The 118866-nt window shown below is 40.4% G+C and overlaps 5 protein-coding genes, 3 long non-coding RNA genes and 1 pseudogene across 8 annotated transcripts; 4 read left to right on the top strand and 5 right to left on the bottom strand.

The window, feature by feature from the left end:
- Nucleotides 1-367: 367 nt before the first annotated feature.
- LOC134638783 (guanine nucleotide-binding protein subunit alpha-14-like) lies at nt 368-9675 on the bottom strand. The gene is made up of 7 exons (XM_063489673.1): nt 9552-9675; nt 3950-4134; nt 3691-3845; nt 3396-3536; nt 2576-2705; nt 2335-2488; nt 368-558 (listed from the first exon to the last, which is right to left on the bottom strand). The coding sequence occupies exons 1-7, from the start codon at nt 9670-9672 to the stop codon at nt 368-370; spliced, it is 1077 nt and encodes a 358-aa protein (XP_063345743.1). The 5' UTR covers nt 9673-9675.
- Nucleotides 9676-23014: 13339 nt separating this feature from the next.
- LOC135933713 (uncharacterized) lies at nt 23015-24690 on the top strand. Its single transcript, XR_010573899.1, has 4 exons — nt 23015-23206; nt 24028-24222; nt 24311-24387; nt 24638-24690. It is a non-coding gene; the product is annotated as an uncharacterized LOC135933713 (long non-coding RNA).
- A 1680-nt stretch (nt 24691-26370) lies between these two features.
- On the bottom strand, nt 26371-27969 carry LOC134638294 (uncharacterized). Its single transcript, XR_010573902.1, has 3 exons — nt 27781-27969; nt 27343-27478; nt 26371-26984 (listed from the first exon to the last, which is right to left on the bottom strand). It is a non-coding gene; the product is annotated as an uncharacterized LOC134638294 (long non-coding RNA).
- Nucleotides 27970-46582: 18613 nt separating this feature from the next.
- LOC134638811 (intermembrane lipid transfer protein VPS13A-like) lies at nt 46583-54246 on the top strand (annotated as a pseudogene).
- Nucleotides 54247-54875: 629 nt separating this feature from the next.
- LOC134638812 (uncharacterized) lies at nt 54876-55957 on the top strand. Its single transcript, XR_010095289.1, has 3 exons — nt 54876-55381; nt 55494-55568; nt 55669-55957. It is a non-coding gene; the product is annotated as an uncharacterized LOC134638812 (long non-coding RNA).
- A 704-nt stretch (nt 55958-56661) lies between these two features.
- On the bottom strand, nt 56662-69393 carry LOC134638729 (guanine nucleotide-binding protein subunit alpha-14-like). The gene is made up of 8 exons (XM_063489575.1): nt 69299-69393; nt 68826-69003; nt 60329-60513; nt 60074-60228; nt 59486-59614; nt 58641-58770; nt 58400-58553; nt 56662-57410 (listed from the first exon to the last, which is right to left on the bottom strand). The coding sequence occupies exons 2-8, from the start codon at nt 68944-68946 to the stop codon at nt 57220-57222; spliced, it is 1065 nt and encodes a 354-aa protein (XP_063345645.1). The 5' UTR covers nt 68947-69003; nt 69299-69393; the 3' UTR covers nt 56662-57219.
- Nucleotides 69394-70570: 1177 nt separating this feature from the next.
- On the bottom strand, nt 70571-94611 carry LOC134639513 (guanine nucleotide-binding protein G(q) subunit alpha). The gene is made up of 7 exons (XM_063490744.1): nt 93585-94611; nt 82794-82978; nt 79045-79199; nt 78789-78917; nt 77998-78127; nt 77063-77216; nt 70571-75036 (listed from the first exon to the last, which is right to left on the bottom strand). The coding sequence occupies exons 1-7, from the start codon at nt 93718-93720 to the stop codon at nt 74846-74848; spliced, it is 1080 nt and encodes a 359-aa protein (XP_063346814.1). The 5' UTR covers nt 93721-94611; the 3' UTR covers nt 70571-74845.
- A 4120-nt stretch (nt 94612-98731) lies between these two features.
- On the top strand, nt 98732-105848 carry wdr31 (WD repeat domain 31). Its single transcript, XM_063489832.1, has 10 exons — nt 98732-99046; nt 99629-99689; nt 99834-99966; nt 100230-100304; nt 100419-100563; nt 102204-102304; nt 102486-102553; nt 103662-103803; nt 104241-104403; nt 104527-105848. Exons 2-10 carry the CDS (start codon nt 99643-99645, stop codon nt 104721-104723), a joined length of 1071 nt encoding a protein of 356 aa, XP_063345902.1. The 5' UTR covers nt 98732-99046; nt 99629-99642; the 3' UTR covers nt 104724-105848.
- A 4231-nt stretch (nt 105849-110079) lies between these two features.
- bri3bp (bri3 binding protein) lies at nt 110080-116456 on the bottom strand. Its single transcript, XM_063490241.1, has 3 exons — nt 116158-116456; nt 114822-114924; nt 110080-114189 (listed from the first exon to the last, which is right to left on the bottom strand). The coding sequence occupies exons 1-3, from the start codon at nt 116332-116334 to the stop codon at nt 113768-113770; spliced, it is 702 nt and encodes a 233-aa protein (XP_063346311.1). The 5' UTR covers nt 116335-116456; the 3' UTR covers nt 110080-113767.
- Nucleotides 116457-118866: the final 2410 nt, after the last annotated feature.

Raw genomic sequence — 118866 nt, forward strand, 5'->3', positions numbered from 1 at the left:
ACATACATTAAAGCACTCAGATCATATGTCTATTTAAATAAGTAGTTCACACAACGGGTCAGTTACTTGCTACTAATTTTCACTTTCTCATTTCCACTGTAAAGTATCATTTACAGCAAATATTAAAAAACTACAAGGGAAACTAAAGCATCTACACACAATTTCATGTTAGACGGTGACTGGTCTGAGTATGTCTGGTACATGATATTTGTAATCTCTCTTTTTTGGATCTCCCTTGTTAGAAATGAAACAATTTCAAATTTCCTTTTTTTGGTTTAAGCTTGATTGATAATTAGATTCTTTTCTATTTCGGCTTTACTCAGGTCTTCTCATGTATGCATTTGCTCCTGTGCTGTATGCAACCTTTCTACACCAGGTTGAAGTCCCCGAGGATGTGCCTGAGGATGGTTGTTTTCACGTCCTTGAAGATTAAGCGGATGTTTTCTGTGTCTGTGGCGCAGGTGAAGTGAGAATACAACGTCTTGTCCTTGTCCGGGTTTTGTTCTTGGTACATTTTCAGGATGAATTCCTGAGCTGCTACTTGATCCTGCTGAGGTCCTGCAATTCAGGGTTGATATTATTTAAATATGTCAGTAAATTCAACATGCGCTCACCAGACACTTTATTGGGTAGACTTGTTCAACTGCTTGTTAATGCAAATATCTAATCTGCCAATTACATGACAGGAACTCAATGCATTTTACGACCTGCTGAAGTTCAAACTGAGCATCAGAATGGGGAAGAAAAGTGATTTAAGTGACTTTAAATGTGGTATGGTTGTTGGTACCAAACAGGCTGGTCTGAGTATTTCAAATTTACTGAGATTTCCCCCACACAACCATCTGTAGTGTTTACAGTGAATAGTCTGAAAGTGAAAAGATGACCCGTGAGTAGCAGTCCTCATTGATGTCAGAGGTCAGAGGAGAATGGCCAGACGCGATGATATAGTAACTAATGGTAATTAACTACTCATTTCAACCAAGGTATGCAGAAGAGCATCTTCTGAAGCAGATGGTCTACAGCCAGTGGCGGTCCTAGCCTGTTTGGCGCTCCGTGCGAACACGCCCTCTGGCGCCAGCATCTAGCGACTGTGGAAGTCGCTACACTCCTCCCCTTCTTTTCTCTTTTTTTTAAACTTTAAAAACGGGTTGTGTGTGACACTTTAAATGAACAAAATATAAAATATACATTTTAAATTGTTATTGATCCCTTTACCCCTGGTCCTAAAGTGTATATTTATTTTCTTAATCTTCTTATATTTATTGTTTGTTTACTTGCACTGCTGTAACTGGAGCCTCGTCGTCTCGTCTCTCTATATACTGGACTGTATGTAGTGGAGATGACAATAAAGTTTACTTTGACTTCAGCAGCGAGCAGGCGCACCGAGAGCTCTCGCGCTCACTTTTCGCGTATAGAATTTCGAAAAAACATCGGTGCAAATTATAAGTCTGTATCATAATGTCTGCTGTTTTCGTGTTGTTGGTTTGTTTTTATTTTGTTTTATTTTGCGAGTTGGTTATTAGATGCTGCTCCAGCCAGCCAGAGAATCCCCCGCCGCCCCGCCCTCTCCTCCCTGTGCCGCAAGCAGCAGGCGCACCTCGCAAACGGAGGGCGCCCTTACTCCCAGCAAATGGGCGATAGAAAACCGATCGGTGCCTATGCCATTCCCAATATGCGCTGGCATGATGTCGGGGCAGCATGAGTACGAGCAATTTTTTTTTGCCGATGCCCGTGATGCCGCCCCCCACCACGATGCCGCCCCGGGCAACCGCCCGGGTCGCCCGTATCTAAAACCGCTACTGTCTACAGCAGCAGAAGACCACACATGGTTTCACCTCTTGTCAGCCAAAAACACCAAAGCAAAACTGAAATTCTAAGTCTTGATACTTAAAGATTAAAAATGTGTTTTAAAAAAACAATCAGTTATTTTCTTTTGAATAAATTATATGTTTTTTAAAGCAGAACAAATTTAGTGATTTTCTTGTGGGCTTGTGTCAAGGAGGGAGGGGCGGAGCTTAGACTAATGATTGCCAATGTGGACCAAAATTTCTGCTGAATGTTTTCAGCTCCTTGTTAAATCTCAGCCATGAAGAATTAAACCAATTCTGATGGTAAAGGAGGTTCAACCTGGTACCAGCAAAGTGTACCTAATATAGTGTCAGTTGAGTATTTTTAGTCTATTTCAACACTTCCATAAAAATGAGTACCGTGTAGTGATTGTATGATGAAGGACTTAATATAAGTTTCATTCATTCCATTTAGATCAGCTAAGTAATTACAAATCTTGTGGTGAAATAAGGGCTGAAATCAAGATGAGCATTCACTCAGTCTAACCTGTGAATTCAGGGAAGTAGGTGGATAAGTGAGAGTACATGATCTTCTCCTTGAGGATGTCGGTCTTGTTGAGGAAAAGTATGACAGATGAGCGCTGGAACCAGGGGTAGGTGATGATGGTCTTGAACAGGGCTTTGCTCTCCTCCATGCGGTTCTGAGATGTTTAAAGGGATCAAACACATTTAAAACTCCAGGACGATGTAAACTGAAATCATCATTTGCTGTGTTGTTAAATTCTCACCTCATTGTCGCACTCAGCCAGGACCTGATCATATTCGCTGAGTGCCACCAAAAAAATGATGGAGGTGACGTTCTCAAAGCAGTGGATCCACTTTCTCCGCTCTGATCTTTGACCACCCACATCAACCATCCTGTCATAAAAGCAGCCAAGAAAAGTCACGCCACCTTCGAGGTCAGTGCCGTGTCTGTGGCCAGTTCCAGTGCAACAATGCTGCCATTATTTTGGTTCATAGAGTATTTCAAAGTAGAATGGGAGGCAGAGCCTTCAGCTTTCAGGCCCCCTCTTCTGTGGAACCAGCTCCCAGTTTGGATTTGGGATACAGACAGCATCTCTACTTTTAAGATTAGATTTAAAACTTTCCTTTTTGATAAAGCATATAGTTAGGGCTGGATCAGGTGATCCGTTAGTTATGCTACAATAGGTCTAGGCTGCTAGGGGCTTCCCATGATGCACTGAGTGTTTCTTCTTCACTCACCTTTTACACATCACTCTTTAATCATTAGCTATTATTAATCTCTGGCTCTCTTACACGATGTGTTATTTGTCCTGTCACCCTCACCTTATCCCCGAACAGTTGCAGCAGATGACCGCCCGTTAGAGTTTTCTTCCTGTTAAAAGGGAGGTTTTCCTTGCTACTGTCACCAAGTGCTTTTTCAAAGGGAGTTGTTTAATTGTTGGCACTTTCTCTGCATTACTGTAAGGTCTTTACCTTAAGATATAAAGCGCCTTGAGGCCTTGTCATTTGATGCTATATAAATTCAACTGAACTGAATTGAACTGAAACTCTGTGCAGTGCAGAAGATGTCAGTATGCACCTCACCTGAAAATGACATTCTGATCCTTAGACAACATGTCAAAGGGGTATTCAATGATACCAGTGGTTGGGACTCGGACTCTGAGGATGTCGTCAAGGTTGGGTATGTATGAGGGCTGTGAAATCCGATCCAGAGCTGTGAGATAGCTAAAAAGAAAAATATCCAGGGAGAAAAAAAAAACACTAAGAAAGGAGAAATACAGAAAACACGTAGAAAACTTAAAATTTTAACCAAATTTGATCTAGAAAAAGTGCAGAGATCTGCACACACTGTTAAACATCATAAATGCCTAATTCTCACTATTTGGTGGAGTCAGACAGCTGGTACTCCCTGCGCCGATCATAGCACTCCTGTATTCCAGGATCGTTCCACAGACTCTTGACAGCCATGGCGAGGTTGCTATCTAAGTCCTCCACCTTATCCACCTCCACCTCCAGGACTGCGCTGGCATGGCTCTATGGACACACAGAGAAGACAAAAAGACAATGAGGTAACAATCTGGTAACCATCCATCGAATGTTAATTGTAAAGGACTGGAGCAGAGTCAGTCTGCCTGTACCTGGTTCTGGGGATCAGTGAAAGATATACCAAGAGTCTCCATAGCTCGGACCATTGTCTGCATGGACGTGTAGATGTTCTGGTACACCAGCTTGGCATAGCTCCTCTTGTCCTCGTCTGTATATCCTCCTCCATGGATAATCCTCATTTGTTTGATAAAGGTGCTCTTTCCACTCTCTCCAGTGCCTGTGAGACACATTGAGGATTAAACTCAATAATAGCTTTATTTGGTCTACAATTTTTTGCAGCATTGCAAATTAACATTCTGCAAATCAAACCAAAGTAAACATCTGCTGGCTGCGTGAGGAGACGGGAATGCAGTTTTATGTCTAAGGTCTGTTTTTAAAAATCTGCATTCACGTGACAGCCGGTTTCTCAGCAGTGCTCATCGGTGTAGGATTTGACCATTTTAACTGTCATGTTTCTGAATTTTAAAGAAATCATGCTGACGGTTAGATGAGTCAGTCACGGCTGCTTTCATTGTCTTGATTGTGACATCAGACAACAGGTTCTCATAGTACCTAGAAGTATTTAAGTAAAAGCATGAAAACCACCAGTAATAACATTAGTCTAACTACAGCTATAAAGAGGAAGAAAATAAATGTTAAGTATAAGAAAATTAGAGTACTTATTGTAAAAGCAGATTATATCATTATAGTATAAATACTGAAATGTGTAAGCATTACGTATTTGCAGGTTATATTGCGCTCATATGTGTGCTGCTGAGAGCTACATAGATAATATTTTATTAAATGTATTGATATGCGCACACTTACTAGAGAAATTCGATTACCCTAGAGTATAATACTTTGAGTGGTGGAGGGGTGTTTTATTTTGCCATGCATCTATAATTATTTGTCTGTGTTCCTTTGCCTGAGCAAATCAACCCCAGAAGCCCTGCAAATGGTCCAGAATGTGGCTGCGAGGCTGCTCAACAGGTCCTCTAAAAGGTCCCACGTGACACCCATTCTGTCTTCTTTAGGCTGACTTCCAAGATTTTAGTGATTACTTTCAGTCTGAACCATTTAAGGGAGAGGCTGTGCCTCAAGAGCTAGAGCAGGTCATTTATTTATTGTAAGGCTGGTGGTTTGATCCCCGGCTGCTCCGCTCTGCATGCCAAACTATCCTGGAGAAAGATACTGAACCTTGAGTTGTTGTGTGTGGTCAGTGTTAGCTTGATGTTTGACCTTTAATTGTGCTAATTCAATTGGAAATGGACTGGTTTATTTCCAGTTTACCATGGTCAGTTGCCTCCCTGTATTAGTAAATTACTACATTCATATGCAAATACGAGATCTTTGAGGTCAGCTGATCAGTGCTTGCTGGTGGTATCTGGGTCCAGGTTAAAGAGAAAAGACGAGCCTAATTTTCTACTCTTCATTTATCCCAAGAGAAGATATTATGGCCACTGCAAGCAAGCAAATTTAGCTCTCTGCTGAAAAGACACAAAAGAAAAAAGTCAAGGGAGTCTCTACCCCCCCTTACAGTGACAATTTTAAACTTGAAGTTGTCTACGATACAGTAAAATGTACCCCTGCCCCTTCTGCAAGAGCATGGAGTTTATATATACTTTAAAATATTACTGAGCTGCATCCTGGTGAGTTATTACTGCAACTCAATATTTATAATATTTACATTAAAAATGATCCAAATTTGAATTATTACGTGTGATGTTGCACAGGTGTTGCATACTGTATGCCAGCTGGCAGCTGCCTGGCAGCTACATTAAAGACCCATCAGTCTTTTTATGAACGGCTTTTTATTAAGAGATAAGTTGAAAGAAATAAAAACAAGTTCTGTGACAACTCTCAATACCCAGCTTGTCCACGCAGGGACGCAAACTGAACAATTTGAATGTATATTTGACTGCCGAAGGGACACTCGTCAATATCCGAGAACAGGAAGTTTAAATATCACAAATTGCCCGAAATAAAATTCAACATATCATTCATAACTTTAGTTTCACCTGGTTGAATAAAATGTTTTAGAGTCAACCTTTGGAGCATCATTTGCTTCTGAAAAATGACCTTTCTTTGGTCAGAAAAAGAAATAAAACAAAAACCCTCCTAACTTCCAATAATAAATTCAACAAGAACGGTGCACTTTTTCACCCTGAAACCTTTCCTGAGTGACAGGATCAGATGCATGCTTAATAACTCAGAGACTCAGTGTGTATTTGGACTCAAGCTCTCTATCTAAAAGGTCTTTTGACTAACTTATATTTCACTAAAACATACTTTACTAGATGAATACATACTTGTTCTTATAAAAAGGTATGGAAAAACACACACACACACACACAGTCCCTTTTTGTCATGTTACTCTTCAGCTCTTACAGCAAAAGCTCGTAATTTTCTCATTGTGATCACATGATGCGCAGCTGATTTGGTAAACAAATGTGTTTGTTAACAGACCTGAATATTGGAGGTTGCTGTGTTTGTGTATGTGTGGGTTTATGCAGGGATGGGTGGGGAGTTTCACCTTGTGGGCAGTCGGTGTGTGTGTGTGTGTCCAGCTTGCATGTATGACACAGCTTCTTACCTGCACACTTCCTCAATCAGGGAACGCTGTAACACGAGGGGGTGGTGCCCGTGTGAATGAATGTGGTGTTAGTGTCATGAGATAACGGCTACTACCACCTGCCAAAGTCTGCCCTCTCCGTTTTTTTTTTTTCACAACTGAAATGTACCTGCCAGGCAGCGACTGTGCAGAGGCACAAAACAAAAAAGAAGAGAAGTCACTAATCTGCAAATAGTGACTTTTAAAAACAATAAAAAAAGAAAAGCAGATCCAGCAGATCTACTGCTACATTCAAACATCTTCCAGTTAAAAATAACAGAAAAAACAACACTTCTTCCAAAAAGAAGAAACAGTATTTCAATGTCTATATATGTGAATGTATGTATAGATATTAGAGGGTATATATCGAAGGTACGTGTATATCCATATTTGTAAATGTGCGCATGTGCATGCATACATTTAAACATCTTTATATGCATATAGAGCATAAATATTATAATATAAATAATATTATTTATTAAAACTGTGATAACGATCCTGTAGCATGGGTAGGTGTGTAGGTGAATGTAAGGATACATGTATGTATAGATGTATAATTGCATATGTTTGTTGTATGCACATCATGTGTAGGTATGAATGCACTTGTATGTGTGTGTGTGGGTAATTGGAAGGTCATTTGAAAGTAAGATGAATATTCCTATCATTCCATAAATAGGAAGAAGGGGTAGGATCATATAAGTTTATACTTCTTCCTAATCCTTCTCCGGCATAAAATTTGAGTTATTTATATACAGACGACTAACATGCTGAATATTTGTCTATACCTATCTACTGAGCTGCGATGACTGGGCATGCAAGTCGGCAGCTGTTCAAGTCAAATTTACAGCCTCTGAAAAAAAAGGGCAGAAAGTGAAGGTGTTGATCTCTTGCACTCTCAGTAGACCTGACTCTGACCATCCTAATGAAATCCACTGAGAGCTGAGTCACTCTGACCAGGTAACAAAAGGTTACTTTCTAGATCATGGCTGTCATACTCCTTTTACACTGTGGCCCACACAGAGCCCTGTTTGATCTTAGTGGGCTGGAGCAGTAGATTTATTACCTAGAAAAGAAAACCCTCCAAATCATTCCTCCTTCTGTCTGTTAGAGAGTTATCTCTGGGATGCTGGGATGATAGCTCCTTCAAGACTTAAACTCCGGTCAGAGAGTGGGGCACAGAGATTGATGTCCGGATATACTTTAATGGAAGTTAACAGCAGCTCAACAGTACAGCAGTAGGCATACTGAACAAGTGTGGGAGGGGTGGACGTGCGTGTGGTTCATTGCACTTATAGTGATGCGACTGAAATATAAGGAGACTTTCGGACACTGTCAGTGTAAAGACATTTAAGTATATATTAAATACTTCAGACGGCATGAGAAAAACAAACGCATTTGCAACAGAAACACTCCAACGTGACTCTTTGTTCTCCCAGTTTAAGAAAGGAGAATGATGAAATGCTTAAAAATAACAGAAAAAAGCAGTTTACTTCCCAGACTTTATCCTGCAGACTGACTTTGGTGCAGCATGACAGGGCAGTTGGTGTCTTTGTTGCTAAGAAGGCTTTAAAACTGACAAAAAATACACTTTGAATTATAACATTTATGTCCTTCTTCTTTGCATTTACCACATTATCCAAAGTTATCGCCTCTGTCAGTGCGCCCCAGGGCAGCTGTGGCTACAATGTAGCTTGCCATCACCAGTGTGTGAATGTGTGTGTGAATGGGTGGATGACTGAATGTAGTGTAAAGCGCTTTGGGGGTCCTTAGGGACTAAGTAAAGCGCTATACAAATACAGGCCATTTACCATTTACCATTTATTTAGGGGGCCGGATTGGGCTTTTTGATGGCCAGGTTCTGAGCCCCGGGCCTTATGTTTGACACTCTTTCAGTCTGAACAGAGACTCCAGAGTCATCCTTTTTTCTGGAAAGTTGTTTCACCCCACTTTTTGACTTCTCTCAACTAACTTTGTGATGCGTTAAACAAAACTGCTGCAGTCCAGCTGTCTGTAACAGCCTACAGCAAGCTGAGAAAATGTTTTTCTTTTAAAGCAAATGAAGGTTGGGTTGCGCGCAGAAACATAACACTGTGTTTTGAGTGAAATGCCCTGCTAAGCGAACAGCCGGTAAAAACCAATAGCTCGTGCTCCGTGATGCATTTGCATGACTTTTGCATGAAACGCTAGTTATGGCTTTCAAACACACCACTGACCGAGGCGTGGATGGCGACTGCGTTCCTGAAGTGCTCCCACACTGCTGCAGTAAAATGCGCCTGATACATGTTCAGCAAGTTCCCTCTGGATCGGGTAGCCGCTTCCATAAACTTCTATAACCCTACAACAGTGCAAAAGACACACACACACACACACACACACACACACACACACACACACTCTTCCTGAATATCGAGTGTGTGTGTGTGTGTCCCCATTTTCGGTATTTCTGTGACCAGTTGAGACTTACCGACTCCAGCAGACAAAAAGTACTCAAGGATTCAAACCTCCGACCACGCGTAAAATCAATGGCAGTGCCATGGCGCGCGGCTGTGCATACCCTGGATGTTCTCGGAAAGCCAGTGCGCCTCAACTGTGAAACGCTGCTCATGACTTGAATCCTCTCATCTAGCCACACGTGTCAATGACAAAATGTAGCGTGCTGGATATAATACCCACTCCTTTCCCTTCTAAAGTGTGCATTCTTCTTACATATGACTAAATGAATACTAGTCGACAGGCGTCAGAGCTCTGTCCCACCTGCCACAATACCCGTTACAGGTGTGGCCAGGAAGCGGTGAAGTAATGGCAAATTCCGAGCTGTCTCCCACAACGGAAAATGAAAACGCGTGGATCATTCCGCTAGAGGAACAACTTTAAGAGCAAATGTTTTTGAAGCTTTTTTTGCCCGGAAAAGAACATTTATGGCTACAATCAAGATCAAACCTTTGAATGATTTACAGCATGGTATTTGAGAACACGAGGAGAATGCGGAGGACTCCGTGAAGTCAGTTACCCTCCGAGCTGGTGTTCAGGTTAGTGATGCTCACCTAAAAGCAGCAACTTGTACTCCCTGCGAGAGTCCTCCTTGTCCCTCCGCAGCTGCTTCTCAATCTCCTCGTTGATCCTCTGGTTCTCTCTCTCCTCCGCTGAAACACAGCATCCAGCCATCGCTGAAAGTCACCAGGTTGCTCTCCAACGACCCCTCGGCTGTAAAAATGTCGCAGGCTTTGATTAAAGAAAAAGAAAAAAAGAAAAAAGAAACTCAGACCTGTAAAAAAGACTCCTTCTTTGCCCCTCTTCACTTCACAACTTTAGACGTAAAAAGGCACAGAGCATCTTCAAAACTGCGCCTTCGACTTCCACCGAAACAGAAAAGTTTGCTGCTAAAATATAAAGTGCTAGATTTCAGGGGTAAGTCCAAAGCTCTCTCTTTCTCTCTGTTTTTTAAGCATCGAGGTGTACAACAAGGTGCACCACGAGCTGTTCCTATTGGACAAAGTGCTGCAGTTATACTCTACCTGGACGACACTTTATCCTGACGAGTTGGGAGGGGGTGGCACCGGCTACAAATAGAAAAGGATAAAATGGGAAGTTCGCTGCCACAACCTGTGGAAACGGTGAGCGAGGAGGAGTTCACCTGTAGATGAGTTTTAATCGGACATGGAGTGCCGTGGCTCATTCTTAGAAGTGCTCCATGCTGTGCTCGCTTTCCTTGGAAGCTTCTATAATATCACACTCGTAATTCATGAGTCTTGATGACATTAAATCATGGTTCGCGTTAATTATTTTGCATATAAATGATCAATAAAGATCATACTATTCAGCCCCTGTTCTTCCCTAAGTGTTGACCTTGGCCCACCGGAAAAGTTCAGAACCTCGTTTGCAAAAGATTTAGGAGTGTTTCTCGATAGCTCTTTCTCATTTGAGAAACTAAGAAATTATTTTATTAAAACCAGCTCTTTCTAGCTGGGGGCCATTGCAAAAATCAAGACCATGTTGTCATCTGCCGATTTTGAGAGAATGATACATGCATTTATCTCTTCTAGGCTTGACTATTGCAATAGTCTTTATTTTGGTATTAACCAGGCCTTACTCTCTGCAGTTAGTTCAGAATACGGCGGCCCGACTCCTGACAGCCTGGCGCTCGCAATTTTGATCACATCTCTCCCATCCTGGTACGTTTACACTGGTTACCAGTACGTCGTACAATCGACTTCAAGATTTTGTTGTTTGTCTTTAAATCTCTGAATGGATTAGCTCCATCTTATCTCTCGGACCTTTTAACAAAAAATAATCCAAGTAAAGCTCTTAGGTATGGAATGCCAGGACTGACATAATGAATTAATTAAATATTTTATTAAATGTGGCAATAATTAAATAAAATTGGAAATAATTGATTAACCCTAATTAACCCTAACCCCAATATTTACGACACATTTAATTAATTAATTATTTACACATTTAATTAATTTATTTTTATTTTTTTGCCTGTCCCATTTGGTTCTTTAGCTGTCAGAATTGTTGTCTGAAGACCAACAAGAATACCCAATGGATTTATTTTGCCAAATGGATCATCATGGCATTGCCGTATTGGTCCATTTGATCAACCTTTGTTGTTATTATTTATTTTATTTTCAGTTGTTACAGATGGGACAGACATGACTGGGGCAGTAGCAGTTTTAGATACGGGCGACCCGGGCGGTTGCCCGGGGCGGCATCGTGGTGGGGGGCGGCATCACGGGCATCGGCAAAAAAAAAATTGCTCGTACTCATGCTGCCCCGACATCATGCCAGCGCATATTGGGAATGGCATAGGCACCGATCGGTTTTCTATCGCCCATTTGCTGGGAGTAAGGGCGCCCTTGCGAGGTGCGCCTGCTGCTTGCGGCACAGGGAGGAGAGGGCGGGGCGGCGGGGGATTCTCTGGGTGGCTGGAGCAGCATCTAATAACCAACTCGCAAAATAAAACAAAATAAAAACAAACCAACAACACGAAAACACCAGACATTATGATATAGACTTATAATTTGCACCGATGTTTTTTCGAATTTCTATACGCGAAAAGTGAGCGCGAGAGCCCTCGGTGCGCCTGCTCGCTGCTGAAGTCAAAGTAAACTTTATTGTCATCTCCGCTACATACAGTCCAGTATATAGAGAGACGAGACGACGAGGCTCCAGTTACAGCAGTGCAAGTACCCAGCCCTCCTCTCTGTCAAAATCAAACCAGTGAAAGACAGACTGACAACGCCCTCTTAATGTCACCGCTAGCACCCACGTGACTCCCGTTACACATCACCATAGCAACCAAACAAATGAAAACCCAGTGATCATTAAAATTCAATACATTTAATTATGGCTCCTACAAGGAGAAACGAGCAAAAGATACAGGTAAGCAGATGTGTCATTGGATAATGGCAGGTCATGTATCCTAAAACATTAAGAATCAGAATACTTTATTAATCCCTAAGGAAATTATGTGGGTTACAGTTGCTCCAAGAAGAAATGGTAAAAATAGTAACAGTAAGAGACTAAACTCCAAACAATATATACAATAATATAATATTAATTAGTCAGTGTCAATTGTTGATTTGTCCTGTTCCCATTGTATGACGAATTATGATGTCTGTTTGGTAGCCGTTTGCATACTATGCATACTCTCTCTCTTCATATGTGTGTGTGTGTGTGTGTGTGTGCGTGCGTGGGGGGGGGGGGGGGGGGGGGGGGGCGCCAGAGGGCGTGTTCGCCCGGGGCGCCAAACAGGCTAGGACCGCCACTGGACTGTTGTTACAGACGGGACAGACATGACTGGGGGATAGGAAAGGGAGAAAGAAAGAGAGGAAGGAAAAGAAAAACAGAAGGGAAGAGGGACAGTGAGAGAGGGCACTTACAAAGACAAAGAAAAAAAATCTCCTGGATCACCTGTTGAGAAAAAAAGAATAGAAAACAGGCAAAAAAAAACAAAGCAACATACCAAACACAACACCATCACGTTAATCTAGCTAAGTGTAAACAGCAGTAAATACTAAATATTGAATGTTGTTGTGCAGCACGCAGGACAGACAGCGCACAATGTGCTTTGAAGTAGCAGCCAAGAAAGGTGTAGTTTATGTCTATGAACAGTGAACACCCGTGTGCACACCTGTGTGGATCAGCGCGCTTGTATTCAAAAGGTTTCCCCATGTAACGGTCTGCTAGAGGGTGTGGAGGGCCATAGCCCCGTCCCCCAGGGCATGAAGCAGACATGGAGGAGATCCAGGCTCCAGACATCCAGAGGCCCCAGAGTGCGAGAGCCCAAAAAGTACCACCGGAGGGGCATCCGTGCCACCCTCCTGGGAAGGGCTGAGGAGATCCCCAGACGAGGGGTCACCCAGTAGCCATAGAGCAGAAGCCAGAGGGGGCTGCACTGGTGTGCCCGCTGGCTCTGCCGGAGGCAGCTGTGCCAGAGAGAACCGAGCTGCAGGCCCAGAGGCCGGAGGCCCGAGGGCCCCCTTTGCCCCGGAAGAGGCCTGACCGAGCTACAGGCGCCAGGCCCCGCCAAGTAGCCACCGGGAGTGAGCTGGTGCATACCTGAGCGCCCAGCCCCGGACACCAAGAACCACCAATGCACTGACCCCTGAGGGCATCAGTTACCGGCAGGGAGTGTGGTGAGGGGAGATAGGCCTCCACACTTTGGAGGGCCTGGGAGTTCCCAGAGAGGTGGAGTCTAAGACCCGACCTGACATATAGACACAGACAAACAGGCACACACAGACACAAACATGCATTCCCACCCTCATGCACACATATACAAACACTCAGCACTCACCCAACGTAAGGATAGACATAAATGGACATGTACACACAATCACACTCCCCAAACATACTCTATACCCCGGGTCCAGGTACCCTCGCCCCCAGGGGGGGAAACGGCACCCAGACCCAAGAGATGTTACCCTTCCCCACGGGGTGGAGGCAAGCAGACCGCCCCAGGCTCCGCAGCAGCAGGGAGGCCAATCGGACAGCCGACACCTCCTCCCAGCCCCCCGCCCCGATGGCTAGTAGAGAACGGGGGTGTGTGAAGACCCCATACCTCCCTCCTCCCACTGATGTGTAGTGTTGCTGCGTGTTGTTCTAAAGTGCATTTAAAACAAGGGAGGGCATGGTGCTGCTGCCAGAAAGCAGCAGGTGTTAGCACGGCCCCTCCCGAGAACCCTCAATGTCTACATGGATTTAAAATTGAGAGGTGGGCACCGGCGCCAGAGGTAGGGTTGAATACACAGACCGTTAACGTGGTCACCCTCAAGGCCCTATATATATATATATATATATATATATATATATATATATATGTATGTGTGTGTTATGGGAGTGTGAGTAATGTGGATGTCTAATTTGTGGAATAAAATTGAGGCACAGTTGGCCAGAAGGGGGGGGGGGAATGCCTCCCCTGCACCCTGGTGACACACCCGCACCCCAAGGCCCTACCTGTGTGGGTGGGTGTGGTGGAGCGGGAAGAGGGAGGCAGCCGGGGATGGGTAGGAAAAGAGCTCCCTAGCTGGCCCTAGGGAGGGGCATCTTGCCCCTCCCTAGGGCCAGCTCCCCCGCTGACCCCAGTAGGCACCCCCGTCCTCTGGTACCCACCAAGGCAAGGGAGCCCAGGCCCATCCAGACCGGGGCCTATGGCAGCAGCACCGCCAAGCCCCACAGGACCCGGGGAAGCCCACCCTACCCCACCGCAGAGGAAATTGTACCCACCCCAACATTCAATCATCTCCCAGACTACACAAGACAACAGACATCCAGGTTAAGTTTATTCTCCACCTCTCCTATGTCTCTCCCCCACCTGCAGAGTGGACTCCTGCAAGGATGGAACAACCTCCCTGCCAGTTGAAGAGCCCCCCAGTTAGGCCGATGCACCAGAGGCCCCCTGCGCCAGGGCTGAGCCCCCGTGCACCCACCCGCCCACAACATCGGCGACACACCGACGAGGACCGAAGCCCCCCAAGGCCCAGCCAGAGCCCCAGCACGGAGGCAAAGCACCCCCGAACCCCAAGCCCCCACGCCTGCCCCGGATCCACTCAGGGGCAGCCAGGCCACCAGGCCAATAACCTACGTCCGCCAGCACAGACCATCCCCCAGCCCTGCTGCACACAGCCACGAGGAGAACACCCTCTAAGAGCGACCAGAGCTACTAACCAGGTTATGACCACAACCCCCCGGGTTAAGCCCTCCAGGGATAACGTCTCTAGGGGTTCTCCAGGCGCCCTAAGCCCGTCCCAACCTCCACATCAACCACAATAGCTAAGGCGGGACCAAACTACGACCCCCCATCCCCGCTAGGTGATGGAGCCGATCAAAGGAGCCCAGAGGGATTGATCTAATGTGGTGGCAGAGGCTGTATCAAGACTAATGTGATCTATTAGATGGTTTCTATATTGGCTAGAATTAAGATTATTTTTATTTTTCCAGTTCATGAGGACCGTTTTCTTGGCAATGCATAGGGCAGTAAAAACCATGTGGACTGTATTAGTTTCTGTAGTGACATCATCCAATTTTCCCAACAAGCATACTAAAGGGGAGGTTGGAATTTTACATTTCAGACACTTTGATAAGTCTTTACATATCTCGCGCCAAAACTTCTGCACTGGTGGACAGAACCAAAGAGCGTGGATGTAATTGTCTGGTGTATTGCCTTGACAGTGTGAGCGGTTGTTGGAAGATGTAAAGCCCATCTTGAACATCCGATGACCTGTATAGTGCACTCTATGTAGTATTTTGTAGTGTATTAATTGCAGACTGGGATTTTTAATCAATTTAAAGGTTTTTAAGCATACCTGAGACCAGAAGTTTTGGTCTAAGCTTACTGATAAATCTGCTTCCCACTTTGCAATAGGAAGGGATATTGATTCATCTATTTTAGAAAGTGTTCTGTATATTTTAGATAATAATTTGGGGGATTTAAGAGTAAGAAAATGTACCGCACTTGGTGGTGTTTGTAATTCAACTTGACTGAGGTTAAATTTCTTTTTTACTATGGATTTAATTTGTTGATATTCTAAAAATCTTTTCTTGTTGATCCCATATTGTGTAACTAGTCTGTCAAATGGAATAAATTCTGTTCCCTCTAATATATGTTCTAAGTATTTAATTCCTTTACAACTCCATTCTGGAAAATTAATCATATTATTGTTTTGTAATATGTCAGGGTTATTCCAGATAGGTGTACATTTGCATGGGATTAATGAAGACTCCCTTATTTTTAGAAACTCCTACCATGCTGTCAGAGAAGAGCTGATGTTGATGCTTTTGAAGCATTTATGTCTTTTGATGTTTGAGCTGATAAATGGTAGGTCTGAAATCTCTAGATCATTGCATAGTGCCTGTTCAACATCTAGCCAGGGCTCATCTAAGAAGGTATGTTTTAACCATTCTGAAATGAACTGAAGCCTGTTGGCTAAGAAGTATTGTTGAAAATTAGGCAGATCTAATCCTCCTTTATCCTTAGTTCTTTGTAGCGTTTTTAAGCTAATTCGCGGGGGTTTATCTTTCCAAAGGAATTTAGAGATATATGAATCCAGAGATCTGAACCAATCTTGTGATGGTTTGTTAGGGATCATTAAAAATAAGTAATTTATTTTTGGCAAGATCATCATTTTTATAGTGGCGACCCTTTCCATGAGTGATATGGGTAGAGATTTTCATCTAGTCAGATCGCCTTCTACTTTCTTTAGAAGTGGGATGTGGTTTAATTTAGTTAAGTCTGAAAGCTTAGGAGAAACATTAATACCTAAATATTTAATATTTCCAGATTGTAGTGGGGCAGAGGAAGAATTATGGAAGGAGCAGTTAATGGGAAGAACTGTAGATTTTGGCCAGTTAATTGAATAATCTGAAACTCTTGAAAACCAGTTTATTAGAGTAATTACCTCAGAAAGGTTGGTTTGTGAGTTTTTCAGAAAAAGCAACACATCATCCGCATAGAGACTGATTTTATGTTCTACGTTCTTACATTTTATGCCCTTAATTGTTGTAGCCTGTCTAAATGCTGCTGCTAGTGGTTTGATAAAAATTGCAAAAAGTGAAGGGGAGAGTGGGCATCCCTGTCTGGTGCCCCTCAGGAGACAGAAGCTGGAGGATGTTTGGTCATTTGTTCTGATACGAGCTGTTGGGGAATTGTACAATATTCTTATCCAGTTTATGAAAGAGTTTCCAAAACCAAATTTTTGTAAAGTTGCAAATAAAAATTTCCAGTTAACTCTGTCAAACGCTTTTTCTGCATCTAGAGATAATATTATGGTTTCAGTGTTTTTACTGCATGAGTAGTCTATTAAATTAAGTAATCTACGAGTGTTTGTTGATGAGTGCCTACCTTTTATGAAACCAGTTTGGTCAGGATGAATTAAAAGGGGGGTTATTTTCTCTAATCTCTTTGAGAGAGCTTTGCAGATTATTTTAAGGTCTACATTTATAAGAGATATTGGACGATAGCTTGAGGGAAATAAAGGGTCTTTGCCTGGTTTTAGCAGGAGACTAATGTTGGCAGAATTCATATTTGGTGGTAGTCTACCATTTTCCTTGATTTCCTGCAAGATTCCGTGGAATACTGGTGCCAAAATTGTCCAGAATTCTTTGTAGAGTTCTGCAGGAAAGCCGTCTGGACCTGGAGCCTTATTATTGGGCATACTTATCAGCGCTTCCTGGAGTTCACCTGGCGTCAGTGGCGAATCCAGTGCCATTGCTTGACTGTCTAGTAATTTTGGAAGAGTTACGTTGTCAAGAAACTGATCAATTTCATTTTTAGACGGGTTTATTTGTGGTGAATATAAAGTTTCATAGAAATCCCTAAAAATGTTGTTTATTCTTCCAGGGTCATATATTGTGTTCCCTGATAAATCTTTAATAGCACATATAGTTGTTTTTCCTTTATTTATTTTTAACTGGTTAGCTAGAAATCGACCGGATTTGTTACGGTGTTCAAAATTCTGCGAGCGAAGTCTTTGTACTAGGAATTCTGGGGTTTTTTTTATTAATAATTTCATTTAATTCTAGTTTTGTTTTGCATATTTTGTTCATTATTTCTTGATCTTGGTCGTAGGCTTCTTCTAAGGATTTGATGTTTTTTTCTAATCCCTGAATATTTTTGTTTTCTTCTTTCTTTTTATGTGATGAGAAAGAAATTATTTTACCTCTCATCACAGCTTTCCCTGCTTCCCATAGAACAGAAGCAGATGTTCCGGGAGTGTCATTAAAGTCTAAATATGAAGTCCATTCTTTTTTAAAATATTTAATAAAGCCTTCATCTTTAAGCAGTGATGTATTAAATCTCCAGTTTTTACTTGGCATAGTATTATTCTTGTGCATTAGTGTTAAAGATACAGGAGCATGATCGCTGACAGCTATAGGGTGAATCTCAGTGTCTGAAATGTCACTCAGCAGTGAGCTGCTGACCAAAAAATAATCCAGACGAGAGTAGGAGTGATGAACATGTGAGAAGAAAGAATATTCCTTACTGTTGGGGTGAAGGGAGCACCATGCATCGCAAAGGCCATAGTCGCTCATATACTGTTTGATTATATTTGTGGACTGCCAATTACGCTGAGTTCCTGTTGTGTTGAGCCTATCCATTTCTTCATTTAGTCCAAGGTTGGGGTCGCCTCCAAGAATAAGTGTGCAATCAAGGTGTTCAGAGAGTGCACTAAAAAATCCGTGGAAGAATGAGGGTTCATCAACATTTGGACCATATATACTTACAATACATAGCTTTTTGTTCAATATTGATAATTTAATAATTAGGAATCTACCCTCTGGATCTATAACTGTATCGAGTACTGTAAAATTAACATTTTTATGTATTAAAATTGCTACTCCCCTTTGTCTAGAATTATAACAGGCTGCAAACACAGTAGGAAACTCAGGTGTTTTAAGTTCATTTAAACCTGTGACAGGTCTGTGAGTTTCTTGTAATAAAACAACATCTGCCTGTAGTTTTTTAAGCTGGTTAAATATCTTTAACCTCTTTCCTCTGGTGCCATCTCCATTTACATTCCATGTGACAAACCTCAGCGTGCCCATAATTGTGTGTGTATGTCTAATGATGTACGCTGGGTGTTTCCTTTAGACGAGTGAAGAGAATGTGGAAACATCACTTGTTTGTAAATAGAAAGAGAAAGAAATGTGTGGTGAGAGGTTCCATAAGTCTGACTACGTGTGTAAATATTCACTAATATGAACAAGCGTGGCTTGCGTATGTGTCCTGTAAGTCTGTATGCGCTGTGAGGCTGTTGTAAATGTGCTGCTGTTGAGCGCATGTTTGCGTGATCATGGTGTGTGAATATGCAGAAATAGAGGGTGTTGTTTGTAGGTGAGTGGGGAAGTAGGTGATCACAGCAGTGAAAGAAAAGAGAAAGAAAGAAACCACGTGAACTGTGAGCGACAACAAAAAAAAAAGAAAAGAAACGGAAACATTCCAATTAAAGCAATGACGGAGGGTGACGGTGTTATATCTGCTATGACATCATACTGATATTACTAGGTTAAACACATGTTAAAGAAGAGAGTGTGAGTGAATAAGAAAAGAGTGTAGCGGGTTCTTATCTGGAGTGCAGTCAATATAACCACGGAGTGGTGCCGGGATCGCGGTAGAGCTGTCCGTCCACGTAGAGCCGGTCCACGGCGATGACAGCACGGGAGCCTCTCTGGATGAAGTTACGTCGAACTGGGAACAGGACCTTGCGTCGTTCCAGGATCTCTTTGAGGAACTGGTCGTTCACGCTGAAGTCCGTTCCTTTCAGCTCCCTGCCATGACTCTTCACCTGTTCCTTCTGTTTGAATTGACAGAATTTGGCCACAATTGGACGTGGTCTCCCGGTCCGTGACCTCACGCCCCACAAGCGATGCCCTCTATCGAAGTCGATGTTCTTTACGGTGTCCTCCGGCAGCTTCAGGTGGGTTTTGATGAAGCTTTTCACCGTTGCCTCCGCGTCCCCTCCGGCAGATTCTGGAATACCAGAAAACACAAGGTTGTCTCGCATGCTACGGGCTTGTAGATCGATAACGGACTCTTTTATTTTTTTATTTTCTATGTTTAGCTGGTTCACGTTATCGGTGAGAGATTTGACCGACTCCCGTAGCGTGTCATTTTCAGCGGCAAGCGTTTCCACCTGCTGCTGGCTGAACTCCAGGGATTCTCGCAGAGATTTAAATTCCCGGTGTAAAATCTCCACCAGGGACAGCCTCGTATCGAAACTGGACAATCGCTTGTCGATTGACTCCAGGATGTCTGCAATGTCTTTGCCGGCAGGCGATGTTGTGCCGGGGGAGTCTGCCGGGCGACATCTCTTCGATGACGGTGTCTCAATCGGGGAAGATGCACTCTGGGCCTTCTTCATGGGCCTTCTTCATGACTAAATCTTGGAAACACCGGTCGATGTAATCTTGGAGAGCGTCTAAACTCTCCCCGTTGTCCTCCAGGGTGTTAGAGATGATAGGACAGATGTTGTTAGTTATATGACAATTGATTAGTATATTTGGTAATACTGAAGCTTAAAGAAACTTTGTTAAATTCTACGCTACCATTCGCTTTTTTTCCGCCAAATCTCCGGCGTCTGACGTCACCTACAACATGGGTCGCTTACCTTACCCGTCACTTACCTAAGTGTGTTATTATTTAATTAACACATATTTAATTAATTAATAACACACTTAAATAATTTTTGACAGTTTTAATTAATTATTTAATGATGTATTTATTTAATTCATTTTGGCACTATTGTCCCCTTCATGTCTCACCTTGAAATCATTTTATCTGTCAGCATCACCCATCAAACTAAGGGGGCGGGGTTAATAATGCCACTGCAGCTTCTCTAACATTTGATTGGTTGCCGTGCAACGTAACCGTGCGGCTGTAGCTCAGGACGTAGAGCAGGCCACCTACTGATCGGAACGTTGGTGGTTCGATCTCTGGCTCCTCCAGTCTACGTCAAGTATCCTTGGGCAAGATACTAACCCCAAGTTGCTCTCTGATGCATCCATCGGAGTATGAATGTGTGTGAATGTAGTTAGAAAGCACTAAGTACAGAGAAAGTGCTTGTGAGAATGGGTGTGATTGGGTGAATGTAGCACGTTGTATACAGCGCTTTGAGTACTCTGAGAGAGTAGAAAAGCGCTATATAAGAATCAGTCCATTTACCATTTTACCAAGTCAAGACAGGTCGATCCTAGATAATCGATTGCTTGTGTGAACTTGGGGCAGCCAGGTATCCCAGAATGCATTTCAAATCACAGGCAGCAATGGTGGTGGTGTAAAGTTTTAAAATACCCCGTTTTTCTGTCACCAACTACACTTTTAATAGTGTTTTAGCCGCGAATGTAGTGGTGTAATCTTCACATGTCTGGTCAGGTTGTCGACATAGAACATGTTTGCAAAAGTGCTCAGATGTTTTCAGAGATGTCACTAGCTCTGCTAACAGTCAGCTGACAGAGTGTAACCGGTTTTATTTACATATTTCACTCTCCGTGTTCCACATGTTGCATTCGCAGATTCTCATTTTCACTGAACAATGTCTCTTTCCACCTGGTCTTGTGTCGCTGTGCTTCTGTAACATAAAGAACAAGCTGACATTTTTCTCACGACACCAGCGATCAGCTCAACAGGCCCTTAGTTTACCTGCATACATCCTCCTCACCTGTCAGCTGTTTAACACCTGCTGCTAATTCAAGAAACACGCCCACGTTACCTGGTGATAGTCACAGTTTAACTGGCCAGTCGGTGTTCAATATAACGCAATGTCAGCGCATTTTCCTGCACAAGATAAGTAAATATAGTTTTTTTTTCTCGAGCGCAGAGCTGCTGGAGCTTGTTTCTCTACAGAGCATTTTATAGGCGAACCCACTTTATCAGCGGCTGATGTCCAATCACTGGCACACAGCTTTGAAACCTCACCTGAGTTTTAGCTCCCAGTGGTTAAACACTGGACTTAATTTACTCAGGTTCTGTCTGTCGGGTCACGTTTACTTCACTGTTGTATTTACAACTGAGCAAATCGGTTTTGGCTGAGGTTAAAGTTACGTTTCATAACTGCATAGTTTTACTGAAGTTTAATGGTTCACTGGCACATGTATTAGACTGAACCATTCGCTTTTCTTTATCTGGCGTGTTTTGGATTTTTTAACAGTGAATTTTGAGATTAAACTGACTTTTAAAATGTTTTCATAGCGAAGGCGCATTTCCACTGAGAGGAGCAGAGTTTGTAACAGCATGTTCATCATGATGACTGCAACCTGTACAGAAATATTACATCATCTGTTTTTTAATAGTTATTCAGCTGTATTTTAAGCACCAGGTATCTGTTAGAATTGTTAGTTTTGTTTTTTACTAAAATTAAATGAGGTTAACATATGATTTGTGTGATTTTGTGTGTGTGTGTGTGTGTGTGTGTGTGTGTGTGTGTGTGTGTGTGTGTGTGTGTGTGTTTCGGTCATGTTATGTTTAACTGTCAAAGGCTTGTTAGAAACTATGAAACACATCATGCAGACTTCTGGATGTTAGAAGAAAACTAATACTGCTCGTGAATGAGACTAAAGGCAGGAAGGTGACTTTAAAACTAAACATGTTAATAGGACCTCCACATTTATATCATAGTTTATGATATAGCACGTGTATAATAGCCTACTTATTTCAGTGTAGCGGTGTACAGTCACACAGCTCACGTGGGCGTTATCTGTGATACTCCTTAACTATAATTTATCCAAGTTAACTTCAGTTACCCATTCAGACAGTTCTTTTGCAGTGAAAAACATAAACGCTCATGTCGCCGGTAGGTTTCCGCAGTGCCAGCCGTTTAAATTACAGCTGCTTATGCAGTAACCATGGTAACCACTGACTATGAGCGGCTGGATCGACGCAGGTCAGACTACAATTTTACATATATGATCTTAAAACAGGACACAGCCACTATACGTGCTGGCCTCATATCAAATGTGTACGTAGACTGAGTCTATGTTTGACGTTTGTTTTATATATAATCTTCGCTCTCAAACATTTAAACAGCAGCGAGTCTGCAGCTGAGGGAATACAAACTCAAATTGTTGGAACAGGTTTGATTGTTTCTTGCCTGTATTAATTTGGTGATTTATTATATGTATAAATGTTATTCTAATCTGCTGCTGAGTCTCTTACGCTGATGAAAATGCAGATAACACAGATCACGAACCAACCAATCACTTTCATTCCACTTTGATCTGTGACAAACTGACGGTTACAACAGTGGTGCGTTTGATTGCTATATATTTTTTTGTTCTTTATACTGTAGATTTTCACGTCTCTGGAATAGTTGGCAGTAATAACAATGATTTTCTGTAAAATCATATTGATATGACCCGTGAATTTTTCGTAGATGACCGTTAGATTAGTGTAATGGTCCAGATTTTTGCTCTTTTGCACCCTCTGGTGGTTGCAGTTTGGGTCTCCACTAATGACTGTAGAAAACTCTGGCTGTGTCCCAATGGACTACTTGCACAATCACTTCCGCGTTCTATGTAGTCCTGCCCCAGTGCTTCCGGTATGGTTAAACCATGGCGACGTTCTACACTCGCTGCCTACAAGAGCTCCCAAAATTGAACATCACTGATGTTCATCGGATTTGCAGAGTGACGACTATCCCAGCCATCAAATTAGATAAAGGATTTAAGTTATATGCTGCATCATATATACACAACTACGAAGGTAAGAAAACGTAAATTAACCGACAAAGAAACGTTAGCTAACGTCAAATGCAAACACTACGTTACTCCGCTATGTCCGTCATTTGATGTCAATTCTCTACATTACATGTTTTCTTAAACGGTGTTTTATGTCGTCCGAAACTATAGTTGAGGTTTTCTTAGCTAATGTCACTTTTGTTGTTAGACACTGTTATAATAGCGTTAGGTAGTTGGCTAACTAAGGAGGTAGTTAACTACCTAATGCTACTCTTGCTAAGTGTAAAGTACATATGTTTAAGACGTGCTGACATGAGTAATACAGAAATAATGCTAATGGTACTTGTATCTTTATTCAGTGTCCAATAAAGACAGGTTGTCAGGGGAGGTCGGTGTGAGAGCCCTGTGCTACAGGTCAATGAGGAAGAGTGAGGCACCACACAGACTAAGTGTAGGCAGGAAGCTGTGTAAAGTTGTTAATCCCCGTTCAGTGGGGTTCAGTTCATTTAAGCATTAGTTAAGTTCATTCCTAAAAGCCCATCAACTTGAATGTTTTCCTTGTCTCCCTGCTTTATCGCTCCTAATTTGACTAGTCAGATAGTTTAATCAACGTGTGTTTGGGTGATCAGAAACATTTGACACCAAGTTAATACTGCAAATATACACAATCTAAGTTATTACAGTTATCAAGGATGGTTAAGTTGTTTTAATAGGGAGAGAAGGAAACACTAAGCATTCAGGAGGGTAAGCCTGTAGGGGTTAGTAACCATAACACTGAACTATGTTCCTGTTCGGCTCTTCCATGAAGATGATGTTACATTTTTAATTTTCGTTCTTTCTTCGTAGATTAAGCTTCTGGATTCATCGCCGGTGGTACTGACACATAGCCAGTGCTCCTGTGTGGCAGGCGCTGTTATGTGCAATCACACAATGGCACTGCTCTTCCAAACAGCACACTACTCACAACTCAGAGTGCCGGTTGTCCCCCCTGTGCATAGCTGCACGGAATCTGAACAGCAATGGCACAAGCCACGGACAGTGGTAATTTAAATGAGGTTAAAGTTTTTGAATTAATCCATGTTTACATATGAACAGCAACACCATCCATAGTAAATGTGTCTTCTGTTAGGGTGTGAAGCCAGGACCCATCAACTCCATGATCTTCACTAAGCCGGTACCAAATAGGATGGCCCATACTGGAGTACGGTAATTAGATTTGTAAAATTTGGTTTCCTGTGTTACAAATGCATGTTGCTATTTGTTCATACGTACATGTGTCAGAATAGGTATTAATTTACATACAACACTTTCTGAAGACGGCTAACTCAGTCATGTACATATACATCCCAGTCTCTAACTTATGCACCACTGTTTTACACCTTTTAGTTTTTAGTTTAGTTGTTGTTCAGTATAATAACCTTCTTCCTTACATTATTGTCATTGATGTTTTCTTTAGGAGTGACTTCTACAGAGGCATGGTGGGTCCGTTACCAGATCCTTGCTTGTTCAGAATAACGGAGGAATATGCAAAATTTAATATTGAGGACAGGCCACTTGTGACCACAATGAACATGAGACCTGACAAGCCCCTTGTGGAAAGTGCCTTTGGGCTGGTGCAGGAGGGCAGTGTTCTGTCATATCAGCAGCCGGTTTTGACAACCCGGTACATCACACTACACCGTGATGCACCACCAACACCGCACTTGCCTCTGGAGGGGTATGACATCTTGCCATCAGATTGTGTGTTTGTGTGCTCAGAAGAAGAGCTTCTGCATCTGAAAAGCTTGTCTGTAACTCTGGAAATGGCTCACAAAATAGAGGAAGCTACACGTGAGCAAAGCTCTTCATCTGAGTGGCATCAGCTCCGCAGGCCCAGAGTGACTGCCTCTAAGTTTCGGGAGGTGTGTCACGTCAGAGGCCAGAGCTCGGCAGAGTCACTAGCAGAGCGTATATTGAAGGGAACAAGGCAAACAGCAGACATAAGGAGAGGAACTGAGATGGAGCCTGTAATAGCAGCAGAGTATAGTAGGCTAATGAATGTTAACTACTCACCCTGTGGTCTGGTCATTCACCCCATTGCCCCCTGGCTTGCTGCATCTCCTGATGGTGTTGTTTTTGACCCCAATGAATACCCCCAGTTTGGCCTTGTTGAATTCAAATGTCCCAATGTACAAAACGTTATTGACTGCAAATATGTGCAGATGGAATGTGGTACCCCTAAACTAAAAAAAGAGCCACGCATATTACTGGCAAGTGCAAGGACAACTGCTCATCAGTGGGATGCAGTGGTGTGACTTTGTTGTGTGGGCACAAGAGGACTACCTAGTGCAAAGAATATACATGGATACAGATGTGCACAATGCAATCAGAGAAAAGGCTGACTACTTCTTTTTTTGCATATATATGCCAAGATACCTGTGTTTGGAAAAATGAACAGTGAAAACATAGCAAAAAGGAAAACAGATCCTTCAGGCTGGCTGGAACAAAATAACTGATGTTTTATTTGCAATGTATTTCATGAATTTTTTTGTTGTTACTTGTTGTTACATGTTACTTTTATGTGAAATCAATAAACTGTTATTTAAGCAATGGCATCAATTTCATTTTTTAAAAACACACATTAAAACATTGAATTTGTGCAGAACTTATATACATGGTAAGTATTTAAAAATCCATGCCTAGCATACTGACATACATTTAGACAATAACACAACTGAATGAAGAAAATGACAAATGGTATTTTGGATGTTACAAAAGCACAATGTCACTTATGATTTTAAAACGATTTAGTGATTTACTTTATAATTTTGATAAACAATTTTGTTGAATATGAATAGTAATATAGTAGTATAATTAAACAGTATTAACATTCAACATTTGCAATGAATTAGAATTATCAATAACTGGAACTCAACTATCAGCACTCAAGTACCAGTTCTGTAATCAAGTTTTGTCAAGGAAGAAATGCAACTGTAGTGGCCTCAGCTGCAGGTCATTTTCCATAAGTTCCTTGTACTGGCACTGGTGTCTTGGGAAAAGTCCATCTTGTCTCACTTAACCCATTTTTTAACTAATGCTGTGTTCTGGTAATTTGACAGCATACATACTACTGCAAACAGTTGGTTGATATTGTAAACATGTGACATGGTAATGATGCTATCAAAAAGTTTGTTCTGTTTTATCCTCCTAATGACTTGCTCCACATGTACCCTGAGTCTGGCTATGGCCTGCGTCTCCTTAACCTGGTATGCTGGCATCTGCTTCTGCTTAGATAGAAAAGGTGGGCAGTACACTTTGCATTTACAACAATCTGTGATTAGGAAGCCCTTATCTACCATCACTGCCATGTCTTCAGTCAACTTCTCAGCAATGCCTGATTGTTTGAATAGTTCCTTGTCACTAACCGAACCAGCATACAGATTAGAGATGAATGTCACTGGACCATGTGGAGCTATGCCAACCAGGGCTTTCATCGTACAGTGGGATCTGTACGAAGAGTACATTTCACTCTGGAGAAGTGGTGAGGATGGTGTCTGACACCTCAGCTCTGTACAGTCGAGGATCATCTGGGTGTCTGAGAAATCTTTGAATTCCTCAGGGAGGTAAGCTTGCACTTCTTCACGTGTAAGCCAGATGCATTGAGACCCCAGTGCAGTGGCAAGAAAATTTGTCCATGTTGCAATAATGCGGCTCACTGTGGACTGGTGTATGTTAAATCGGTGTGCCAGGTCCCTCTCCTTCAAACCAACTGACAGGAAAACCAGGAAAAGAAAGAACTCGTCAACTGGCTGTAGCAGCTGCCTCTGGAAGGTGAAAACAAAAGGGAAAATGTTACTCCTTAAGCTATGAACTAGTAAAATTATGCTTTTCTTGGCTAAATGTTTTGTAATGGTTATGCATACCATACTGTACCATGGGGTAAACAATGAGGTGCTGTAGTACACAGGTATATGTATGTAAAGGATGCTGAGTCCTTTAGCATATATACACCTGTGTATGTATGCTATTGTACATAATGTAGAATAGAATAGAATAGAATAGAATTCAACTTTATTGTCATTGCACATGCACAGGTACAGGGCAACGAAATGTAATGTTATTGTACATAAATACATTAGCATTACAGCTCTAGTTCTAACTACCAACAAACCCATAACCTACCGTTGATGTGCGTGCAGGTGTCAACACTTCTTCGTTCCTATTGGCAGCTGACTTGGCTCTTGAAACCCGGATCATTTTATAGATGCAAGGCTCAATCAAAAACCAAAATGCCATCAAATGATCATAGCTTGGAAATCTATTCACGAGAGAGACATACATTGTGTCAATCATTAATTAACATTACACACTGACATAAAAATAATGTAAACTGTGACAAATATGCTAATGGTATGCTGTATAACATAGTCTGATTAAGAGTCTATTTGGTGTTGTATTTTACCTGTAGCATTAGGATATCGTCTACATGAAACATACAATCAGCAGAGAAAAAGTAAATATCTATTTTGTTTTCATTAAGACTGGAAACACTTTCGAAATTTAACTGATGGTGACCTTGGTATATTTTAAACAGTTAGCTTGAATAGACCTTAGGTGTACCTGGTGTAGAATCGGATGTCAGTGTCGGAGCCAGCAAAACGCTGTAACCCAAATTCTCGCTGGACACGTAACTCCTGTATTTCCTTCCTCAGAGTCTCCACGTCTTTGGACAGGTCTTCTGCAGCTGATGCAGATATGTCCAATGCAGACGGCTCAGGGACTGAGCAGTAGTCATGATCTCTTGTAAGACTGTGCTCTTCTTGATCATCAGGAGGAACTAGTTCAGGGCGTCGCTCCGTTCTCTCCCAAACACTACGCCGCGGTGGTTCAACTTTATAGCCAATCCACTCAAAAAGTGTTGGTACAGCCCCTTTAATAAGCCGCCTTCGACCATCAAGGGTTGTTGGCTCTATGAGTTGATCACTGGCAAAGTGTCTGCTGCAGACCCTGGTGTGAGAGGTAATCGTGAAATGATCCCGGCGTATGTTTACCAGCCATTGTCTTCTCAAGTCGGAATGGGTCGGAAAGCCATGAAAACTTAGTATGCCGTTAAATTTGGCTGAAGCCGAACAAAGTGGGACACAGCAATGCTCGGAGTATTTCTTCTCCTGTTTTTGAAAATGTTCTGTTTTAAATACTTTCCTTTTTATACTCATTCTGAAGTGACATTAGCGTAGCTACCGATAGATAAACAAACATACCGGAAACGCCCAAGCGGTAGTATTTGGAAACGGAAATACGTCACATGCCTTAGTGCAAGTAGTCCATTAAGAGACCGCACGCTTGAAGTACGCGCACTACGCGTACTACGTACGGTGCGTACTATAAGTACGAGAAGTGCGGAAGTGAGAGGCTTGTGAAATGGGACGGTCTAGCCGTCATCGCGCTGCTCAGGTTGCCTAGCAACCATGATACTAACCGCGAGAAACGTGTCATACAGCTTTGTTTGACAGAAATGAAGGAGAAAAAATGTTTTGTTGGTCATTCATTTTTGTCATGACATCACTTTGATTAGTTGAGTATCTGAGGCTGAGACCACGGGACTGTAAAACATGATTGTTGGGCTTCATTTCTGTACTGAACAGTCAGTTTAAGATTAGTTAGTAAATAACAATTAGCTCATGTTGTTCATGAGACTAAAATCATCTCACTTTGGTAATGTAAATATAATATGGCCAATATTATATTTATTGTCAGATTAGTATGATAGATAGATAGATAGATAGATAGATAGATATTACAGGATATATTACAGCAGTGAGCTTGAACTCGGGGTCAAAGATTCAAGTTGCAGTTATTTATATTTCCTATCACCTTAAATCTTCACTCAAAGACAAGTATCTTTGACAGTGTATATACAGATGTATTATATATAAGAGACAATTGTTCGTTTAATATGTTGGCATTACATAACATTTGGCTCAATGCTTACATATATGTGTAAAAAGAAAATGTACGAGCTGTGATAACTGTTTCTGATAGAATGAAGAGTAGACTGATATATTAAATATTCCTTTATTGGGTGAGAAAATCAGACCATGTCATAACTGCTTTAAGTCATACAGAATAGATATCAGAGCCTTAAACAGGCTGACTTCTGCTAAATGGGTCAAACTGGGCAGAAAGTATACAAACACATAACATCCTTATAGAATATGATGTAACACTATAGATCAACTTACCTCAGAATATATAAAGCATATAAACAATTACAGCAATATGATGCAACAAACACAGCAGTGCTACTAATCAAAAATACTCAAAGCTTCATAGAACTGAAACAAACATTTATTTTTAGCTCCATTCTGCTGCTGATACATACTTTAGGTTTCTGAACATTAAACTTGTTGCTGCCTTTCATAGTGTGTAACTTGAAGGCCCACACTGAAAACACTGGAATGATAAAATTATTTGAACATTACCTAATAAGACTGATTCAGGACAGATAATTAGTTATTTTAAACTTTTCTAGCAGTCCTTCACAAACAGGGAACAGTCTGTCTATTCTCGCCATCTGTCAGCTGCTGCTGGCTCTTCCTCCTCCTCCCTCCTCCTCTTCCTCACACACTGCTGAGTTTGTCCTGGTGGATCATCAGGGGTGCAAAGCCTCACAGATGATGTGCAGCAGTGGGTCCCTCAGTCTGTCCTCACTCTGGACACTTGCAGTTGTCACACATGGAAATCAAATGTGTGATAAGCTGCAGGATTCAAACACAAGTGTAACTTATAGATACATGTTCATACTTTTATTCCACAATCAGAGAGAAAGAAACAGAGAGAGAGTGCAGGACAGACAGACAGGTGACAGTCTCAGGTGTATACACTGCAACAAAACAGCACAAGAGAAGGAGGATTTAGTGTTTGTGTTATTACGAGTGCTAAACAAGAAGAGTTCCCAGATGGTACAGTGGACACATGTGTGACTCCTGTGATTAAGCATCTTTCTTTCAGCTTAACGAGTGAACCGTCAGCTCGTTCAAACACACGTTAAAGTCCGTTTGGCTCGACACCACCGAACAGAGGCAGCAATATAATGTAACGGGTGTATTAAAAAATAATTTATATTTCACCAAAGATCCATCCTGCAGAGTTCTTTTGCTTTGTCAGTATTGGTTATGTATATGTGTTTATTTATATTTGTTTATTTTCTGTATTTATATTTTGGGAGCTTTTATTTTGTTTGTGTGACCTTTGACTTCCCACGAAGTCACTTCCTGTAGCTGCGCGTTATTTTCCTCAGTCGCCTAGAGGCCCCGCTGAGGAGAGGTGAGCGTACGCTAGTGTTCTCAGTTACAGAGTGAATAAACACAGTTAAAGTAACTAAAAGTAATTCAAACACTGCTTGTTCCCTTTGTACATTTTTGTCTCACAGTTCTGTTAGATGATTTAGTGTGAATTACTGTTTCTCTGTCGAGTACAGCACTTTATTGTACCATGCTAGTTAGCCATTCTCAGATGAGAGCATATGAGCATGCAGGTGGCTTCTCATGTGGTCCGCTATCCTTCTCTCTCCCTTGAAGGTGTTTATGCAGAAGTCCAGTAAAGTGAAGTCGCTGTACTGTTTTATTTTTATTTTAAACAGGTATGTGAGCTCCCTCTTTTATTTTTGTGTCATGTGTACTGGTTATATCTTTTGTTTGTTTGTGATTCATGTTCACTGTTTCAACTTACTGTTAGATATATGTAACTTAAAAAAATATGTAAAATTGCCACTGGTAAATGAAGTCTCCCTAAAGTATAATTTTGTTGATGAGGTAATTGTCACTATATGGTCACGATGCAGTGCATTTTCATTTGTTATATATGATTATAAATACATTTTAGCAGTATTATTTGTTTGTTTTTTTGTTTGTTTTGGGGTTTTTTTGGGGTTTTTTTGCCTGTCCCATTTGGTTCTTTAGCCGTCAGAATTGTTGTCTGAAGACCAACAAGGATACCCAATGGATTTATTTTGCCAAGTGGATCATCATGGCATTGCCGTATTGGTCCATTTGATCAACCTTTGTTGTTATTATTTATTTTATTTTCAGTTGTTACAGACGGGACAGACATGACTGGGGGATAGGAAAGGGAGAAAGAAAGAGAGGAAGGAAAAGAAAAACAGAAGGGAAGAGGGACAGTGAGAGAGGGCACTTACAAAGACAAAGAAAAAAAATCTCCTGGATCACCTGTTGAGAGAAAAAGAATAGAAAACAAGCAAAAATAACAAAGCAACATACTAAACACAACACCATCACGTTAATCTAGCTAAGTGTAAACAGCAGTAAATACTAAATATTGAATGTTGTTGTGCAGCACGCAGGACAGACAGCGCACAATGTGCTTTGAAGTAGCAGCTAAGAAAGGTGTAGTTTATGTCTATGAACAGTGAACACCCGTGTGCACACCTGTGTGGATCAGCGCGCTTGTATTCAAAAGGTTTCCCCATGTAACGGTCTGCTAGAGGGTGTAGAGGGCCATAGCCCCGTCCCCCAGGGCATGAAGCAGGCATGGAGGAGATCCAGGCTCCAGACATCCAGAGGCCCCAGAGTGCGAGAGCCCAAGGAGGACCACCGGAGGGGCATCCGTGCCACCCTCCTGGGAAGGGCTGAGATCCCCAGACGAGGGGTCACCCAGTAGCCACAGAGCAGCAGTATATGGTCACGATGCAGTGCATTTTCATTTGTTATATATGATTATAAATACATTTTAGCAGTATTATTTGCTAAGTAGATTTGTTGTGATGTTGCACCACAGTCGCCTAGAGGCCCCGCTGAGGAGAGGTGTTTATGCAGAAGTCCAGTAAAGTGAAGTCGCTGTACTGTTTTATTTTTATTTTAAACAGTTCTGGGAGAATAAATCTGCCCAGCTGGCAAGTGAGAGCTGACTCCTCTGGTCATTCGCACAACACAACGCAGAGAACTAACGGCAATCAGAGTTTAAGGCCAGACTGGCTACAATAACATAGCTAACATTAACAGTGCAGTGAATCCTGCTTGTGCCGTGATATTCAGGACTGCAAACCGAGCAGCATCACTGACTTTCAGCTTGTTGTGTTTGTGGATATATGACTGACTTTAATTATCCATAAAATCATCACATTCTCTGTAAGATTAAGGTCGACTATTGAACGGCGTATATTTGAAAGTAAAGGCTTTAAAACTAAGTTAGTACAAACATCGCTAATGGCACATAACTTTGCCGACATGTGACCAACAGTAATGTTTTAATGTTCTTCATTATTAAACATTCGCACATAAATTAGTGACATCATATTCAGTACTTACTTTTGACAGTTCACTCTTCGGCCGCTCCCTTCTGCCGTCTGCCGCCTTTTGCGGCAAAATTATCCACACCCACCGCCGCGCTATGAATTGTGGGATATATGGGACCACGAAGCGTGCACCGGACCAGGCTTGATATTTGGGGAAATCGACGGCGCATTTGGAGTACGCATTTGAAGTACACTTCGAATTGGGACAGCCATCGTCGCGTGGCTGTGACGTAATTGCACTTAAAATGCGTACTTCAAGCGTGCAGACCCTGAATTGGGACACAGCCAATGACTGTAGAAAACATGGACGATGCGACAGCGCCTCCTCCCATTGTGCAAAAATGAAGCCAAAATACCCCGCCTGTGGAGGCTGCCATCTTGCATATTTGGAGCCAGAGTCTGCGCAGTAGTGACTTGAGGTGGAGCGACTGTGTAACGCTTCCGCCCACACACCCGCTGGACGTGACCGCAAACACGCCCCCCACCCTTTTACGTAGCCCGGCTGCTCCAGTTTTTCGCTGGTTTACCGCGACTGACGACTCGTTTAATTAAGGTAAATACAACCATGTCACTGTTATAAAAAAAAGACACACAGTGTTGTTAATTCGTTTGCTAGATTAACCGCTAGCATACGCACTGTGTTGGAGGCTTGTTGCTAGCTAGTTAGCGATGCTACACACCTGTTACTCTAATAGTCTGTATTATTGAAGGATTCAGCACTTCTTAGTTTTTTTTATCCATTTTTAGACAGCGATGAGATCATCTGCACACTCTACAGAGGCCCAGAGTTACTGTTAATATCAAAAATATAATGCTGTCCTTTGAGATTTTAACATTTAAGACTGTGAGTGTAATGGATCTAAAACTGTTTAAATCTTCAGAGCCCTCTACAGCCTGGTAACATGGAAACTTTAAAAACATCAGCAGAACGTTTCAGTAGTGTAGTCTAATTTGTTCTTTTCATTTAATAATAGAGTCCATAGTATATCAACAGCTACATTCACCCTGGAGAGAAACTAGTGAGGGAGACCATCAGGACCAAGCTGGGTTTCCTGGGTCCAGAGGTTTGGAGAAACTTCTTCCTTTTCTTTCATCACAGCTGTCCTGTGCCAGAAGTTCTGTTGACCCACTGAAAGAGGCATCATTTAAGAAACACCAGGAACACTGAAGCTCATCGCATTGATCAAGCAGGACTCATGATCTTCACCAGCAGCTCCCTCACAGGGAAATCTTCAGCACTCCACCGTAGGCCCAGCTCAGAAGATGGATACACCCAGCATTTCATGAACACTGTGATTGAGACCTTTGGTTTGTGTAATGTTGTAAATACTTGGATACTCCCCAGAGGCTCCGGGCTTTTACATAAAGATATTATATTCAGTCCTGTAGAAAGTTATATATTTAAAAATATATGATCCTCTCTGGTTACTCTGGTATGAATAACTCTGAATCACTTTATGGTAAATAACACACTATCTGCAAAAAACTGTGAAAGAATTCCAGATCACAAGTTTGTAGTTCAACATACAAGTGACGACCTTTGAAATTCATCAGGTTTTATTTAATTGTGTTAGAGAAAATCTCATATGCTCTTCATGCAGCTGAGTACGTAAGTGTTTAAAACAGAAGCTGCGCAGGTCTGAGATCAGCAGCTTTGTGAAACACCAAACTGAGGTCCTGTTAATGCTGATATATAGTGACACAGTTACATGGGTGATTAATCCTTTTGTTTTTGTCTTTAACTTTATCAATAAAACAGCTGCAGCTTTCACTACAGCACATGTGGTACTTTAACCTTTGTACTGTTTTCATCAGTTCATTTTGCAGTTAACACGTGAACATGTTGGATGATCTGTCTGCTGTCACTGGGTGGTGCTGAGGTCTGAATCTGAGGGCAGCTCCTGTAATCCTCACACACTCAGAATCTGAAGTTCTTCTCTTACATTTTTTTCAGTATTACAGTACACTACAGTACTTTAATCCATACTTACTGATTAATGAGGAGTTGCTGAAAAATGATGTTACTGTCTTTACAGATGTGGCAAGAGACTGAAAACATGCTGTTGTTTGCACATATAATAATCAGCTCTGCACAGGAGCTGAAGCAGAATGCAGCATGTTGCTTTTACAGTATAATACTTGTAATAAAAGTACAGTAACGGTAATTAGTGACTGAGTAGCCCGGGGCGTTTCTCTTGATTTCTTTAGTCAGGGTAAATTCATTCACCGGTGTTCCAGATTAACTGGCGTCACAGATTAACTGGATTTGGTCGAACAGATGTGTGGCAGACTTGCTTTTCAGCAGCTGCTACCGACAAACCAGCAAAAAAAACACGCCAAATGTGTCATCTGTGACACTTGTGAGGTAATCTCAAACACACTCCACACTTGCTGTTGAACAACAAAATGTTTAAAAATGTCGCAAGTTTACCTGGTGATATTCTCATGCGCGACGCGATCGCGAAAACAGCAAACAATTAACACCACGCCGATGTTGTTCACAGGACAGCAAGAGTAAACGATCGGGAGAATCTTGTCGTCGTTATCGTTCCCCTCGTACGTTTTATTACTCCGACTTCAGCATTTTTGCTTCACAACTAAAGCGTGCAGTTTACTTTGTGTGCACTAACATGGACTCGAATCAACCAGCGGCACCTCTGGCCATGTGCCATAGCCTACAGCCAGATCAACTTGTGACACACATCTGCACCACGTTTGAATTCGTTTCATGCACAATACATTTGTAACTTTCAATTGTGTCTGTTTGTGCGTCATGCAAATAAACCTTTGAACTGAATGAAATGATATCATGTATTTATTTTTGGCCTACATCAGTAAGAAATGCCAAATTATATACACAAAGTCATAGAAATCACCACTCCAATTGGTCATCATGATTTTAATATTTTCTTTTTCCATAACAATGAAATATGCCTTGGACAAATATGACACATCAATATTTCATTAGTGTTCTCACATCACATCCTGTAAGCATAGTCTGCCTGTGTCTGTTCTCTGGAAATGAATATTTTCAGCCAATATAGGTAAGTCACCAACATGGCTGGAGAGTTGGTAGTTATATACAGTCTGTACAAGTGTGGTTAATCTAATAAACATTTGTAAGGAGATAGCAGTTACTGTGAATTTACAGCAGTTACACAGTGATTAGTAATAAACAGAGCCAGTGAGAGTGAGTGGATTTAAGAAAGTCAGTGACTCAGGTGTGTTGATTGGTTTGTCATCTGTCATCTGTTGTTGAGTCTGGAGAAGACGTCGAAATCTTTTGTTTTAAAGTTAGGAAGATTCATGTTTTAAAACAAACACTTTTTGTGAGAAATGCAAGAAATGGAGGAGGCGGGGTTTATGACCTATACTGCAGCCAGACACCAGGGGGCGATAGAGACGTTTTGGCTTCATTTTTGGGGAGCTGTCGCGTCCATGTTTTCTACAGTCATTGGTCTCCACCCAGCCACTTTATGCTAGCGCACATGGTGTCTGCATGCTGCAGCTCGCGGTCAGCTCCACACATGGAGAAAATATCGTTCAAAGAGAAGAAATAAGTGAGAAAGAAGGCCATAAAGGACTGTTTAGCCCCTCCTGGATGTCAGCTCACGAGATTTGTGTATTTTAAATGTTTTATTTTCTGTAATTAAGGACTTTTGATTGATTGACATTAAGTACAAGAGGGCATTTTGATGTGATGCTTTGTTTTATTGTTTTTGTCTGTGAGCAGTTCTCACAGGTTGCCAAGACCAGAATAAACCCTGTTTTATAACTCTACATCGTGCCTATGTCAATCCTTGAGGGTGCTACAGTGAGAACTCTTATGCTCTGCACGGGTAGATGAAAGGACGCAGCCACCGCAGGAAAGTTCAGGTGCCCCGAAAATAAGTGTTACCTCAGTTAAAGGACTCAATATAATTAAGCACAAGAAAGAGAAATAAAAAGGAAAAAAAAGGACTGTAAAAATAATTAAGATAAGTTTCCTTTTATAAATGAACAAAGGACTGGAAAAAATTTTTTCATTGTTTACATTTCTACTGTTTAAGTGACTTATATTCATACAGTGTTAAATTAATGTTGTGATGAGTAACCTGTGCATTGTGCATATGGTGGGTTTCAGCAGTTGCTGTAAGAAACAGTATTACTGGCTTGGACAAGATATGTAATGGTGACTTACAGCTAAAGTGACTTAAGTGATGTTTAAAAGGTAACAGTAATTACTGTGCTTTAAAGTTGTAACAATAAGCTTAGATTAATATTCATGTGCTCCTCAACTACCAAATCAAATTTAAGCTGCTGCATTAACGTTTACATTAAGGCTAAGTAGGATACAAATTTAAAAAAACAAAACCCCTCCAACAATGGCAGAGTTTGAGGCTAATCCAGAAGTCAGTGAAAAGGGTGATGTGGAACAACTTTATGCATATGAGCAACTACAAGCAGTTGAAGGCACAGCTGATGATGTTTCTACTACCTCACAAAGAGCATGACAGAGCCAACAAGTCCGTACGTTGACGGAAAAGGGCAAAGAACTGTATGTTGAGCACATAAAGAAGGCTGCACATCGTTTCAGTGCGTGCTATGAGAAGTGGAAGGTTGTCATTAAGGATGCCAAAGGAGCTATAGATGGTCAATGCTCAAGGGATCTGCTACAAGAACATGTTTCCAAGGTTTTGAATGCTTCTAAGGATGTGAATGCTGCCTACGTTGAGTTGAGACATATTGAATCTCCAAATAATGACACAAGACGGAGGATGGATACGTGTGAAGCCATAACAAAGACAATTATCTAATCTGTAAGAAAGTGTCCAAGCCCAAGTAGTGTGGAGGTTCAAGGAGATGAAGAAAATTGGAAGGATACTGAGTCTTTACCTAAGTCAGTAGCCTCAGATGTGGAAAATCAAAGGGATGAACAATGGAAGGAGACTGAGTCTATGCTTAAGTTAGTAGCCTCAGACAGGATGAGTGTTAAGTCACACCACACTAAGCTCTCTTCTCATTCAAGGGTTTCCTCTAGACACTCCAGCAGGCTCTCAGCTAAAAGATAAGATGCAGCTGCTGAAGTTGCAGCAAATGAGGCTGCTCTGCAAATTCTGCTTGAACAAGAAATCCATATAAAAGAAATTGAAAGACAAGAAGCAGAAATAGCACAAAGGCAAACGGCTTTAGAAGCTAAGAGCAGAGAAGTAGAGCAACTTGAGACTGTAAAAAAGCTGAATGCAGCAAAGGCTTGACAGCGGGTATATGAACAAAGTGAATGTTCGGATGAAGAAATATACAACCTACTTCACCACAGATCTGACAAGAAAAATGAAGCCAAGTCCAAAAACAATGACCAGCATATCAAACGGTGTTCCTTGCCACAAAATGTGACACCGCAACGAGAGGTGAACACAGAAGATCTGGTCAAAGCATTGGCAGTGTCTCTTAATGCAAGTCGTCTTCCGGTACCAGAGTCAACAATATTCAGTGGCGATCCTATCAGATATAATAATTGGAAAATTTCCTTTCAGACTCTGATCGACAGGAAAATATACCAGTTGAAGAGAAGACTTAATACCTGAGAAAATATGTAAGTGGACCTGCAAGGAAGGCAATAGAAGGTTACTTCCTGCTTGGTGCAGAGGCTGCATACTATGCAGCATGGGCAGTTCTCAAAGAGAGGTATGGCAATCCCTTCCTCGTAGCCAAGGCCTTCAGAGACAAACTTGACGCATGGCCTAAGATAAGCTCTAAAGGCAGTACAGAACTTCAAGCATTTTCTCACTCTTTCTCTTTCTTTTCTCTCTTTGTTGCTGCAAGACAGCCATGTCGCAAATGAAGGGGTTTGAAGTGCGCAATGAAAACCAAAAATGCTTGCAAAACTTCCAGATTGCCTCACTTCAAGGTGGAACAGAAAGGTTACAGAAGTGCAAGAGGAGAATCACACCTTTCCAAGCTTCAGCCAATTTGTAGATTTCATCTCACGGGAAGCCAAAATTGCCTGTAATCCCATAACATCTCTCTTTGCTCTCAAGCCAAGTGAAATTAAAGGGGCAAAAACACCAAGGAACAGAGGCAATGGAGCAAAGGTGCTAGCAACTAATTCAAATGAAACGACTGTTAGTGCTAGTTGTGTGTACTGTGAAAGGTCGGGTCACAGCCTACTTAAGCGTAGAAGGTTCATAAGTGAGAGCATTGTTGAGAGACTAAAGTTTGCTCAAGACAAGAAGTTATGTTTTGGCTGTCTGAACTCTGGTCATCGCTCCAAGGATTGTGAAAGCAGAGAAACCTGTGACACATGTAATAAAAGGCATCCAGCATGTCTTCATGACAATCGTACTAAGGAAGAGAGAACAAGGAAAAATCAAACCAAGAACAGTGACAGGACAAGACAAACGAACTCAGACGTCTCACAAGACGACAGTGTCACACCAACAACAAGTGAGGCAACTTCTAACAGAGTCACGCAGAATGTTGACGACACTCACACATCTTCCATTATTCCAGTATGGGTTTCAACCAAAGGTGAGCCAGAGCATGAAATTCTTGTGTATGCACTCCTTGATACACAGAGCGATACAACCTTTATTCTTGAAGAAACGGCACAAGCTCTGCATATCAAAGGTGAATCGACTCAGCTAAAGCTCACTACCATGTGTTCAAGAAACACAGTTGTGTCCTGTTGCAAGCTCTCAGGTCTACAAGTCAGAGGATTCTACTCAGATAAGACCATTTCCCTACCAGTAACATATGCCAGAGATTTTATACCTGCAAACCGAGATCACATTCCACCGCCTGGAACAGCCAAGGCATGGCCTCATCTCGAATGCATTGCAAGTGAGATCGTTCCACTTCAAAGCTGTGATGTTGGTCTGCTGACTGGGTACAACTGCCCCCAAGCACTTGTTCCTCATGAGGTTGTGTCTGGAAAGGAAAATCAGCCGTTCGCACAAAGAATTGATCTGGGATGGAGTATTGTGGGTTATGGCAATCCATGTCTCAATTATGGAGATGCCTTCGGAGTAAGTCACAAAGTCATTGTGAAGGAAGTGGTGCCTGACATTCAGCCCTCTTCAAACCTCACCAACAAGGTTCACTATGTCTACAGAACTCAAATAAAGGAAATGATCTCTCCCACAGAGGTCCTGAAGATGTTGGAGTCTGACTTTGTTGAGAAAGCACTAGAAGATACAAAGGTCTCTCAAAAAGATCTCAAATTTCTAACAAAGATGAAGACTGGCATTAGGCACAAGGAGGATGGTCATTTTGAGATGCCACTCCCATTCAAGAGTGAAAGGCCTAACCTGCTGAACAACAAGGCATGTGCTATTCATCGTCTCAAATGTTTAGAAAAAAGGCTCAAGAGGAACAAGCAGTACTACACGGACTATAAGAAATTCATGGATGAGATCCTAGCCCATGGAGATGCTGAAAAGGTCCCAGAGCAACACATTGACAAGACACCAGTTTGGTACGTCCCACACCATAGTGTGTATCATCCACAAAAACCCGGAAAGATTCGTGTCGTCTTCGATGCCTCTGCCAAGTTCCAAGGCACTTCACTAAATGACCATCTCCTGACTGGTCCAGAGCTAACAAACACCTTGCTTGGAGTCTTGTGTCGCTTCCGAAGAGGTCCAGTGGCTTTCATGTGTGATATCGAACGCATGTTCCGCCAATTCCACGTGCATGCTTGCGACCAAGATTACCTACGGCTCTTGTGGTGGGAGAACGGTGACCTTGAAACTCCATTCACTGTCTACAGGATGAAAGTACACCTATTTGGAGCAGCATCTTCTCCAGGTTGCACCAACTACGGCCTAAAGCATCTTGCAGCTGAAGGAGAAGGAAGTTTTGATGAAGAAACCATTAAGTTCATCAAAACCAACTTCTATGTTGACGATGGACTAGCAAGTGTTGACACTGAAGATCAGGCAATACAGCTTGTTAATGAAGCACGCAAACTCTGCAGCACGTCAAACTTCAGTTGCACAAGTTCATCTCAAACAGCACCCAAGTTCTAGCTTCGCTTCCGAAGGAAGAATGCGCTGCAGCTGCCAAGGATCTAGATATGGCACTCGGTGAAGTACATATGGAAAGAGCACTTGGCGTACTATGGTGTGTCGCATCAGATCAATTTCAGTTCAGAGTAGTTGTTAAGGAAAAACTACTCACCCGAAGAGGAGTATTGGCCACAGTCGCCTCTGTGTTCGATCCACTTGGGTTTGTGTCACTTTTCATTCTGCTGGGAAAGCAGATCTTGCAACAAATGTGTCCAGATAAACTCAGCTGGGATGATACCTTACCTGACAGTCTTCGACCTCAGTGGGAGTCTTGGTTGACCTGGGAAACCTTGCAGATGTAAAGGTTCGCAGATGCTACATTCCTTCGAACTTCAAGACACAGCACTACGAACTTCAAGCAGTAAGCACATCTGGTGAAGTCCAATGCTCATTGGTGATGGGAAGATCGAGAGTTCCAACAACCAAAGTCACAACTATACCTCGGCTTGAGTTGTCAGCGGCCGTTGTTGCTGTGCACACTGGTGACATGCTGAAAAAGGAATTGGAAATGGAAATTTCAGAAGAAAGGTATTGGACTGACTCAAAGGTGGTACTTGGATACCTCAGCAATGAAGCCAGAAGATTTCATGTGTTTGTTGCAAACCGAGTGGAACGCATCAAACAAAGTACAGATTCAACCCAATGGAGGTATGTAACTTCCGAAGATAATCCGGCGGACCACGCCTCAAGAGGCATCACAGCAGAACAACTTGTAACATCAAACTGGTTCAAAGGCCCAGACCTCCTTTGGCAGAAAGTCATACCCAGTGGTGAAATTAAGGTGGGAGAGTTATCAACCAGTGACCCGGAGGTTAAGAAGGTTCAAGTTCACAAGATACAAGTGGAGGAACAAGGGTCCCTGTTAGATCGCCTACACAAGTTTACCGACTGGTGGAGAATGATTAAGGCAGTTGCTAGACTCAAGCGCTATGTGTGAGAAGCAAAGGTTCACAATAGTAGATCACACGACATCAGTAACCTACAAGAAAGTAAGGAAGCAGAGTTAACAATCATAAAGATGGTTCAAGAAACAGCCTTTGCTCAGGAAATAAAAACCTTGCAACACCACGATGTGATGCAGTTCAAAGACAAGGTTAACAAGTTACACAAATTATGTCCATTTCTTGATGACCAAGGCATTCTTCGGGTAGGCGGACGTTTAACACATGCAGCTTTGCATCCCAATGTCAAGCATCCTGCAATCCTGCCAAGAGACAGTCATGTGTCAGCATTACTGGTCAAACATTACCACGAGAAGACATACCATCAAGGACAAGGGATCACCATGAACGAACTTCGAGCTAACGGATTCTGGATTCTTGGATGCTTGACGACCTCTCTACGGATTCCCTCATTAACTCCTTACGTGCATTCATAGCTATTAGATTAAGCCATAGGTACAGATAAGATGCGATCAAGGCACGAATTTTGTCGGCACTAGAAATGAGTATATTGAAGCATTTAAGCAGATGGATCAAGCCAAGCTAGGGAAACTGGACTGCGAGTTTCTCATGAACACCCCAGCATCTAGTCACATGTGTGGTGTCTGGGAAAGACAAATTCGCACCATAAGAAGTGTTCTCACGTCTATTCTGGAACAATCAGCCAGACAACTCATCCTTAGAGCTCCTCTCTAAGGACATTCCTGTATGAAGTCATGGCAGAGATTCCTAGCAGACAATTGACTACTGACCAACTATGTGATCCATCAAACCCAGAACCTTTAACACCGAACCACATACTAACCATGAAGTCCACAATCATCTCCCCACCTCCAGGAAGGTTTGTGAAGGAAGATCTTTATCTCCGTAAGAGGTGGCGTCGTGTTCAACTACTCGCCAACACTTTCTGGACAAGGTGGAAAAAAGAGTATTTGTTAAATCTTCAAGGCAGACAGAAGTGGACCAAAGAGCACAGAAATGCTAAGATCAATGATCAGCTGAAGGATGAGATAACTCCACGCAACCAGTGGAAGTTGGCAAGGATCATTGAAGTGTACCCTGGAAAGGATGGAAGAGTGACGAAGGTGAAATTGCTGCTGAGTGATCCAACCCTGGATAAAGAATGAAAACGTACCTCCAAACCTGTTCACCTGGAAAGACCCATTCAGAAGACAGTCATTTTGATGGAAGCGGAAGAAGATTTTCCACCGCACTCTGCTTAATATATAATTCATAATAGTTCATTTAAAAGCTGTTCATTAGTTCATAGGCAGTACTTTATTCTTTAAATCACAAGTGATTGGTGGGAGTGTATGTCCAGATTTTGCTCTTTTGCACCCTCTGGTGGTGAAGTATAGAGGGTTCAGTTGTTTGCAGTTTGGGTCTCCACCCAGCCACTTTATGCTAGCGCACATGGCGTCTGCATGCTGCAGCTGGCGGTCAGCTCCACACATGGAGAAAATATTGTTCAAAGAGAAGAAATAAGTGAGAAAGAAGGCCATAAAGGACTATTTAGCCCCTCCTGGATGTCAGCTCACGAGGTTTGTGCATTTTAAATGTTTTATTTTCTGTAATTAAGGACTTTTGATTGATTGACATTAAGTACAAGAGCGCATTTTGATGTGATGTTTTGTTTTATTGTTTTTGTCCGTGAGCAGTTCTCACGGGTTGTCAAGACCAGAATAAACCCTGTTTTATAACTCTACAATCCTCAATCCTTGAGGGTGCTACAATTAGTTTCATGCTGCTGACACGTTCGTGTGACCCAGCTGGGAAACTCTGGGCTAACTCAGAGCTGAAGATATTGTGGATATGCTGATCTTGCTCCGTGGTGTACAGGGCCGTTTACCCTCATGATTAATATTCACAATAAAAATATTAGCCGAACATCATGAAGTCTGTATGTGTTTCATAGTGTCGAACAACCTTTGTACAGTTAAACCTAATAGTTACTACATGACGTAAACACCAACGTTATCTCTTTTAATAAAGTTTATGTGTTTATACACAGGTCATGCTGATTATTGAACAAAACCCCAAAGATCAGTTGTTAATCGGATTTTATTTTATTTACCTCGTTAAACATGTTTTTAATGTTAGTTATAATTCAGAATTGGCGACTGAAACACGTATGACACATACGAACATCAGGAAATAAAAATCAGATAAATATAAAATCAGTAAATGAAGTCAGTGTACTGTGGGGGTTATTACAGCTGAGTACTGGGACCTGCGCTTTGTCAGCGGTAATAACAGCTCGATTGCTTGCGAGGCGAGCGGGTCTATCCCACGCTTTGCCGTGAGACTGGGCTGGGCAGACATCTCCAAAATCATCGAAGCACTTTTGCAAAGAGGCCATATCTTGACAAACCGTCCAGATATCTGAAGATTAAACCTCTACATTCTCGGCTAAAAAATATTAAAAAAAAATATTAAAAGTGTATTTGGTGACACACAAACAGGGTTTTTCAAAGTACAGTTCTGTTAGTTTCCACATGCCGGTTGTTCTTATGCAGAAACGCCTTCTAAAAACAATGGCCACCAGGCCAAAGCAATGGTTTTGACTCGATCAGCGTTAACCCCGCCTCCTGAGTTTGATGGGTGAGGTTGGCAGATAAAATTATTTCATGGTGAGACCTGAAGGAGTCAAGTGTGCCAAAATGAATTAATTAAATATACCATTAAATAATTATTTAAATGTGTCAATAATTAATTAAAATGTGAAATAAATAAATGTGTCAATAATTAATTAATTAAATGTGTCAAAAATATTTATTTAATTATTTATTTCCCATTTTAATTAATTATTTCCAATTTTATTTAATTATTGCCACATTTAATTAATTATTTAATGGTGTATTTAATTAATTCCTTATGTCAGTCCTGGCGTTCCATACTTAGGTCTGCAGATAAGTTGCTTCTGACTATCCCCAGAACTAGACGGAAAAACAGAGGTGACCGAGCTTTTGCGATCACTGCACCCAAACTCTGGAACAGTCTGCCCCTTCACATTAGGTCTTCGCCAACACTCAACATTTTTAAAACCCAGTTGAAAACACATTTGTACTCTCTAGCTTTCAATTATGACTAGTCTTTTATAGTAATTACTATGTAAGTTTACTATGTTATCTCTACTATGCAGAGCTGGACTGGCCAACGGGCATACCGGTGGGCCGATGGTGATTTTTCGTTTTTATGGGCTGATGGGTGGTTTTGTTTTTGTTTTTGTTTTGTTGTAACGGTATAAACAATGAAAGCTGGTGGATTGGCCAGATGCTGGCCGATGTGTAAAAATAAATCAGTTGTTTGGTGGTGGTTTCTATGGCGGAGCTTTCACAGAGGCCAGCAGGAGGATGAGGGAAAGGAGAGGCAGGAGGAGGAGAGACCCGATGCGACCGCCGGTCCGTGTCAGGTGAACTGAACTTCAGGTAAGAAGTTATGACCTGCAGTCTATCTGGGTCAGATATAAACCAAGTTTAGGTGTAGTTTATTTTCGTTGTGCTGACTTTTTACCGTCAGTTACAATCACTCGTACTGCGTACTAGCTAGCATGACAGAGTTTATATACAGCTGGGTGGGTGCTATGATGTTACTGATAGTGAACTTTATTTTATTCATAAGGTTAGTTAGTAGAGTTGCCAACCGTCCGGTAAAAAACAGAATCGTCCCGTATTCAGAGAAAATATTATGCGTTTCGTATTGCGCTGAAAAGGAACAGTTTGTCCCGTACTTCAGCTAGAATGAAAAAGACACAAAGCTGGAGTTATTCTGTGTCTTTACGCTGTCAGCTGCCTCTTCTTCTCTCATTCTCCCCCCTCCCTCCCCTGTTGCTACTTCAGTCATGAAACTGATCAATGATCAGCTGATCGGCTTTTCTCTCTTGTTTGTTTATCTCCCACTTTGCGCCAGAAAGAGGAAACCAGCGGATGTCGCGCTAAACAACAGCAGCACGTTTAAGCTTGATCAGCTGTTGTTAGAATTTATTTAATATTAATTTCTAGTATCAGCTGATGTTTGCTGGAGCCACAGCTGTAAAAGCTGCTAGTCCTGATATCGGTTTGGATATGTGGTGAGAGGGAAACATGAAGATGAAACCAGGAGATGTCCTTACTGAATCATCAGAGCTGAACAGGTGATGGAGAAACAGGTTTACCTTTTAGGTGACATGAATGAGTTGAAGGGAAGTTATGAACTGTTTCTGAGAGACAAATAACACCAGGATCCTTTTCTAAGTAGCTGACAGCTGGTAACTGTGCAGGGGCGGGTCAAGCAAAGTTTTGCCAGGGGGGCACGTAGGGCATTAACAGGGAAGGGGGGGCACAAAGAAATACTTCTCTTTTTTATTCTCATTTAAAATGTCTAGCTTAATTATCTGAATCTTACAACCAAAGTTTTTATCTGATATAAAATCTATAGACCACATACATATACCAACAAGACAGTGTACATCACTGTCACAACAGCGTTCGTTTTCATTCAAAGGCTTTATGGCTTTTCCTATAATACCTGGTGGGCCGGTCTCTAGTCAAAATGAACAGGCCGATTTTTTGTCCCAGTCCAGCCCTGCTACTATGTACAGCAATTTGGCTCAACCCATGTTGTTTTTAAATGTGCTTATAAATAAATTTTGATTTGATTTTTTTTTCTTTGATTTTGGCTACACGCATTGACACACACACAAAGTTACCTTTCTGTTCACAATGCGTTATAATTATAATTCGGTTAACTCAACAGCTGTTGTGCCTTTCCCCTGATGCTCTAGGTGGAACTGTTTGAAAAGGACATAACGAATATAAAGACAGAACTGAACCATGTCTCTGCTGCTGACAAATCTCCCATCAGCCTCTACGAGTACTTCCACATTTCCCCCATTAAGGTGTGTGTGAATGCAGTTTCTGTCAAACAAATAGTGTCTGAACTGATCTCTGCAATTTCTTTGTTGCCATACTAATGCCTGCTGATGTTTTTGTGGGTTTTTTTTTTTTTTTTTTTTGGTCAGCTGCACCTGAGTTTCTCTCTGAGCACAGGCGGAGAGGATGGCTTGACACAGAAGAGAGATTCGGAACTGATCCCTGTCCAGTCGCTCAATTTGTTGCTGAAGAGTATCGGCGCAGCGCTCACTGATGTGCAGGATGTTGTCTTCAAGTATGAATACAGAAAAAGGCTCAAATACACAGCATGCACGTGCCATCCATTAGCATTAAATTACTTCCATGTGACTTGTTTTTGATGATTCCAACCCTGCTTCTTGGCTGAATGTGACATTTATTTCAGGCTGGCCTTTTTTGAATTGACCTACCAGTTCTACACCACTCAGCAGCTCCAGTGGGAGGTCCTCAGACATTATTCTAAGCAGGTAATACATACAAGCACAATGAAACCAGACAAGTGGCAATTTGTCTTGTCTTCTTTTGTTGTGATATTTTGATTTTCCACCTATGTGTATCTCAAGCCCGTTCTCACTCCCGAGGCGTAACATCCCGACGTTTTGTCACGTCCTGCGGCGTTCCTGAGGAACGCGAAAGGTGACCTTCCACGTTGTTATGGTACGCGGCGGTTTCCAGCCCTGTACTGCAGCCCTAAACTTAACCTTATCACTAAGCCTAACCATAACCTTATGCCTAACCATAACCTTATTCCTAACCTTAACCATAACCGTATCCCTACGCCTAAACCTAACCATAACCTTATGCCTAAACCTAACCATAACCGTATACCTAAGCCTAAACCTAACCTTATCGCTAAACCTAACCATAACCTTATTCCTAACCTTAACCAGCACTTTAATGAGGTGAAATAGTGTTTTCTAAAGCGATTTTAAGGGAAAAAGCGAAGATGTGTAGATTGAGTCCAAACGGTTCTCATGTGTCCGCAGTTTTCCGATGTCGTGAAGTAGGAACGCCTTGGGTGCCCGAAAACGTAATATGTTGACGATTTGTCACCTAGCGTAAAATGTTACGATTTGGGAGTGAGAACGGGTTGGTATCTCAAGGCTATTAAGCAGATGTATGTGCTCGTGCTGGGCCTCGATGTTCTTGGAAACCCATTTGGACTGATCAGAGGATTGTCAGAAGGGTGGAGGCTTTCTTCTATGAGCCCTATCAGGTAATGATATCCAATAAAATTACTGACAAGTTCAACTGGGTCTTTTAGCTTTGAAGTGCGTTCAGGTTAACATTCACAATAACTGTTCTTTTTTTTTTCTAGGGAGCCATCCAGGGCCCTGAGGAGTTTGTTGAAGGAATGGCTCTTGGGGTTAAGGCGCTGGTGGGAGGAGCTGTAGGTAAGCATGAAATAGTGTTAAAGGGGTAATACAGAGTCAGCCTTAGCTCAACAGAATCAAAACTGCTAAATAATCACTGGAATTTCTAATGCAAAGATTAATTATGTTTAATTTATCTTTCATTTTAAATTTTATGTACAGTGTTGTGCAAAAGTCTTGCACTCCTTCTCATTTCTTTGTATTTTGAAATGCAGTATGTACAGCAAAAACAGTTTGTACAATTCTTTATCACATCCTGAGCTCTCTTACTCAGCTTCCTTGTCATTTCTTTAAGTAGTCTTCAGGAATCGTTTTCCAGGCTTCTTGAAGGACATTCAAAGCTCTTCCTTAGATGTTGGTTGCCTTTTCTTCTGTTTTCTGTAAAGATGATCCCACACTGCTTCACTTACGTTGAGGTCCAGCCTGAGCGGAGGCATGCCTTTTAGACCTGCCACTTCTTTCTTTGTCCCTCCCAACTGTCCAGTTTCCTTCAATTGTTTGCAGCTATTTTATGCCTGTCAAACTGTGTTATCATTGTAATGTTTCATAGATTGTGCAAATCATTTGCTTTTTTTGAGAGGCTGCTGGTAACAAACTGGTCAAAAATAGTTAAATTTAATTGAATGTGTCCATTATGTGTAGAAACAATAATGATTCATCCCTTTAGCTAGGTGTCATTATATGCTTGACATCAGTGTTAAGAAGCTTATCAAATGTTAAAAAAAATCCTGTGAAAATAATCTGAAACTAGATTGATAATAAGTTAAAAAGCAGCAAATGTCCAACAAAAAACGTAATAAAGCTCAGAGAATTATTGCTCATCACCACATGAAAAAAATTAATAAAAAGAAATGAAGGTCTGTTGAGTCTGCGCTTCCACAGGCCCCGCTAGTTTAGAGACTTATTCTCGTGAAGGACAAAAACAAGACAGAACATCTTCAACGGTCTTTTACTCGCTAGCGAGGGAAGGCTGATCGGAACCAGGCTGTGGAGCTTAACGCTCCTCACCTGTCTCCAGCCCAACTCCTTCAAAGAGCAGCCCTCCTCGCAGCTATTTATTTCCATGACAGTTACAGTTTGCACAACACAACACAAGCACCTCCCACCGTAAAACCCCCCAATGGTTCTAAAAGACAAGGCACTATGTGTATGTGTGTGCACGCGTATGCATGTGTATGCATGTGCAAGAACGTGTGTGTGTGTGTGTGTGATCTCCTGCTCACCAAAGGTCATAAAAGCAGGAAGCTTACAACACAAGAAACAGATCTTTCAGATAGGATGTATCTACAATAAAACCTCCCCCAGCACCAGAGTGGCTGGAGAGGTGGTCAGAGACAAAGGAATGTCTTTGATCCTACTGCTTGAACCAAGACTTTACAAGTTTAAAAAACGCAATGACAACATTCAACAATTTAACTCCAACAAGGTCGTTAAAGACTTTTATACAGCCCTGCACGCTGTCCTCACTTTATCTGGTGTCATTATACATGTTGATTGACTGGGATGGGTTCATGGCTGCTATATAGGGCTGTAATTTGAACAGTGTAATAACTGAGCATTTGTCGTTTTACTTCATGTGTTTTTAATATAGTGTTATATCTGTTAAATTTCAGCATTATATTGCCTTTAACAGTGAACTGTGGCTGTTTCATTACACATCGGAGACTTTTTAGCACCATGTTGGAGCCCTTAAAATTTCAGATTTCCACTGACACAATTGTGAATTGAATTTTGACATGAACATTTAAAATATATTATAAAATAGTCTCAGTCTCAGGTAATGAATCATGTGTGTTGTTCAGGCGGTATTGCAGGTGCAGCCTCCAGGATAACAGGTGCCATGGCAAAGGGTGTTGCAGCGATCACAATGGATGAGGAGAACCAGCAGAAGAGACGAGAAGCTATGAACAAACAGCCCAGCGGTCTGAGAGAGGGGCTGACCAGGGGTGGAAAAGGACTGGTGTCTGTATGTAAAACTGTTTGGTTTTTCTGGGTTTTTAAATTGCTCCTCTCTGTTTATCAGCAGGAAACACACAGTTGATGCAGGATGTAGGAACTAGTAAGACTAACAACAACAACACTGCAAATTAGTCTGACAGAAAATGCACTGCTGGAAATTCTGCTGTAATGAGTCATTTATTCTGTAGCGTTATCTTCCTTTTCCCACAGGGATTTGTCAGTGGGATCACAGGGATCGTTACCAAACCTATTAAAGGTAAGATGAGTCTGACCACAAGTATAAACATGTTAGTCCAATAAAATAAGGGCATAAAATATTTAAAAGGACATCAAAAAACTACCTGTTCTGTTAGTGTGTTTCCATTGAACACTTGACTCTGGCATTTGGCCCTGAAGATCTTTGAACTCAAGCTGCAGTGTTTGTGTTATTATGCAGGGGCCCAGAAAGAGGGGGCAGCGGGCTTTTTTAAAGGTTTAGTTAGTTTAGTTTAGTTTATTTATTTATATAGCACATTTAATTACAACAGGAGTGTTGACCAAAGTGCTGTACAAGAATACAGCATACCTAATAAAATAACTTAGAGTATTGATAGCAAACACCAAATATGAATTAACAAATAACTCTCATGCTGTATTAAAAGCCAGTAAATAAAAATGTGTTTTAAGATAAGATTTAAAAAGATTGACAGTGGGAGCCTGTCTGATCTATAGGGGTAAATTATTCCACAGCTTAGGCGCTACGACTGCAAATGCTCGATCGCCTCTATGAACCAGCGTCGACCTTGGTATGGCTAAAAGCAAAAGATCACTTGATGTAAGAGATCTAAGGGGGGTATAAGTCTGCAGGAGTTCAGACAAATACCCGGGAGCCTGTCCATTCAGGGCTTTGTAAGTCAACAATAAAATTTTAAAATTAACTCTGAAGTGGACAGGGAGCCAATGAAGAGAGGCAAGAAGAAAGGTGTTGGAAAAGGTTTGGTTGGTGCAGTAGCCCGACCAACAGGAGGCATTATTGACATGGCCAGCAGTACTTTCCAAGGGATCAAGAGGTACAGTTATTTCTGTCTGTGCTATGTGATTGTGTGCTTGCCACATCAGTGTGTAATCAGATAGGTCCTGTTTGAATTTGTTTATGCCCTGAGTTGTGTGTAGGTGTGTGTTTCCAAATGCAATTCTCTTCCTTGTCTCGATATAGGGCAGCAGAGACGTCACAAGATATTCAGTCTCTACGTCCTCCTCGCTTCATCCACGAGGATGGTGTCATACGACCATATAAGGAGCGGGAAGGCCTTGGCAGTCAGATGCTTCAGGTAAGGCAAAAACCCCTCTCCATCGTCACCTTTTTATAGTCATTCCCATTTTTTACAAAGATGGAAAACTCTGTTAACAATATTGCATTCATGTCATTTAATTTTTAAAGTCGTTTTATCTTTGCTGTGATGTGGTGTCATTATCTTTACATTTCAAACTTATTTTACTGATTTTCTTAGCTGTGTTGGATGCTCTAAATGGTTGCCTTTGTTGTTTGGGGAAATTTTACTACTCCTGTAGGAATAGGTTTGGCAGTCTCTGGACAAATTACATATTTGATTAATTTTTGAAGGAAAAGAAGTCAATACAATCCAATGGATAAAAAATGAGCAGCCCCCACCCCCTCATTCCCACTTGATTCACTTTTATGTCTTAAGTGAGTCATTCATCAGTGTTGAGAAAAACTCTTCTTCTGGCAGAGGATGCGATATTGATGCTAAGTGATACTTCATTAATGGTAGAAAGGTTTCAGCTACCGTGTTCCCAGTGTTCAGATGCCATTAAGAAATGAGAGGTCAATGCAAGACTGACGACCAGGAAAGCAATCAGAGACAAATCTGTTCAACACGATGGTTAAGCTGCCAGACTGCAGAATAGCTTACAAACTGAGGCTGGTCCATGTGCATCATTAATGCATATGAGGATGTCCATGCAAGTTTTCAGAAGGAACCTTTATCAGCAACTTTGTTACAAATGTGAACACTACAGATGGATAGAATTAAAAATGTCTCTTTTTTATATCACTAAGTTATAGTTAAAAGGAAGCGGCATTGGTTAAATCTTGTAATCTGCAAGGAAGAATAAAAGGGTACAGGAAATAAAAAAAGATTATATTTGCTGTATTTCACACCAGAAATCAACAGAATGTCTGCATATAATCCAAATATATCATGTCTGCCATATTTTCACATTTCAGAGCAGCTTACATGTGTTTCAGGTCTGATATTTAACGACCCTTTTGTTGATGTTGTCTAGCTGTCGAGCTGGATAGAGTGGGTTGAAGTTTCAGCTTGTGACGAGCAGGTGTGAGCTGCACATTGTGTTTAATAGTAAAAATCCTAATTTCCCTAAAATTTACGGAAAGGTGATAAATTAAAGCAGCCTACAAGAGAGGCCAGAGAACTTCAGCGGAACAAATTGGTGCTCTTTTATAAAGATTCTGCAAAATTTAAAGCTAAAAAAAGGGTTTTAAATCTTGTCATATGATTCACATCATTGCCAGTCTGCTCCATGTTGACTGTCTCATCGTTGTGTTTCTAACTTCATCTTCATTCAAGACTTTCTTCAGTTTGTCACCCTTCTGTCTCACCAGCTTAGGTTTGCGTGTGTGTAGTAATGTGTTAGTAACTGAGTTGTTCCTTCAGCTTAAATTAGGACCAGGACATGTAGAGTAATAGTACTATAAATCAGAGTAGGTTCTTCAGTTTTATGTTTATGCTTTTGTTAAAAAGCCTTCAACACCATTGTTCCTGATTGTTCCCAAATGTTTCCTTGTGTCTTTGAGAGAAGAGGGAATGCTTATCACAGTCTAAGCTTGGAGGGATTCTGATCTCTTTAAACTGATAGTCTGGCAAATTTCATCTTTTTAGGTCCACCATCTTATCTGCTCAAACAATAATTAAGCTATTGCATTAGGGGTTTGTGATCTATCCAGTTTACAGCCATTTACATTTTTATAGATTCAAGAGCATTTAATGCTCTTGTTAGTCTTTTCAGCTCAGATATAATATTTTCAAATTGTTTGTAAATGACTTCTATTGTGTGAAACTTTTGATGACTCACAAATGCGTGCTTCAGTTCACACACATACAAAGTAATTTGACCTCAAGTAAAATTAGTTTAATTTACAGACGTTTTTTTTAAAGTTCAGCTTCACAAATCTGATCATTTTCTCTTTTAAAAAACTTTCTGTCCGTACAAATGTCTAAAACTACACACAACAAAGCTTTAACTTACCTGCAAAGCCTTAAGTGCACTTTGCACTGTGTTCAAGTCCCACTGGAAAACTAGGACATCTCTACTTCCTGTGTGATTTCTTACTTTACACTTGTGGATCATACCATACGCATTTGTAACACTTTTAAGACGTATTACTCTCCATACTTTTAAAGTCTGAAACAGCAGATTGGAACAGTGCTGATAGGTCACCCAGACTTTTCCTTGGCTCTCACCTTGAAGTTGCCTTATCAGCAGAAAGATTCGCACCCTCTGTCTGATCTGACCCTCCACTCTTCTCTCCTGTCATGTCCACAGAGGCAAGTGGCGTACAGTGAATGGCGTAGATCTGGCTCAGAGGATAAGGGAGATGAGTAAAAACAGCTAGCAGTGACAGAAGTGAAAACTGTAGAGTTGGTGTTTTGTGTGTAGTCTGTGCTGGAGGGTTGTCCCAAAGTTTGGAGATCATGTTTGGTTAGATTAAAGTGAACCAAAGTAGGGACTTTCATTACTGGTGTCACTGGTTTAGGAGTATTTCATTTTTTTTATTATTTTGTTGTTAACTGTGTTTTTTATTTTTCATCACCCTTTTTTTTTGTTTGTTTTGTTTTTTTCCCTGCTCCACAACAACAAAATAAAAATGATCTCCAGCCACCATTTCTCAGCCAAGTCCAACTTGGCTGTAAACCTCGTATCACATGACCATTAACCATTCATGATTAAGGTTGATGCATTTGTTTCCTGCTGGAGAAGGTTTGTGTGAAGGTCACATATGCTGACTCGTATGATCTAATCAGAAAACTAGAGTCTGAAAGTCTCTGTGTCCTCTTGTCCAAACTAAAACACAGTCCTAACACTTGTAAAGGTCTCTCAATTAAATATCCTGAAATGCAATCTGAGAGCTACGTGTTAACAGTGCAATGGTTATGCATTTTTAAAAGAAAGCCATTGTTGTGGACCAGGCTTTATATTCTCATTAGTTTACTTATTAGTGTTCATTTTTAAGTCATCATAATCACACTTTTTTTCCTTCATTGTTATGTTTTTTTTGTCATTACTTGGAACCTTTCACTGATATTTTGTTCTTAATAAAGTCTTTGCATTTCAAACTTCCACCTGCCATCGTCTTTGTTTCATCCTGTCCTGCATCTGCATCCCACAACATGTTCCAGTCTCGTTACAGGGAAGCTATTGTGCAGATACTGATTCACTGTTTTTGCTGTGGTAGCTCATGCTTCTTTTACTTTTATATACAGGTTTTTACAGACAGTGACATATTTTTAAATGTTGTTGTTTGGTCAGATATTTTTCTAGTCTCTTTCTTTTTTAGAAAATTGAGAATGGACGTTTTGCCAGCTACAGGTACTTTGCTCATGATCACCAAGAGGTGAGTATTTTTTTTGTTTGTTTGTTTTTACCCTTTATTGTTTGTTTTCTTCTGTTCAAGAAAGTGTTTTACTTGAGATAATGACCAAGAGCTGAGATATGGTTCAAATGATGCATAATTTTTCTTTTCTAATCAGTTTGGATGTTAAAATTTTTGTAAAATTTATATAGTATTTGTGTATTTCTACCAAGGCTTTCAGATAAACTGTGAAGAAAATTCTCTCCTTTGTTTTCATTCATTTGTTTTAATCTTCTGACGTACTTCTTGTACTTGACTCTCTATTAACAGCGTTACATTCAAATTAAATTCTAACTAATGTAAAGATTTGAGTTCATACTTCTGACATGCAGTACCTTCATTGCCCACCAGGGGGCTGCAGCCCACACTTTAACACAGACTGTATAAAACTTGGATGTAGCTGGCGTGGTGTCGGCTGTCGCTTTGTGGAGCCCCGTTTTGAATCCCGGAGATGAGCATTTCCACTGCTGCTGTCTTGGTTTAACACCCCCCCCCCCCCCAACAAAAAACAGCAAAAAGAATCCCGCCCAAAACATGGATGTAATGAGACAGTAAGCTGTCTACTGACTGGGAAGTCATTTTGAAGATTTATTTAAAAATCCATTTTTTTAATTCAGTTAGACCAAAATGAATGACTGACCCACAAACTGAGCTGGAAAATGTTTACAATCGAGACAGGAAGCTGTTTTCACAAAGATAGGACCCAAAGTCTTTTTACAACCACAGCTATCGCCATCTGGTGGCATTCTGATTAAGGTTTAAGGCACTCCCATGTAAGCTTATCCGTGTCTTTTTACTTTTTTAATGCCTGTGACTGGAAATCATTGTTTTGGGATAAAGAAACTGAAATATAAAGTTTAAATTTTTCTTTGTTCTTCCACAAGATATTCATTCCTTTTACACACTCATCTTTTTTTTTCCAGGGGAATATTTTTTGTGACCAAAGGCACTTTTGGTCAGCTGACCTGTGAGTGGCAGTATCTATTTGAAGAGTTCACCAAGGATCCAACCATTATAGAGGACCGCCGACTTCGCATTGAGGCCAAGGTAAAAACAAACAAAAAAGCTGTTACCTTTATTTACCACCCAAATATTTCTTTATTATTATCATTATCGTTATTATCATTACTACTGCTCTGAACCTCGCCTTCCACTGCAGGAGAGAGTGAAGTCAGTCTTTCATGCCAAAGAGTTTGGGAAGATAATAAACTTCAAAACTCCAGAGATAGCCAAAGTAAGTTTGCAATTTGGACTCAAGCTGATATTTCCTTGCAGTCGGGATACACGACTAGTGAAAATAATTAGTTCTAACTTTGGTCATTATTTATTTTCAGTGGGTTCTTGCCAAATTGGAGGATGCAAGAGAGAGTTTACCTAAGTACTGACTCTGAAGATCGAGAAACGCTAAACACACGAGGTCTGTGTGTGCCAGTGCCTTTTTTCTTTACTGCATGCTACCAAAAACATTTTTGCCTACCATAGCTTTAGAGATTCAGTTTAACTTTCATTTCTGGATGTAAAGGAGGATTTGGGTGTAGAAATGTCAATCTTAACAGTGACTGATAGGGGAAAAAAAAAATCCCTCGAGTATCACTGAGGCCAAATTAACCGTAATTGTTGTAGCACATTTAATGTTGCACACTGTTTCTTTTACTGGATTATATAAAAGGCACGCTAATATGAATTAGTATGGCTTTATAGTACACATAATTCAAAAAATGTGCATCCTTAAAGTTCTTCTTTTTCCTATTTTTTATACATTACAGAATAAAGACTGTTGAGTGTGTGAGTCAGAGATGCATGCTGTTTTTATACTGTACTTACATGCATCAGTTTGCTGTATATGACCTAATATGATGTCCTATCTGTATATATCCATCCTCGCATCAGACTTCATGAGGAGGTTGCAGTATGAAATTTCGTGATTTCTATGTTTTTATACCACACATATGCAATGCCAAACATGCTGATGAATTATACAGAGAAAATATATATTGTATATATATGTATATATTGAAAATAAAGGAATGCTAATTATTATTATCAGCTGCTGTTTACTCTGATGTATATTTCAAAGATTTCCTTTTTGGTCTTGGGCGCATCACGGTTTAATATTACTAAATACTTTCTGCTGCCATTAATGTCGTTTTGTTTTCGGGGAACAAAATATTCACTGCGCTGGCTTTTTTTTCCCATGTTTTTTTTCAATAAAAATAAAAGTTTTTTTGAGTTCAAAGCGGTCTTCATTTATTCCTCGCACCAAGGCACTTGACTTGTACTCTTTATTAAATAATTATATCTCTTTATTGAAAATAACCATAAATAGAGGAAACAGTTGTGTATTTTTTTTTCCTAAAGCACATCTCAGACTATTTACATCTGACACTCTATGAACTCCGTGGCTCTGCTGACTGTCCTGAGTAAATAAGGCACTTACATGCGTCTCAGTGTTAGAGCAACCATTTCTAAACATTATGAAATCACAAAACCGGGCTAAAGAGCATCCTTATCAAACTATTACATGGGGATACATTTACATACATTAAAGCACTCAGATCATATGTCTATTTAAATAAGTAGTTCACACAACGGGTCAGTTACTTGCTACTAATTTTCACTTTCTCATTTCCACTGTAAAGTATCATTTACAGCAAATACTAAAAAACTACAAGGGAAACTAAAGCATCTACACACAATTTCACGTTAGTATGTCTGGTACAGGATATTTGTAGTCTCTCTTTTTTGGATCTCCCTTGTTAGAAATGAAACAATTTCAAATTTCTTTTTTTTGGTTTAAGCTTGATTGATAATTAGATTCTTTTCTATTTCGGCTTTACTCAGGTCTTCTCTTGTATGCATTTGCTCCTGTGCTGTATGCAACCTTTCTACACCAGGTTGAACTCCTTGAGGTTGTGCCTGAGGATGGTGTCTTTGACGGCCACGAAGACGAAGCGGATGTTTTCTGTGTCTGTGGCGCAGGTGAAGTGAGAATACAACGTCTTGTCCTTGTCCGGGTTTTGTTCTTGGTACATTTTCAAGATGAATTCCTGAGCTGCTACTTGATCCTGCTGAGGTCCTGCAATTCAGGGTTGATATTATTTAAATATGTCAGTAAATTCAACATGCGCTCACCAGACACTTTATTGGGTAGACTTGTTCAACTGCTTGTTAATGCAAATATCTAATCTGCCAATTACATGACAGGAACTCAATGCATTTTACGACCTGCTGAAGTTCAAACTGAGCATCAGAATGGGGAAGAAAAGTGATTTAAGTGACTTTAAATGTGGTATGGTTGTTGGTACCAAACAGGCTGGTCTGAGTATTTCAAATTTACTGAGATTTCCCCCACACAACCATCTGTAGTGTTTACAGTGAATAGTCTGAAAGTGAAAAGATGATCTGTGAGTAGCAGTCCTCATTGATGTCAGAGGTCAGAGGAGAATGGCCAGACGCGATGATATAGTAACTAATGGTAATTAACTACTCATTTCAACCAAGGTATGCAGAAGAGCATCTTCTGAAGCAGATGGTCTACAGCAGCAGAAGACCACACATGGTTTCACCTCTTGTCAGCCAAAAACACCAAAGCAAAACTGAAATTCTAAGTCTTGATACTTAAAGATTAAAAATGTGTTTTAAAAAAACAATCAGTTATTTTCTTTTGAATAAATTATGTGTTTTTTAACGCAGAACAAATTTAGTGATTTTCTTGTGGGCTTGTATCAAGGAGGGAGGGGCGGAGCTTAGACTAATGATTGCCAATGTGGACCAAAATTTCTGCTGAATGTTTTCAGCTCCTTGTTAAATCTCAGCCATGAAGAATTAAACCAATTCTGATGGTAAAGGAGGTTCAACCTGGTACCAGCAAAGTGTACCTAATATAGTGTCAGTTGAGTATTTTTAGTCTATTTCAACACTTCCATAAAAATGAGTACCGTGTAGTGATTGTATGATGAAGGACTTAATATAAGTTTCATTCATTCCATTTAGATCAGCTAAGTAATTACAAATCTTGTGGTGAAATAAGGGCTGAAATCAAGATGAGCATTCACTCAGTCTAACCTGTGAATTCAGGGAAGTAGGTGGATAAGTGAGAGTACATGATCTTCTCCTTGAGGATGTCGGTCTTGTTCAGGAAAAGTATGACAGATGAGCGCTGGAACCAGGGGTAGGTGATGATGGTCTTGAACAGGGCTTTGCTCTCCTCCATGCGGTTCTGAGATGTTTAAAGGGATCAAACACATTTAAAACTCCAGGACGATGTAAACTGAAATCATCATTTGCTGTGTTGTTAAATTCTCACCTCATTGTCGCACTCAGCCAGGACCTGATCATATTCGCTGAGTGCCACCAAAAAAATGATGGAGGTGACGTTCTCAAAGCAGTGGATCCACTTTCTCCGCTCTGATCTTTGACCACCCACATCAACCATCCTGTCATAAAAGCAGCCAAGAAAAGTCACGCCACCTTCGAGGTCAGTGCCGTGTCTGTGGCCAGTTCCAGTGCAACAATGCTGCCATTATTTTGGTTCATAGAGTATTTCAAAGTAGAATGGGAGGCAGAGCCTTCAGCTTTCAGGCCCCCTCTTCTGTGGAACCAGCTCCCAGTTTGGATTTGGGATACAGACAGCATCTCTACTTTTAAGATTAGATTTAAAACTTTCCTTTTTGATAAAGCATATAGTTAGGGCTGGATCAGGTGATCCTTTAGTTATGCTACAATAGGTCTAGGCTGCTAGGGGCTTCCCATGATGCACTGAGTGTTTCTTCTTCACTCACCTTTTACACATCACTCTTTAATCATTAGCTATTATTAATCTCTGGCTCTCTTACACAATGTGTTATTTGTCCTGTCACCCTCACCTTATCCCCGAACAGTTGCAGCAGATGGCCGCCCCTCCCAGAATCTGATTCTGTTAGAGTTTTCTTCCTGTTAAAAGGGAGGTTTTCCTTGCTACTGTCACCAAGTGCTTTTTCAAAGGGAGTTGTTTAATTGTTGGCACTTTCTCTGCATTACTGTAAGGTCTTTACCTTAAGATATAAAGCGCCTTGAGGCAACTGCTGTTGTCATTTGATGCTATATAAATTCAACTGAACTGAATTGAACTGAAACTCTGTGGAGTACAGAAGATGTCAATATGCACCTCACCTAAAAATGACATTCTCCATGTCAAAGGGGTATTCAATGATACCAGTGGTTGGGACTCGGACTCTGAGGATGTCCTGAAGGTCGGGTATGTATGAGGGCTGTGAAATCCGATCCAGATCTGTGAGATAGCTAAAAAGAAAAATATGCAGGGAGAAAAAAAAACACTAAGAAAGGAGAAATACAGAAAAGACGTAGAAAACTTAAAATTTAAACCACAAGAATGTAGCTACATGAGAGTTCACTCACTGGTGGGACTCTCAAGGGAAATGAAGACTTTGCTCCAATGCAGGAGAACAAATACTGTTTATTTTAGCTTCGATCAAATTTGCATTTCCCAAAATAGTAAAAACAGCAAGCCAAAAAAAAATGCTCTTCTCTTTTTATCACCATCGTTCGTGGCAGCGACAGAGACTATATTCAGCAAGACTTTTGTTCTTCTATCAGCAGGCACTCATCTATGTGGTCAGAAGGGACTCCTCCTTCTGCATGAATATTATACTCATTTAATAATCCTGTCAATATAATTTGATCTAGAAAAGTACAGAGATCTGTGCACACTGTTAAACATCATAAATGCCTAATTCTCACTATTTGGTGGAGTCAGACAGCTGGTACTCCCTGCGCCGATCATAGCACTCCTGTATTCCAGGATCGTTCCACAGACTCTTGACAGCCATGGCGAGGTTGCTATCTAAGTCCTCCACCTTATCCACCTCCACCTCCAGGACTGCGCTGGCATGGCTCTATGGACACATAGAGAAGACAAAAAGACAGTGAGGTAATTGTAGTCCATCCATCGAATGTTAATTGTAAAGGACTGGAGCAGAGTCAGTCTGCCTGTACCTGGTTCTGGGGATCAGTGAAAGATATACCAAGAGTCTCCATAGCTCGGACCATTGTCTGCATGGACGTGTAGATGTTCTGGTACACCAGCTTGGCATAGCTCCTCTTGTCCTCGTCTGTATATCCTCCTCCATGGATAATCCTCATTTGTTTGATAAAGGTGCTCTTTCCACTCTCTCCAGTGCCTGTGAGACACATTGAGGATTAAACTCAATAATAGCTTTATTTGGTCTACAATTTTTTGCAGCATTGCAAATTAACATTCTGCAAATCAAACCAAAGTAAACATCTGCTGGCTGCGTGAGGAGACGGGAATGCAGTTTTATGTCTAAGGTCTGTTTTTAAAAATCTGCATTCACGTGACAGCCGGTTTCTCAGCAGTGCTCATCGGTGCAGGATTTGACCATTTTAACTGTCATGTTTCTGTTTTTTAAAGAAATCATGCTGATGGTTAGATGAGTCAGTTACGGCTGCTTTTATTGTCTTGATTTTGACGCCAGACAACAGGTTCTCATAGTACCTAGAAGTATTTAAGTATCAAAACCACCAGAAATAACATTAGTCTAACTAGAGTACTTATTGTACAAGCAGATCATGTTATTATACTATAAATACTGAAATGTGTAAGCATTACTTCTTTGCAGGTTGATATTGAGCTCATATGTGTGCTGCTGAGAGCTACATAGATAATATTTTATTAAATGTATTGATATGCACACACTTACTAGAGAAATTCAATTACCCTAGAGTATAATACTTTGAGTGGTGGAGGGGTGTGTATAAAATGTATTCTCTTTAGTACAGTATATGTAACTGCTGTGACATAGTCATTTGTCAGCATTTGGGATAAATAACGTATGTCTTATTCTTCTTATTTTTATTACTATTTTTTTCCAACTGTGTTCTATATAAATTTTACATAATCTTGGTGTTACTTCTCATCAGGCATTCAGTTTCGCACAAACGTGTTTTTTTTATTGCTTGTCTCAAACATATTGTGTCTCATTGTGAAATGGCAGTGATCATACGTGCTTTTTATTTTGTCATGCCTCTATAATTATTTGCCTGTGTTCCTTGCCTGAGCAAATCATCCCCAGAAGCCCTGCAAACAGTCCAGAATGTGGCTGCGAGGCTGCTCAACAGGTCCTCTAAAAGGTCCCATGTAACACCAGTGATGGGCATAACTGCGTTACTTTTTTCAGTAACGACTAATCTAACTAATTACTATTCCTATCGTTACAACGCCGTTACCGTTACTAACAAGAAAATGCGGTGCGGTCGCGTTACTATTTTTCAACAAACAGACGGTTGAAGCTGTCTTCAGTTTACCGCATCTTATATCAGTTGCACGGAAGTAGCTGTCTACGTAAGTAAAGTGGGCGCTACAGCTTTAAGCAGCTGCGTGCGCTCCCATGGGCGGCAATCACTTTGTGGTAGACGATAACTTTTTGGCACAACACCTGGAGCTAGGGGGCAAAACAATCGCATGAGTGCTGCTGTTTTACTGAGGAAGAATAAAGTAGTCGTGGTAAGCCAATCACATGACCACTACAAGATAACAAAGCAACAAGGTGATATATACCAGTTTTTAAATTGTGTTGATACCTTTGTTGGGGCGATCGTGGCTCAAGAGTTGACTGTTCGTCTTGTAATCGGAAGGTTGCCGGTTCGAGCCCGGCTCGGACAGTCTCGGTCGTTGTGTCCTTGGGTAAGACACTTCACCCGTTGCCTACTGGTGGCGGACAGAGGGCCCGGTGGCGCCAGTGTCCGGCAGCCTCGCGTCTGTCAGTGCGCCCCAGGGCAGCTGTGGCTACAATGTAGCTTGTACAATGTAGCTTGCCATCACCAGTGTGTGAATGACTGAATGTAGTGTGAAGTGCTTTGGGGTCCTCCTTAGGGACTAAGTAAAAGCGCTATACAAGTATAGGCCACGTAAAACCAGAGTCATGATAAACAATATATATGCGGCGTTTTTCCTGAATAGTTTCGCCACGTTTAATCAGAATACTTTATTAATCCCGAAGGAAATTATAGGTTACAGCAGGCAGCACGCTAATGGCGCATGCGCACTTACAAAGGAACTTTCTGACCAATCTTTACACTTTACTGTTTACTGTCTAAGGACAGCGCTAGCAAGCACTCTCTGCTTATGACCAAAAAATAAAAAAACAAAACAAAAAACAGCCCGTTCGTTTTGGTAGAAAACTGTACCATGTCGACCAATCAAAAAATGATATGACAACATGACATTTGGTTGTTTAGGAAGAGGGGGAAGTTTTAGGAGTGACCGCGAGAGAGGGAGGGAGAGAGAGATAAAGAAAGACAGCAGAAAAAGAGAGAGAGAGAGAGTTTTGAGATGTGAGAGATTTGTGACGTTTAGCGTGTTTGGAGTGTGTAGTTAATGTGCTGTCTTGTGTAGTTAGTGTGTAGTGTTGTGGATAGTTTTGTGTTGTGTGTCAGAACAATGAGGCGACTGCTGTCTCCAGGTAAAAAGCAGGAGGAATGATACACCTGCTGTTAGACCTGCAGGTATCAGGCTGTGATGTTCTCCTTTATAGTGGACAGAAATTTTTTTTTTTTGGAGTGGCACAAATAATTTGTGTGGCATCTTATTGAATGCAGAACACCTGATTGTTATGTAAATAGTTTGAAATGGTTATTTAACAAAGGGTAAAAGATAAATGGCTGCAAATAACTTTGTTGTTTGCAAAACTTGTGCGGATGATTTTAAAAATTGACAATTTATATTTGCATTTAAAGTTATGAAATATGATTCAATAAACATGATTGTGGTTGTTACAGTAAAAAATATAACTTTCTACTCGGATTTTATGTTTTTAGATCAATTGTGTTAATACAGTATGTCAAAATGAAAACATAACTGTAAAAACAGACACGTGAGGTTGTGCTGAAAAGAATGATACCAAACAAGGCAAATAAATAGTTTTTAAAGGTGAAATGTAGAGGAAACATCAAAAGTAGTCAAAAATGGCCAATTATAACCTGGACCCCAGAGGGTTAAACATTTTTTTTTTAAAGTAAGTTACTTTTCAAGTAATTAATTACTTTTAGAATCTTGTTACTAACTCAGTTACTTTTTTGAAGAAGTAACTAGTAATTATAATTAATTACTTTTTCAAAGTAACTTGCCCAACACTGTGTAACACCCATTCTGTCTTCTTTAGGCTTGCTTCCAAGATTTTAGTGATCACTTTCAGTCTGAACCATTTAAGGGAGAGGCTGTGCCTCAAGAGCTAGAGCAGGTCATTTATTTATTGTAAGGCTGGTGGTTTGATCCCTGGCTGCTCCGCTCTGCATGCCAAACTATCCTGGAGAAAGATACTGAACCTTGAGTTGTTGTGTGCGGTCAGTGTTAGCTTGATGTTTGACCTTTAATTGTGCTAATTCAATTGGAAATGGACTGGTTTATTTCCAGTTTACCATGGTCAGTTGCCTCCCTGTATTAGTAAATTACTACATTCATATGCAAATACGAGATCTTTGAGGTCAGCTGATCAGTGCTTGCTGGTGGTATCTGGGTCCAGGTTAAAGAGAAAAGACGAGCCTAATTTTCTACTCTTCATTTATCCCAAGAGAAGATATTATGGCCACTGCAAGCAAGCAAATTTAGCTCTCTGCTGAAAAGACACAAAAGAAAAAAGTCAAGGGAGTCTCTACCCCCCCTTACAGTGACAATTTTAAACTTGAAGTTGTCTACGATACAGTAAAATGTACCCCTGCCCAGTGTCATGCATCCATGCCTTTTCTGCAAGAGCATGGAGTTTATATATACTTTAAAATATTACTGAGCTGCATCCTGGTGAGTTATTACTGCAACTCAATATTTATGATATTTACATTAAAAAAAGATCCAAATTTGAATTATTACATGTGATGTTGCACAGGTGTTGCATACTGTATGCCAGCTGGCAGCTGCCTGGCAGCTACATTAAAGACTCATCTGTCTTTTTATGAACGGCTTTTTATTAAGAGATAAGTTGAAAGAAATAAAAACAAGTTCTGTGACAACTCTCAATACCCAGCTTGTCCACGCAGGGACGCAAACTGAACAATTTGAATGTATATTTGACTGCCAAAGGGACACTCGTCAATATCCGAGAACAGGAAGTTTAAATATCACAAATTGCCCGAAATAAAATTCAACATATCATTCATAACTTTAGTTTCACCTGGTTGAATAAAATGTTTTAGAGTCAACCTTTGGAGCATCATTTGCTTCTGAAAAATGACCTTTCTTTGGTCAGAAAAAGAAATAAAACAAAAACCCTCCTAACTTCCAATAATAAATTCAACAAGAACGGTGCACTTTTTCACCCTGAAACCTTTCCTGAGTGACAGGATCAGATGCATGCTTAATAACTCAGAGACTCAGTGTGTATTTGGACTCAAGCTCTCTATCTAAAAGGTCTTTCGACTAACTTATATTTCACTAAAACATACTTTACTAGATGAATACATACTTGTTCTTATAAAAAGGTATGGAAAAACACACACCTTTTTGTCATGTTACTCTTCAGCTCTTACAGCAAAAGCTCGTAATTTTCTCATTGAGATCACATGATGCACAGCCGATTTCCTTAACAAATGTGTTTGTTAACAGACCTGAATATTGGAGGTTGCTGTGTTTGTGTATGTTTGGGTTTATGCAGGGATGGGTGGGGAGTTTCACCTTGTGGGCAGTTGGTGTGTGCGTGTGTGTCCCAGCTCCTTGGTTCCCCAGCAGTTTTGCATGTCATCATCTTTACATCTTAACAAACAAGTCTTAGACAAATTGTGTGCATTTGCATGCACCTTGTTTACAAGTCAAGTTTCTCGGAGATGAGATCATTTTGGAGAAGGAGAGGCAGGTGCTCAGATTGGAGGCAAATCAGACGTCAAGGAGGGAGGTTAACGAGCTCAGACTGCATGCATTACAATCGTTACTTCATGTCACATTATTCAGTTAATGCTTTATTCAGTTAACCTTTGCCCTTGATCTGTGACAAATCTTTGCCATCATCGTCTCTAGAATGAACTTTTAATAGTTCTCCATTTGTCAATATCATTATTGATTAACCAGCTGATGAATCAAATTTCTTTCACCATTTGAATTTGTTTTGGTGAAATGATGCTGATTTCAAAGAGGATTTTTTTTTAATTAAAGGATAGTCAAGCTATAAAAACTGACGAATCACTTCACTGCCCCTGCAGAACGTTCTTCCTCAGAAGACACACGTAGAAGCTATGGTTGATAAAAAAAAATGTGAGCACTGACCCGATGAATGATTTTCAATTCAAATAATCTGTCAGATGCAAAAAGATTTGAAACGCCTAAAGTGCAGTCATAAAAAATGTAATTCGTGTTGAAGTTTGGGATGTCTAAGATGTCTTTTACTAGGTGCCAGTTTAGCTCAGTGTGTTCAGCAGGCAACCATATGACTGAGAGCGGCCGGCCAAGGTTCAAGTCCGACCCACGGGCCTTTGTCTTCCCCTCTCTCTGTCTCCCTCCCTCCGCTTTCCTGTCATTTCTTCACTGTATCTGTTAATAAACCTAAAAAAGATGTATTTTACAGCTGATCTTGAGCTGGACTCTTGACTGATCTTGATTCCTGGACACGTGCATGTGTGTGCGTGGTGCAGAGTCAGGTTTTACAATTTCTTTATGGCTGATGAATGCCAGCTACAGAAGTCTCCGCAGACCGGCAGCCAGCATGAAATATCTGCACACATATACAGATTTGACCACAAGCCCAAACACAGCTTCGTACCTGAACACTTCCTCAATCGGGGAACGCTGTAACATGAGGCGGTGGTGCCCGTGTGAATGAATGTGGTGTTAGTGTCATGAGATAACGACTACTATCACCTGTCAAAGTCTGCCCTCTCCCTTTTTCTTTTCACAACTGAAATGTACCTGCCAGGCAGTGACTGTGCAGAGGCACAAAACAAAAAACAAGAGAAGTCACTAATCTGCAAAATTTGACTTTTAAAAACAAAACAAAAAAAAGCAGATCCAGCAGATCTACTGCTACATTCAAACATCTTCCAGTTAAAAATAACAGAAAAAACAACACTTCTTCCAAAAAGAAGAACCAAACAGTATTTCAATGTCTATATATGTGAATGTATGTATAGATATTTTAGGGTATATATCGAAGGTACGTGTATATCCATATTTGTAAATGTGCGCATGTGCATGCATACATTTAAACATCTTTATATGCATATAGAGCATAAATATTATAATATAAATAATACGATCCTGTAGCATGGGTAGGTGTGTAGGTGAATGTAAGGATACATGTATGTATAGATGTATAATTGCATATGTTTGTTGTATGCACATCATGTGTAGGTATGAATGCACTTGTATGTGTGTGTGTGGGTAATTGGAAGGTCATTTGAAAGTAAGATGAATATTCCTATCATTCCATAAATAGGAAGAAGGGGTAGGATCATATAAGTTTATACTTCTTCCTAATCCTTCTCCGGCATAAAATTTGAGTTATTTATATACAGACGACTAACATGCTGAATATTTGTCTATACCTATCTACTGAGCTGCGATGACTGGGCATGCAAGTCGGCAGCTGTTCAAGTCAAATTTACAGCCTCTGAAAAAAAAGGGCAGAAAGTGAAGGTGTTGATCTCTTGCACTCTCAGTAGACCTGACTCTGACCATCCTAATGAAATCCACTGAAAGCTGAGTCACTCTGACCAGGTAACAAAAGGTTACTTTCTAGATCATGGCTGTCATACTCCTTTTACACTGTGGCCCACACAGAGCCCTGTTTGATCTTAGTGGGCTGGAGCAGTAGATTTATTACCTAGAAAAGAAAACCCTCCAAATCATTCCTCCTTCTGTCAGTGTAAAGACATTTAAGTGTACATTAAGTACCTCAGAAAGCAACAGAAACACCCCAACGTGACTCTTTGTTCTCCCAGTTTAAGAAAGGAGAATGATGAAATGCTTAAAAATAACAGAAAAAAGCAGTTTACTTCCCAGACTTTATCCTGCAGACTGACTTTGGTGCAGCATGACAGGGCAGTTGGTGTCTTTGTTGCTAAGAAGGCTTTAAAAAAATACACTTTGAATTATAACATTTATGTCCTTCTTTTTTGCATTTACCACATTATCCAAAGTTATTTAGGGAGCCGGATGGGCTCTTTGATGGCCAGGTTCTGAGCCCCGGGCCTTATGTTTGACACTCCTTCAGCCTGAACAGAGACTCCAGAGTCATCCTTTTTTCTGGAAAGTCTTTTCACTCCACTTTTTGACTTTTCAACTAACTTTGTGATGCGTTAAACAAAACTGCTGCAGTCCAGCTGTCTGTAACAGCCTACAGCAAGCTGAGAAAATGTTTTTCTTTTAAAGCAAATGAAGGCTAGTTTGCGGGCAGAAACATAACACTGTGTTTTGAGTGAAATGCCCTGCTAAGAGAACAGTGGGTAAAAACCAATAGCTCGTGCTCCGTGGTGCATTTGCATGACTTTTGCATGAAACGCGCCCGCAGCAGCTAGTTATGGCTTTCAAACACACCACTGACCGAGGCGTGGATGGCGACTGCGTTCCTGAAGTGCTCCCACACTGCTGCAGTAAAATGCGCCTGATACAGCAAGTTCCCTCTGGATCGGGAAGCCGCTTCCATAAACTTCTATAACCCCAGAACAGTGCAAAAGCCACCCCGCTATTACCACGCCTTAACGCTTTACACAGGTCATCATGAAGCAGGACTCTGTAAAAATGTTGTAAAGGAAAGGTACGGATATCATTTTAAACGATCCGTAGAACAGTGCAACCCCCCCCCCCCCCCCCCCCCCCACACACACACACACACTCGATATTCAGGAAGAGAGAGGGTGAGTGTGTGAGTGTGTGTGTGTCCGTTTTCGGTATTTCTGTGGCCAGGTGGAAACTTAGCGACTCCAGCAGACAAAAAGTACTCAAGGATTCAAACCTCCGACCACGCGTAAAATCAATGGCAGTGCCATGGCGCGCGGCTGCGCATACCCTGGATCGGAAAGCCAGTGCGCCTCAACTGTGAAACGCTGCTCATGACTTGAATCCTCTCATCTCGCCACACGTGTCAATGACAAAATGTAGCGTGCTGGATATAATACCCACTCCTTTCCCTTCTAAAGTGTGCATTCTTCTTACATATGACTAAATGAAGAATACTCAACAGGCGTCAGAGCTCTGTTCCACCTGCCATGATACCCGTGGCCAGGAAGCGGTGAAGTCATGGCAAATTACGAGCTGTCTCCAAAATCCCCCACAACTGAAAATGCAAACGCGTGGATCATTCCGCTAGAGGAACAACTTTAAGAGCAAATGTTTTAAAGCTTTTCTTTTGCCCGGAAAAGAACATTTATGGCTACAATCAAGATCAAACCTTTGAATGATTTACAGCATGGTATTTGAGAGCACGAGGAGAATGCGGAGGACTCCGTGAAGTCAGTTACCCTCCGAGCTGGTGTTCAGGTTAGTGATGCTCACCTAAAAGCAGCAACTTGAGCTCCCTGCGAGAGTCCTTCTTGTCCCTCCGCAGCTGCTTCTCAATCTCCTCGTTGATCCTCTGGTTCTCTCTCTCCTCCGCTGAAACACAGCATCCAGCCATCGCTGAAAGTCACCAGGTTGCTCTCCAATGACCCCTCGGCTGTAAAAATGTCGCAGGCTTTGATTAAAGAAAAAGAAAAAAAAGAAAAAGGAAACTCAGACCAGTTAAAAAGACTCCTTCTTTGCCCCCTCTTCACTTCACAACTTTAGACGTAAAAAGGCACAGAGCATCTTCAAAACTGCGCCTTCGACTTCCACCGAAACAGAAAAGTTTGCTGCTAAAATATAAAGTGCTAGATTTCAGGGGTAAGTCCAAAGCTCTCTCTTTCTCTCTGTTTTTTAAGCATCGAGGTGTACAACAAGGTGCACCACGAGCTGTTCCTATTGGACAAAGTGCTGCAGTTATACTCTACCTGGACGACACTTCAACTTTATCCTGACGAGTCGGGAGGGCGTGGCACCGGCTACAAATAGAAAAGGATAAAATGGGAAGTTCGCTGCCACAACCTGTGGAAACGGTGAGCGAGGAGGAATTCACCTGTAGATGAGTTTTAATCGGACATGGAGTGCCGTGGCTCATTCTTAGAAGTGCTCCATGCTGTGCTCGCTTTCCTTGGAAGCTTCTATAATATCACACTCGTAATTCATGAGATCCAGGGGCAGGAAACGCATTTAGCAGTTCGGCAGCAGGGAGGAGGGAGGGCCCCTCTAGCGGGCCCTCACGCCCGCTAGAGGGCGGGAAGGCCAACAGTGAAGGAATGAGTCACATCTGCGTGAAAGGCTTTGCATGTTTTGCACCCGTTTTGTGATCTTGCAGCAGGGTTTTTGAGAATGTAAGCGAGGTAATCACAGCATTTATCCAGAGTATGAGCAGTCAGTGGTGGCAGTATATATGTCAAATGATCACAAGAAGCAAAAAGTTCACATATATAACGACTAATTAAAATATGAGGATTCTTTTTCTTTAAGATGCCTGGAAAACTCTTTTTCCTGTTCACAGAGAAAGTACTAAGACTGTGGATATGAAGTTAAATAAGTGTGTTCTACCCTTCAAATGGTGCTTTTAAAGTAAGCAAGTTTCTCCCCGAAACCGCAGAGCCAGTAAACACTTCTCGCTCTTTGGGTCTCATTAATAATGATAAAACAGCATTCTCTGAAAACATTACCCTGAACTTAACCGACCCTTTTCTTTTTCACAGAAAAAGATGAAAACTAAACTAAAGTTGTAAATTAGTGTTAGATAACATAAATAATCACAAGCAGTCTTCAGGCAGTTTACTCTCCATTTATCATCAAAGCTGAGCATGTAGTGGGAACAGTTTAGCACAAAGTTTTCGCTCCCATTTAAAATGAAGATTGTGAATTAAGACCACATCTGATTTTTTCTCCCCTTCTATCTTTTTTAACCATCTGACAGAGAAAAAGATCTCATATTTCATCCTTTCAGTGGTGAGCCTTACAGTATCTTGGGTCCATTAAACTGGCCTTTGTAGGGTTTAGTTCTACTTTACAAGATTCGCTTAAACTACACTCTTGGTGCTTGCGGAAGTTTGTAATACAAACTGTATTTAAAATTCAAAACCACTCGGGTGACCCGATCAAACATATTCAAAAACATCGAAACGAAACTACAGTGTAGAGGTGATCACAGGAAAAAAGTTTTTAAAAATCACAGTCGACAAGAGTTGAAAAGAAATATGTTGCTTCATTCAGAAACAAGTTGAAGGAGTGCGAATTTATGAATACAGGAAACAATTTTACACAATTATGATTGGAGATCATCATAACACTATTTCAAAATTGGTCATCAAACTTCATATATTAAGGATTCAGATGCAAAGAAACTCAAAAGAAAAAAAAACAGAGCTGAAAGCAATAAAAATGATGTGTCTGACACTTCAGTAAAAGAAGAGTTTATGGGTTGCTTTCCCTCACTCTCACTCCCACCCTGTAGTTCTCAGTGTACTGTACACAACACTGGACTGCTCTTGAACATACTGCATGGAATCTGAACAGCAGCGGAGGTGGCCGACAATGTGTGTCACCATGTCAACATCAGCTGGAGTCTTGGCTCTCTTAAAGGGGAAAATCCAGGCTCAGCATAGCTCACGTGTGCTCACTCCAAACAATGACAGGAGCGCCAACACTTGCAAAGCTTGGAAACAAGTCCTGCGTGGCTCACATTTATGACAAAGCCCATAACGTGCATTTCTGCAAGTTGAGATATATTTCTTATTCACTGTCTGACAAAATCTAAACGTTAACGTGAGATCTCGGATCAGCTGAGATTTCAGCTGATCAGAGATCCTTTTTTAAGGCTCACATAGGCGTGCAGTTGCCGTTCTGTATGTTGAAAGCAAAATGTGGTTTATTTTTATTTATTTTATTTTAGTTTTGAAGCAAGGATTGTCCCTTTAAGTAGCAGGGTTTGTGTGAACAGCTGCCTTTTGACAGCCGGGAAACAAAATCAGATATCACTGCAAATCTATAATTGAAGATCATTAGCACTGATGAAGCTGAAATCTTAGTTCAGCTTCAAAACATTCATCCCTGGCAACATCTGACACAAACTGGCCCCAAATATCAGTCCTGTTAGGCCTGGCTGTTGACAAGTGGTTACTGTAAGATCTTCACTGAATTCAAGTACACCGAGGACTGGACTGAAAATTAACTTGTCACCTGCCAAACTCAACCATCCATGTATGGAATTTCACCAGCCAGCTGAAATACCTGAAAACAACAGGACCTCCAAACGAGGGCTGGTAACCTGCCAGAGTGGCTGGCAGATGCCAAAACACAGCCAAATGTGGAAAAAACAAAAAAAAACAACAACACCCAGCAGGTGGCCGCCGGTGGGTTAAGTCCAGATTGTGACACCTTTTCAAGCACAGTCTACACATCCTGATGCGTAGGAGCAAATGCTGCTTTAATCTGGCAGCTCGGTGCCTTAAGACGCACCGTGCTGTGGGTTTTAAGACAAGAATCTGATGTGACAACATCATGAAATCAACAGAAAGCGTGTTCTAATTACAACTCAGTCACAATGTGCTTAAAATATCATGTATTTATGTCACATTAGCTACATGAGCTACACTTCAAAGCTGTTTCTTTTCAGCACAGAGTGACGGTGGAAAAGACCACCGAGCCAAAAAAAACCCGAACAATCCCCCAGCTGCACAACGGGACAATATCGGCTGCACTAGCTTCACTTCTCGAAAAAACACAGGTGCCTCGCATGGGACGTCAGAGGCACAGCTTATTCAGTAAGGCAATATGTACACATGAACTGTATTTTTCTCTTATGCTGTCGTTTCATAAATAAAGTCTAAAATAATACTGTACATTCTGGTGAAACTGTGGCAATCAAAGGTGGAAATGAAGTAAAAAATAACAATACAAGCAAAAATGAAACAAAGCACCTTCCTACTCAGGCCAATTGGTTAAGTCATTTCTTGCACTTTTGTGTATACGGACTCAGTACTGAGTTTTTAACAGTATCTGGGAGAATAGGGGGGAAAAAAAACAACAACAACATGTTGGCATTCCCATCGATTAACATAAACAAAAAGATAATTACAACTTTGTAACACAGTTTTTTTTCCTTATCAAAAATCAGACACAAAGCGACAGATTGCCTGCCTGCACCTCCTGCTCCTGCACTACAAAACAGTTTGGCTACAAATGGAGGCAGGTTGGTTTTGGTGGTGGTGGAAGTGAAAGTGGGGATGAGAAGTGTGCAGGAAGTGCAAGGCTTGTTAATCAATACTGGTTGAAAAGCGGTGAAAAGAAAGACATGGGCGAGAGAAGACGTCATTACACGTATGTGACGAGCGCTCTGTTCCTGAAGCCAGTTAAGAACTAAACTATTACAATTAGCCCTGTAGATTAGATTCAGTTTGCAGTTGGGGTTTTTTGTGTGTTATTTCCCATATAAAAATCAATTTAACAAAACTGCTAGTACTGGCACACCAATTGATCTGTTCTCGGATAATAATATTCCTCTTTTTGCAGTTCTGAAGCTGAATGATGTTTCGTCGCTGAGAAATCAAACTGCCATAACACAAAATTTACATTCTGCTCTTACAAAAAAAACAAAAACAAAAACCAATCAAAACAAACATGTAAATAACTTTTTCCTTCCAAAAATGAATTAGCCATTAGACATACAATACAATTACATAGATACATATTTTCAATACCGCACATTCAATCTGCCAAAAAACAAACAAACAAAACAAATAAAAAAAAAAGAAGTAATGATTACAGAGCCAACAAAGATGCTGCAATATATATAGAGAGAGATGTATGTACAATGATTATAGCATTCATAATTGCACTATGCCTCAATAAATGTTAATTACAGGCTTATGATCTAGGGAAGTGTTACGAAAGAAATTTAAAAAAAAAAAAAAGTACTCAAAGTAAGTCGGGGAATGAAGGATTGCAGATCAGAAATGCCAATTAGAAACAAGAAGGGCTCACTTCGGTACAACTGAACGTCGACACTTTACCTTTCACACAGGAACTAGCCAGATTTACTCTCCACTGCTATTCAACTACAACAGTCAAGACAGCCGGGCTGTGATTGGACAATTACAAAGATACAGCTAAAATGCGACTGGATAAGTCTGCAGGCTGGCGCGGGCTTGGAGGGAGGGGCCTGCAGCCCACGGCGCAAGGTTGTGATTGGACAATTTTAGGCAGTTCAGCGCGCCGGGTGTAGCTGCCCCGTCTTTCAGAGCCCACGAGCTCGCTGTAGCTCAGGTCAGTCCATGCTGGGTCGGTGTGTCAGGGGTGGGGAAGAATACCGCAGACTGTGTTGAACACTTCAAAAAAATAAGAAATAAAATTTATTAAAAAAAACAAACAAAAAAAACCTCCAGGGTCGATACGTCGGGTCGGTAGAGTCAGTGAGTGTTTGTTAGCCCTGCTCTTTCCTGTCTGCAACACTTTTCATTTCAGTGAACAGCTGTGGAGTCTGGGCCTCTGTCCCTCACTCATTCACTCTTTTTTCTTTTTTGGCATTTGGCAATAAATATACATGTTACCATAATAAAAAGCGTTAATGTGGCACAGTTGAACATAATCATTTAAACATATCGTCTGATAAATTATTACCTCCTCGGCTCCCTTCAGTTTGTGTAAAGTGACCGCTGCCATGGTTCATCTTTACATGACAAAGCAGAAGTCCCTGTGTGCTTCCTCACTTTGTTGCTCAAAGCTTTTTTTTCCTTCTTTTTTTTAAATTTTCAAAGCCATTTTCACTCACATTTCTGAACTGAACGGTTCTATCGACAGCTGAAAACCATGAGACGACCGTCACTTGACACACGACTTGGGTTGTTCCCTCCAAAACACATGCTCGACTCACTGAATGGCACCAAAAGCCAATGCAAAGTAAGATTAATAAAGCTCTAAGCCACTCGCATATATCAAATGAATTTTAAATCATTTTAAAAGAGATCACAAATTCTGCCTACTCATCAAAAGACTTGCCAATCAGTCTATCAGATTAAAAAAATAAATAAAAAAAATGAAGCCATCTAACTCATCACTCCCTGCTGGGCAAACAGGTAAACGCCCGTGATGAAGCTTCAGAATGAAACAACAGGTAAGGAAGAAGGCTAAAAAAAGGAATTCAAACTTTTTTTTCTTCTTCTTTTTTTATAAAAAGGCAGGGGGGACAGAAACACACTGCATTCATTTGAGCGCCTTCCACCCAACCCTCGTGAATATCCTGTCCCCGCTTTTTCATCACTTCTTAAATAGCAAGATAACATTTACTTTGCTCACCCCTCGAGGAGTCAAGAGATCAGCAGACAGCAAATAAATTAGTATTATGCAACCATTAGATTTTTTTTTTAATGTGTGTGTGTGTATATATGATATATCTTTTCACAGATTGCGTCAGTCAGTGTGTGCTGAGGGCCCACAATCGGAACACCCTGCTCTGCCCTGCTCTACACCAGGTTGTACTCCTTTAGGTTGAGCTGCAGGATGGTGTCTTTGACGGCTGCAAAGACGAAACGGATGTTCTCTGTGTCAGTGGCACAGGTGAAGTGAGAGTAGATGATCTTGTCGCTGTCTGGATTCAGGTCCACAAACATCTTGAGGATAAACTCTCGCCCTGCTTGGGCATCCCTCTGCGGACCTGCATGGGGGAATATCGTGGATCAGTATATATGCACAGCTATAAATTACCACGGCTTGTTTGTCATTCATAATAGCAGTGTGGAGATCCTCCATGTTTTTTTTTCATGGTTTTTCCCCGCCATACTTGTCGGATCATTCTAATTTATGCACCACGACTGTATCTCAGGTCTGCCAGCCCAAGATTTTTATTTGCCCTAGAGCTCAAGCTAAAAACATTGTGAAGCTTCAGGTAGTACTTAGAAAGCTTTACTCACTGCAGTATAGCGACGTGCCCTCAAATCTCTACCTGTGCACATTTCACATTATATGTTAATTGGTACACATTTTTTTAAAGCTCTACATGTATGTGAGTGATGCTGAGTCAATGGCAGGAGCACAAATTGCTTATCTTATAAGTTCCTGGTGCAAAAAACTACAAAGGCCAAAATTCAAAGCAAATACTGTTAAATTTTCCCAGAAGAAATGTTTGCATGAAATGCTTCACTTATAGTCAACACCTCTCTTCCGTGGCTTAATTATTTGGCTCACCCAAAACTAACAGATATACATAAGAAAGAGAATATCATGGGGCAACCAGTTAAGCTTCAGTCTAACATTATTTTATTTTCTTTCTAAAGCTGTGCACTTTAAAATACCAAAGCTATGAGCTTTGAATGCTGTAACACTTTCTTTATGTACTTTTATCATGTCCCCACAACAGTAAAATACCGATACAATTAGTCCATGGTGCACAGTGCATGGCAAATGTGGTAGTGTAGTACACTGTTTGCTGTAATGCTGTCAAATTATGTATGGCTAATGTAAACAAGCTGTCACGTTGAAGACATTTTTCCATCACCTCTCTGCACTGCTTGAATTCTTATATTTTATCCAAGACGTTGTAATCTGTTAAAAATCCCCAGTTAGAACGATCTTTCAGATACAGAGTTAGAAATAGCGCCAGTGATGCAGTACGTGAGAAATACTCATTACTGTTGTCATTTAAAGTGACCAATCATAGCTGGCCTTTAAATAGACAGGAACTAATGTGGAGCAAGAATTACATATTAAATCTGTTCTAGTGCACTCCAGAAATAAAATTCTGATCTTGTAAATTAGCACAAAAGGGCCACTTTAAAGCACTTGAAACCTGCATCACTTGATATCGAGTTTGAAATATTTTTTCTGCATTTATTTCCTCAAATCAAATATGTGTAATTAAAAAAGAAGAAGAAAATAGCAGAGATTACTCTGATACATTAAAAGCTGTGTATCAGATATTATACTGTAAGCAGAAATTTCCTGCCATGGTTAACCTGTCAGCTCTACGAACTAGTTCTAATGGACCCCCAGTCACACTGGCATGGAGAGCTGTCAATGACCCCCCTTGACAACCACCGGTCACTGGGTGGTGAGCAGTTACTAGCAGTGGCTAGGTGAAAACGGTCGTAATGAGGTGTAGATGTTATACCGAAAACCTTGTGATTGCTTTGCAGGTTTCCACGGCCGTCCGTAGTTTCCATAGAGGACGCCGACTTATCTGCAAAAGCTTGGCATCTACTTGCTGAGTGATACTGAAACTATGAGCACAGCTCAGACAGGAAATCAAGACTGTTTGCCTTCAAAGTAAAAGTCTGAAAGCAAGTTTTGTTGCAGTGATGAGGCACTTATACTTTGGAGACTAACAGCCTCTATTCCCAGTTTGAATCACACTTTTTTCCAAGTTTTACGACCACTCTGCAAGTGGTTCTACATCTACAGGCAGCAATCAACAGGGCCCCTCTGTGATTTATTTCACCTAGCTACCTCCGTTACTTCTCACCATCCAGTCGGGGACTTCATATCTTTCCATCCTGACTGGAAGTTGCTGCGTGACTGAAGCCTAACAAAAATAATGGCGCAGCAGGTGATCTGTGAACATGTTTAAGAGTTAAACAAAACATGACGTCTTTACTCAAAAACACCTCGACAGTCTTGATTTTGGAGCTTCACGTAAGCTCTGTCAGTGTTTTGGTACGAGCACTCTGAAATCATTCAACACTCACCATCATACTCTGGGAAGTAGTCAACCAGATGAGAGTACATAATCTTCTCCTCCAACAGGTCCTTCTTGTTGAGGAACAGAATGACCGAGGAGTTTTGGAACCAGGGGTATGTGATTATTGTCCTAAACAGAGCTTTACTCTCCTCCATCCGGTTCTACACAGAGTATATGTGAAGGGGAGGGGGCAGAAGGACAGAAATAAAGAAAGAAAACAGAGAGATAGTTAGTCTCTTAATTAAAAACCAGTCCTTCAACCTGATTAAGTGCAGATTTTAATAACCGTTTCACGGCACCAGAGGGAGAGCAGTAAAGATGAGAGAGTAGGGCAATCATGTTTTTAATTTCTCCCTCGCACTTGATTTCAAACAACCCTTCTCATAGTGAGTCTTACACCTCTCAGTGCTGCTGTTTATCAAAAGCACAAAGCAGAATGCCTTATTTTATATTATATAATAAAAACTATCTAATGCTATTGGATTATAAAGGTCGTGAAGCTGGTCAGTCTTCTACTTTCACAATATGCAGGCTTGGAAAAAAAAAAAAAGGAGGAAAACAGATGGGCGCAAGAAAAAAAAACAGCAACAGACAACACACATATGAACGCACACCTGCTCATTAATACACTTAAAAAAAACCCTGACACATCGATTCCTCTTAAGAAAGAGACGTGGCCTTAGGCGGCATTCAAAACAGCTGGCTGATCATTTACAAGGGAAAAAGAGCTGGAGCACCACCGAGCAGCCCGAGAACCTGATTTCCATTGTTTTAAATAGGGAAAGCTTTTATCTTTACAAACAACTAATCTCCTATGTCACATGAAATAAGGATTTTCAAATGGGAATTTATGAGAGCATCCTTTAAACCATTTAATCTCTCGGTAGTTTGGTGAAATTTCTCTTGGTCTTTCTAAAAAAATAAAATAAAAGGACAAATCACCTCGTTATCCGACTCCACCAAAACTTGGTCGTACTCGCTGAGCGCTACCAGGAACATGATTGATGTGACGTTCTCAAAGCAGTGGATCCACTTCCTCCTCTCTGACCTCTGACCTCCGACATCCACCATCCTGCCATGGCAGGAGAGAGAACAACGTCACTGTAAGCACAGGAAGTGTCTGTGTGGTTGTCCTTTTGACTTAATCCCCTTGATGCAGGTTGTTTAATAAAGGGAAGGCCCAAGACAAATCAAATGAGATGATGCCTTTGACCACTTCTGAATCAGATATTCAGTGGATTTCAATCAGATTATTAACATAAAATAATCAGGAAAACATCTGATAAACTTAAAAGGCGAACCTGCGAGTCCATTACGTATCGAGTATAGTTTAATACCTGCATTAACAAAGCACAATATTCTTTTTAAATATTTTATAAGCTTATCAAACTCCTTGCATATAAAATATTAATCCCCAGTCTTACTTGTAAGTATAACCATCAGATGATGTGCACCTCTTTCTAAAGGCAGTAGAGTCCACAGGTTACTTGAGCGTCTTCAAACTCTCACAGAGTGAGTGCACTCATGTATTCTCGCTGCAGTGAGAGCCTATCTCAAAAACACTTTGTTTACTTTCATTTCCTTTTCCTGAGGTCAGCTGATAGCTCCATCAAGTTATTAAGATATTCTAACAAAGTCATACAACACAATTTCAGTGAACAGTGGTTGTGCTTTTGTTATACATAATGACACAGCACTGCATTTTCACTTTTTAAATAACAATCCGATCTCACCTGAATATGACACTCTGCAGGTCAAATGGGTATTCAATAATGCCTGTGGTTGGAACTCGAACCCTCAACACATCCTGCTGGGTGGGAAGGTAGGCTGGCTCAGCGATCCGATCCAGTGAGTTCAGGTAACTGAGGAGGTAGGCAGTAAAAACAATCCAGCACCTCACAGACACTAGAAATCTCTTTCCTGAGATCTTTTAGAAATCTGTTGAACAGTTTGACGCCTGTTTCCTGAACGGCTGTCGGCTGTACTCACTATTTAGTAGAGTCCGAGAGTTGGTATTCCCGCCTTCGATCGTAACACTCCTGGATGCCCGGGTCGTTCCATAAGCTCTTGATTGCATCGACGTAGGGATTCTCAAGCTTGTTGATCTTCTCTACATCTACCTCTCTCACTATGTTGGCGTGAGCCTGGTGGAAAACAGAAACTTAACTTATCAAAACTTTATCAAGCATTCAGTATCTCACACACACACAAATTAATCACTGCACAGGTTACACAGTCCTAATTATCACTGGTGTATTTTCTGCTCTCACTCGCTTATTCTATATGCAGAAATTTCTTTGCACCCCTAGGCTCAGCATGGACCTAATATCTGAAGCACAAATCCCACTGGGCCTATTAAGGGGGACGTTTTGTCAGCCCAGATTCCCACTAAAACTCTGCTGTGTCCCATGGCAAGAGATCAACACGTGACTGAATGTTGAAGTGTTGAGCAACAGTGCAGCACAGCTACTCCTGATGATTAGGACGGATACGTAATGTTTGCATTGTGTATGTCATGCATGGGTGCTTCCATGAGTGTGAAATGGGGAGGCAATGAATCTGAAGATTCAATCATAAGTGAAATACAGAAACAAAAAAACTTAAAAACTATTCAGATTTTAAGATGAACAGACCTTCTGCCTCCATCAATGTGAGTTAGGACTTGATGCACATTTTCCCCAAGCAGCTGGAGGTTGCCAGATCCCACCCAAGATGGTGATGCAATGTGCTAATAAATGCTTGTAATACTAAATATTAAATATGTTTAATTTTACTGTGTGGTAAATGTAAATATCAGTGCCTCACGTTTCCTTTTTTACTTTACTAACTGTAAACAGGGTAAAAATAATAGGACAAACCACTCTGAGGTACATGGGAGGGATCCATTTTTCTAAATTAAAATTGTATTTTTTTTCCTTATATAATATGGACAAAAACCTCGATAAAAGAAGTGGGGTTAGACCTCCTTTAAACAAGGGAGCTCAATTAAAGCTGTGGAATCTTAAGACAATGCAGTAGTGCCTTAAAATTGCATTTTTCTCAATGGCCACCAGGGGGCGAGGCGTGTGATTGCAAATGCTTTTCTGGTCTCATAAAGAACAGCTCTCTGACTCGAACTCTGTAAGCACTTTTCCTGTTTACAGCCGCAATCACTTATTTCTGGTCATATTAAATCAAAAAATTTGTCCATTTTGTAAATTTTGGTCATATTGTGTTTTGGAAATAAGGATTTTCTGGGATACACTCACTGGCTAACAACTCATGACTGACAATCAGTCAGTTTCAGACTCATTCCTTAAAATTCAGTTTCTAAACCAAATGGAGACTACAAAAGAAGGTCATCCAGAGGCTTCAAAATGGGACGTATGTTCATCAATTACATTGTCTACAGTGGCTTTAGCCCCACCAGTGATGTGAAGAATAGATTTACTTTTAACTTTGCAGCTGTCATATATATTTGGATAAAACCATTCAGCAAGTTCCTAAATCTAATATGACTGAGTAAATCTTTTGTGATGACACAGATATGAGTCAGTGCATTACATTCTAAAGTTGAATTCATGATTGTGAAAAAAAAAAAGTTTGTGCAGTAGCAGACACACAAGAATGCGTTTCAATAAACTGCACGTGATACTCGTGAAGATAATGGTAAACAGTACTTGGACACAAACAGAAAATAGTGTCCTTGCTTACAGAGATTGTGTGATTGACTGTAGAACTGGCAGATTGAAAACAAAATAAAGAAAATAAAGCCACAGAACAAGTCTTTTTACCAGCAGATTAACCACTCGTGCTGAACCTTTACAAATCAGTGACTGTCTACATGCAGACACAGCATGACCTTTTTCTTAACCTGCCACTACAAGCCTTGAAGTCCAGCACAAACACAGTTTCTGTTTTTAGTGTGGATCACCTAGTCTGAGACAGAGTTACAGTACATGACTGAGACGTGCATACATCGGACATGTGAAGACTGGGGTCTGAAGATTGAGGCCTATTTAAATGGGTGGGCCTGAAAGACTGTGAGAGTGACATTTACTATAAAAGCCCAGAAAGACACTGTAAACACAATTGATGGGTTTCATTTTCACTTCCCTTGTGATGTCAGTCAATTCTTTTGTCAAGGATAAAATACTTCCCATTTTACCCGTATGTATATGAGAGTAGAGGGATGTTGAGTACAAATTATGACAGGTTACACGGTTCCATTGTGCACATAGCTCTGATTTCATTAGACAGTCAGTTCTACCCTTTAGTACAGGTCCTAAAAGACTTTTACATCAACCTCAAATTGACTGTTACTACAAATCAGATGGCGGATGTGCAGTGTGCAAGACATGGCGGTAAACTGGAATGAGAACTGTACAATGAACCAAAAGCTTGGGAAGAAATTTTGAAGCAGAAACCCACCTGCATTTTGTTTCATAAAAATAGATCATAAAAGCATTATATTTATTCAGCATATTCTGAATTATAGTGTTTAAAGTGGGCAAAATAATGGTGAAAAAGTATAACTGATATACCACAATCAGTTTCATTCCTCATGAAAATGCACACACGAGACGGGAAGCGAAAACAGCCATGCACCACATCTGCATAAACATGCACGGCTGCAATGTCATTTTAAATCTCGCAGGTTGCACTGATTGTCATATAATGCGCGCTTGGTCGACAGCAGTGGCTGGGCTCCTCGTTTGTTACAGTCTGCATGTCTGGGGAAAAGATGTGTTGTTTTGCACTACGAATTTAATGTCTGTAGAATAGCGTTGTTATTCAAACTTTCGAAGATTTCCGTGCTATTTGAAACCGCCAACATAATTTAACAACACGTAGTGGAACCCTCTTACCTGGGTGAACACATCTCACTTTAAAATACAAATAAATGATGCAACTGTGCAATCAGTCAAAAGTTCTAAGCTGTCCAGATCAGTATTAATTATGCAACGCTTAAAGCGGTTCCCAAAAAGAATGCATTGGAACAACTTTGCACCCCTCTAATGGAATGAATGGGATCCAGTGGTCTACTTGCACATGTATTTTAGGGAAATGACAACGCTGATAAAATGGGACAGACCAAAAATGCTGTCACATTAAAGTGTGCATTTGGTTTTGTGCATTATGAATAAAACACCTGATTTTAACACTGACATAACAAACACAACATCTCTAAACAAGGCTTTCATTAAACATCAGCCTGAACTGTAGTCTGACACAGAGAAACTGAAGACCACAGTAGCTGTGCCAAGGTGTGGACTCCTAAGCATCATTTCCTTTAATTTGTCACTTTCACATGGAAGAAACTTTGAGCAAAAACTCCCTGTACCAGTTCCCAAAGCTGTGAACACCAGGGTAACTCCTCTATAACAAAGAGGCTCTGCTGAAGTGTTAAGTACAGAGAGCAAGGTGAAATTTGAGCGAGTAGTGTGGGGTATGGTAGTAGTGTAGAAGCAGGGATGGTGTGTATATATGCATGCGTGGATTTCAAGGAAATATGCAAACACAAATACTCAAAAGGGCGTGATGAGTACTTGAGTGTTTTAAGGACACAGGAAGTCTATAAAAGGACAGGAAATGATTATGGATGGCTGTTACAAATAAGATAGACGGCACTCTAAAAATACTCAAGCACACTGTAACACATCGTAGAGTCTCTCTCGCTCTTTCTCTAATTATTTGACACCATCAACTGCCATTTAAGTTGGAGAACGTGAAAAGCTGGAGTGAAAGAATCCATTTACCTTGTTGTGCTCATACTTGTAGGGGATCTTGAGCGTCTCCATGGCTCGGATCATGGCCTGCATGGACGTGAAGATGTTCTGATAGACCAGCTTGGTGAAGCCCCTTTTGTCCTCGTCAGAGTAACCGGCTCCGTGGATAATCCTCATCTGTTTGATGAATGTGCTCTTCCCACTTTCCCCAGTGCCTGAGAAAGTACACAGGAAAAGGGAACGCAGAGTTTATTTATACAGTAGGTTTGTGCAAAGTGTCATTTAACCAGACGACGCATATCGTCTCCTGTGTCGGCAGTCATGCTTCTTAAACGGACATTCAGACTATTTTCACTGTTAAAAATTAATCCACTACTGTTAACTAGAGAAAAGGCATTAAAACCTTGCAGGGGAGACTTCTTGCACAGCCAGTGGTCTAAATACAGAACATAGGCGGCACTGATTGTACAACGTCCTTACCATGAGATTGTCATAGCTGTATGGATATAAAATAAATTTGATTGCACTGCATTTGCCACATTTATAGGGGCAAATCTGAAATCCAAGTGCAGATCATAATTAGCTGCTATAAACCAAAGCAAAAAAAGAAGGGACCCTGCAAGATCCTTACTTGGCTGTCAGAGCGTTTCAAGAGAAGAAAAGAAAAAAAAAATCCATAAAGACTTCTGCAGTGTAGTGTTTGTTTTCATTGAAAATGACAAAAACAAACTTGTGGTGTTGGCATTAAATTAGTTTTTTAAACTACACTCTTTCATTCACATTCCATAATTACCTGTACCCCACAGCAATCCACCCACAGTAAAAAATTAAAAAATGCCGAAGCGCCGCTGTCTAAAAGCCTTTTTTATTCAAGCTGCATTATTATATTTCACATCACGGAGGAAGATTGAACAAGCAAACAGGCAGGATTACTTTATAAAGTTGTAACAGAGACAGCCTGACATGGAGCAACACAAACTGCTGGTTGAAGACGATGTCCATACTCGTGTTGCATATTAAGGAGTCCTCAGTCCTCAAACTTCAGACAGTGCTGGAGGAATCAAGTCGGATACTGTCTGAAATTACCCCTTTCCCAGTATAGCAGACAGTAAGAGATAACCTGCTTCATTTGCTTTACGTTTAGCAACTACTGACTGCTCTACTTTGATATGGACACAATCAGATGGTAAAACCTTTTTACTATGTAGTTTATAAACTGCTTAATATCCAAGCCAAATGTCCATGTTCAGTATCCACCCATGATTTTCTTATGGGTACAAAGCTATTAGTAACCCCTTTTACACTACCCAGTAATTGGGTCCATTGTTAATGATGAAAAGCTGGTTAAAGTAACTATGGTGAATGAAAGGGATTCTTGCAGAATTACAAACATAAATATGTGTATAGGGATATTTCCTATCCTAAGATGAATTGTGGCTTTTTGCAACAACATCCTGTCTTGGAATAAACATTTATACACACAGATGAACAGTACATGCACACGGACATACACATATGAACTCATCCACTCATGCACTCACAGATATGATATTATGTGCTGGCTACTCTTCCTCCCAGCCTGTTTGCTTAGTCTGGTGACAGACCAAGAACAACATCTCTGTCCTCTCAGCAGTGACAGGAACTATTTGGGTGTGAAGAACTGGGGGTGTAATTTCCCTTTCGTTCATTGAGAATCTTGGCACACCAGTGGAACAGTCTTAACTAGTACCTCTTGTATAACTTCAAGAGAAAGAAGTGCACATGTATGTTTTGCATGTGTGCTGCAGTGCATATTAACTGAGCATCTCTCTTATAGAAGTCTGAATATGCTGCACTTCTTTGTAACAAAAGTGAAGCCAAAGCAGGCTCTCTAGTGTAGTCCAATAGAGAGTGAGCACTTTACACAGCAAACATACAATCCAAAAATAATGCTGTACAAGAGAAAATCCTTTTTCTGCTGTGGGGCTGCCAATGTAGAAGCTTGCAGGGAGGTAGCAATCATTCTCCAAATTAATAAATGTGGCTTTGAGGAAAGGTATTAGAATACATTGTTTTTCCATGCATATTCAACTTAATTTGATGAATACCACAATGCATATGGTTTCTTTTCCACTAAACAAAGCAAAGAAAACCACATCTGTCCATTTATCCATTTTCTCAACTGCTTATCCAGGTCAGGGTCACAACTGGGGGCTGAAGCCCATCTAAGCTGTAATTGGGTGAAAGGCAAAACTCATACAAGCCTATGCTTTATGATTTAGACTTGGATTTGTATTTGCTGTCCAAACAGCATAGTGTTATTTACCTTGATGTTCCAGTTAATGAGTGGGACTTAACAATTACAATAACCTAAATAATGGGTAGTAATTCTTTAAGTAATTTTAAGAAATAATACATTCAAAACAATTTTTCCTAACACCAGTGAAGTGGGTGACAGAATTAGCACCTCAGACTTTGAGGTGGGTAGAGTGGATGCTCTGGGTGAGGATCCCAATCACCAGGCTTGGTCTAGTATACACTCTCAGTACCTCCTTGGTAAGATGCTTTGGGTGGAGACCCTGGCCGGCCTGCCTGCATGGGAAAGCCCCCAAAGAACTTTAGTGGTGGAGAGTAGTGAGATCTTGGCAGCTTTGCCTAGCATGCCTAGCTGGATCCATATGAGTGGTAGCAAAATGGATGGATGCCGATGACATCATCCTGGTTGTCACAGAAAAAAAGTGAGGTACTCTCCTACAAGAATACTATATTTTTATACACATTACTTCATAGATTTGTACACAATTACTCGAAAAGAAATCATAATCGCTTGACCGCATCTCTGTCTTAATGGATCTTTTCCATTATACCAATGAGTATAACAGGCACTGAAAAAGATAGGGAGACAGCAAATATGCTCTGTATGATTGTCTTCTGGCCATTAGTGGCTGCTGAGTCACATTTCCAATCGATGCAGCGACCCCAGATTAACCCAAGTGTGTAATGGTGTCTATGGATCAGCATTACATCTGCCATTGCACGGGTGTGCCATGTCGCAGGTTCTATGAAAGTTGTCTGACTCAGAAGCAAAAGCACAATAAGACAAAAGACCAAAGAAAAAAAAAACAAAAAACAAGCTGCTCAGTCTTCCTTTCCCTTTAATTATTAAATACCCTGGACATTTAAAACTTGACTTAAGATACTCAGCACTCACGCTTAAACCAAATAATAAGCACATCTTAAATGTATCAAAAGGATAATTAAAAGTTCTCCTGTTCACTGGCCAAATGACGTCTTGAACTTTGTGCTTTCAAGACTCGCCAAACTCCATTACTGTCTGCAGTGCGCAGACATTTTAAGAATGTACCTCATTTTAAACTGACTCTATGAGTGAAAAAGAAAGTCATTCACTTCCAAGTTCTTAGCAGCACCTTAAGTAGAGTTAAGACACGAAGGCTGAGTGCCAGTTTCACTTTTACAAATACTTTCGACTTGTTCCTCATCGGCATACATTATTGGACCTTGATTTTCAGCCTTGCTTCTAATGAGAGTTTAACAAAACTCAGACGCTCTTTGGTCCTAAATTTGAAAGCGAAAACTATTCAGCTGTGGTACAGTTACAAGAATGACAGACTTGGATTTCAATCTTCTCCCTCTCAGTTACTTTGATAGGAGTTTTTACATTTAATTTATTTGACTAACCAAATAACAGAAGCGCCCTAATTTTAACAGCATCTTGTATTAAAAATATACATTAACACTAAATACAAGAGAGTAAATACTTTTAAGGAAATGATAAGTGATTATTTAGTTCCTTATGACTGACTAAGGTCAGTTATACATGTGCATAACTGACTACCACTGCAGACCAGGGATTTCACTGTGTTTAACAATCTTAACTGGATGACAGGAAAGTACATAAAATAAACCTTACTTTATTAAGAGAATTTAAAACTCTTGAACAATAATCAGATATATTTATATTTTAACGGTTCTAAAGAAAATCACTCCTATAGGAGTCGGATCAATTTGGTGTTAATGGCAGGGACTGAAAAGAGCCAAACACTCCACAGAAAGGTGAATTCAGTAGAAATACTGGGGTGTATCAAGGTGCCTTATTAAACCACATTCTCAATTTCTTCAGCACTTTTGCATTGCGAATACTTTTAAGTCAAAAAGCGTATAAAAGATTTGGAGTTGGTTCCAAGTGCTTAACTTGCATTTGGTACCTATTTACTGTAATTCTCAATAAGAGGTTGACAACAATCCCGGTACATGCTTAAAATGAGTGAGTGCACTGACGAGCTCAACAACACCAAGAGACCTGAAAGACCACAGAAAACAAATAAAGTGCATGACTGCATTTTTTCCTTGATTACGATAAACCTGACTAACTCAAGAACAATCAGTCTCACTGAAGTCTTTGTCTCACTGAATAGACTTTGTTGACTCGGTCACAAGTATTTATTGATAATCAGACTCCTGATAGAAGCAACAGGATGAAATGTGAAGTGTGCAGGGCTATACTATCTCCTCAGATTCAATCAGATGGTGCAATACTGATCAGGCACAGTGCAAATGGAAAATAACCCAAAACATACTGCAAAAGCAACCCAAAAGTTTCTCAAGGCAAAGAAATGGGATATTCTTCAATGGCCAAGTCAGTTGCTTGATCTCAAGTAGAAATTTTGCCCTTCAATCACATCCACGTTGACTTAAAAAGCAATTTTAGAGGCAAAATTTTGAAAAATTGCCCAAAAGTGGACCCAACTATCATAAAATCTGGAAGCTAAACAATGACATTGAAATGAATAAAAAATGACTTAAACACTGATTAATACGTTAATCAAAACATAAGACACCTTTAGGCATTCCTCTAACAATAACAACCATGTGCTTGTGAAAGAGTCACTATAAGTAGGGCTGGACTTTGTTCAGTCATAGCCATGACACAACATGGTAAATGGACTATTTCTTATAGAGAGCTTTTTAACTCTGAGCACTCAAAGCGCTTTACGCAAATTGCCTCATTCACCCATTCACACCAGCACTGATGCAATAATTTTCAAAATTATTTGGTTGTTCAACATGGACATTCTAGAATATATCTTTTGTGTTTGTTGAGGTAAATCTATAACCTAAGTTGTAAAGGCATCTTGTGTTTCGAGTCCATCCCACTTGTCTACAAATTAATTTTTGGCATGCATGTGAAAGTGTGTAAAGGGGGACAAGCACCAAAAACTAGGTTCAATGGTCCCTTAAGGATTGGAGCTGGGTCGTGCCACTTTTGTAATTGAGCAATTTCAAATTAATTTAGCAAATGTAGACAAGCCCAATAATTAGTCATGTTTAACCCATTTCAGAGTCAACAGACGCTTCAGACCTCAATGATAAAACAAGAATTGTCTATTATTAGTGGTATCTATTATTAATCTACAAATGATTTTCTAGATAAAGTAAATATGCCTAGATTCTCACAACAGCCCATGGCCAAAAGAGAGTTTTGAATGGGTTTCTTCAAATTTGGCCACTTGGACTCTGGGATGAGCTGATAACAATTTGTCTTTGACCTTAAACCAGCAATGTAACACAAAACAGGTTTTTGTTCCTGCCATAATTCAAGAGTTTATATGCCAATTAAGACAATTTCCTAAAATATCTGATAGAGTACAAAGCTAAAAAAAAAAAAAAAAAAGATGACATGATATATCTAGCAGTTCAAAGGCCAACTGGCCATTATTTAAAAACAATAACAGAATGGAAGAGTAGACTGTGATCATATTTCATACTGGGTCAGACACTAAATGCGTGGCACTAATTTTGCCCCCTTCCATAAAATGATGCTAAAGTCTTTACTGCATATAGACTCACTTGCCTCTTGCTAGTACTGGGTTGGACCCCCTTTTGCCTTCAGAACTGCCTTAACTCATCCTGACATAGAATGAACAAGGTGATGGAAACATTCCTCAGAGATTTTGGTTCTTATTGACCTGAGATTTGTCAGCTGCATATCCATGATCTCAATCTCCTTTTCCACCACATCCAAAAGCTGTTCTATTGGATTGGGATACAGAAACCGTTTGAATACAGTGAGTTCATTGTCATGTTCAATGCCAAGAAAATATCACCCAGACCATTACACTACCAGCCTGATACAAGGCAGGATGGATCCATAAGTTCATGTTAAAGTCAAATTCTAACTGACAGCTGACTGTTGCAACAGAAAAAACACTCAGACAAGGCAATGTTTTTCCAATATTCTGTTAACCAGTTTTGGTGAGTCTATGTGAATCATAGGCTTTCCTGTTCTTTGCTGACAGGAGTGACACCTGGTGTGGTCTTCTGTTGTTGTAGACCATTCAATGATTCTCATCTGCACACCTTGGTTGTACCGAGAGGTTATTTAAGTTTCTGTTGTCTTCTTAACAGTTTGAAACAGTCTGGTCATTCTCCTCTGACCTCAACAAAACATTTTTAGCAATATTCAAAACTAAATCCAGTTTTGACTATTGAGGTATACACAGCCATGACCACTAACCACATGACATTAACTAGTAAGCCATATTGGCTGTATGACAATCGTGATGACTATATAGGCTAAAGTGAATAAGGTCCTAGTCACACAGGCTTAGAGACTGGTCCATGGCAACCAATAGCTATTAAGATAAAAAATGAGAACTCATCAGGTGGCTTAAAGTGTCTGCATGAGGTTGATAGCAGTCGCTGATTTAATGATTGCTAAAAGGCCCACTCTTACAGGCCTAGAATCTAGAAATGGACAGTGACCCTCATTTTTTCATAGGACCCACCTTTTTCTAGGGAACAGATGGGTCATGTACTCCCCAACCAGATGGCAAAAACATGATTACTTTGATTGGTAGCATACTGCTGCGGTTACCTGTAGTTTGCATAAAAAAGGCAGACCTGTCTAAAAATACTCTCCAGCTACTCTCCAACCTGTAGAGAAACTGTGAAAAGTGCAACAGAAGCCATAAATGGAAACCATTTGCTGTCAAAGTAAAAACTGTAGATTTTGAAAAATAGCAGTTGCAGTGCAAAGACACAACTTTTAGTCTCGGTCATGTAAATCTGCTAGTAACCAAAGCAATCACTAGGTTTTTGGAGCAGCACTTTCTTAGAAACCAGTTTCACTTACTGAGAGTCAGCTACCTCCATGAACCACTACCAACTAGTTGGAGAATACGCATTCTTTCCTGGCATTGTGGACAAATCTTGAGTGATGTGCACATGATGTCATGTGAGAAACTCCGATAAAATGCAGTTCACAGGTCAAATGCTGTGCTTCTAAAAAGATGTGTAGTAAGTATGCACTTTTCTTGAACTATAGGCACTCAAACTCTAAAGCTTTTTGCCCAAACTACTTCAAGAAAATTTTTGGTCACGGGCATATCAGTTCAACAATGATAGTGTAGGAAATTCAAGTTTAAAATAAAGCACAATATCCAGTGTAGACTTTTTTTAATATTAAAAAAGGTCCCTGTACAACGGCAGAAGGAGCTTGATGTATAATACCAGCTAATAAACTGGACTCCATCCCGGTTGACTGCTGGACTTTGCCAATAACTCTAACTTTTAACTTTTGTAACTAACTGTAACTTTTATAGACACAATTTCTAGGCATAGTCAAGTGATGGATAGTTTCTGCTTGAGTGGCTTCAAGATGAGATCTTGTGAAGCAGCAGGAATGAGAATTAGCATTTCCAAGTCCGATGCAATGGTTCACAACCAGAAAAAAATGACAACTCTGAATCAGGGACAAATTGCTGGAAATTGGATGAGTTTAAGTATCTCAGGATTTTGTTCACTAGTGAGGCGAGAGTTGATTGGGGAAACTAAAATACGGATTGGGGTCATGTCTGCAGCGATGTGGATGCCGTGACAGTCTGTAGTGGTGAAGAGAGAGCTGAGTTTGAAAGCAAAACTGATGATTTATGTCTCTACCCTCTCCTACGGTCATGAGCTAAAGAATGAGACTGTAGATGAGATGGTAGCAGAAGAAACTAGGTTTCTCCAAAGAGTAGCTGGGCTCTCCTTAGATAAAGGTGTGGAGCTCAGTCATTCAGAACAGGTTCAGTAGTAGAGCTGCTACTCCTCCACACCACAAGGAGCCAATTGAGGAGGTTCGGGCATCTGACTAAATTACCTCCTCGGCGCTTCCTAAGTATGGCGTTTCAGGCATGTACTACCGAGAGAAGGTTTCAGAGCAGCTCAGCCTGGGGGACATAGAGATTATATCTCTGTCCCCCAGGCTGAGCTGAAGGAAGCGGTTGGAGGGAGAGAGGGTCTAGACTTCTCTGCTTAGACCGTTGTTCCTATAACCTGAACCCAGATAAGCAGCAGGGAATGGATATGGATAAATTGATTGATAGATGTATGGATGAAATATTCAGGCACAATGGACTGGTTTTTATTTTTTTTTTTTTTTTGCTAAAGTTACCTGGCTCTTCTTTTTTTCAGCTTTATGAAGAATAATGTTTTGTTAACTAGAGAGTCTTTATTGGTCACTTATATGAGAGAATCCATCGGTTTCTCCAGTATTTTAGCTATCATTAAACAACATCTATACTTGACAGCTTTTAAGAGAAACATATCAAGCCCTTCTCCCACTGAATCAACTCATCTACACTGTGGCTGGTAATGTATTCTCAGTCATCCAATAAGGTTAAATGAGTGTTAATTTCAGAAAATTCCCATTATCCGGTTAGCTCTTAATGGACATGAGATACTTGAGGAATGGATTAAAAACTTGCAATCTTCTCATTTGCTGTGTAGCCTGTGTTTCAACATACACAATCCCAGTAGACACAACGCAATTAGTGGTTTTGAAAGATTATAAGTGACGTTTTAAAAGCCAAGATGATTTCTGAAAAGCCCACTGATGGTCATCCTGAAAACTAGTGAACTTGACTTGGAGAGTTTAGTGGTCAAATCCATTGGGGAAATTAAGCAATTAGCAAGCTTGAAAAACTGAATACCCGTATCCTGTCACTGTATAATAGTTCATAGAGCATCTGTGGTGACACAGTTATATAGAGCACACATCTTCACATATGCACATCTTCCTCTGTTTCACTTGACCACTTGTAATAGAAGTGGTCTTTGTGTGCATTAACACACACACAAAAAAAATAAACAATCATTGTGAACTGAGAGCCCCGCATATGAGCTGATATACTGAATCAGGTCCAAAAATAAAATGGTTAATTTATCCAGGATTGCTTTAGATGCTCAAGCATATGCCTGCCTATTGTATTTATGAATGCCTCTACTTTCTACAAAGATTAATAAGGTCTATTGTCCTAGGTTAGCCTTGAGCAGAACGCATTTCCTATTCATACTCTAATCGGCCTCTCCATGCTCAAACCTTAGATGTTTCTTATAACTCCGGAAAAAGCCACACAGCAGAAAAAAGTCTATACTACCGTCTAAAATCTGTGCTGCTGTTTCTTGTTTTCCTGTCTCTATATAATCATGCTCCATTTCACTTTATATCTTTTTAAAGTAAAGTAAACCCCTCTGAAATACAACAGCCTACCCCTTTCACTTTGGGCTGACAAATTTTCACACATTACTGACTAAAGATTAAATAAATACAAGATTATTAGAAACAGCTGCCCTCAAATAGTACACACTTTGTTGTTTAAGGTCACTGACTGCTTATGAATTTGCACAATGAACTTGTGGTGTATTATGAGAGATTAAGGGGCAACAGCAGCACAGTTATTTAACAAGGGTGGTGGCAGTGAGCTCCTTCAAATCCATTGAAGAAGGATTCATGTCATTGTTTTGTTTTAACCAGCAGCCAAAGGTGTAAACTTCTCTCATCCAGTCCCTCTTAAGCATCACTCGGGAGGCAATGTTGCGATCTAAGGGCCTAAATGTACTTTTAGACCATTGCCTTCTTGCATTTTCTAAGGAACTAAGTGAGGAGAGCAGCAGATCAGGAAGCGAGGTTTCTGGCACCACTCACCAGGACCACAGTCATCACATCTAATGGGCTTTTTGTTGAAAATCTAATTAAAACCGGGATGGTAAGTAGATGACTTGTTTTCCTCACATTTCTTCAGTATGACTAATGCTGCTTAACAGGATCTGCCCCCTTCTCCCCCATTTACAACCAAACACTGCAAAGACACAGTTACGAATGTCATTATTTAGGGTTTTTTTAAGAATTTAAATAACAATTTATAATTTTACTATTGAAACCATGATACATTACTTACTGTATTGCACCGAATACTGCTGTTAGTCTGGAAATTTAATATTCCACAATATAATATGCAGGAGCATACCATCACACACAGGTTTATACATATTATAAGACAGCAAGTGGCCAAGCTTTCACTCTACATCGATATCTGGGATATAATGATTGCCAGGGTTATGTGTTAAGCTGCAAAACTGTCTTGATTGTGCCCAATAAAGCGCAGACTTTGGCCCAGCCGCACTCTTATAAGCACACCGCCTGAATGGGCCCCTTAAGATCTGGCTGCACAGGTTGTTGTCAAACCTGTAAAGAGCGTGGAGGAGTCAAAGGAGAGCTAGCGCCCATTTGTTTCCTCGACACTAGCCAGTCACAGTTATTCAAATCAGGTGGTTTTTTTATATAGTGGAAGCCATGCAGGCCTTACTGGGCAGCATCTCCTCCCTCTGCTGACCTGCCAATCTGTGCACTCGACTCATAACACCGAGATATTTCTACCCCACCACCCAAACCTCACTCAGGTGGGGAAACCCCATTAACCCCCACTCCCTACAGCCGACAAAGGCATTTTTAGTGAGAGAGGAATGCGGGCTTGGCACTGCTCTCCCCGTCGAGCTTACCGAGAAGCAACAGTTTCAGCTCCCGGCGTGCGTCCCTCTTATCCCGGCGGAGCTGCCTTTCGATCTCGTCGTTGATCCGCCTGGCTTCTTTCGCCTCCTCGCTGAGGCAACACGCCATTATGGATTCCAGGGTCATTCTCTCTCCTTTTGTAAAACTCGCACTCCTTTCCCCTCTTAGTGATTCATCCAGATTTCAGGGACAGAAGGAAAGAAAGGAAAAGAAAGAAAGAAAAAAAAAAAAAACAGGCCTGTGAATACCAAATAACGTCCTCATACAGGCCTACTGGTGGTGAAATAACGCGTGGACGCCCTTATGAGTCCCAACAGCGCACAGATTGTGGTGGAAAGGAAAATTAGATATTTGAGAAATTATTGACCCCCCCACCCCCTCCCCCTGCTTCGGTTCGCTTTTCTGGGGCCTCTCGACAGCTTCAAAACAACAGTCCAAAGCGGTTTCGGTGGAATATCTGTGCAATCTTAATTGGTGTAATCTGCTTTCCCGTCTCAATATGATCAACAGATCCTTTTAAGACACATCCTCTGTACTGCTCAGTGTGATCTCGTTAAGCATTGTCATCCGAGCCGGGCCACCCTCTCTTCAAAGTCGTCAATGTTGATATTTTTCATTAAACGAAATCCCTCGCGTTCAGGTTACCGTCTGCGGATGAGGGCAACAAGAAAAACGCATGAATAAGGCTGTCCGTTTATTTTCCAATGGCTCGACTCCCGGGCGTGGTAAGGCAGAATATGGCGGACTTTCACTCCAATCCGCTAGGCTGGGATACAGTACAGTTATCTCTCTCGGTGCGCTCAAAAAGCCAAGAAAGCCGCACATAACACAGCATTTCTGCTCGAGCTCTTGATAGAGAGGCGAAAAAACATCCCAGTGCGCCTCAGAAGGGAGCTCAAATCCACGGTTCACGAGCGGAACGTGAAGAAAGGAATAACAGCCGTGTTGTTGCTTTTCCCCCGGCCAATCTTCTCCTTTTCCTCAATTCTCTTCATGTATTTTTATTGCACAGGCCATCCACTCCTCCGCTGGCAGGGTGACGTCGGCCTCCCATCGACCAAGGGGGAGTGTCACGTCAAACAATCGCCACACAAGTCATTTATACACCAACCTGTGGAATAGAAAATGCGTATGACGGGATATGTTGGGACTTCATATCTCTGTTTTACAGTTTCCATTTCAATCCTGTTTTTTTTTTCTTTTTTCTTGTGTGTGTTTGTGTGTGTGCTTTCACTGGGTGGGAGGAGGTCCTTATGGAGAGCCATAGGAAGTACAGTTTATGTTTTAGTGATTGCGTGATGAGCGCCTAGTGGAAGTTAACCTTGCACACTCTGATTGTGTTTCAGTGGACATAATATAGTTACACAGTATACAATCAAACGGCACTGCAGTAAACTCTGAAGGTCATTTTGTGCTATTTTTGGCGAGGCACTGAGGCGTTAACTTAACTTAGCTGTTAGACTCTTTGCTCTTTATGAGCTTCTTTGACACTGTCATTAAAATGCAGTTTTTATTCACATATTTATACCTGTCTAAAACTAATGGTCCGTCACACCATCATTTTTACGCTTTAGAGCGATCTCCAGCTAACTTTTAAGTCAACTGGAGGGTTACATTTGTGTTTTGTTCAATATTGTCTTCTTGTGGTGTGGTGTAATTGTGGTACATTTCTTTTTTTCCAAGCTTTGACTTACAGTCTATCAAAAACATATTGTATACATACTGTAGCATTTTCAAGTAGCGTATACTCTACTTGAGGGCTGAAAATACTTAATACAAATTTCCTCATTTACACAAAACCTTTTTTTTTTCTTCCAAGTGCTTTCAATGTAACGTTCACACTCCAGTGAACACAACTTGGTCATGCCCATGGATACTTTGGCATGCAGCCTAGAGCAGCCAAGAATCGAACCACCAATCTTCCAATTATTAGCTCTACCTATTGACCTACAGCCATTATTATATCAATTCTAGGTCTAATCCCTTGCTAAGACCAATAGTGTCAATCTTAGTCTAAAACTTCACTAAAATCAAAGGAAACCAGGCCTGTCTGCAGTATTTGTCACATTAAAGTTGAGGAGGGAGAAAGAGTCCAGTGTCCCAACTGCAGAAAGGACAATATACACAGTTCAAGCTGTGCTGCAGGTCAGCAACACTCTCAAGTACACTGGTAACTTCAACAGGACACAGCGGTTGTCCTCCTAGACCCACCACCCTGTATGGAGTAGGTCGGCATTACCCCAGCCTCAGCAAGCTAACTCTGCCTTCAGGCTGCAGCATGCAGTAGGCCCACAGAGAAACTGTTTGTAGTGTGGGGTATAAGTAGACTAGAAAATAAGCGCAGTCAGATACACCTCCCTTCAGTTAACCCAACCTAAACGCAGCCATTGGCTCATAGTAATTGTGAAACACACACAAAACCAACTCCCAAATAAGTGCCAACTTCCCACAGCAAAACAGAGGTGAGTGCCCAGGTGATGACACTCAGGTGATTGCATTACAGTAGCCCGAACATTATTTCCTTTAACCCTATTTTAATTTTTATTTGATTGTCTTTTACAAACTGTGGCGTTTGATTGCTTTCAGTCCTTCTGGAAATATGTCATTACTTATCAGTGAATTAAAAAAGGACCACATGGTGGAGGTCCCACTTTCACAGTCGGTGGAGGCAGTGGAAATACAGTGCTTATCACTGTAATGTGTACATGAAAATTGGGTTTGTGAATGTTATATGTTAGCACTGGGAGACAAAAGAAGAGAGGAGATTGTGGTGCTATTATTTTGGTATTCCTTGAAGTATTCAGGAGAACATGTTGGATCCTTCATATCCACTACTGTGAATATGAAGGATCCCTTCCTGATTTCTTTTTTTTTCTTTGCATATTTGTTACACTTGCATTTTTCAGATCACCAAACAAATTTTAATATTAAATCAAGCCCTTGTATATACCTCAAACAATCTGGAGAGTTATGCAGCAGTTGTTATTTTTTCTGTATTTTCATTTGTTATATCCTTTTTTTAAATCTCTCTTTGAAGAGAGACCTGGCCAAGAGGATAGTAGAAGCTGTAATAAAAACAACATAAGTAAATAAACAAATTCAACTGATATTTAGTAAAGACATGTGAAAAGCACACATGTGAATCATGTGCAATTAGACATCAAAACCAGGAGCACCTTCAAAAGCTGTCACATTGAAAAGAAAAGAAAAAAGCATAGAAAAAAGTGCTTGTATGAATGGGTGTGAATTGGTGAATAAGGCGAGTTGTGTAAAGCACTTTGTGTGCTCACAAAGAGTAGAAAACTGCTTTATAAGAACCAGTCCATTTACCATTGAGCAACAAAACTATTCTCTCAATGCTATAAATGAACGATATATTCAGTAACTGGATTTTGTCATTTAAGTAGCTCCTGAGCATACAGGAGACTTTTTATTATTCTGCCTATGAGAATGGGTTTAGAATTGAGGTCTCAAGCATTACAATGATCAAGATTTTGAGCCTAAATCTCTTTTTTCCATTGTTTCCATTTTACTTCTTAATTTGAGCCATGTAGTCACATGCCACTATCATTATCTAAAACCTTGAAATGGAAAGCATGAGTTTTAGATGGCCGTTTTCCCGAGATTTTGTGACTTTTTAACTGCCTCATAAAAAGAACTGTACATTACACTCCTAATGCTTTCAGCAATGCGTAACATGGGTGAAGTAAATGGGCCTTGCACCATCAAATCTGAGTTAGGGATTATAGCAAAGTGAAGACACCTTATGCTTTTTTAAAATTTTGCCTTACTCCACTAACACATTAAAGTAATTATAGTGCATGTGAGCTAAGGAACTTCTAAGGAAGAATTTCTAAGGAAGCTAAGGAATCCTAGAAACATTTTTTAAATATGAAAATACATGTAATAGCAAAGTTTGGTTGTGATCTCCGTACATACAAAGATAATGGCTCTTTAGAGAACAAAGTAAGTGAAAAAATATACACATTCATACTAGAAAATTGGAGTAACATGGATTATTTGTTATATTGTAAAAGTGTAACTATATTTATACACAATTAAGCCCTTTGCTGCAAGCAAAAAAAGTTAGAATTGAGGTCATCTCACATAGGTATTGAGCAGTGTTGATTGTAACCTAACTAAGTGGCCTATTTAGACCGTTTAAATGGGGGCGTGCCAGTGACTCAGTGGTTAATTGCATGTGATGTATTTGTTCAAATCTAGTTTATGAAGTCTGCACTGATCTTATCTTTTCTCACTGCAACTGGGAAAGAAAGGACTGAAGAAGAACCTGAATAAAAGATGTAAAAAGGAGAACTGTAAAATGTTTCAAGTAGTAGAATTAATGTTATGTGTCCAGAGACCTATCTGAGGTGTCCCAGATTTGCAGCTTGGGGAGTTTATTCGGCCTGTGTCTATAATAAATGTCTACAAACCGGCCCTCTAAAGGGAGAGTCATCCACAGGTCAGTGACTTTCTAACCTGTCAAGCTTAATTGATTTTAATGAGGAGATTTTACTTAAAACAAACCATGTTCCATGCTGCCAAACCATAATGCTTCACCAGTGTTAATTCTTCCACTAAAAACATGCAAACTTGTATTTTGGATGGATTTATTTATTTATTTTTTTGACTGAGAGGAGTCGTATGCTGTCTCTAGTTAAGTGTATGTTATATACACTTTATAATATCTTCATTTAGGATTTGCAATTCAACCAATGCCTCTGGGGATATATGGGGAAAAGAATAAGAAAAAAAGCCATCTTTGCTTTTGCTTTAATGTGAAAATAAAATTATTAGGGTCCACCATAGGTCTATACCACTGTAGTTTAAGTCCTGGTTTTGGAAAAGAAAATGTTCCCTCTAGGCAGTGTTTTGCATTTTTTGGTGCACATGATGAGCTTGGGCAATGGATACACTGCAGTGAGCAAAGAGGATTTTAGTAAGCTACCCTGTGGTGAAATATACCCAAAAGCCAGTACATTCACCTGGATTACTCCTGAAAAAACAAACATTCCTAAAAAATTGTGTTTTTTGTGTTCATTTGTGTTCACGTTTGTCCAGTTATAGAGCAAACAGTGAACAGGCTTTTATTTTTGTAAGTTTCCGGTTACTTCCTTCTGTTTCTCACGTGACCTCGTCCTCGCCTGGTTACGAGAAAGCGTCGCTCCCTGGTCGCTACGGAGGGAGGGATGGGTGTTTTGTAGTTAAAAAGACACTTTTGTGCACTTTCCCACGCAGTTAGGACAGCGGTCTGTCATGGCAGTGTGTGGGAAACGGTTCGCTTTTGTTAAAATAACAACTTTTCCAAGCTTTAACGTGTGCCCGTCTATGTTCTACTGCCACTAATGCATTGATCTTTCTTAGAATGACAGATAAAGATTAGTTAGCATGCTAGCAAGCTAGCTCCTCAGCCTCTGCATCACCCAGCGACGACACCTGCCAGTGACAGGTAAGAAACCCTGCTTCTGTGCACTACAAGTGTGCGCGAGTCATCATCCATTTTTCAGCTTTATTAACTACGGTTAAAATCCACGAGTACCGTTGCATAATGATCGCCAGCAAAGTTCTTAGCAGGTGTTTTCCAGTGACTAATACCTTGTGACAGTAATGATGCCGCAGTAATAGGATTTGAGCCCTCTCCTTCCTGTCGCTTGTTTGTGGAGTGGAGTACACCGGGATAACGAGGGTGGGGCGTAGCTGTGCGTGTGTGAGAAAGTACTGTTTGTATTCTGTTTACTGAATGATTTCCACGAAAATGTCACACAAGGCTTCTAACTCACTAAAAACAGACAAAGTAATTAGTTGTTAATGTTCTTTTAGCTGCGAGAGAAGCACAGAAAGTGTGTGCCTAATGTAGCTATTGCATTAAGCACTGCTCTGAGATAGACGATCACTAAGTGAACTGTAGGGTTGTAGTGAAGTCCGAGTAGTTATCCCTCATCATTACTACCACAACATGCGCGTTTAGTTGTTATGAAGCGTGATTTTTCAGTTTGATGGCATTTCTTTCTGTGTGTCATTGTGACTGCAGGTTCCTAGGTAGACATGGGCAAACTACAGAGCAAGTTCCGCAAGAGGTCTGAGCTCTACAGGTGAGACTTGTGCTAGGCCTTCTCTCTCCCTCTCTCTCTCTGTGTGTGTGTGTGTGTATTATATATATTATTATATATTAAAGTTTTTGCAATTTTATGTGTGTGTGTGTATTTTTATGTATGTGTGTGTGTGTTTGTGTATAGGGCATCTCAGGCAGAGAAGACAGATAATACCTTTGACAGTCAGGTGGTGCAGTATGAGCCTGCACATCATGGGTCCATTAACACAGTGACCACTCTCAGTCCAGACCTGTGTGTTTCTGGTGGGAGTGACCAGGTAAAGCCAAAAATGTAACTGTTGTACTGATTATTAAGTCTCTTTAAATATTATAAATGTTCAAGCCACAAATTGAACTTTATCATGGTTTTAAGTGATTTTAAATCATAGAGCTCACAGAGTAAAATGCCCAATTCAAAAAAGACTCACAATATTGGATCTAAGGTATGATACAGGTTATATTAGAAACCCATGAATTAAGGGTATAGATTTTGTGAAAACTACACTTAAACATGGTGTGATTAGCATCTCCACCTCTGTAGGCTGTGGTGGTGTACGACTGGAAACAAGGCCGGATGTGTCAGTCTTTCCAGGGCCACAACCGAGAGGTTACCAAGGTAACATCAATACTGTGTGCGCACAAACTGATAAAGGAATGACGCCTTAAACGTGTGACACATTTCACGTTCCCCAGTCTCCTCTTATCTCCTCTGAATTCTGCCCTCTACCAGGTGATTTGTTATCCAGGTAGTACATGGATCTTTAGTGCCTCACGGGACAAAACTGTACTGATGTGGGACCTCAACCAGGGAGACGAACCTATTCAGGAATTCTGTGGGCATGAGTTGGTGGTCAATGGACTAGCTATCAGTCCTGGTACATACACACAGGCACTCACACACAATGAATCTCCTCAGACGTGAGTAAATGTTTTAAGTGTTGTCTTAAAGGTTATATTGCTTAAGGTAAATGTACCAGTCTCTGATCTCTAGTATGTTAAAGTGCATGATAAAACACAATTAGTAAGTGTATTCTGTCATATCTTTGTACAGATAGCTTCTTATTTATCCCCAAGCATTTTTTTTTGCAGTTGCAGACAATCAATTCAAGAAAAACAGAGGTACCTCAGAAGACATTTCACAAGCACGAAATAAAAAGCAGAATTGGTGTAATTAAAACAAAAACAAAGGCAACCCCCCCCCCCAAAAAAAAACCCAACAACAACAACAACAAACAAACAAAAAAACAAAAAAAACTAATTAGCTCTAGTTTTTGTTTCCAGTTCAGTTGAATTAGAGGTAACTTGCAGAATGAATTAGCTCATTTCAGTTCAGTTTTTATTGTTTGAAAATGTTTAGTTTTGGATACATTTTTATCAGTTTTGGTGTTGTTTTTGGTCTTTTCTGTTGTTCACTTTTTGAACACTTTTACTCTAAATGTATAAACAAAAATAAGCACATTTCATCTGTAAAGGTCTGGTCAAACTTACAGTCATGGGCATCAATGTCATGGTAAGTTTGGGCTTTTAATGATCTGTTGATGAACTGTTTTTCCAGGGTCGAGTGATTGTACAACATACATCTTTAATAACTTTAAAAAAGAACTGGGTGCAATTTGAATTTGGAGATACCCAAATTGTGTTCCAAAACCAAATTCCTCTCATCTTAGGCTGAAAGTCTGGGTCTTCTTCTAGACGATGGCAAAGTTGTAATACATCTTAATAACTTATGTATAATTGTTTGAACTGATGATCCTGGAACCTGCTGTTATTTGGGAATGGCTCATTAAGCTTCTGGAATGGCCCTCACGAACTTAACCCTATTGAAAATTTATGGACTACGCTTAAAAGCTGAGTCTGTGCCAGGAAATCAACCAGTTTCAAAGAACTTTACCATTTCTGCCGAGACGAGTGGTCAAATATCCAGCCAGAAGTTTGTTGATGGCTGCCAAAAGTGTCTGGTCAAAGTGCACTTGCCAAGGGACATTTAACTAAATGTTAGTGGGGGTGTATTCGTATCTTTGACTCTGTGTGCATTAGAGAAAATACAAAATAAGTTCAAACTTGTGCACCCAATGCTTGTTTTATAAAAATCATTAAACATGTATGCTGTACAATGATTCAACCTGGAATAATTAAAAGACCAAAATTACCATGACAGTCATTTCCATGTAAACTTTTGACCACAGCTTTCATGCGTGTGTTGTGTGAAATGTGACTTCTTAGCAAACCAAATCATACTGAAAGATGAAATATCCCTGAAGTGAACCCATATTCATATAGCAGCTATAATAGTTGAAGTATTTCTTCTGCGTGTCCTGTGGTATGATAAATGGCTATTTTCAACTTGACTGTATAATTTGCCTTAATTAGTAGGAAAGTTAGCACTACCTGGAATGTCGGATTTTCTCATTTTATTGGAAGTAAGAGTTGTTATTTTCACTTCTGGGTGCACACCAACATCTATTTCAGGTTAACGATCTGCACCAAATATAAGTGTTTCTTTTATGGTCGGTAGATGGAAGAAAGCTGTGCACTGGCTCTCGTGACAACTGGATGTGCCTGTGGGATATAGAATCTGCAAAATGTGAACAGAGACACAACATATCTAGAAACCTGGTAAGAGTAACAGTATTATATTTTTATGTGTTCACATCTGCGTACTAAGCATACTGGGCTGCTTTAGATAAACACCTGAGCACATGAGAGAAATAATTAGATCACCAAGCTACTTAATCAGACTTTTAGATCCTTTGTCCGCAGGGTGTAGATTTTTCCACTTTCCTGTGTCTCTTTCCAGGTGACTCATGTATGCTGGGTTCCAGCCAGCTCCTCTATTGTCCAGACCTCCGAGGATAAGACTATAAGGCACAGAAGGATTTTCTTTTGCTGTATTATTATTGAAATTCAGTGGAAATTAATTTTGTGTGCTGTAAAATATGATGATTTGTTTAAATTTCAAATGAGTGCAGATTTTTTATGTGTAATTAATAGCAGGAGTGGGATGTTTCTCATTCAGTAACACTGAAAAAGAGAAACTTGATGTCAGTCTACAGCTTTTATTATTGAATTATGTGGCACAAAAAATAGATTCAGTTATGCCTTCCCTATTTTTCTCTGCTAAGTCAGTATCATGTCTGACTGTTCAATCAGTCAAAGGTGAGTTCAAGTCCCATTTGGTGGTAAAATTTGGATTGGGAAATTAAACCGTTCACCTAGTTTTTACTTTGTAGCACTTTTCCTGTCCGTGACCTGACCCCATCTCTAAATTATTGCTGAAATTCAAAAATACCTCTTGTCTTTGGGAGCTAACACGCTTTCTGCCTTTAAAATGCCATAGAAGAAAAAAGATAATATTGTGAGTACACCAAGACAGCAAATCAGACAGTAACACAAACCTTAACATGAACTTATGCAACCCTTATTATCCTGTTATTTAATGCTGAAGGACTTACTGCTGTTGTCCACATAAAGTCAGCCAAAACGTAGCCGCAGCAGCCAATTAGAGCACCAGAGACAGTATTAAGCCTTGGCATTGAACCTAAACTCACACAAAGCAATACTGCTTGGTTTTTTTGTTTTTTTTTTATTTTGTTTTTTTTTAGTAAGGCTATAAATGTGAGTCATATATAATGTATAATCAAGGGATTTAGAAAATGTTTTAAACCAAAGCCAACATTTTTGGAGTTTTTACTGTTCAAGATCCTGGGAGAGTAAAGTGATTACAGAGCCTAACACTTAGATAACACATCCATGACCCCTTGATCATGTTGAACCCTAAGCATTTGATGCAGTTAAGACATTTAGAGACTTAGGATGTGTTCTGGGGATAATCAGCATGTGTTGCAGTTTATTTGGAAAATTCACCCTGAAAAGTAGAGGACTCTAAAGACATGCACTCTCATGTGTAAGCACAGTATTTTCTTACACGTGTGTTAAATGTCCTTCTTTAGTAATGGTTTGCTTATGTATACAGGGTGTGGGACAGCCGTGTATGGCAGGTGACCAATACTTTTCCAGCTAAGCAGTACATCCAGACCCACTGTGATGTCTCTCCAAATGGAAACTACTTGGTGTCCAGTAGCAATGGCTTTGGAGGACAGGGGTGTGAAGCCACGGTAAGACCTCTGGAGATATGTGTTTGTTATTGTCTGTAAAGCTCTAAATGCACAGATATTGGGTAGATTGAGGCTGTCATTAGGTTATTTATTGTCTGGATTGTATTACGTTGGTGTGAAAGACACACTAATTGGAATGAACAATTTTTTTTTGCTCTGCCAGTTTAAAATTATGAACTGATGCAGCACAATTTGTTTTGTGTGTTTGTTGTCTTTGACTGATTTTCTTGTGGGCTTGACTTCCAACTTCCAATTTAATATAGAGATTTAGAGTGAGTATAATACAAAGTAATATAGGTTGAGGTTTTGCCTTCATGAAAAATGGATCAGATTATTTTTTTCACAGTATCTCAAACACTCCACTGATTTTGACGATGCTTTTGGAACATAAAACACTGAGATTTGTGATGGGTGGACTTGTGTCTGTGGGTTACTAGCTCTGGGACCTGCGTCAGCCTGGCTGCAAAGTTGTGGAGTACAGAGGCCACCTCCAAACCACAGCCTGCTGTGTGTTTCTCCCCATGCATCCTGGTGGCACAGCTCGAGTGGGAACATCCTCCCATGACAGCTCTGTCAAAATCTGGGATCAACATACAGCAGGTAACACCTCTACTCACTGATGAAACCATTTCAACACAAAATAAATAATGCAAAACCACTCTGCCTTTTTTTTATCTCTGTGCTGGCTTTGCTGCAACCTTGTCTCTCCTGTCCTCTGTTTAGTTTGTTTAGGGACGCTGTCTCTGGAAGGTGCCGGTCCACTGGTTTCGTTGGCACCGAGTGATTCCAGCAATCTGTTGTGTGCCAGCTTTAACAATGGCCTTCATCATATCCAGGTGGACCAGGGACCACAGCAGGCTCAGGGTTCTGGTGCAGGTGGTGCAGGGGGTCTGGACGTTAAAGTTGTGGCACGTTTTTGACACCCAAGGAGTGTCAGGTGTGAATTATAATGTGAACAGCCAGAGACTCAGCGAGAACGCATCGCTGGCTATGGAATTCAAGTCATTTTATTTTATTTATTTATTTTTTACAGACTTTATTTCTATAAACATTTTTGATTTATTAGACTGCCATGCAGTGAAAAGAGGCGACAATAATGACGTATGGAAGATGCAACTTTTGTCCAATAGTGGCCCACCATGGATGTCCATCATAGGTACTCTTCATGGGGACTAAAAACAGGAAATCATACCTACAGTCACCAGCAGAGTAACATGATGGAGGGCAGGATTTACCTGTTTTTTATATATAAACTGCCACTTTATTTAGAAATATGTACCATGAGGGTAAACAGCCATTCCAATAGGTGATTGTAGTTTACATTGAGTGGTTCAAGTTCTTGCACAGTTAACTAAATTGCCAAAAACTACTAGACAGCCTCTCGCTGTTGTATTGTTGGTCTAGGCTCTGTATACATTGACTTACTTTGTCTAGCTGATGTTGTCTATTTAGCCCAAAGTAATATTTACAAAATTTTATGAGCTGCTGTAGTTTGGTACAGATGTTGTTTTGCTTTTGTTGGTGAGCTGATTGCAGTTTGGTCACCGTTTTCTACCACTGACAGTTCTGGCACTAGGTGGTGCTAATTAATCTTAACAACTGAACAACTGGACTAGTGGATTATTTTTGACAAATTGAACTGCCCAGATTACAAAGGATCAGATTGAGTGGATGTCTCATAATTAACAGTACAAGAACTTAAGCACTCAATTAAATACAAACTAATGCACGGTGAAAAGAGGAGGAGTGAACCTGCTGTTTGGTCTGTTTTTATACATCATGAGCCATGAAGGAGAATTTGAAGCCCAGAATAAGCAATCGTTTTTTGTTTCCTGATGTTTCTTTTTTTTCTTTGTTTTTTTGTTTGTCAGCAAATGTGATGTCAGCAAAAGAGCTTGTTTGTATGCTGATAATATTTATTAGTTTGTATTTTAACGTCAACCTGTTGGGGTTTAAAGATCAGGTCAGTGCAACACCAAACTGTAACACATCTGGTTGCCATGTAAACGTAAATGGACAAAGACTTTTTTTTTTTTTTTTTTAAAGATAGAGATTCTGATATTTTTATGAAAAGCAGCTGATAGTTGAATGTTTTTTTGTAGTGTTAACTGTAATTTTTAAAAGTACTATGCAAAATACCAGAGTAATTCCACTTTTTTAATAAAACGTTGACTCAGTAAACACGGAAAATACGAAATATTGCAAAACTAAAGTTGAAATGCTGTGCAGGCTGTCCACATAGAACTTTCCAGCAGTTACTTTAGATCTTATTTAATCAAGGCTGATGAAGAATTTAAGTGTTGCAGATGCTGAAGTACACGCTGCAGTTTAGCAACACTTTTCATAAATAACTGAACTTGTTTTGGAGATATTAAACAAACTATTATTGTATTTACAGTGTAGGTTTAAACATTTTAAATACAACAGCATTCACCTTTTTTGTTTTACAGATCTAGATGGCCATCTGTCACAAAGACAGTTGTTGCTTAAGCTTCCAATTTAATCAAACAAAAAGGTTTTGGTCAGGGATGAGGACCACAATGACTAACTTATAGTTTATGTGCTGCAAGATGAGTTCAGATACAACATATGGATGCTCATCTGTGGAATATACTCAGAGTCACTTTATTAGGTACATTTGTTCAACTGTGCCAGTTGGGCTGGTCTGAGTGTTTCAAAAACTGTTGATCTGCTGGGATTTTCCCACACAGCCATCACTATAGCTATCTAAAAATTGAAAATATCCAGCAAGTGGCAGCTCTCTGGGTGAAAATGCCTTGCTGATGTCAGAGGAGAATAGAGAGAACGATCTGAGCTAATAGGAAGGCAACAGTAACTCAAATAACAATTTGTTACAACCGGGATTTACAGAAGAGCATCTCTGAACGCACGACCTGTCAAACACTGAAGTACAGGTCCTTCTCAAAAAATTAGCATATTGTGAGAAAGTTCATTATTTCCTGTAATGTACTGATAAACATTAGACTTTCATATATTTTAGATTCATTACACACAACTGAAGTAGTTCAAGCCTTTCATTGTTTTAATATTGATGATTTTGGCATACATAACTCATGAAAACCCAAAATTCCTATCTCAAAAAATTAGCATATCATGAAAAGGTTCTCTAAACGAGCTATTAACCTAACCATCTGAATCAACGAATTAACTCTAAACACCTGCAAAAGATTCCTGAGGCTTTTAAAAACTCCCAGCCTGGTTCATTACTCAAAACCGCAATCATGGGTAAGACTGCCGACCTGACTGCTGTACAGAAGGCCATCATTGACACCCTCAAGCAAGAGGGTAAGACACAGAAAGAAATTTCTGAACGAATAGGCTGTTCCCAGAGTGCTGAATCAAGGCACCTCAGTGGGAAGTCTGTGGGAAGGAAAAAGTGTGGCAGAAAACGCTGCACAAAGAGAAGAGGTGACCGGACCCTGAGGAAGATTGTGGAGAGGAACCGATTCCAGACCTTGGGGGACCTGCGGAAGAAGTGGACTGAGTCTGGAGTAGAAACATCCAGAGCCACCGTGTACAGGCGTGTGCAGGAAATGGGCTACAGGTGCCGCATGCCCCAGGTCAAGCCACTCTTGAAACAGAAACAGCGGCAGAAGCGCCTGACCTGGGCTACAGAGAAGCAGCACTGGACTGTTGCTCAGTGGTCCAAAGTACTTTTTTCGGATGAAAGCAATTTTGCATGTCATTCGGAAATCAAGGTGCCAGAGTCTGGAGGAAGACTGGGGAGAGGGAAATGCCAAAATGCCTGAAGTCCAGTGTCAAGTACCCACAGTCAGTGATGGTCTGGGGTGCCATGTCAGCTGCCGGTGTTGGTCCACTGTGTTTTATCAAGGGCAGGGTCAATGCAGCTAGCTATCAGGAGATTTTGGAGCACTTCATGCTTCCATCTGCTGAAAAGCTTTATGGAGATGAAGATTTCATTTTTCAGCACGACCTGGCACCTGCTCACAGTGCCAAAACCACTGGTAAATGGTTTACTGACCATGGTATTACTGTGCTCAATTGGCCTGCCAACTCTCCTGACCTGAACCCCATAGAGAATCTGTGGGATATTGTGAAGAGAAAGTTGAGAGACGCAAGACCCAACACTCTGGATGAGCTTAAGGCCACTATCGAAGCATCCTGGGCCTCCATAACACCTCAGCAGTGCCACAGGCCGATTGCCTCCATGCCACGCCGCATTGAAGCAGTCATTTCTACAAAAGGATTCCCGACCAAGTATTGAGTGCATAACTGAACATAATTATTTGAAGGTTGACTTTTTTTGTATTAAAAACACTTTTCTTTTATTGGTCGGATGAAATATGCTAATTTTTTGAGACAGGAATTTTGGGTTTTCATGAGTTATGTATGCCAAAATCATCAATATTAAAACAATGAAAGGCTTGAACTACTTCAGTTGTGTGTAATGAATCTAAAATATATGAAAGTCTAATGTTTATCAGTACATTACAGGAAATAATGAACTTTATCACAATATGCTAATTTTTTGAGGACCTGTAGATGGGCTAGAGCAAAGACCACACCAGGTGCCGCTGCTGTCAGCTAAGAACAGGAATCAGAAGCTACAGTTCACACGAACTCACCAAAAGTAGATAATAGAAGATCAGAAAAATGTTGCTTGGTCTGATGAGTCTTGATTTCTGCGTAGTGTTCAAATTTTAGTCTCAAAATTTGGTGTAAACAACATGTAAGCATGGATCCATCTTGCCTTGTATCCTCTTATGGTGGTATAATGGTGTCTATATTTTCTTGACATGCTTTAGGTTCCTCAGTCCCAACTGAGCGTTATTTAAATACCACAGCCTACCTGAGTATTGTAGCTGACGACGTCCTGCACCATGTCACAAAGCTCAAATAAATCACAACTGCTTTCTTGAACATGACATGGTACTCAAACAGCCTCCACAATCACAAAATCTCAATCTAATAGAGCACCTTTGGGATGTGGTGAAACGGGAGATGTCGTGGATGTGCAGCCAACATATCTGTAGCAGCTGCTATCATGTTAATATGGATCAAAATCTCTAAGGAAAGTTTCCAGCACTTCACTGAATCCATGTCATGCGGTATTAGGGCCCTTCTGAAGTCAAAAGTGACCCAGTACCAGCATAGCGTATATAATAAAGTGTCGGGGGAGTGCGTGTTGGTGTAGTCTTTGCTGAAAATGGGCTTGTTCCAGATAGATGATAGGTAGCAACTAAAGATTGCAAGGAAACTAATGAGTTTCAGTGATGGATTGTTCCAAGTATGATGGTTTGTTCTGTCAAAAGGTGCTAAGGAGTCCCCACAGCAGTTATTCTATCTACCCTTGGGGAAGAAAACCAGTGGTAGAGAAGGTGAGATTTAGTTTTGTTTGGATATTTGTCAAGCTGCCAGATGACTCAGTTCATTCTGTGTGTTTGATATCGTATGATACAGCAATAAAAGCATTTAATGTCATAGTGGTAAGGCTTTATTGCTCTTTGTGTCTGATGACTTTTTATCTAGGTCACAGCCTTATATTTTATCCACCACCTTGCGCAGGACTGCTTTAAATTGATCCAGGTTAATAACACGGTTATATTAAACTATTTGTAGTAATACCATGAATGTGAGAGATGCAAATCTACAAAACACTCCTGTTGGAGTTTACACAGGAAAAGCTGCCAAGTACAACTTCATTTTTCTCTCATCAGGCACTGGCAATTTTCTGAAGGTTATTTGTTTTGCTTAGGGTACCACAAAAGCCTGTTTTGAGATCACTGTTTTCCCACTGTTTCCAATCCTTACTTCACTGTTTCAGTAATGCTCTTTCCATTTGTGATGGTCATACCGGAACTATAGGTTGTTCCTGAGCACTTTCTTACAATAAAAGTATTGAGTGTAAATAGGTGCATATACAGCTTTTTACAGTATTGTGTATTTTTGCTGGGATAACTGGTGCCAAAAGTGATCATTTAATTCCCAATCTGGCTGAATCGGAGCACCTATTCCCAAACAATCACGGCCTTTTAGCAACCAAATAAAACCTTTTAGCACCACCTAGTGTTAGAAATATAATTGAAAGAGCACTTCCAGTAATTACTAGCAATACTACAATATTGAAGCAATTGCTCAGGTGAAGAATTGCAAACCAAATAGCCATTCACTTTTATCGTGTATTATGAAAGAACTGAGCATGAAGCAATGTGTTTCTCCTTCTCTCTCACACACACACACGCACAAACAAACTTTAGATCTTAAAATTATTAATGAATCATAAAGTGGAAGACATTCAGTCATAATCTGGTGTTTATTTAAATCTGGACCTCATTTTCACTCTGGCACAAAAAGAACCGCATCCCCACTGACAAGTTTTCATAAACACAAACATCCAAACAGAAAGTAACAGCAGGCAGAATAGTTTGGCTCTTCAAACATCAACTGAGTACAAAAATACTCATTAAAAACAAAGAAAGAAAGAAAAAGGCCTAAAAACATTAAGTGGTGATATGAAAAAGAAAAAGAAAAGCCATCTGCATCTACTCTAAAATCAGCAGTTACAAATAATTCCCTTGAAGTAAAAACAAAAGAAAATACATTATTGGCACGGCACAATATAAAAGCAGGCTATGTGGAAAACAGAGAAATACACAAGATACAGTACATTAAAAAGAAAGAAGTACATGTCATTCAGATGATGTTGTTAACATGGAATAAATAGAATTTGAATGCAGCATATATTCTATGCCGAGAAGGATCTACTGGCATCTTTTGGCATCTACATGGTAAATGAAGAGACATACAGCTGCCAGCAACTTAAAACATGAACAAGTGCTTCCATAATATCTAAAAGGAATGGTAACATCTCCCTCTTGGAGCTGGTTTGTGAGTGTTTTCAAGATGTTAGACAGCAGTGTAAGAACTTCTGGGTACTTTAAAGAGAAACTGTTTCAAGTTGTATCTGTTTTTAAACAGTTTTCAGTGTCTAGAATTTAAAGTCTGATAAATAGCCACCAAAATCCTGAATTCTCTCTAAACCAACCGCATGGCCTTTTCCGGATTCAATACAATACCATCATATACTAAAACCCATCAACATACATCAATATCACACACTATAATATACCTTTATTTACCTCACATGCTGCCAGTAGTTAAACAAAGGTCACTGGCCAGACTGTTCATTTACAGCTCATAAAATGATAATTTTGTTTTAAGTACTTTAAAATTTGACTCCATGTCAGCGACACAGTGATAATGGAATGACGGGAGAGAGTCTGTCCGGCTCAGGATTGTAATGATAGCAAACAGCATACACAGTTTAATCATCAGTGCAGAAGAACAACACTTATAACACAATTCCAAAAGTAATTAACTTCTGGCTATTTCAACCCCATCACACATACTTAAGGGCTCTGCCTAGGCAGTCAATAACATGAATATACTGTAATGCAATGCAACATTATAGGCATAAAAGATAAGCATGCAGGAAAATCTCCGGTTACACGGGATATATGGGTGACCTGGGCTGGCTGATGGCACTCTGGGCAAAATAAGGAGACACTAAGAGTTTATATAGTTATTGAAGTTTGCCATCATCAGGCTTAATTCTGAGATGGAGTTTAATGACAACCTAAACTCCATGGGAATTATCAGACAGCGCTGGGAAATAGCTAACAAGTTCATTTTTCTTTCTATACTTGGCATAAAATTACACAAGATGAGATTTTCATGGTATAACAACCTACAAAGAAATCATGGTTTCAAGGTACACAGTTATTAGTGTATCGGTTTGAAGAAAAAAAACAAAAAAACAAAAACGACCCTTAAAAGTACAGTAACAGACTTCAAAATAAAAGTAGTTGGTGGGTGGAGCTTTTCTCCCAATAGTATATAAGCAAATACAAATTGTATGATAAAGTCCACTATATAGGGTGTTTAAAAAGAGAACCATCCAATTCTATCGGCTATATTCTTTAAAGATATACATACAGGAGACAGCAGTAAATTTTAAAACGCGTAAAACTCATGAATCCCTTCTCTCTAGCAGTACGTTTTGATTGTTACCTGTGAACACCTACGGAATTAAAGCACTTTTAAACCGGATGACTCTCTTTGATACACCCTGTATACTGTGAAGCCAGAAGGCCACTGCAACCCTGACCTGTTGATACAACACCTTTCATTTACAATGCATGTCATAGCACCCACACTATTGAGAGAAACAAAATTACAGTCCACTACATATACTGGTAGTTGTAAATCAAAACGATTAACACAATCATGATGTCTGATGTATGACCTTATCCAACCATCAGCACCACCACCACCTCCAAAAAAAGATCTGCACAGCATTAGGGTCATTTGTTATAACAAAACTGTGATTACAGAGTTCAGATTTAATAACTTTAATTTAGAGTAAAGGATGTTGGGACATTATTAATGAAGACATGCTATAAACATAGACAAGCAGTGCAGGGGACATTCTCTTACACCAATCCATGGTAACAAATGAGATGATGAGAGAAAACCACCTTCAGAAATATACAATTAAAAGAAAAAGAATATATCAAACAAATTAGTGAGAGCTATGGTGATGCAGACTAACAGTGTACCCAAAGCATTACTTTTTAACACAACATTTTAGTGCATGAATCAGGCAGGCTGGTTTTAAACTACCATTAAAATACTCCTAGGAGAAATAATCACTTTCATATTAGTTTCAAAAGCAGGGTTAAGTAATATCCAATACAATTTTTTCCCAGCAGTATTAAAGGCACTAAAACCTTTTTAATCTGCAAGTTCAGGTCAGATCCTATTACAATTGATTAAAAATTCTTACCATAACAGATGCATCTGTGTTGAGACAGTTTACATATTTAGGACGATTAGCTACAGTTCAGATCACCAAAATAACTCCATGCTGGCATTTAAATAAAGAATAAAAGGCTAGATTTAAACTCCAGCATTTCAACACAAAGTATTGTAAGATGCTGGAAAAAATGAGAAGTCACATCTGAATTGTGAAGAGACCAATACATGATTTTAGCATACTTGATATCTCATTTGAGTTCAACATGTGTTGGGTGAGTCCCTGAGATATTGCTGCCTGTCTGGTGTTGACTTTTTATACAGTGTTTTTCCATTTCACAAGGTTGCCCCTCACACATGCACACAAACACACACACATATTCAAGTAGGTCACTGAACTGCATCTACACACATATTCAAGAAAAAGAGGTCCTGATGTCAAGCTTTTGTCACTATGAGGTGGTAATTCAATGGAACAAACTAGATCTACATTTCAACACTTTGGATGGAAAAATTGAATAAATAAATCTTGCTATGGACAACTTTCCAACATCTGGAATATACATATTAGAAACAACAATGCCCCCCCGGTACCACACACCCTACCCCCTCCTATAGCAGTAGCTTCAAAAAAAAGGGGAAAGATGTTTTTGTGGACAAGAACTGAGACTTAACCCCCAGGTCATTTACAAGGATCAAATTAAGTAAATATATGTAAAATATGCTTATTAATCAAGCACAAGCATTGACAGTGCCTAAGCAAACCTTAAAAATTTAAAATAGAGGAGTTTCGTAAAAGTAGCTGAGGTGTAGAAGTAGGCTAGCATTTAGAAAACCTCAGACATCTCCCGACAACTTCCTCAGAGATGTAAAAAAACCTTCCAAAACTTTGAAAAAAAAAAAAAAAAAAAATCAAAGGGAAAAAAAAAAGTTGTTTGGTTTTGTGCAAGCTCCAATTCAACAGTTTCTCTTGTTACCCAAATCAATTCAAGCCATTAAAATACTGTTTTCATTTGTACTTTTGTCCCCAGCTGACAATAGAGTTGTAAATACCCAGTAGTTTTGTTGCTGTAGATGTGTGTAGGAGACAGTATTCTCTTATCAAATACATCAGTTTTTCCCCTGGACCCACCCCCCAAACTCATCTTTGCTTCAACCTAAAATGTGCCTACTGGTCTCCGGTGCGTTCAATGGTGTCTATTACACGACTCAGCCTGATATTGAGCAGCCTGATCTGAGTGTCCAGGTGGTCGATTTTCTCTTCCAGTGAACCCGCCCCACCGCCACGGCGCCAGTATGCTCCCACAGGGCCTGTCATGAAGTACACAGCCATGATGAAGCACAACGGGAGCACTGCGCGCTCAGGGTCACCCTCAAACTTCTGCAGGATGTAGAGGCAGGATAGGGCGAAGAGAGTGACGCGGGCTAGCCAGAAGAAGCGTCCAAACACAGCGTGCAGCAGGTAAAAGAAACCCCCCAGGAACATAGACAGGAACCAGTAGGCCAAGAGCACAGCGGCGACTAGGAGCAGGGCACGTGCTGGGGAGTTGGTGAGAGATGTGGGGCTGAAGTAGTGGCTGAGGTTTGAAGCTACATGTGTACAGGGAGAGAGGGAGAGACACGAGAGGAAGTTAAAATTGTTAACTTTCCAGAAGCATGTATAATTTCAGATGTGAACTAGGAAGATGAATTTTAAACATACAGTGCTGTTGAAAAGTATTTATGATTTTCTTTTTAAAAATATTTGTCACACTCACATGTTTCATCAGCAACTTTGTTTCTCATCCGTTATTGAGTTTCTTTAGATCATGATGATGTGTTGCTTTTTGAGATCCTTTAGCAAATTTCACTTTGCCAGACAGTTTCTATTCAAGTGATTTCTTCACTCAACACATCTGGCAATATTTAGGAACAATTACTTTTACACACAGGGCCAGGTGGGTTTGAATAGCTTTTTCCTCTTAATAAATAAAATGAAATAATTTAAAGAACTGCATTTTTTAGTTACTCTGGTTGATATTAATATTGTCTAATATTAAATTTAGTTTGATGACCTGAAACATGCAAGTGTGGCAAGTATGCATGCAATAAACTAAGGGATCTGGAAGGGGACAAATATTTTTTCATGGGACTGTACGTCGTGGCATTTTTCATTTTTTACCTGCCTTCATCATTCGGACATTCCTAACTGACATGTCCTAAGCAAACATTTGTAGACTTACAGTCAATGCCCATCACATCCAGCAGATCTGACCAGATCTTCCAGATGGTGTCCAGGAAAGAGTCCACCCCATGGACAAACCTCTCCGTTGCTTTGGAGAAAAACTATGAGAAAATAAACAACCAATAGCAAAAGCAGGGTGAAAAATAACATCCATGTACTGAGTGCATCATCGTCTCCTATGAATTATGGCAGTCTGTTGGTCAGACTGCAATGTGCATTTCCCAACTATTAAATAAAGCAGTGCTTTGGTGGCTTTTCAGTCCATAACCTATATTATGAATGATGTTGTCCTCATTGGGACTCAGTATGCAAAGAACTGCATTAAAACCAGGAAGGGCAGTTATGGGGGTGTTACAACTTTTGATCTGGCAGTGACCCAGCACCATGGTCTCTGTAGCTATAAATCAAACCCCTGTTTACCAACTCTCCAGGCAACCGACTATTTTTCACTCTCAAATGGACAGGTAGCTAATGTGTTGATATAACAGTGGCCATACAGGATTATCATTACAGCAGCAGGTGCTTTTATTACACCGTGAAAGCAGTGTTTTCATAAGAACCCTTTGGCTGCCCGTTTTAGTAGCTCTTTTTCACAGCACACATAAACATTGCTGGAAAAAGCACAGGTGCAATGAAGCATTTACAGCTGTATTTAAGTAGTCACAAAGGCTGATGTAAGTATCAGGGACAGTGGTTTAACATCCACACATCACTGTCTTATGCCATAACTTTAATCAGGAACTCATTATTTGCATGTTCATCAGGTAAGCAGATGCACACTAAGATATGAAGCTCCATGTTACACTGTTAAGTCTACAGGAAAAACTACTAAACTCAACATATGTGACTTAATTACGCTTTGGCGGCTAAATGCAGGAAATAACATCACATTTCAAAATGCAGGAAATGCTGAAGGCCAATGAGACCACATGAGCAGGCCCCAGTAGTTCCTTAATAAGAGCAGCTTTCTAATACATAAAGAAACATAAAGGCGGTTATGTTGTGAATCAATGAAGCTCTATTTTTTTTTTTAAATTTAGATTCACTCATTCGTGGCTTGATTTGGCTTCACGCACAAAACACAAATAAGAATGCAAGAATACGAAGCACATTTTTGTCTTTACTACGATGTTATACCCAGGCTTTTTCTACCGACTTAAACAGAAAAGGGGGGCGATAAAGGCTTTTTTTCCCAAAATGGCATCCGTGGAATTATTAACCAGGCCTTTTCCTGTTCGCCATGCTTGGACCACAAACCGTCTTTTAATGGCAGCTACGATAAGGCTCATGAACAAAGCCAGCCGCCGACTTAGCATGATATGGGCCTAACTGACCTTGTATAACCCTCTAATGTTGTCCTCTCCGAAGACGCTGCTCAGAGTCTGATAGATGCCGTTAGCTGCCCGTCGGAAGCTGTTCTGGTTGCTGGTCCTGCTCCTGCCCGCTTCGGCTTTGCCCAGCAAAGACGCGGAAAGCACCAAGAAAAACACGAAAAACCTGATTCTTTCCATGGCCCCAAGTGCCGAGGGTGTCAAAAGTAAATGTGTATCAAAATATTTCACTTAAACGAGGAATAAAACGGGTAATTAGCTGCCGAAAGCGACACCTTGCCGGGCGATGACCGACGCTGGCCGTGATGGTGGAAATAACTTGTGGCGCTTTCACGGACGCTTTGTAAAATTCTCGATCTTCGCCTTGACCGACTTGCCATTTGGGAGACTTTAGTAAAAGATTACCTGCAGAGTTGATTAATACATTTAACACCCTTTAACACGGCTTAATTTTCTCAGATAGAGAACAAATATATGAACTAGAGTCCACTAAAAGAATAAAGAAATCGTTTTTAGTGGGAATTAGTGCTTTGCTAGATTTATTTGCAAATAATTGCATTAAATCTACAATCTACTTTCTATATATCTAAATATACAAAAAAATTCTATATAAAAACACTATAACTATCCAGTGATATACTACTGAATGCATTTTAATCCCTTTTAGTCTCTTACGGCTGGGTATTGTGTTTTCCGTTTTCATGAAAAGCAGCATTGCCTTCGCGTGAATTTAAAACAGGACTCATCTGAGGCATCCTGCTGCCCTCTGGTGGATATATTCTCCATCTCCATCGTACCCCTTATTTCTATCAGCCCTTCCCCAACGTAAATGTACTATAAATTGTATGTGTAACCATTATTAAGCTGAACCCAAACTGTTAAAATGACTGCTAAATAGCAGCCCATCTTTGTTACGTGTTTAGTTGTAATCAGTTATCTACGATGTACATCTCTGTCGTGATTTGTCCAGTTTCCTTCTCCCATCACAAATACTGCATGCTTTGTATTTTTCAGTTTAAAAAAATGCTCTGCTTGCTGGTGTTTATGAGAAAGGAAATGTTAACAGCTGCTTATTAAACCACAACCAGAAAATGAAAGCATTTATTACATCAAGTTCTTCTAGGTTACAAAGTGTTATTAGAAGTACTTTCACAGGTTGGGTAATGGCGCAGTTTTCCAGTCAGCAACATGAATAATAGAAATGCAAGGAGTCCCAGGTGTGAAACTGTAATATGAGTCTTAAGAAAATATGAATACATGATGGATTAATAAATAAATACAGTTGCTTTTAGGATATCACTATTGCAATTATGATAATTCAGACTCACCATCTGAGTTGTCAGAGATGGTCTTTGAGAGTATATCTTTGAGATATCATATGTGCTGTGTAACGTTAATGAGTTAATGAGATTTGTCCAGTCAAAGACAAACTCCACTAACTAAGAGACGTGAAGGGAAATTCAAATATACATGCAGTTCAGTGCCCTCTTCAGAGAGCTACTTGTTACTTGCATAGCTTTCCCCTGAGTTCTCATTATCCAAACCTTAACTACATTGTGGGACAGGAAGAAGTGGGTCAAGAATGAACTGAGACTGGTCAAAAATGTAAATCAGTAGTAGTACTACTAGTGTAGTGGTGGTGGGTGGGATGGGGTGAGGCTCTGTCACATTCATCCACTAGATGGTAGGATGGGACTATGGCTTCTATAAGTATAAAGGCTAATGCTCTAATTAAAAAAAACAAAAACAAAACGCCCCCCCATGAATAAAAAAATGCCACAAAAGGCCAATAATGTAACAGAAGCAGTACTACAAGAGTTACAAAAAAAATGTACAGGTGATACAGATAATAAATGCTGATACGTCTCTTCAAAGTCCTTCCAAAAGCAAGTCTCACTCTTATTTCAGTAGTTTTTTGAAATTTGCTTTAAGTTCAATCCCCTCCCTCCCATAGAGACACCACTGAATCAGGTAAAAGCTAAAAGGTTTGTCGACTTGACCCTTACAAGCTTTCAAAGAGCTTTTTATTCCAGACGTTGTGGGCTAATTATACCAAAGTCCTTCGAGCAGGAAGTCTCGCCACTCCGCAGCTATCTTGAAATGTCTCTGGGGACTTATTTGGAAGTAATAGGCTACCTAAATTAAATTTAAATTCACTGCTGCCTAGAATCCAAAACTACAAGCATAGAAGCACTAGTCAAATCTGATAGATTTGTTTTCCATTACATATATACTAAGTATTAGGCTACAGGGCAGTGATTTTTAACTAAAAGCAATCACGACTTAGACTTTCCTCAAGTCAAAAACACGTTTCTTAGTTTACTCTCACAGGCTGTCTTTATGTTCCGAAGATATGCTTCGTCCAGTAGGAGAGCAGAGAGAACTACAGACAGACTTACGAGGCAGCTATGTTCCTACACTGGGTCGGTAAACGAGCTAACTACGAGTAGCGGAACGAGCTGGACTTTACGGAGCCCTCCCATGTCCCCTGCGGGGCTCCGTAGGACTTAAATACAACAGGTGAGCGAATAATGGTGCACAGGTGCTGCAGCGGGAGCTTGGAAAAGCCACGCCCACTCCAGGAGGAGGCGAGCAAAATTAATGCTCACGAGCACAACCACGCACGAGGGAGAGAAAGAAAGATAGAACAGCAGGAGGAGAAGAGAAAGGCAGGTGTTCCACTTGGAGAGCAGTTGGGACTATGACAGATAT

Source organism: Pelmatolapia mariae, linkage group LG12 (assembly GCF_036321145.2).
Source record: "Pelmatolapia mariae isolate MD_Pm_ZW linkage group LG12, Pm_UMD_F_2, whole genome shotgun sequence".
In the NCBI taxonomy this organism is placed as follows: domain Eukaryota; kingdom Metazoa; phylum Chordata; class Actinopteri; order Cichliformes; family Cichlidae; genus Pelmatolapia; species Pelmatolapia mariae.

Excerpts from the sequence above, each read along its gene's own strand:
- bri3bp (XM_063490241.1), bottom strand. The coding sequence starts at position 116,334 with ATGGAAAGAATCAGGTTTTTCGTGTTTTTCTTGGTGCTTTCCGCGTCT. Across the intron at positions 114,925-116,157 it reads ACATTAGAGGGTTATACAAG|TTTTTCTCCAAAGCAACGGA; the intron begins GTCAGTTAGGCC and ends ATTTTCTCATAG. Across the intron at positions 114,190-114,821 it reads GGATGTGATGGGCATTGACT|CTTCAAACCTCAGCCACTAC; the intron begins GTAAGTCTACAA and ends GTACACATGTAG.
- wdr31 (XM_063489832.1), top strand. The coding sequence starts at position 99,643 with ATGGGCAAACTACAGAGCAAGTTCCGCAAGAGGTCTGAGCTCTACAG. Across the intron at positions 102,305-102,485 it reads ACAACATATCTAGAAACCTG|GTGACTCATGTATGCTGGGT; the intron begins GTAAGAGTAACA and ends GTCTCTTTCCAG. Across the intron at positions 102,554-103,661 it reads TCCGAGGATAAGACTATAAG|GGTGTGGGACAGCCGTGTAT; the intron begins GCACAGAAGGAT and ends TTATGTATACAG.
- LOC134638729 (XM_063489575.1), bottom strand. The coding sequence starts at position 68,946 with ATGGCTGGATGCTGTGTTTCAGCGGAGGAGAGAGAGAACCAGAGGATC. Across the intron at positions 60,229-60,328 it reads TCACTGATCCCCAGAACCAG|AGCCATGCCAGCGCAGTCCT; the intron begins GTACAGGCAGAC and ends ATGTGTCCATAG. Across the intron at positions 58,554-58,640 it reads TGGCTGAGTGCGACAATGAG|AACCGCATGGAGGAGAGCAA; the intron begins GTGAGAATTTAA and ends TAAACATCTCAG.
- LOC134638783 (XM_063489673.1), bottom strand. The coding sequence starts at position 9,672 with ATGGCTGGATGCTGTGTTTCAGCGGAGGAGAGAGAGAACCAGAGGATC. Across the intron at positions 4,135-9,551 it reads GTACAAGTTGCTGCTTTTAG|GCACTGGAGAGAGTGGAAAG; the intron begins GTGAGCATCACT and ends TGTGTCTCACAG. Across the intron at positions 3,537-3,690 it reads CTGTCTGACTCCACCAAATA|CTATCTCACAGCTCTGGATC; the intron begins GTGAGAATTAGG and ends TTTTCTTTTTAG.
- LOC134639513 (XM_063490744.1), bottom strand. The coding sequence starts at position 93,720 with ATGACCCTGGAATCCATAATGGCGTGTTGCCTCAGCGAGGAGGCGAAA. Across the intron at positions 78,128-78,788 it reads CTGCAGAGTGTCATATTCAG|GATGGTGGATGTCGGAGGTC; the intron begins GTGAGATCGGAT and ends CTGCCATGGCAG. Across the intron at positions 75,037-77,062 it reads CTACTTCCCAGAGTATGATG|GTCCGCAGAGGGATGCCCAA; the intron begins GTGAGTGTTGAA and ends TCCCCCATGCAG.